Below are 144,179 nucleotides of genomic sequence, written 5' to 3'. Positions count from 1 at the left end.
TAGTATGGGGGAGAACCCCATACCTTGGAATGTACCCATTCCAATATATTTTTTCTTACATGTCTTTCTTATGGAAAGGAACCTTTTGCATGCTTCTCAAGTTGACAAGCCTCACATAATTTTTGCATTTTGCTAAACTCTAAATTGCAGAAAATTTATGACAAGTTCTTTACTTTGCATCAATTTTAGCCTTTGCACATTTGTACGCCAATGCATTTGTGCTAGGTTTCTAAATCTATAAAAAAACCTAAACCTTGTGCAAGCATGGTAGCATTCATTTCATGCATGTTCACATTGAGAGTGAACATCCCTCTTATTTTATTTATGTGTGCAACAACTTTCCCATTTTCCTTATACTACCATTTGTCCAATAGATACAAATTCATTTTTATGTTTGGAGTACATGTGATAGGGATATAAATTTGCCATCTTTTAAAGATAATGGTCCATCACCTATTTTCATTTTTTGCATCATCTCTTTGAAAATTCCTATGGCCTTCTTGAGGACTCCCTCTACCTCTCAAATGTCGTCTACCAGAAGTAAACACCAATGGATGTAAAGGACACATATACTCTTGATCTTCAAAGTATATGTTAAGATGTCAAGCTCAACATGTACTACTCCTTGGGGATGAATATCACCAATAGTCATCATGTCACAGATCGGCCTTGGTGGATATGCATATCTTTGCAAATTGCCAGTGATACTATGGCTTGACTACATTGACTTGGTCTACCTATTGGAGTGATGGCACACTTATTCATCTAGCCAACTCACTAAAAATTCACATTACACCATTGTACTAATTTACCTTATGTTGTACTTTCCATTTTATGCTTGTAGACTTCTCACCTTGAGTAAATGAAGAAGAAGAAGTAGAAGGTTTGCCTCATATATGGTTGTGGATGTGTGTGTGTGTGTGTGTGTGTGTGTGTGTGTGTGTGTGTGTGTGTGTGTGTGTGTGTGTGTGTGTGTGGGTGTGTTTGTGCTAGCAAGAGTGAAAACTATCTCCTTCTCTTTCTCTTTCTCTTTCTCTTAGCATGGTATCAAGGCCGAGCTATGTCTTAAGAGCTTGAAGTAGCAATCAAGAGCACAACGATCTCTGATTCAGGTGCTTTCTTTTGGAGATTTTGTATCTTGGGTTTATTTCAATCCTTTATACTAAGTTTCTGCAACTAGATTTTCATTACAGGCACATTCTGCCCCCCATTTTGGAGTTAGAGTGCATTCACATGAAGAAATCTTAAGGTTCGGGATTTGAAATAGGTGTATATGCGTACACATGTTGTGGTTATAGACGACAAGTGACTATTTTTAGCAATCTATTAAGAGACTGGTGAAGTGTTGAAAACATGTCATCCAACAATGATGGACTTAACCGAATTGTTAGTGAGAACATAGGCAAGAATAACTTCCATGCTTGGAAGTTTAAAAAGACTATTTTCTTTATAAGTAAAGGTTATCGAGAGTACATTGATGAAGAGCATGAAATAGAACCAACGTTACCAAAGGAAGGCTAAATCCTGTGCAGATAATATTTAAAGATTGCAACCAAGGAGCTCAAAAGGTAATGTATTGACTTTTGATGAATGTGCAAGACACTATGATTGGGCACATATAATATGCTCACACCCTTAAGGAGGCTTGCAATACTTGACTATTTTTGGATGTGACCACGACAAAAGCAAGAAAGTTGAAATTGAAGACTTAGCTAAATATAGTACAAAAGAAAAACTTGTATGTCAATGAAAATTCATTGAAGATTAAGAGCATATATGATTCTCTTATATCAATTGGTGTTACAATTAATTATGAGGTGAAATTATGTGTACGAGGTTTGGGTCTAGAATACAAAAAAGTTGAAGATAGCTATCCATCTTTGAGAAAACATTTCCACACTTAATGATTTAGTGTCCTTACTAATTGTGGAAGACAAGGAACTTGAGCAAGACTCCTCTACATAGGATATAAATAATTTTTAATAGGTCCTCTTTAACAATAGATATATAGGAAGAGGACACAACACATGTCATGAAGGTGGTGAAGAAAGAGGCAACCAGCAAGCACAACAACAGATCAATGCTAAAAAATAGAGCAACATAAAAATTGTCCAAGAAATTTTTGAAGTAGGTTGAGTTTAAGAGGTCATGGTAATGTACAGAATAACAATACAGGTCAACATCGAAATGTTAAATGTTGAGGTTGTGGGAAACATGGTCTCTTTGAATATGATTGTCTTGATTGGATGCAACAAAATAATTATGCACCCTAGGAATGTAGATGATCCTAAGAGGCTAATTGTGGTGCAATACATGTTAAATAATATCTCTCTAAATGTGAAAATTTTTTAGTGATAATGTCTAGTATGTGGATTCAAGTGCAGCAAATCATATGATCAGCCATGTTGAGTCGTTCAAGTAAATGCAAAGTCCACACTATGTACAAACTGGGGATGATACTACACATTCCATCATGCATATGGAAGATGTACCATTGTCCATGAAAGATGGTAAAGTAGAGTATATATCTAATGTACTACATGTATCTAATAACACAAATAATCTAGTTTCTGTTAAACAAGTGTTTGAGCAGGATTTAGAGGTCATCTTTAACTTTGATGACCATTTCTTTAAGAAGGATGGAAAGTTGGTTGCAGAAGGAAATAAAGAAGGCAAAACATTTACTTTGAATGTAAATGTGCCCAAGGGGAATGCTACCATGTTTTCACATGGTGTAGAACTTGTTGTTGCAAAACTAAGATGTAGCATAAATGTATTGTTGGTCATATAAACTTGCAAGGGTGAAGATGATGTAATCTAAAGAGATGGTTACAGGTTTTCCAACCCTTAAAGTTGATGAAATGCAAAATAATTGTGAGGCTTTTTAGTTCAAGAAGCACGTAAAAGCATCCTTCCCTCATGAAAAACATGTAAGCAGAAATGCATTAGATTTAATACATATATATATATGGGATTTCGTAAAAGATTGGAACTATGGGTGGATGCAAGTATTATGTGAGCTTCATTGATGACCATACAAGGAAGTATGGATCTATTTCATGAAGCAAAAAAATGAGGTGTTTTTCAACTTTCAAAATTGCATTGGAAACTTTGGTTGAAAAAAAAATTGAGAAACATGTAAAGTGCTTGAGGTCAGAAGGAGGGAGAAAATATTGAGTTCATTGGTTTTCTAGAAGAGCATGGAATTTAGAGATAGTTTTCATGTAGGTATAGTCAATAGAAATATTTTAATGCTGAGTAAAAGAATAGGCACATATTGACACGGTCCAACGCGGGCAACAAGAAAGGCAACCTCTAAACACCCCTCAAGGATCACGTGCTGCTCAATACCACAAGCAAGAGAAAGTATCAACAAACCCACAACCAACAAGTGAAGGGGAACCACCTAGTTATGGGATGCAAACTAGAACACAAGAGAGATTTTGTCACAACCAAGGGGAGGTGCAACAGAACACATAGAAGCAATATCACCCCAAGACACACACCAAATGGAACAGAGAGAGTTAGAGCAAAGGGAAGAGAGAGAGCAATGAAACTTCCATAATATCTTGTTTGTAACTTGCAAATGCAGGTTGTTTGTTACGATGCTATCACATAGCTTGCACAAGATTAAGCCAATGCTTAGTGAAATCTAACCATTGCCATCATACACACATTGTCTTAAAGTTGTGGGACACCTCTCACCACCATACCCTCTTACAAGGAGCAAGAACTTGACAATGAGAACACATTAATCAGATTAATCAAAGTTTTAGATGCTGAATTTTATGTATATAGAGAAGAGGTAAAAGGAATTGTCATTTAGAGGTAATAGAGAGAGGCATAGAGATGGTGTATGTACATGTAGAGTTTATACGAGAGCTATGGAAGTGAGAGGGCAGGTTAATGATGAAGAGGGTGATAGAAACCATGGAAGGTGCAAGTTTGAGTGAGGGATAGAGAGAAATAAGTGTGTGCGTGTGTGTGTGTGTGTGTGTGTGTGTGTGTGTGTGTGTGTGTGTGTGTGTGTGTGTGTGTGTGTGTGTGTGTGTGTGCGTGTGTAAAAGTGTGAAGGAAGGTTAGAGAGGACTTGTTAGAAAAAGTGGACAGACTCGGTCCACCAAAAAAATCATATATCACCGATGGCAGCTCCACAAATTCTGAAAATTTTTGAGGTGATTATTCAGATTGTGAGATAAATTTTTCATTTTGGTCACTTTCTCAAATTTGGAGTGGAGGTGGCCACCAAAATGCTTGTTTTTCCTCCTACAAAAGTCTTCAGTGGCCCCCCTTTTGTCCTTACATTCTTCTTGAAGATCATCCTCACATGAATCCGCTTTACACACTTCCACTGTGTTTTGGAGTAGGGAGTCCATGTCCACGGTCTTTTCCTTACGATCAATGTAGTCCATGATCTCCCCACCTTTAAGGTCTTCATTCTCCATAGAGTCACATTGCATAAAAGCTTTGTTTGTTTTGACTAGAGATTGGTCCTCCACCGAAACGTTGGATATATCCATTATTGAATCATAGTCACATTTGAACCTCTATCACACACTTTAGCACTTGAATCATGAGTTGGCATGTAAACATCATCTTCAACATTTGTTAGAGTAGAAGAAGAGAAATATGGAAAAGGAGATGATTCCTTGATTGAAACACTTTCTTGATGGTCGGTTCTTCCAGCATGATGGAAACCATTTTTGATATAGAAGTACTTGTGAGACTTTCTTTGAGCAATAGAGATTGCATCTTCAAAGGTAGATCATTGACTACAAGTAGCCTTTTTCTTTAGGAAAGCAGACAATCCGGAAATAAATTGATCCATCTTTACATAATTAAAAAAAGTAGAATTAAATCCACATCTTGCCCATTAAGGAGAAAAATACTCCTCATAAGCATAGTAGTCGACTTCACCATGTTGTTGAAGTCTCCTCAATGAAGCCCATGCTTTCTCTTTTGTTGTTACTATAGGGAATCTGGTCTTCAAGGCCTTCAAAATTTGGGTATATCCATCTTCAATCTGAGAAGACATACTCCAATACCATTACTCAGTGTTGCCTAAGGCATAGCAATAGGAAATCCCCTTTCTCAATGTCATCCCTTTTGCCAAGGATATGGCAAATCATTCTAAAATAAGCAAGAAAATAATCAACATCTTCTTCTAAATTCCCAAAGAAGATTGAGATGTCCTCAAAGGTATAGTGTGTCATAGTCTCTAAATGCTAGAACCACACAAAGGTTAGTTCCAAACAATCATTTTTGCAATTAACCACACAGAGTCTTGAAAGGACTTCCATCATAATTCTAGATTCTTGTGTGAAAATGTTCTTTTTTAATGTTATGCCAATCCATACCATATTCTAGATCAATTTTTGTTGTCTTGAAATTACCTATGCACTCACACTAGTCTTCTAAGTTGCACTAGCACAAGATGAAGACATGCATGTCAAAGGATGTCTGATAGTGAACAAGAGGTAAGATTACAGGGTTTGGTGATTCCAGAATCTCTCCTACTCTTTGAGCACCATACATAAACACCATATGTCATTGAAAATGGATCTTTCTACTAAGTGCAATGTTTATTCTAATGTGTGGAGTGAAATGAAAGGAAAAAACCTCTATTCCTGGGCCATTATCCATGGTCTATGCATGACCTAATACTTAAAATAGAACAAATATTTAAACATCCAAACAAAGGTCGTACCTAATGAGAGGCAATATAAACGGGTTCACTGATGCATTTATTTCCACTAACCTACGAGGACCTAGGATTCTATGAATCACATGTCAGAATTGTAGCTTAGTGCTAACAATGATGTGTACCTTTTGCCTTGCACTAGGGATGAACGGGTTATACAAGTTTTTTTGATTCATGCAACATACTTGATTATGCTAAACACCAAGCATTTATGCAATACAAAACAACAATAAACAGAGTCTTCCTCAGTGGGGGCACCAAAATTGAGGCGATCTGGGGCGGGCAACAACAGAGGCAACCTCTAAACACTCCTCAAGGCTCCCGTGCTACTCAATTGGGGTTGGGGTAACCAACCACAAGCAAGAGAAAGCAAAAAAAAACCCACATCATACAAGTGAAGGGACACCACCTAGTTATGGGATGAAAACTAGGACGCAATAGAGATTTTTCCACGACCAAGGGGAGGTAAAACAAAACACACACAAGAAATATCACATCAAGACACACACCAATGGAAGAGAGAGAGTTAGAGCAAAGGGAAGAGAGACTCGGAATGAAACTTGCATAATACCTTGTTTGTGACTTACAAATGGAGGGTGTTTGTTACGGTGCTATCACATAGCTTGCACAAGATTAAGCCAATGCTTAGTGAAATCTAACCAACCATTACCAACACACACACACACACACTGTCTGAGAGATACCCCTCCCCAGGGGTCTATGCACAAAATATACAATTTACACTTTTAATACAATTTTCAATATACATCAGAGTTGTGGAAGCATTTGCATAGGAGAGGATTTCTCAATGCCCGACTAAGCATGGAGTTTAGGCCATGAGCTGAACTGCATCCAGAGGTACCTAGCAACTAGTGCTACCCTTGAATGGGTGTTATGAATGAAAGTGTACTCAAAAAAAATATAACATTGTGGAGGGTGAATATATGTGTACAGCGTGTTGCGGGAAGAGATAGAGAAAGAGAGAGAGAGAGAGAGAGAGAGAGAGAGAGAGAGAGAGAGAATATAGTGGAGGGTGAAATAGAGTGCACGAAGACATGAGAAGATGACAACGGAGAATCTTTAAATGCCCACCTAAATGGAACAGTCAACCATGTGTTAATGCAATGATAAAATAACTAGCAGAGCATTGGACCCTGTGTAGGGATTGAGCGGTCCACCCATCCACTTCCGCTCTACTACAGACAGAGAGAATTTCACTTTGTTGGGAGCGAGCTACAACACCTCCAACCTACCTGAGCCAGACATAGGCTGAGGCCACTTCGCCTCCCTCCATGAACCCAAGCTCTGAAAGGATCCTAAATACCAGTAGGTGGTAGGGTATCAACACTAACCATACCAGTTTAAGTGCCATGCCTCTTCGATGCCCAACAGCTGGTGTTTAGGCAAAGCCAAGGCAAAATCATCGACGCGTTAGCCGTGTAGGTCATTCAACCCCCGATGCACTAACCGTGTAGATGAGCCTAAGAAAAAGAAGAAGACTTAGGCAACACCCCCGATCCAGCAAAGCTCCAGGTCAGCAATCCTTTAGTCTAAGACTAAGCAATGTAGGTGATCCTAGTCTTGTAGAGACACTACCATGAGAAACATAACACATTAGTGCAATCACAATAGCACTTCCCAGATGCATAAAAAATCTTTTTCAAGCAGTTAGATTGTACATGCCTTACCCTTACACGTCTTCCATAAACCATCCAAATCACTTCATGATCCAATCCCAAAACCATAAACTATAATCCAGTCACATCACATGGGCGAGCACTCCACCCAACTTGGGTGAGGCACAACCAATCTTGCATAACCACTTTAGAACATAATATGGCTATGAAAATTTGGTAGCATAACCAAATCCCAAAAAAAAAAAAATGAGCCACATCAGCTTATACCATAGAATATCAACCATAATCCATAAGGGGATCTCATCCCTTGACCATGAATCACAATCACACTGAACCAACTCCCACACTTGGAGTTTGACACATCCCCTGCAATCAATCGGAGTCTACACACATGTGACCCTTAAGATGTGATTCTTTCATGCATAAAAAGAGTCTGACCAGCAATTAATCATGCTATAAAAATCCAATTTTAGACCACATCTCACCATTCAAAGTTGATGCATCACATTTGCACTTCACCTCCCTAGCAAATAGAGCTAGTTTTGACCTAGAAAGGTGGAAAGCAGTCATGACCATGCATATGAGGCATCCACATCAATCCATGAGTTCCCATATATCATATGATAACATTCCATCACCATAAACATGATGCAAAACAGCTCCGGTCTTTAGGTTAACCATAAACCATAACTTCACACATATGCAAAAAACAAATTTTTGACATTTTCAGGAGTATGCAAAACATGCAATTGAAAGTATTTTGCCTCTGCATCAAGCTCAGATCCATAATATATACTCACTCTATCACATCACTTCACCCATATGGTACTCACACAACAAACAGTACTCCCAAAAGAAAGCCACTTTATTCATATCTGCCTATGCGATCCGGGATATTTAACCATATACTCTCACATAAGTTTATGGCCATCTAATAATTGAAATCAACTCAACCAAACAAACCTTAAAACATATAAAAACAGCTCGGTCAACTCCCGACGTCATATGGCATCCCCCCTTGGTAGCACCCCTACGCGTGTAGGTAAAACCGGTTATAGAGTGATTGATAACTCGCATTCCCGAGGTGATAATGGAGACATAATTTCATTTATCATCGAGTTTCATCAAGCTTTTCAATTGGTTAAGTGGGTTTTCCCATTCGATGAATCCATATAGTGGTTCTCCAAGGAGCCTAGAGTCAAAAATCTTGGTTGTCCCCCAGGGGATTCACCATGGAAAACTTACCGCACCACTTAAGTGCAGGGGAGGGGTTTTTTTTACAAGTTACATAAGCGTATAAGTTAAGGGCAGGCCCCCAATAATTTATTTCCCAACCTTAAAAATAAGGGAGGGGGTATCATATTTTTGCGGGGGGGGGGGGGGGGGGGGGGGGGGGGGAAAAGGAGAGGAAGTTTTTGTGTTTTAAAATTATGGCTTTTCAAAAGAATCTTTCCTCAAACTTGTGACTCAAAAGCTACAAAGATACATGCAAGAACTAACAATGCTTTGTATCAATTGCTTGTTTTGTGATTATAATTCATTTGTTGAGGGATGAAAGCTATAAAGAGTTTGTATAGATGTAAATTTACACAAAGAACCTAACACAACATTATCACCATGTTTTTTGAGTAATTTAAATGGGTCAGAATTGGACGAGTAGCTAGAGTGTAGGCTAAACGGGCACATAAAGTCAAACTAAGACACATTGAAGATACATCTAGTTATCAACAGAAGTGGTTCATTAGTACATTGCCAGTCACTATGCTACACTCTCTTTGACTAGTTTTACTCAGCTAGATCATGTGAGACATACATTTTATATGTAAGATAGGGGTATGATAGTTTTTTGCATTGATTATCGTATAAGCGTAGAAAGGGGGGTCATATTCCCCAATATAAGTCGTATATAGGGGTTTTATCAAAGTTGTCCGCTCGCAGGTGGCGTCCCATTTTGTATATAGAGTGAATCCCCCGGGGGTTGTGTAGTGGGAAGCAAGCTGTTTTTTGACCATATCTCTTAGTTCGTGCGTGTTTTTCATATAACACCAAAGAGAGAAAATGTTCTAAATGATGTGTTTTATCTCTAGTATAAAGGGTTCGGGCTGATTCATAGTGGTTTGTGATTAATGACCAAAACAGTGTTCCTACCGTCTCTATGATATGAAACAAAAAGTGCTTTTAATGCATGCACGTGACCATAAACGCATCATGTGCATAAATCAGTGTGTTAAACATAATGAAATAATCATGGGGAAACTTTGTATGTACTCGGTTAATCCATACATGCACTCGTATGCGAAAAAACAATCACCAAGAGGGTGACTACTCAGAAAAATGACATAGAGAGAGAGAGAGATGATGACTATGGAGTTTAGAGCTTCTTACTGTTCTTTAGAATCAATTAGGGCTTTCAAAAGACTTCTTGCTTTGCCGCAAGAGAGAGGTGATGAGAGCTACGTAGAGGTATCCGCCATGAAAGCTTCCGGAGAGTGCGTACATCGTGAAACGAGAGAGAAGATAATAAGCAAGTAGAGAGAGTGTGTCTTGAGAGAGAGAGAGAGAGAGAGATAAGAGATTATGTAGATGGTGATAAGAGCTTGCACCACTCCGTATAATAGATACGTATAGCCTTGCAGTAGTAGACGCAATAGACGGCACTGAAAACTGAGCACTAACCGGCAAGTTATAGGCAAGTGCAGTAGGCTGAAATATGTCCCAAGCAGAAAGATGGTGCTACCTCTCAACCTGGAATAGCCCCTAGCTTTTGAAAAAAAGCTCCAGTCTTTCCTAAAAACAAGTCTTTGCTTTTGGTGGTCAACTCTCCCACTTACCATTCAATTTTTACAACAAAATTGACCATCCGAGCAGTATTTGGGCAACTAATGGAAATCGTAGCTAGGCTATACCACACCGTAATATCCTGACATAATTATGACTTCTGTACTGCCGACTAAAATTAATACTTTTTATGTTTAAGTCATCATAAAAAGCACATTGCTTTTCAAAAACGTCGAAAAGCACGAAAAGCTAAAAGAAGCGTAAAAAGCAAAAAAAAACTAAATTTTCTACAAATTGAAGCACGGGTTTCTCTCGTCCACTGGAATAAGAAGCGGACTCGCTTTTCACTAAAAATCACGAAAAGCTATAAATAGTGTGAAAAGCACTCAAAAAGTAGATTTTTACAAAATTTAACCATAGCTTCCTCGAAACACGTAGCTTAAGGATTTGACTTTGCTTTTTGCAAAAAAGCACCTAAAAGCACAAAAAGCATGAAAAAGCTAAAAATAGCGGATTTTTCCAAAACTGAACCAAACATCCGTCTAACCTACTGGAACATGGAAACGACCTTGCTTTTTACTTTAGAACCTTTCAATACTATCAATTAAGCATCTTAAGTCAAAATTTGGCAAAATAAATATTGAAAGCTATTTTTCTTATTTTTAGAAGAGACCCAAAAATTGGGGATCTTACATCCTCCACACTTAAAAAATTTGAGGTTTCCTCACCTCGACATGAAATCTGGATAATTTAATCTCATTACATCATCACGTTCCCAAGTTGCATCTTCTTGAGGATACGTTGACCATTTAAAAAGGTGTCCAATAATGATCTGGTTACGTAGAGGCTTGGTTCTGCTCTAAAGTATTACCTCGGGATATACTTCAAAAGTTCTGTCAGTAGATATAGATAATAGAGAATCATCAAGAATATGTTGTGGATCAGGTATATACTTCTTAAGTAAACTGACGTGAAAAACATCATGTACCTTTATGTGTGGCGGTAACAAGAATCTATAAGCTTGATCATTAATCTGCTCTGTGATTACAAAAGGTCCACAATATCTGGCACTTAGCTTCTTACACTTATCCATTGATAAAGAACTATGTTTGGGTTTCACTCTCAAAAATACCATATCGCCTTCTTCAAAAAGTCTAGCAGATTGTTTTGGATTAGCATAACTTTCTGTCTATCTTGAGCAGTCTTAATATCAGGTCGTATAAGATCGGTTTGTAGCTACATTTCATCCAACATTTCTTTGGATGCTTGAACTCGTATGAGAGGGTCTGTCCATTTGAGTGGAGTAAGACACTCTTGTCCATACAATGCTTGAAAAGGAGACATTCTAATTGAGCGTTGGAATGATGAATTATACACAAATTCAACCAAATACAAATATCTAGTCCATTTACTCTGCTCATGCATACAATAAGCTCTCAACATGTCTTCAAAGATTTGATTTGTCCTTTCTATCTGCCCACATCAGTTTGAGGATGGTAAGCATTACTAAAAGCTAATTGGGTTCTTGTATAGCTGAGAATAAGGCTTTCCAAAAATTTGAGGTGAACTTTCGCATCACGATCAGAAATTATCCGTCGAGGTAAACTGTGATACATGAAAACACCTTTCGAAGACTTGAGCTATATCCTTAGCCATAGATGTTGTCTTTACTAGAAATAAATGGGTCATTTTTATAAGCATATCAACAACCACAAAAATAGAGTCATATCCCTGAGATGTAGGGAAGTCCTGTAATGAAATCCATGGATATGCATTCCCATTTCATTTGTGGAGCATCAATAGGTTGAAGCTTACCTGGGTATTGAATTCGTTCAGCTTTAATACAATGGCATGTTAAACATCTTGTAATATAGTTCAGCACATCGCGCTTTAGTCTTGGCCAAAAGAAACTCTTTCTTACATTACAGTAAGTCTTAATGTATGCCGGATGTCCAACTATAGGTATATCATGAGCTTCCTATAATATCTAAGTTTGATTCCACCTTGATTTGGAATACAAAGACGAATACCAAAGTAAAGATCAATGTGAAAGCCTTTGATTCGCTTTCTTGCTTCTCTGTATGATTACTTAAGTTCATTAAGTTTTGGATTCTTAAGTAATACGGGTAATTCGTCATACCTTCTCGAATAAGGTCAATTAAAGAAGTAGTAGAGGTTGTGATAGCCGCTACAGTACTCTTCCTGCTAAAAGCATGGGCCACAAGATTTTCCTTCCCAGGTTTGTATTCAATTCCAAACTCATATTGGCATAAGAACTCCATCCATCTTCGTTGTCGCATATTAAGGTCAGGTTAGGTGTAGATCCACTTTAGGCTTTTATGGTCGGTATGTAGTTCAAATCTCCTTCCAAGAAGATATGTTGTCATAATTTAAGAGCATGCACAACGGCCAATAATTCCAAGTCATGTGTATGATAATTTAACTCATGTATACGTAACTTACGAGATTCATAAGCTAGTGGTTTTCCTCCTTGAGACAGAAAGCCACCAATTGCTTATCCACTTGCATCAGTGAGCACAGTGAATGCCTTTCATAAGTCTAGGGGTTGTAGTATGGGAGTGTTCACCAAGGCTACTTTGAGTTTCTCAAAACTAACTTGAGCACGTTCATTCCAAGTAGACACTTTAGCCTTCTTAAGTGTATTATTCAATAGAGATGCAATCTTAGCATAACCCTCAATAAATATACGATACCATCCTCTCAAACCAAGAAATCCACGTACTGATTTCGATGTAGGCCAAGCTATGACAGCTTCGATCTTACTTGGATCAGTTGAAACACCATCCTTGGATGCAATAAATCCAAAATATTCCACCTTGTCAGTGAAGAAGGTGTATTTGCTAATTTTGGCATAAAGTTGATTTTGACGGAGAAGTTCAAGTACATGTTCTTCTTTGTTTCTTGAGTAAATTAGGATATCATCAAAGAAGACAAGAACAAAATCATCAAGATGTTCTCAAAATATGTCGGTCATGAGACGAATTAAAAGTTGTAGGAGCATTAGTAAGTCCAAAAGGCATAACATTTCTCAACAGGAGTACTCCATGGAGAAACGCTCGGTCGAATAAATCCTTGTTCAAGGAGTTGAGTTAATTGCTCCTTGTGCGGATTCAAGTACCCACATTTTGTAAGGTCTACGAGCAACTGGTTGAGCTCTTGGAGTAAGCTCTATTGCATGATCAACATCATGCTTGGGTGGTAGCTGTGAAAGTTCTTTAGGAAATACATCATCAAATTCCGTTACACATTCGGGTTCAGTTGAATCTATCTTCTTCTCCATAACGTTAAGCTTTACTACGTAAATCCTCTCATTCTTCCTATGACTCTTCATAAGTTTGGTAAAGTTCACAAGTCTGAGCTTAGGCTTCCCCCGTTTCCCAGTAGCTGTAACTCTAGGATTTTGATCATTTTGAAAAGGCAATGAAGCTTCTTTACAATGTATGTGAGCATCATTGGCTTTAAGCCAATCCATTCCTAGAATTCCATCATAAATTCCTATGGGTAAGACTCTGAAGTTTGCAGAAGTATTATGACCATCCAAAACAAAATTCAAGTTACCCATTGAAGTAGAAGATCTAACCCTCCTAACCATAGGTAATTCTACTGTAAGGTCTGTATCAAGGTGTTCAGGCAAAAATGAGGTTTCTGATGCACTTAGGAGATATGAAAGAATGTGTACTCCTTGAATCAATCAATAAGGTAAAATGGTTACCTTGATACTCCACTCGGGTTTGAATTATTGAAAATTGTTCATTCACTCCCTGATGGTCAATTACAGTGCACAAATATACCCGTTTGCTTGATTTCCTTCACCTCTAGCCCCTTCAGCTCTGTTAACTTGAGGTCTTTGATTTCTTCCTCCTCCTAGGCAAAGTTGATGATTAATCTTCCCGTTGTTGTTATTGTTGACAGGAGGTCCATTTCAAACAAAAGGTGGATTGCCTGGTCTAAAATTTCCTTCGTTTGGAGGTTGTCTCTAGTTTTGGTTAAAGTTTTGCTGCTTGAAGTTCTTCTGAACTGCCAATGGTCTCGGTCTAAAGTTTCCAAAATTTCTATTCGTATTGAAGTTTCTATGTTTATAATTGTCCACCAATCTTGTGAAGCTTGAATTGTTAAATGGACAATCCTTGGATTGATGACCAGGATCAAGACAAGTGTAGCACAAGTGATCGTGTCTGGCTTTCATACATAATAAGTTCTCTCTTCTTTCTTTGTTGTGGGTTTTCGGATCTTTGTTCCTCCTCGGAACAAGGTCTTTTGATTTCACAAACAAGAATTGGTTCTAGTTTCCTCTTTTCAGTAGTAGATAATTTTATATTAATGGACATCTAAAAAATTGGTTATGCGAAGACTCCGGAGTCTAGTCTTCATAGGATTATGTAACCCTGACACGAATCGAGCTACCTTGACTTCTTGAGTCATCCCTACTAGATCATACTTGACAAGGGTTAAGAAATATTGATAGTATGATTCCAGATCTTTGATTCATTGAGTACAGTCAAGAAACTCATTCATACGATCTGAATGATAGACCTTGTTCTGATAGTCCTTCATAAGCTGGGTCTTAAGATAATCCCAAGCTGCAGCATTAGGATCAACATTGTTTTTTATGCAATGGTCTCTCCACCAATGCTTGACTGTTTTCTCTAGTTTGAACTTAGTGATGATAGCTTTGTTTACTGCTGACAAATGGGCTAAGCCAAAGTAGTCATCCATGCACTCAATCCAATCTTCAAAAACTTTGCCTACATCTTTGCCTTCCACACTAAAATTTCCAGGTTGAGACTTGCAAAGCATAGCATCAATGTCTCTATTGATGATGGTGTATTGAGGAACAATAGGCGCATTTGCATTAGCAGTAGCCACATTTCCTCTAGGAGGCATGGCAACTTACTGCACCATATCAACCAAGGTCACTCTTAGTAGAATTTTCTATTCCGCTCGAAGTTCTTAAATCAAATAGAATAGGCATTTAAAGATAAGATGAGAAGAAAATAGGAGAAAGAATAAAAAATAAATTAATCCGATTTATATATCACAAAACTTTGGTTTTTTTTTTTAAGTATACAAAGTGTCTTGAACGTTTATAATACATCCTAATGGCTCTAACGTAATGCACTCGATAATATCCATTATGACATCCTTCCACCAATGGAGTATAGTTGTCCCATTCCTTGAGTATGTCTGATGGTTGACTCCAATAATCCTTTACAATCTTTGACTGGAATATTTTATCGTTGGCATGTGAGTCATACCATTCCTGATTAAATGATTTGTTGGTTACAATTACTCCCATTTTGGTATGGATAATTGCCTTCCTGTACCCGAAGTAGTCATCAAAGAAAGCAGATTCTTTTTGAAAAATACATCCGGTGTGTCCCATACAACTAAGCTGTGTATATTTGCACAATCTACAAGGTATTGAGGTCCGTTGTAGGCATTGTATAATTTTTTTGCATTGCAAGGATTGTAGATCAGTGACTTCCCAAATAAGTCAAAGAATAACTTCCAAGGTACTGGGCTATAGGAATGTCGGTCATTGTTTTTGCACTATTGTCCCCATACATTAAACATAACGATGTCAAAGCATCCCGTAGCCATTACTAAAGGAAGTAGGTTTCTGGCCATCCACATTTCCTTTGTCGATCTTAGGGTAAGTTCATAAGCATTTATGTACAAAATTTGATTGGTGACTACAATCTCCGTCCCCAACTTAGATTGTATCCACTCAATACTCCCAATAGGCAAGGGTTTATGCTGAGGTGGTCTAAACTCGGAATTCATTGTGGCATAATGATACCAAGCTCGAAAAGTATTAGGTACAATGAAATCCGTAGACATCAATCTTTTCTTCTCTTCCCCGTTATGCATGGTAGTGAAAAGTCTTTGTACTTCCACTCCGGTTTGGAAATGCTCCTCCACCATAAGGCGAGAGAGAATATCCGCCCATATCCCTCGAGACAAGATGTCAGTCATTTACACACACGCCCCATCACTCAAGTAGTTAGAATGATAAAACAAAGATTCAAAATCAATTATTATATCTTCAAAACAATATGTGTTACATCAAAATCAATTTTTTATAACCACAGAAGGCAAAAAGATACATAGTGTTTCTAGGGAGATAATAAATACGAAAGGGCTCAATGAACCAATTTTTGGTTCCTACAATTGAGGTTCTACCCCTATATTTGTTCACATCTCGTATGTCAAATTTTAGCACTTCAACTTGTGCACTAAGAGTCATGTCTTTCTTTTCGTATCATTCTTCCCCCCGTGATACATCCTTGGGTGATAATCTAGTATAGCAGTTTACATGAGCATGTCGTTTGTTCACTTCATTTATGTAGAAGTATCTGCTCAAGTTCACTCCTAATGGTTGTGCTCAGGCAAAGTCACCAATACACCTTGGTTTCTCGTAGTCATCAAAGGTAATGGTAACATTGTGAGGGTTGTATTTGAGGATAGGTCCATAGACTCTATTGAACCAATCCTGGGATACATAATAGAATTGGTTGCCTCCATTTGACTTCTTCCACACTTTGATTATGAAATTATCACAAAAGCTGTATCTTTGGTTTAACTTTAGGGCCTTCTTACTAAGTATGAGTTCACGACTCGGTATATCCAAAAGAGAGCATAAGTTAAGGTAAAGAACATATCCTTTCACTTTAACATTGCCTTCTTGGATCTTTTCCTTCACCCAAAGTTGTGGGTTGGTCATAACCCTATCAAGCACTTGTGTTTGATGTTAGCTTCACCATATAAGTACAATGCTACGTAAGTGTTGGGTACAAGGTAATCTCTAGTCCCCTTTGAAACTCGAATCACTTCAATTCCCCAATGGAGACTGAATACAGCCGCATAGCTGAAAAAGACTCTTTGTGCAAAGTCACTTGGGAGTTCATTTAGGCAATTAACAAGATCCATCTAAAACAAGACAATGAGAGAAATAAAACTTAGTACACATGTGAACCAAAACTGACTCTACGCTTCTTTTATTCATCAAAATTTGATTTTTATGATTTCATTACAATATTATGGGTGTCTTGGAGATAATTTTCTAAATAATCTTTTAACTCTCATAACAGGGTATTCTCTCATACCTCCCACACGACAAAGTAGTCTCTAGTTATCTTCCAACTTTTATTTACCTATCATAGTTGCAAGAGCTTCATACTTCTTAGCAACGTCAATAATTCTTAACATTTGGGAATGCATTGCCAAAAAGTAGAACATGTCTTCTAGGCCTAGCCTTATTCTGAGTTAAAATAGTCTGTGGTTGGCAAACCAATCCCTTGGATTGTCGTCAATATAAATGAAGAATTGATGGAAGGGTTCTTGGTGACGGGTAAGGTAACTACAGTCAGCACTCTTCCAACAAGTTGTGTTTCCTGGTATGCCAAAGAATTTGGTCCCAATTTCTAAGTAAAAGAGTTCCCGTTCATCCCTGGACAATCGTGTCACCATACTGTTGAACACTATGGCAAAAACCTCGTTCCCCTAGCTAAAGCATTCAAACGTCACTCTAGGAGTCATTTTGTTACTACAAAAAACAAACATTCCAAGATATTACAGTAACATTGTTTGAACACTTCAACCATAACTCAAACCAAACACTCCAAGAAGAAAAGTCAAACAAGTACCACCAATTAATGTCACTTACAGATGCATCATGAATACAAATTTTCTACTCAAATAGCATGCATAAATGCGTGCATTATGCATAACTAACCCGACTAGTATCAGGCTTTAGGCTATCCCCATAACCTTAAGCATTGGCTCTAATACCAAGGGAGAGATACCCCTCCCCAGGGGTCTATGCACAAAATATACAATTTACACTTTTATACAGTTTTCAATATACATCAGAGTTGCGGAAGCATTTTCATAGGGGAGGAGTTCTTAGCGCCCAACCAAGCATGGAGTTTAGGCCATTGTATGCTTTGTCGTACGTGTCAAAGGTTGGGAACTTTCTTGCGCACTATGTGCAAGCACAGCTAGAGAGTCCTAGCAAGCTCAAAGAACAATGGTGTGTCACTCACCTCTCAATGCTTTTTTCGTGAAGGATCCTGTGCTACGAAGAAGAAGGATCTGCCGCCAATGCCATGCTCTACCGCCTTGCCACTGTCGATGTCTCTGCAATGCTCTCTCTCTCTCTCTCTCTCTCTCTCTCTCTCTCTCTCTCTCTCTCTCTCTCTCTCTCTCTCGCATACACACACACACACACACAAAGGAGAAGGTTACAGAGATGGAGCAAGAGCACTTCTTAACGTACTCCTTAGAGAATAAGGATTTTTAGGTCAAATGGACCTTTTATAAGAGTTTGGTCCATTCACACATGGACGTCCACAATGGCCGATCGTTGCAAAATTGCTCTAAAAATAAGATAAGTGGTGCACCTCTCGTCGGTGATCACCTACACACCTATTGGACCGACAAGCCCAGTCCATGACTCAATCAAATAGATAATATGCATCCATCAAAGGTGATAGGGTAATCGTGACGGTTAACATGTCCCCCTTCTTTATGTAGATTCCGTCCTCGGAAGCTATTGAGATGAAGTACGTTGAGGTGGAAGAGCATCCAAGATTGAATGTCCTTAGGCTTCTCCAATCACTGCAAAATCAACCAAAATTGGCACAATAACTGCATTCTCATATACAACTAAAAATCATATACAATTGGAAGCAGACAAATTGATTAGTAACATAATATTAAACAATCTGTCAGCAATAAACATTAAACTATAATATAATTAAATGCATAAACAATTGTAAAGGTCAAAAACTAAACAATTCTAGGGTTGCTAATTTAACGGTCAAAAGGCACTAAGGTCAACTATTAATAACATGGGAAAGCTTCTCAATTTTCTCTGGTGAAATAAGTTGTTTGATTGCAAGAGCCAAGTATTTCATGTTCTAGGGTTGACTAGAGGCTATACCTAGAAGACCTTGTAGTTAAGCTACAATAAAAGGAATTTCTCATGAAATCATCACCTAACTTATTTCCTTTTCTTTGACCCCTCAAAGTCTTTTCACATTGATTCAATTTTGATGTGTGTGCTTATTTTGTATGCCTTGGATTTTTTGCTTTTCAAGGAAAGCGCCCACACTGGGAACCTCTAGGGCTCTAGTACCATAGGCAATACATGTGAGTGAAGTACCAAATCAAGCTGGGATTTCTCTTTCAGCTAAAGATTTGCATTGTGGCACTTTTTTTTTTTTTTTTTGTTCTTTTTCAGCATTTTAATTTTGTAACTTTGGGGAGTCGTATAACACTGTTACCCTCCCTAGCCTCATCACACTAGTAAACTCCCTTTATGATACTTCAGTTAAAGGTCAATAGGGACTAAGCCCAATAGAAAGCCCTAGTACATTGTATACAATGCTACCTATATATGATTAAGAACCTAAAGTAATCATTGATTATTAGGAAGGATTCCCCATGGTATTAATAGAAGATCTCTAACTCCTAACTTGGTCAAACTATCTTAGTCAGACTGCTTGATTCTAAAACCTAGACAAGAGATTATGACAAAAAATTATATAGAATCTAATGTTTAACCTAAGCAAATGTGTGGAATACTATACTACCAATCACATTTAAAGCAGACAATCATGGATGCAAAAACAAAGACAAGGGGCAATGCTAATGGTCAAGAAACACCTGTTTGTGTTTATGATCGTGCTTGATTTGAAGAGTGAACGAGAGAGATTCCACTAAGGTCCAAATCCTAACAATAGCAACACATTCCTGTACACTAGGAAACACAAAGAATACCTCTAGGAGGCACATTAGTGGGAAGAGGCACCAACCCTTATTGAACACAATCAAACAACATAAGGAACCCTAACCTAATTATTTGCACTCCCCCGAGAGAGTCAAGGGAATAGGATATTGTAGAGATTGGAGGGGAACCGTAAGGCTAAACCCCTATCCTCGTCATCATCAAGAAAAAAAAAGTCATCATTCGTCGTAAGACCATATGTGCCATTCGTGTGATCATGTAACTCTTCCTTATTATTAGAGGCACAGATGTTCACTAAGAACATCACTAGACGTCTATAGTCATCTTGGTCAAGAGGATAAGTTTATGCAATCGGAGAGACGTCCTCTACTAAATATGGATTAGTCGTGGTCAAGAGACGTATCAGTCATTCTAACTTCTCAAAATTTCTCTCACACGCTAGTGTATCTACCAGATCCCATTCACATGCAAGCATCAGGTAGACTATGTGAAACACTTGTGCAAAGTAAAGATGGTACCTCTCACTCAGGTAGGAGTGGATGACTCTATCATACTAACCATATATGTACACTCAAATAGATGATGGTTAGAGTGCAAATATTATAAGGGTCGTGTCAAAAGGTCGTATCCTTGTGCATAATGTGTTTTTATGATTTTGGGTCATGTACTAGAACTTGTAGGTTTCCAGATTTTTGTTTAGTGGCTCTTGCTCTTTTTTTTCATTTTTTTGTGAGTATAAGGCTTTATATATACATTCCCTAAGATTGGGAGATTGAGAGGTCAAGAAGGAAGGTTGAGAGGGAAGCAACTAAATGATGGATGTCATCAAACACTCCCCCCTTCCTTGGGTAAATCATACCTTTTGGAACAATGTTGTCACCCTTTGAAACCAATTGTTCCAAGTTGTTATGGGTGAAGGCTTTAAACAATAGTTTTCGACCGCTCTATGCATTTCATCTAGTTTCAAGGGTGGTAAGGTACTCTCCCATGATTATATTTGCAACGTTGTTGTAGGTGGTGAACTTACAACGGGAGGTGCAAATTCTTTTTTTGTTTGTATGGATATGTACAATGATAGGTGGAGTTTGTGTCGAAGCTTCTATTTCCATATAGAAACTACATGAAGAGCAAGAAGCTTCATTCATTTTTTCTATGGTTGAGCTAAGCAAAACAAGTGTTGTTTCAAGGAGTATACTAGAACCAAATTCCCTAGTTTGAAAATTTTTGCCAGTAAATGTGAGTCAAAAAACTTTTTTTAGTTTCCATTTTTGTGCATATATATGGGCTATGGCCGCTAGTCGTTGTTCATCTAGCCATTCTAAGTCCTTGAGTCATTCTGACAACTCGTGTCCTTTCCATTCCAACTCGCGTGCAACTTTGAGAGTGGGTAATAAGAATTCCATGGGAAATATTGCATATAATCTATAGACCAAGTTGAAAGGAGTTGTATTCAAGGTTGTTTTGAACAAAACACGATATGCCCACAAGGCTGAATGAAGATACATCTCCCAGCCCATTCTTCCTGAACTAACAGTTTTAGTTAGTACAGAGCTTAGGATCGTGTTTGTATGTTCTGCTTGACCGTTCGCTTGAGGATCATTAGAGTGCATATTTGTTATGGATTTCCATGAACTCGTTTAATAGTGTTCTATCGCCTCATATAGGAAATGTGATATGTGATCACTTACAAGCTCAATAGGAAGTTTGTACCTAGTGAATATGCATTTGTACAGGAAGGTAGTAGTAGTTCTAGCCGCTCATTCTTCCTAGTGGCTTGTACCTCATCTTATTTGGTTAAGTAATATGTGGCCACAATAACAAATTGTTTCTGAGTCTTGTATGCCGGTGGTTGTATTGGATGCACAAAATTGATGCCCCACTTTGCAAATGCACGTGCTCCCATCATAGGCCACAGTGGCATACTATCAAGTTGTGTTGGCATCTTTACTCGTTGACATGAATCACAGCATCAAACAAATTCTTTGGCATCGGCAAACAATGTTGGCCACCATATGACTGCCATCAATATAGCTTTGGCTATGGTTTCATGAGAGAAGTGGCCTCCTACTAGACACGCATGCACTTGCTCCAAGATAGAAAGATACTCCTCTTCATTGGCACACAGTCTAAGTTGTTGGTCCTTTCCTTGTTGACAAAGCCAATTGCCAATCATAGCATAGTTAGCTACTTCATTCTCTATTGTCCTTCATTGTCGTTTACTCGTGTCTTTTGAGAATATTCTTTTAGTCAAATATTCCACCAGATACCTACTCCATTATGATGTCACTAAAATCTACCATAATATGGCATGGGAAATGGTGGCCGTTTCACAAAATCAGAGAAATTTTTCATGTGCTCATGAATGTTGGTACATGCAAATTTGGTCGAAGCTAGAAGTGGTTCCAGATAGTACTATGGGTGCATACAAGTGTTGGTCAAAGGGTCTAAGTAGGTGTGGGGACCTGGGCAAGACAAGGTCAACAAAAATGTATGTCAAATGCGGGTTTTTAGGCCAAGAAGGTTCCAAAAAGATGGACTTCATAAAAGACAAGATAACAAGAAGATATCCAGACACAAAACATTTAGAGCAACAAAAAAAAAATGAAACAAAAGTCGTGCAAGCCTAATAAGACCAAAGGAAAAGAATCTCCAATGACAAAAACCGAACACAAAGCAAAGTACAAAGAGTTGGAATGGACCCTAAAGAAGTCTGGACCACGGAGATGGAGTCGGATAGTGACAAACCCGGGGTAATCATTGTTCCATCTCATTATAGAAAACACATTTTGTAAGATCGAAGAATCATTGTTGAGTAACCCCTTTGACAAGCAAAAGAACCAAGGAAATCCTATGAAGGGCCAGAGAATGCCAAACGAATTGACCTTGTAGAGCCTGAAAAAGAGTCAAGTCCCGCATACATAGCTACGGATTTTTTGCAATAAGAAGAAGAGATTCTCATTCAAATGTTAAAAGAATATAGGGATGTCTTTGCGTGGTCTTACAAAAGCCTCAAGGGGGTGCACACTATCTCTATGAGAGATGATGCTAAGCCAAGCAGACAAAGACCATACACCTATAATGAGACATTTGCCAAAAAGATCAAAGAAGAGATTGAGAAACTCAAGGAGGCTGAGTTCATCTACAAAAAAGAACACACTGATATGGTATCACCTATTGTAGTGGTGCCAAAAAAGAAGCAAACTTAGAGTGTGTATAAATCTCAAGAAGATGAACGTCGCCACTGTACAAGATAACTATCCTCTTCCTATCACAGACCATGTGCTAGAACAAGTAGTTGGCAAGGAGGCTTGTAGTTTCTTGGATCAATTCTCAGGTTACAACCAATTGACCATAGATCCTAAAGGTCAATATAAAATGACTTTTGCCACGGAATGGGGGATTTGCTTATTGGATCATGCCTTTTGGTTTGACCAATGCACCAGTAACATTCCAAAGGCTAATGAACCATGCTTTTAAGGAATATTTGCATAATTTCCTAGAAGTATACATGGATTATCTTTGTGTGTACTCCACAAAAAGAGAGAGTTGTTTCAAACATCTACAGTGTGTTTTTTAAAAATGCTGTCTAGATAGGATTTTCTTACATCCTGAAAATTGCATATTTATGGTTAGACAGGGAAAAATTCTCGAACATATTGCATCAATAAACACGGTATATCCACAGACATGGAGAAGGTGGTAGTGGTCACTGAAATGGCTAGACCAACACACATTAAAGAAGTTCAAGCATTTATGAAACATTGTGGTTATTATTGTAGATTTATCTACATGTAGGTAGTTATTACAAAACCTATTTATAGCCTTATCATCCAATTCAAATGGACAAACAAATGTGAGGAATCATTCCAGAAGCTTAAGCAAGCTTTGACCATAGCACCAATACTGAAAGCTCCATAATGGACCAAAGTGTTCCATGCACATGTGGATGCTTCAAGTTTTGCTATTGGTTGCATCTTAGCTCAGCCAGGCAAGGCAACAATGGATTTTCCTATCTCCTATGCCAGCAGACAACTAACCTAGCAGAATAGAACTACACAACCACTAAAAGAGAAGGTCTTGTATGGTGTATGAAGTCAAGAAATTCTGTCATTACTTGTTAGCTAATAAGTTTTTCTTTTCCGAAGACCATCAAGCCTTACTTTATTTGGTGAACAAGCCGTCCAATACATGAAGGATTGTAAGATAATTTATTATGCTACTCAAATTTGACTGCACAATGGTAGTCAAAAAGGGCACCACGCACCAAAGAGTGGATCATATGTCAAGGATCACCTTAGAGGAAGCACCCAAAGGGATAGACAATGTTTTACTAGATGCATATCTGCTCTGTATGAAAATGGTTCCAAGATGGTCGAAAGATCTTGTATCCCTAGTATATGATTAAGGTGAACACGCCTCTACAAGAGGAAGATGATGTTGAAGTAATTAAACTACCAAAGAAGAGGAAGGAGGGCAAGTCAAGTAAAGAAGCAGGTGCAAATAAGAGGAGGAAGTAGGAGCAACAAAAAAGTGAGAACGAGGAGTAAGAATAGAGAGAGGACCCTAATTAAAAAATTGATAATTTGAAGGATATGGACTATAACGCAATTTCTCAACCAGGACATGAGGAATTTGAAGTGGAAGAGGTAGATATGGAAGAAGTCGATAAGGGGTCAACACAAGAGAAAGGTGATGAGGCAAATGAGGAGGCAATAGAGAAGGTAGTTGATGAGGCCAATGTACATGAGGAGGAGAAAAAATTTGATCAAGAGGAGCCAAGGGCTGATCAAGAGGAGCCAAGGGCTGATCAAGAGGAACCAAAGGCTAATCAAGAGGAGCCAATGGCTGATCAAGAGGAGCCAAAGAAAGAGAAGGCAAGGCAAGATGATTTAAATAATCAGGATACAAAGGAAGAGTTGGCAGGGCAAGATGATTTAGAAAAGCAAGATATAAAGGAAGAGAAGGAAGGGCAAGATACAAAGGACAAGCAGGAGGTGCCAAAGGAAACTAGCCTTAAGTGTCATCCACCCTCTGTAATCCCTTAGAAGATCCTTAGAAACAGTCCTCCCTCTACAAGGAAACCCAAAACACAAGGGAGAAAGCTATTTTGAACACCAAACCATTCAAGAGTACATGTTTATCTAGTCATCTTTTGAAGACAACATTATGTAAAGATAACTTTTTGTAAAAATAGCATTTTATAAAAACAACATTATAAGAACCAAATTTTTTTGAGTCCTTTATTATGTTCGAAAGCGGTTACATGTAAATTCTACAACCCTTATTTGTTTCAACCTTTATGTAGCTCCCAATATAGTCTTTCAATTTTTGATATGATTATGGCAGCCCTTGCATCTATCTTTGCATGTTTTTTTATTCCAATTGTGTTGATAGTAGCATATCATGGTCCAATGCATAATCCATGGAGTCTTCCAATCCTATACCTGAAGGGCCTAAAAAAATTTCGAACCATGGGGGATTTTTTTAAAGTAAGTGGAGATAACAAAAACAAGCTCAGAGTCCGCTCTTCCTTTTCTTCTATTTCCTCTTCTACCTTCTCCTTTTCTCTTTTTTTTTCTTCTCCATCTTGCTCATATGAAGTGAAGAAGAGGATCAAGAATCCTTACCCATATCTCTTGGCCTATTGCTCAATGTAAGGGTGACAACCCTAAATCGGGTTGAGCTATATATAGGGTTATGAAGCAACTGGAAGACAAGATTGCACTTTATTTTTTAAACAAAAAATATACAATATTGAGGGCATGAAACTAATATAAAAATATTAATGGAAACCAACAAGATGAGACATTTTCATCAAACAAGAAAAAGGAAACCAACAAGTATTCATTAGACTACTGTAATTCATACAATTTGCCAACAATACTGGTAAGTTAATAGGGCTCTAAATAGGGAGCACACTTGGAAAAAATTCAAAACACCAATGAATGACACAAAAACCCAAGCCAACATCTCTTGAAAGCTTTTGAGGTTATTGAGTGCATGAAACTAATATCAAATATTAATGGAAACCAATAAGATGAGACATTTTCATCGAACAAGAAAAAGCAAACCAACAAGTATTTGTTAGACTGCTATAATTCATACAATCTTTCAACAATACTAGTAGGTTAATAGGGCTCTAAATAGGGAGCACGTTTTAGCTTGGAAAATTTTCAAAACACCAATGAATGTCACAAAAACCCAAGCCAACATCTCATGAAAGCTTTTGAGGTTACATAATTAAAAATTCATTCCAATTTAAAATATATTTTTGAGGCACAAAACTTCAAGGCACCAAAATCCAAGATTAGCAAAACTTGATATTTTATTCATAGTCAAAAATTTACAATATGTGGAGAAAACCTTAGATTCAGCATGGTATCAATGTCAAAACATCAATTGGCACATCTTTGCATTCATAGTCAAAGATACGAGATTTCCAATATGGCTATGTGGAGAAAACCTCAAATTAAACATTGTGTCAATGTCAAAACACCAGCTTCTTACCAGCTGGCACATCTTTGCAAGTGACTTTCTTCTCGTTCCTTCTTGGGACCTACAAGGAACAAGAAAAAAAATGAGTGTACCTAGCTTTTAGCAATTACGCAAAACAAGTTTATATATATAGCTTGAAGCAAATATGCAAGAAATTTATTTACATTTCTTTTATCATGTTGAAAGATAAATGAGACAGGTAGTTTGATGTCTTTGTTTTGCAGGTCCATCTTTATTTTGCAGGTCTATCCTCACTTTACGATTGCTAGGTGGCCAGTATTGAGCCAAATATCTATATCTTAGATTGGATTGTTACCAAAACTCTCCATGTCTTGATCAAGGGGAGTGAGTTTCCCACCAACATAATTCCATTTGGTGTAAAAGAAGGTCAAGATAAAATTATGGGTGGAGATCATATATTTGCAAGCAATGGAGTCGGGTTGGACATTGCATGTGACTCCATTGATTGTTTTTGTGTTCCATCCCTCATCCAGAAGCTAACTTTTTCAATACCTAAATATTTGACTGAGAGCATTGTTCTAGAAGCTCTGACTTTAAAGTTCGAGAAAAATTCCACAAATACATTTATTGGCATGAACAGTGTTATTTTGCTTTGTTTTCTTGCAATATTTGGCTTCAAGCATCTATGGATTTCATTGAAGAGTTTACACCTATATCTCTCACTTGTCATGGATCTTGGAAGTGGCCAATCTCCACTTTTGAAACCAAAATCTTCTGGCTTCAAGCATCTATCAATTTCATTCAAAAGTTTACACCTATAGCTCTCACTTGTCATGGATCTTGGAAGTGGCCAATCTCCACTTTTGAAACCAGGATTATCTCCTTTTGGTAGAAAACCCCATTCCCCATAATCTCTTCAAGGAATATAAGAATGATCGTTTTAAAAACATCATTTTTAACAAGAGATCCCTGAGGAATCCCAATGTCCAAGCATTCATATCGGAGCAAGTACTAAACCGAGCAAACTAATTCAAAAACAATCAAACCCATTGTTGTTGACCTTCAATACTTTACAAAAAATCATTGTCAAGCATATATGGAATACTTTGTGAGTTAATGTGTCCTTGGATGAAAGCTGCTAATAAATCTAAGTGCTAACAAAAAACGGTGCAATGGTATCTAGTATATTATCCAAACATTAGGCTATAAGTAATCTAGTGGCATACACTTGCTCAAGTCCCTCTAAAAGCCTAAAAAAGTTCTACCTTGGTCAAAGCATCTTGGTGCATGAACTCATGAGGAACTCATGGGCACTTGAGCTTGGTGCATGAACTCATGGGCATGTGAGTCCAACCCAAGAACATGAAGAAACACATAGTACATGTGTTCTCATAGCACATATGTCTGCTTTTTGGATTCTCTCTTTTGGAAGTCCTTGCATGTGCACTGTGGGAGATCTGAGATTGTGATCAAGTACCTCAAGTGAAATCAAGAAAGAAATATACCATTGTAGGGGTTGACTAAATCACCATGTGGGCAAAGGCAGTAGCAACCACCCAGATCACTGCTAAAGAAGTGGCAAAGCTTGTTTTTTAGAGCATCTATTGTAGGTTTGGCATGCCTCTTGAGATTATCTCAGATAGAGGACCATGCTTTAGGGGTGATCTAGTTGGGAAACTCATGGAGACATTGGGAATTTCAAGGCAACATTCTACTCCCTACTATCCATAGTGTAATGGCCTAGTAGAAAGAATCAATGGTATAGCAGGTGAACAACAAACCTAGTGATTGGGATAAGCACTTGAATGCAACTCTTTGGGCATATAGAACTACATTTAGGACCTCTCTAGGGTACACCCATTATCACCTAGTATTTGGGAAAGAAGCCATCCTACCTATTAAAGTTTAACTAGGTAGTCTTACAAAACATAAGTTTTATTCTTGATGAGGTCTGAACTGGATCAATGCAAACAAAATCTCCAATGTTTAGATATTACACAAACCAAAGTTTGTAGTGTTTAGACACAGGTAAACTAGAGTTTTATACCTTTAGATGGTCTAGCATTCATGAGACATATGTTTTCACCACTAAGCAAAAGGAAGATACCAGATAAGCTGAAGATAACATCTAAAGTGAGCAGCAGTCACTAGCAATGCATTAACTAGCATACCTTTTTGGGAATTGTGAGTACGCGAATGTGGTGCATGTAAGGGGAGAGAGAGAGAGAGAGAGAGAGAGAGAGAGAGAGAGAGAGAGAGAGAGAGAGAGAGAGAGAACATAGGATGTGGGTGGAGTAGTTCACCACAATATGTGAGAGAGCCCCTTATTCTTCTATCTAGTAAAGAATAAGGTGTGTACAATCAATGGGCAATCAGATGTCTCTGGTGTGTTTGATCAGGGTAGAAGTCACACCGCCTTTACCCCGATAATGGAGGAATCAGGAAAGCTTGGAGGCTTTATGAGAATGCAATGGGAGCTTGTGAGATCAATTGAGAGTGATGTAAGCTCTTGTGGAAGCTCATAAAAGAGTGTGAAAGATTGTGTATATGTGAAAGTGCTACCCTAAAAACTATGTGTGAAGTAGCAGTGTTCTGAAAATTGTTTTTCTCCATGTAGAATGCAAGTTTGAAGATTTTTCCCAACATACCCCTCCATTTTGATGTGGTCTACAACTTTGCAAAAGATTTTTTTTGCAAATTCCTCACGATTTTGCTCATATTTATCTGAGACTAACTGTATGCAAAAAAATTCAAGTTTTCTGTTTTGCGTAGTGTACGAGTTTGATGCACTTTTAGAAGCACTATAGGTGCTTGAATTTGAGTGCATAAATTCTGAGTTGAAGGTGCAATTTTAGCTTGTGTAAAGCTAGAGGTTTGAGGTTTCTTGGTAGATTTGGGTACAGAATCACGGAGGCGTTTACACACCATCGAAGTGGTTCTTTGAGAGAGACGGTTTTTCAAGCACACATGTGAAGCTTCTTTCACAAGTTTCCACAAGACACTTTGGCAACAATTTTGTGCTTTGGTTTATGGTATTTTCATATGGTTATGGAACATGGTTGATGCCTATTGAACATGCATTTTGGCGAGCACTAGTGCTAGTGAATGGTCACTCCATTGATGTATGTTGAGTGTGAATTGCCATTTTCTGTGACATTGTGGAGCCGTTTTGGCATTTCTACTCATTGGCATTGAGTAGTGTTATGGTTAATAGTTTTGAGTCCTCTTTCTGGAACTATAGTGGTTGAGGTTTACTTCCACTTTTCCATATCCTTTGATGACAGATTTTTGGTCACTTTATAGTGGTCAAGCGCTTCTTCCACTTTGGCATCTTTGATGTGGTTCAAGGTTTGAGAGTTTGCATTGAGATTTTTCTCTGATACCAATTGTGAGTGCTTGAATGTGGTGTATGTGCGAAGAGAGAGAGAGAGAGAGAGAGAGAAAAACAGGATGTGCGTGGAGCAGCTCACACAATATGTGAGAGGGCCCCCCCTTATTCTTCTATCTAGTAAAGAAATTTTGTGTACAAGTAGTGGGCGGTCGGATGCCTCTGACGTGTCTAACCGGGGTAAGAGGCGCATTGCCTTTACCTCAACAGTGATCACATTGATAATCATTATAGGGATATGGACCATGAGACACATGCATGACACTAAGGTCATTTTGTCGTCCTATACACAGAGAGCCATCCTCACATGAGTTTTTACCTACACCCACTATGTAGGACATCAAATCACTTCATGCTCTATTTCCATTGTCAACTACATCTAGTGAGTTCTGTTTATCTACTCAAGCCACATTTTAGATCTCAGATATGGGAAAGACTAAGGCACACAAAGCCATGAAGGCCATTTTAGCAATGCCAATGAGTAGAAATGCCAAAACGGCTCCACAATGTCACAGAAAATGGCATAGGTAAATATGTGTTCAAGGATGAAGAAAAAAAGTTTCTCAAAGGCTGGGGTATGGCACTCCTTCTAGAAGCAACAAGAATACCTATATACATGGAAATTATAGAGCATGTAGTGGACACATTCAGCCCTAACACAACTCTGATCATCATCAATGAAAGACAGATTTAGTTCATTGTTGCAATCATTGCACACACCTTCAAATTGCTCTACCATAAAAAACCTAAAGCATGCACAACTAATGAGATGAGTAGCTTTCAAAACACAACACCTAATCTGATGAAAAAGAGGAAATCAGGAGGGCAAGGCATTCCAATATCAGCTCTAGAACATAAAGCATCTTATAAATGTTCAGCTGAAGCCCTAAGTCTAACAAACAATTTGACATATGTATCTGAGAAAGTGTTTGGAATGTTGCTTACCAGAGCTGTGAATAAGGATTGCCACATTGTTGGGAGGCATTGTAGCACGACCTAGGCAACCCCACACAAAATTATCAAATCCCTGGATCGGCAACCCGGCTAGGGCATGGAAGCACGAGCACCGGATGAATAGAAATAGAGGATTCAAGAGATCACCTCTGCAATGCAAGTAGAGATTAGCCATGGCAATACTAACTCTAAACCTACTCTAGTCACTAATCAATCAACTCCTACACACATCAAGTGCACCGAAGTCCGACTTACCATAGACTAGAACCCCAAGCACACCAATTATAAGCACACACTAATTACCACATGTCAATCATGGCACTTCATCAATAGCTACACACACGAGGTGAATGGTGCTAGAGCTTCATAAAACCTATCTACACACAAGCAAACAATAGGGCACACACACTAATTACAAGATTAAGACTCAACTTAATCAACCTAATTAGTGATACTAAATCTCAAAAATCGAATGCTTATGGAAGAATAGGAGTGGTTAATAGCAAGAAGTACATACCTCTCTCAAATCTAGAATAATGAGAGTGTAATACTACTCCATGACATAATGAAATGTAGAGAAGATAAGGCTAATGAGAAAATAGGGATTAGATTAATCAAGAAGAGCTTACTCTAATTACAATTGTTAGCACTAGCCTCTCAAGCATAGACATTAAGCTCAAGGCTAGGCCATAGAGTGGACACTCAAGAGAGAGGGAGCTCTCAAAAGTGGGATCCTCAAGAGTGGATACTCAAGAATGAAGCCTCCTTGCATAAAGGCTTCGTTTTAAAGGCTTTCACCACAATCCCGTCTACTATGGGTTTAAGCTTAAGCCCTCTACCTAGAATATACAACTTTGGAACTCCAAGTGAGCCCAAGACTTATACAAAGTGTGTTGGAAATATTATGCACAACCATAGCATATCTCCCGCTTGATGCATATTCGGTGTAGCCTGTGTTAGCCACTGCTAACACTTATTAATTTGAGTTCTATTCTATATAAGAGTGTGGTTAGCCAAACAACTAAGGTTAAAAGCCGACATCTGTTCAAAGCATGGTGTATCTAGAACTTTTTCTAATGGACCACTTGTGTGCCAATGCATCCCCAAATTGTAGCACTAGCTTGGAAGCCAAAAGTGGGCCAAAAGTACAACAAGTTGATCATATACTAGCACTGACATGACTAGAAGGCCAGCCATGCCAGTTCAAACCAACATCTAAAAAACGTGATCTGGGTGTTGGGGTATAAAGCCCAATGTGGTTGCCAAGGTAAGTGGGCGAGCCGCCAGGTATGTACACATATTCTTTTGTAAAACCCTAATAAGAACTCACTATGCTCTACACATTACAGTAGAGCGAGTTCACCATATCATCGTGCTCTTCTTCTCGCACTCTCTCTCGCGTCGCACTTCCGCTCGTACTCCTTCAACTGGTATCAAAGCTCAGATCGAGGCTCGGGGCAGCACTGCAGGAGGCTAGAGTCATCAACTCAGATTGGAGTGCTCAGAATTTCATTCTGAGGTCATCTCGGCCACCGTTCGGCTTCGACAAAGGTCTATGCAGGCCATTTTCGACTACGTGGTCTGGGCGGGTGCAGATCCGACTCTGCAAATTTGGGGTTTTCGGACTACGACTGCAGGTGTTGAGGATATCGACACTCCCAGAGTGTTGATTTGTGGCTGTCTACACATCGAAGGACGGCTCACAGTTCTTGGAGGCGTGTCACATACGACACGGGCGCATCTACACACAGACTGTAGGCGACATCCACTAGTTCATCAGGTAGCTTGTGTTTGCTGCTTGATATTCCAAATTTCATCCTGACATTGCAGGTATTTCCACATGGGATGTATTGTCAGAGATGATGTATGTCTGTTGAGGGTTTGCTGGCTGTGAGTCACGCAGCAAACAACCGCCGCAGCAGTTACAGCATACAATGGGAAATTTGTGGATGTATGACTTTGTGGGAAGTCTATGTACTGTCAGATTTACTGCAGCCTTTGTTGAGGGTCGAGTGAGGTTTTATTGAGCTGGGGGATTCTCGAATGTTGAGATCCTTTCGGTGATACAGGTCTTGGAGCGATCCCTCGAGCACCCTTAGATAGGCAGCTAGGATGTATTGACTGTGAGTTAGATAGTTGGGATTGCATCTTTGCTTTACTGCCGTTGAGGCATTGTCGCAGTCTATGCTTATAGGATAGTGACAGGACAGTCAGAGACAGTACAAGTGCAAGACAGGTTTACACGTAGCTTACAGTGTCAGAGAGACAGTGTTTTTTGAGCTGTTTTTTGGTCTGTTTTTAGTACACCAGAGCCATTTTACAAAGGAGACTCTGCCGAAATTTATGCAGAATCTGAAGCTTTCTTGGTTCATTTGAGAGGTTGATATTGGTTCAGAGGTCAGTTTACAGGGGAAACTCTGTCGAATTTTTCCCAGGAAAGTAAACCACTGTGAAGCGTAGCTATGGCTGGATCACAAGACACTGCTCTTTACAATATCAAGAAGCTGGATGGAACCAATTTCCCATTGTGGAAGAAGCAGATTTGGCACGTGTTGGTACAAAAGAAGCAGATAAAACCTATAAAGCTCAAGGGGATAAAACCAGAAGATATGGACGAAGATGAATGGAACGAAATGGATGAATTGGCACTTTCTACCATTATGCTGACTTTGGCAGAAAGCGTTTACTTCAATGTAGCAGACGAGATGTCGGCTTATCAAGCATGGTTAAAGCTGAGTGATCTTTATGAGAAGCAGAGTGCAACTTCACAGGTATAATGGCTTAAGAAGCTTGTTGACTTGAAGATGAAAGAAGGGACACCTATGTCCAATCATCTGAATGAATTCAACACAATCTATAGTCAGTTGTCAGCTCAAGGTGTCAAGTTTGATGAACCTGTTAGAGCTATGTTCCTGTTGATCACATTGCCGGAAAGTTGGGACACTTTTCGCACAGCTTTGAGTAATTCTGCACCTCCAGATGGTTTGAACATAGCAGGTGTAGAAGGAAGTCTGCTTACTGAAGAAACCAATAGAAAGACAATGGACAAAGGCAAAGGAACAGCCTTAGTTGTCAGGGGAAGGACCAAAGAAAAGTACAAAGGTGGAAAGAGGAATCAGTCTCGTAGCAAGTCCCGCAGTGCTAAAGGCAAGAGTGACATAGAATGCTACCATTGTGGCAAGAAGGGTCACATGAAAAGAGACTGCAGAGAATGGAAAGCAGAAAAAGGCAAAGAGAAAGCTGAAGACCATGGTCAGAAGAACAAGTCCTCAGTGAAGATTCAAGAAATAAATGTGACAAACACTATTGTAGAGGATGACAGTCTAGTGTCAGGAGACATCTACTTCTTGAAGAATACAATGGACTCAGCTCTTCTTACAGCATCTGATGGAAATGCACTGAGTGACTGGATTATAGACTCAGGGGCATCACTTCATGTGTCTCCAAACAAGGAGTGGTTTACTTCTTATGTGACCACTAAAGATCATGTTCGGCTAGGCAATGGGCAGACATGTGAGATCTTAGGTGTTGGAGATGTTCAATTGAAGTTTCAGAATGGCTCTTCTTTCACGCTGAAGAATGTGAGACATGTTCCCGCAATTACAAAGAGCTTGATCAGCACAGGTTTACTTGATGATGATGGCTACGTCACCACTTTTGGACAGAACATGTGGAAGATATCCAAGGGTTCTATGACAGTAGCACATCGAGTAAAGTCTGGAGGACTATACATGATTTATGTATCAAATGTCTCTAAAAATATAATCAATGTAACCGAGCAGCCGAACGTTTCTTTGTGGCATAGCCGGTTAGGACATATGTCCAAGAAGGGAATGGAAATCTTGTCTCGTTCTGGTTATTTGCCTGGCTTTTCATGTAATGATTTTGAATTCTGTGAACATTGTCTGTATGGTAAGAAAACACAGCAACCACATAAGAATAGAAGCAATAGAAGAGATACACAGTTGGCACTTGTTCATAGTGATTTGTGTGGACTTATGCATAACCTATCTCTAGGGGGAGCTTATTACTTTATGACATTTATAGATGATTATTCGAGGAAAGTATGGGTTTACTTTCTCAAGCACAAGGATGAAGCGTTTAGTGTTTTCAAAACGTTTGTAACACTTGTGGAGAATCAGAGTGGCAAGAAGCTTAAATGCTTACGCACTGACAATGGTGGAGAGTATGTTTCAAAGGCCTTTCAGGACTTTTGTGAGTCAAAAGGTATAAAACGTGAACTTATTGCTCCTTACAATCCTCCTCAAAATGGTGTTGCTGAGAGGATGAATAAGACCATACAAGAGAAGGTCAGAAGTATGTTGTCTAATGCACAGCTGCCAAATGGGTTTTGGGCTGAAGCTGTATCAACAGCTGTTCATCTTGTAAATAGATCTCCTAGCAAGGTTTTGCAGAAGGATTCAGTGCCAGAGATGGTATGGTCAGGCAAAATGCCCTCATACAAGCATCTCAGAGTCTTTGGCTGTGAGGCATATACTCACATTCCAAAGGAATTTAGGAACAAACTTGAGCCAAAGAGTAGAAAGTGCATCTTTCTAGGCTATGGTAATTCTGGTGAGATGGGGTACAGACTTTGGGATCCCGAATCCAGAAAGGTTGTCCGCAGCAATGATGTTCACTTTAATGAATCCAAATATCATTCTAAACCAGAGAGGGTTGAGGAGATTAGAAGAGTTGTCTTCCAAGAAGATGGACCTGCACGTGCAAGACAAAATGTCAGGGCTCAAGAGGAGCAAGGACAGGATAGAGTGGAACCACAGGTTGTGGCTGAGCCTGAGCCACTTATTGTGCGTAGATATGGACGTGTCACGCGACCTCCTGATAGGTTTGTTCCATCTATGAACTATGTCATGTTGACTGATTGCAATGAGCCTTCATGTTACAAGGAAGCAGTGCAAATGAAGGACTCCGGGAATTGGCAATTGGCCATGCAGTCAGAGATGACAGCTCTGCATAAAAACAAGACATGGAATCTAGTTAAATTACCACAGGGCAAAAAGGCTCTACCTTGTAAATGGGTTTACAGGTATAAGATCACCACTCATGATAGTCAGCCAAAGTACAAAGCAAGGCTTTTTGCCAAGGGCTTTAAGCAAGAACAAGGCATTGACTTTAATGAAGTCTTCTCTCCGGTGGTCAAGATGACTACATTGAGATGCTTTCTTGCATTGGTTGCCATATTAGATTTGGTGTTGCACCAAATGGATGTCAAGACAGCGTTCTTGCATGGTGATTTAGATGTGGAAATTTACATGCAGCAGCCAGAAGGGTTTGTTGAGAAAGGCAAGGAAGATTGGGTATGCCAGTTGTTAAAGAGTCTTTATGGCTTAAAACAATCACCGAGGGCATGGTACCATAAATTCCACAAGTTTATGCTTTCTCAAGGCTACAAACGTAGTGAGTTCGATCACTGTCTATATACAAAGAAGGCTAAGGATGGCAGTTGGCTGATCCTTATTTTGTATGTGGATGACATGTTGATTGATGGCAAGCACTTGGAAGAAATTTCAGCTTTGAAGTCAAAGATGGCAAAATCGTTTGACATGAAAGACATGGGTGAGGCAAGTCATATCCTTGGTATGCGCATTGAGAGAGACGGATCAAAGAAGTTGATTTGGTTATCTCAAATAGAGTATATTGACAAGGTTTTGCAACGTTTCAATATGGAGAAGGGAAAGGCATTGAGTGTTCCATTGCCACCATATGTGAAACTTAGCAAACAAGATTGTCCTGTGTCTGAGGAAGAACAGGCTGAAATGGATAAGATTCCATATGCGTCTGCAGTGGGTAGTTTGATGTATGAAATGATTGCTACTCGCCCAGACATTGCATTTGCAGTGGGAGTAGTAAGTCGATACATGTCAAACCCAGGCAAGAAACATTGGGAGGCAGTGAAAGGAATATTGAGATACCTGAAAGCTACAAAGAGTATGCGTATATGCTATGGGAGTCAGGAGCTAAGTGTAAAGGGTGTTACAGACTCAGATTATGCAAGTGACTTAGACAACCGAAGGTCTACGTCAGGGTATGTCTTTACATTGGCTGGTGGAGCAGTATCATGGCGTTCTAGATTACAAGATTGTGTTACTCAGTCTACTACAGAGGATGAATATGTTGCAGCATCAGAGGCATGCAAAGAATCAATTTGGCTTAATCGACTAGTAACAGATTTGGGAATCAAAGAAGAGATGCCTGTGTTATATTGTGATAGTCAAAGTGCTATACAATTGGCTCGCAATCCAGTTTATCACTCAAAGACAAAGCATGTGGATGTGAAGTATCATTTCATCAGGGAAATGCTCGAGGATAAGCAACTTCATCTTGTCAAAGTTCACACCACAGAAAATCCTGCTGATCTACTTACAAAAGGACTTCCCTCAGAGAGCTTTGCGCATTTTCGCAAGCAGTTAGGTGTAGGGTAGTACATCACTTCTCTACATCTCTTGTATATTAGCTTGTATAGTAGCTTCTCTCACACTTAAAGTACCACATTGGACTTTAAGTGGGAGGTTGTTGGGGTATAAAGCCCAATGTGGTCGCCCAGGTAAGTGGGCGAGCCACCAGGTATGTACACATATTCTTTTGTAAAAACCTAATAAGAACTCACTATGCTCTACACATTACAGTAGAGCGAGTTCACCATATCATCGTGCTCTTCTTCTCGCACTCTCTCTCGCGTCGCACTTCCGCTCGTACTCCTTCACTGGGAACATACCATGCAAGCTCATTTGAGAAACCTACCAAGAAACAAAAACAATCATTGAACCAGCTGAAAACCAAAGCAAAGAAACCATCAAAAACATCTAAAAATAAGCACACTAAAGGGACAATTGAACTAGTAGGTGGGTCATCAAACACCAAGGCCATAGTACCCCTGCTAAGTATAACTCCACAGATGGCCAATTAGTTGTATAAAGAGCCAACTCCACAGATGGCCATAGTACCCCTGCTTAGTACAACTCCACAGATGGCCATGAGTTGTATAAAGAGCCAACTCAGCCAATAAAGGATTAAAATGGCATAGAGTCTTGAACAAGCAACTATCAACACTTGCTAGGCCCAAGCTACTACACTTGCTAGCACTTGCCAAGACCAAGCTATAACAACAACCACAATTGTGATTCAATGCAGACATTGCAGAAAAGACCACTAGTGGGGAGATTACAATTGGACAATTCAGGCTAACTGCCTCCGCCTTGTCCCCAACCAATGATTAAATTTGATACTTAGAGAAAAGACGTGGACTCCATACTAGATGGTTGTATAGAAACCATTCAAAGGGGCTAGAACAGTATAGTAAATGTAGTTGCCCAGATGATAGAAGTTTTAAGCAATTGAGATACCATTGGACTGGTCTAGCTATAGCAATAGCTGGAACAAGAGACTTGGAACATATATCATTAAAAGTATAAAGTTATAAAGCTTTAGAATACTATAATGGAGGAACAAGAGAATAACAAGCAGTACAAGAAAACAATCCAAGAAATGAAACACGATTATGAAAAATTGGAATTCACAAACTCCAATCTAGATGTTGAGAATCAAAATTTGATAAAAGATCTAAAGAGGAAGATTGCTAAATCCAAATGTACAATGGACCAAAAGCAAGCAAGGCTTGATAGTTTGAAAGCGGCAAACAATGTGATCAAGCAGTCAATTATAGATAAACTTATATCTACCAATCCCTAGTAGATATCACAAACTGTAAAGGCAATATAAGTTTGAATGTAGAACACTTACAAAACCTGGTTGAGAATATGAAGAGTGATCTAGAGGAATCAACTTCTAAATATACTAATGCATTGGCCAATTAGGTGCTTCTTGAACACCTCCAGGCAAGTCAAGACATTAACAAAGGTTCAAATGAGGAAGAGGATGAAGACAATAAGGAGGATGATACTACAAAAGCATGATTCATATTCTAATCAAAAGTCAAATGATGATGACGATAATATCAATGCTATAGTTCAGAGGAAAGCTACTGGGTAGATTGAGCAGACACCAAACACATCTTTGCAGGCACCTAACCAGATTCTAGATAACCAACTAGATCAGACTCCAAAACAAATGCTTGATACTTGCAAACTAGAGGAACACAAAATCAGATGGCTCTGCCTCAAAGGGATAAAGGGAAAAAGGTTCAAATTGACGAAGAGTCAGGCACTAACTTTGCAATCTCAAATCATTTTTTCAACTTGAAAAAAGGCCTAAGGCAAGAAAAGAAGCTCCCTATCTAGAGTTTTTAAAATGATGACGATGCTTACTTAGATCTAGAGAGATTTGAATTTTGTTTGTAGCTTGGCTCGAAGAATGGCAGCTTAATGGAAAGCACAAAAATATCATGGTGGAGAGTAATGTCAACTACCTACCCACCCAAATGCTATTTAAGTGCTAGAAAGAATTCCATAGTATGTGATTTCACAAGCAAATTTCAATGGCAACCTCAGTTGATAAAAATGGCCACTATGGATAAGCAAAGTTTTGAAATTCAGTTGGAGATGCTACTAGAGAATAGACCTACTTAAAAGTGCATGAAAGCTGCCAAAAATGAGATCAAGGCAACACTGCAAAACATGCAAACTGGTCAAAAAATACTTGATCACAAGGTAGCTACTTTCTTAGAGAATAATGCATCAAGCATAAAAGGCAAGCTAACCAGAATGTCAATTAAGGAACAGGAACAATCCCTAAAACGTATATTCCATCTAGTGAAGATTTTTTTTTTAAATGATGCATGCTGAAAAAAGATAGTGGTGCACTATATAGGAGCTATTTCTAGACTCACTTGTACTAATGTATGCCCTACCCATGCATGAGTTTGAATTGCCTAAACTCTATCCACCAACAATCTACCCGGTTTACAATGAACCTATAGACAAGATGACATGTGCTCAAATAATCAACCAGTTTGCGAGACTAAAATGAGTATTTCAATGCTCTATGGGTAGCTTGGAAATCATGCTCAATGACATTGAAATAAAGATACACTTTTTGAACTAAAAGATGACATGTTAAACTTCAGAGCAATGATCACTCAGTGGGAGGACCAACTGGGGTAGTTGGTGCACGAAAGACCTCATTCACTTGTTTGTCCAAGCATCAAAGATTCCAAAGAAGGATTTTCCCAACAAGGCAAATCATGAACCACAATTGGGAGAAATGTCTGAGATTCTCTTTGAAGCCAGAATCAAGGTCCATTGGCCTGCTCCAGTTGGGTGGATGACAACTGCCTCGATCTATTACAAGTTGTCTAGAGCAAGGTTGACCAAAGGTAAGAAAACTTTGTATGATCAAGATACCTTTCAATGGCACCAGGTCACACACTATGAAGTAGAGATGCTAGTTGAAAGAAAGGAACAATTGGACTAGGAGGCCATATACAAAATAATCATGAAGGCGAACACAGCTACCCAAATGCCCCAAAATTAGATGGTGACAAGACAAGGAGGGACCAGTCAAAGTTGTGGGCCACCAATGATATTTTCTCAGAAGTCACCTAATCAAGTTTAGAGGCCTTTAATGAAGAAGGCACCTGATAGGAAAGGCAAACAAAAACGATGAAGCCCTCAAATCTGAAAATTTTATTATGACAAAATTCATGAAAGGGGAGGAGCAATGTAATTGTAATTTTCGTACCCCCTCTACCCCACACTCTCCCACTTGTTCTCTCTCCTTTGACCTTTCGGTTAAATAGACTAGAGAAGCATGATGGGTCTCAATCACATACATATTCTCACTCCCCTCTAATCACATGGAGGAGCATGTGGGATGCATGTTTAACCTCACCATCCTATCTTATTGCAGTATTAGCGAGGACCACGATTAATTTGTCAATCCATGGGACGAAGCTGACTCGACTAGTGCATAGAGGCTACAAGAGGTTGTCAATCTCTCAGAAAACAACTAACAACTCGCATCTAACTCAAGCTACACTCAAGTGACTGAAATCACCAAAAGCCAATCGCTCATCGGGAAGCAAATCACATCCGTTACAGCATCCAATGACATATTCAAACATAACGAAACTTCTAGGACAAGTTTATAAGACCTGCACACATGTCTATGGTCTCAAACCCCACTTTAGGTCAAGTTCCAAAATTGCGATTATTAACAGCAGTGGATTTTTTACCTAGTCGTTTTCGACCCAGAATGCATCTAAATGCTTAGCAATGATGCCGAATACCCCGCCTATACTTAGTTTTCGATTTGAAAGTGTAAATTCCTAGTTATGATGAAATTAGTTGGCTGCGGATCAGCGACGCCAAAAGCTACGAAATATTGTAAATGGCTTACGTCAATGCGTAGAGCTCTTACCTGCGATTGCAATGCAACAAACACATTCGCAATGTGACAACCGGAGAGGGAGTAGGAAGCGCAAGAAGGAGAGAATTGAGCGCCGTTAGCTCACGCTGTGTATTTCTTATCCAAAAACTTACAAAAATTGGCTTTTATACCTTAGCCAAGGTTTTGGGCGGTCAAAACTAATAATCTAGAGTTCTACCAAAGCTGGGTGATGACTGGCTGATACAATCTGGAAGCTTGTAGCCCCGGCTCATTAATTACAAAGTTTATCCGAGAAAATAGGAGTTACAATATTTCCAATTTATCAAAACAATAATTGTTTTACAAAGAGAACTCCGAAAATGGTGTCGGTGTTAGCTTACTATTAACATTCCCCCCCTCCTCACATGTGTCGTCCCTTGACACAGCTTTATGGGCTGAAATAGTCTTCGGGTTGACGGCGGGCGAGGCGGTCTTTAAGTGCGTCCAATGCCTTCTAGTATCTGATTCTTCGTTCTTTGTCGAGCACTTGCAAAAATTGCATTGTTACTTGATTCTTCGGCTCCACCGCTGAGTAGCCTACAAACTTGGATGTTACGTTGCTTATCACCGGTGAAAAATCTTCGTTCGCCAGGTGAAGAATCTATTATAGAAAGCTTCTTCAAAGGCTAGCATATTATTCGATGGCAGGAACATGCATCTGGCATAGAATTCGTAAAGGACCTCTTTTGAAGGTTGCCCACTTAGATCATAGCATAATCCTTTGTTTCCTTCCAAGAATCATAGCCATGGGGCTCCTGTTTGCTCAGGCTCATTAAAAACTTGTATACATATTAGCAACATTCGGCAATTTTATACAACATGGCACAGTAGAGATCTGGCAGACTCTTGAAGAAAGACATGGCGCCCGTTAGGGTTTTCACCATGTATTCCTTCGTTGCTTGGCCTCTCTCTAGAGCTGGTAGTCTGGGGAAGTTGAGCCAAGTTGGCCTCTTCTTTTGCAGTGCTTCATGCGCTTGCCATGTCCTTACTCTGGGTATATAATAGAATGTTGGATCTCTTTGTAGGGCTGCATGTGCTCTTGTGAACAGAATCAGGTATCTTGGATTCTTGTTCAACTAGCTTAACCTCCACTTTGGATGGTCTTTATTTGCGCCATCTTCTTGCATATCCTTGTACATCCTTTTTTTTACCTGTAATAGTTCTACTTTGATGAGAGGGTACGGCAGGGATTGTTGGTGCCATTGAGCGTTGATCTGATTGGGAGTGAGTTGAGTGACGTTGACAGAGTGTAAAACTCTCAACTCCCAATCCATAGAGGCCTTCCACTGCTCATCCACCTCTAAGGTGATCTTCTCCTTCAGTGCGTCTTCTTCAGCTTTTGACAGCTGGACCATTGGCACTGTGTCTGCATCTGTGATGTGAACCTAAAAATCTTCATCACCACTCGACTCTACTGTGGACTGCGTCTCAAACTCAACAAATGAGACTGAAGGTATGTCTATTTGTGGTGGCTCTGAAGTGCCTGCCTTTTCCTACGTGTCTAACTTTCCATCTTTGAGGAGTTGATTTATTCGCTTGAGTTTTGCCATATCCTTTAGGAGCTCCTCCTCTCTCTGAACCTGCATCAGTGCCAGGTCCCTACGTTGTGATTGTTCTAACTTTAATTCCAATTCTAGGTCTTTGTTTTTTCAAGTGCCTTATAGACTTCATCAGTTTCTTTGATCGAGGCCACGTTTGGGTTTTCTCTAATTTGCCGTAAGACAATGGCCTGATCATTGATCCTCTGATTAGAATATTGTAGAGAAGCATTGGCAACATCTAACTGCACCTGAATTTTCTGAGCTGACAGAGAGGTTGTAAGAAGTTCATTCGTAACTTCTGTCAGTTGCTCGTCTTTTGCTTTGCAAGCATTAGATAATTTGGTGAGTAGATCACCTAACTCCTCCATTTCTTTTTGTTGTTTATCTCTGGCTATCTGATGCTGTTCCACTTCTGCCTTCAGCTCTTGCACGTGCCTTTGGAGATCAGTGATGACAGTCATCATGTCTTCTAGTTCTCCTTGGAGAGCGTCGATCACCATTTCAAGTTTCTTGGCCTTTGTGCTGCGGTTTAAAGGTACTGAACGGAATCTCTCCGTCATTTCCTGCATCTGACGTGCATATTCATTTACCTGTACTATTACTTCGTCGTTACACTGTCACTCCTCCTGTCGTGCCAGCTGGGATGTGCCTGCAGCCTCGTGTGTTGCTTCTTGTTGTGTCGTAATTGCTGGTGGTTCTTGTGTGGAGGTAGATGGTCGGTCTTCTTCTTGGCCATCCTGAGGCTTTGATGCCTTGACAGTTTCTAGCTGAGTAGAAGTGGAGGGTGTTGTTTCAACCCTTACTGTCTCTTCAGGTGCCGTCCTTTCTTCCTTCTCTGGCTCAGTTTCTTTCTCATGTGTAGTGGTAGGCTCTTTTTCTGCATCTGCTTTCTTATTTGTCTCTTGTTCAAATCTACTTGCATGTTCCTCTTCTGGCTTTTGAGTCTCTTCATCTGTCTTCTCCTGTTCTAGCTCGGCTTCTTTTTCTTTTTGTCCGTCGGGGTGGTCAGCCTCTTGTGCAGATTCTGTTTGTTGGGTGGACTCAGAATCTTTCTCTTTCTCAGGCTCTGCTTCTTTATTGGTGTCTTTGCCTGTAGGTGATGGTGGTGGGCTAGGCTTGGGATGGTCTTGTTGTTCTGTATGCAGTGAGATGGGTCGGGGCGATCCATGACTTTGCTCTTGGCTGGCCATCACCTCGGCTTGCCTTTGGTCTTCCGCTTCCTTGGCTTTCTTTGCAGCTTCTTCTGCTTCCTTTAGCTTTAGCTCTTCAGCCTTTTGGTACATTCTTTCTAAATTCTCTGATGGATCCTCCACCTCTTTTCTGGTATGATGCTTTGTTCAAGGGCCTTTAAGTCCTGCAGGTACCCATTTCTCTGGGTCCTTCCCTTGTGCTTGCCTACTACAATGGTAAGCCTATTTTTCTCTTTCAAAGCATGCTTGTTTTTGAGCTGGCTCCTCTTGGTGTGCGGCCATAGCTTTCCTTTTCATCTCTGAGCTCTGAGCTCTCTTTTCTTCGTTGTCAGAGCTCTCGCTACTGTGCCGTTCCGACGAGTTGTTAGTAGCTGACTCATCATGTGATTTTTGTGATCTTTTACCTGACCTTGTAGCTCGTGGAGAGGGTTGTGCTGCCAAGATCCATGTATTTTGATTAGGGGTAGGCGGTAGGTTGTCAGCCATGCCGATGGCATGATACACTATTCTGGTCAACACCTCTGGCGCACCCAAGTATGTGATTTCAATATTGCTCTTGTGGTGGTCTCACTAGAAAAGTGACCCCCGGCTAACTCAGCATGTGCTTGTTCTATAATCGGAACATACTCGTTTTCATTTGCACAAAGACACAAATGTTGATCTTTATCTCTTTGATACAATTGGTTTCCAATAAGAGCATAGTCTCTTGCTTCAGTTTCAATTGCTCTTTGACGACATTTACTCATATCCTCATGAAATGTTTTGCTCGATAAGTAAGTAACCAGATAATTACTCCACTTAGGAACAGGTGACATTTGAAACAATGTTACGTGAGGAGTGGGTTTTTTTTTTTGACATTGAGGAAAATCCTTTACAAAAGATCGAACATCTCTCCTCATAGTCGTCCAAAATACTCCAAGTCTCAAGATTCATTGCATAGTTTGGTTGTCCACAAAGTGAAGTCCTACTATGGTAACATGTGCTTGACTTAGGTACTGTTCTTTTTCTTTAGGGTTAATGCATAAGAGAAATATTCCGTCTCGATTTCTTTTGTATAGCCTTCCAGATAGTAATTGATACATAGCCGATTGCTCGATTAATCCGATTGTGATAGGAAGTGGTATTTCTGAATCCACTTGAGCTATCGTCATTAATGACATAATGTTTTCCGATCATCTAGGTATCATTTCCACGGAGAACAAAGAGGCATCTGGTAGATCATCGTCTACCCCTTTAGGTGATTCCCCTGAAACAATCCTTGACAAATGATCTGCTTTTTGATGTGTAGTGCCTTTTTTTACAACCACAGTGAAATCAAATTCGAGAAGAATGATGAACCATCTCACTATTCTCTCTGTGTTGCATGGCTTGTTGATCAAATACAACAAAGCTTGGTGGTCCACAAAGAACACAAACTTGTTGGCTAATAGGTAATATCTATACTTTTTAACGGCATAGATCATTCCTAGTCCTTCTCTTTCGATGGTTGTGTAATTATTTTCTGCCATGTTCAATTGTCGGCTAGCATAAGAAATAGGAAAGTCAATTTTCCCATCTCCAGGTTGAGCTAGTATACGACCAATAGCAAATTTAAAAGCATCTACATGTACGTGGAATACCTTATCCCAATCTGGTGCTTTCAATATTGGAACTGAGGTGAGAGCTTGCTTAAGCTTCATGAAGGATTCTTCACATACCTTGGTCCATTCAAAGTGCGTGATCAAGCTATACATGGGTTTTTCAATTATAGCATACATGTAGATGAACCGTCGATAATATCCACAATGTCCCATGAAGGCTTGTACCCCCTTGACTGTTGTTGGTCTAGGCAAATCAACAATGACATGAATCTTCTCAATATCAGTATAGCTATGCCATTTTTAGACACTATATGTCCAAGAATTTTTTATTGTCTTCCCATGAATGTGCACTTTTCAGGATTTAAGCAAATCCTATAAAGTCTACATTTTTTGAATACCTTTTTGAGGTGTTCAAAATGATCAGCCTGGATTGATGAATGTACGCATAGATCATCCATATATACTTCTAAGAATTTCCTACGATATTCTTTGAAAGCATGGCTCATCAACCTTTGAAACGTGGCTAGAGCATTAGTTAACCCAAACGGCATAACCCGATAGGCAAATATATCACATTCTGTTGCAAAAGCAGTTTTATGTTGATCTATTGGGTCAACCAAAAGTTGATTGTATCCCGAAAAGCCGTCTAAGAAGCTGTAAGCTTCTTTTCCTACAACTCGTTCTAATATATGCTCAGTTATCGAAAGAGGAAAGTTGTCTCTAATGGTGGCTGCATTCACCTTTTTGAGATTAACACACACTCGTAATTTCCCATTCTTCTTGGGTACTACCACAATTGGGGACACCCAATCTGTGTGTTCAATTTCGTAAATGAATTTGGCTTCCTTTAGTTTTTCAATCTCTTCTTTGATTTTCCTGGCAAATGTTTTGTTAACGTGTATAGTCTTTGTCTACTTGGTTTCGCATCATCCCTCATGGGTATAGTATGTTGACAGATTTCTGGATCAACACCCTTGAGATCCTTGTAAGACAAAGCAAAGATATCTCGGTATTCCTTTAACAAGCTCAGCAAAAGATTTTCTTCTTCTTCTATTAGGTCATTCGCAGTGTAAGCAGGTCTAGGCTCTTCTGCTGGTTCAGCCAAGTCTACCCTTTTAGTGTTTCCAGGCCCTTCGTAAGATTCACCTTGTTTCCGCAGTTCCCTAACATGTTGTTCAGCTATGATTTTTCGATCTTGGAGGGTATACTTTTTGTAATGGGATGGAACATGCATTACATCCTTACCATCCTCTTCCGTGGTTTCCATTTTAGTTGTGTATATCTCCTTTAGAGCTTTTTTCAACTATTGATATTTCTTTTTCCGCTCCACTTTGGTCATGAGTGGTTTCTTTCCGTGTGATTTCTCTTGAGTACCCTTCCTTGTTTTTCTCAATGTCTGAGATATTTTTGAGTTTTTGTTTGAAGGATATCTGCCAGTTATTTTATCCTTGACACAATCATTAGCATCTATCTGCATCAGGAATTGTGTTTTACTGGAGACTGATGGCATAGGTTATGTTTTCACAATTTCGGTGTCTCTCTTTCGTCTATACCACTTTTGTCTTCTTGATTTCTGGTTTGAAAAGTCAAAAAACTTTTCCTCCCCTCCCTTTAGGAGTAACTTAGCTCTCGTATACTCTTTTTCTAACCCCGAATCTTTTGAGGTAGCTGAGTGTTCATCTAACTCATCAGTTGCATCGTAATAGAGGTCTGAAAAGACTTGTTGAGCTTTCATTAAGTCCTTGGGTTCCTCATCCTCGTTTTCAATGTTGAGGATTAAAATCATTTGGATGGGAAGTATGTCGTAGCCATCCTCATTGCAAAATTGAGTAGGCATAGACGTATTCACACATATATCCAATGTCACTAAAATTTGAGTCCACTCGAATGGCTCAAATAAATGCTCCGGAAAGGGTTCAGGTACGTAGGCTTTGTCAGTGCAGTCCCTTTCTAGGATACATTCTTCTCGTCTTAAGCTTCCGTTTCTGAAGCTCCGCACATTCAAATAAGAGTGTCTTTGTTTAACCAAGATGGGAGTTTAGTTTTAGCCAAAGAGACTGAATCAAACTCTTGGATGGGTGTTTTCAAGACATCTCTATAAGTGTGATCTTTTAGATTGACTCTTGTTATAGATCCCACTTGCTTCAAGTACAGATAGTTGTTTTTCCAATCTTGGATAAACTATACCTGTCGCATGAAAGGTCTTTCCAATATGATTTTATAGTTGAGTTTTTTCCCAAAGTCTACTATGGCAAAAGTGTGTTGATATTCAATTCCAGAGGAATTGACTATCACTTTTTCAAGCAGCCCTAATGGTCTCTCAATGTGTCCGTCAGCCAATTGCAATTTCATTCAAGTTTGTCTAATGGCTAGCCGTCCCGAGGATTCCCATACTGCTTTAGTGGTTATGGCTATGCCGGCTCCACTATCCAGTATCGCCATGGTTTCAATGTCATTATATTTCAGTCGGAGGGTGGTGTTTCCTTCTTTCCCTTCATAATATTCTCCAACTTTGTTCATGGGAACTGATTGAATCTCTTTGCTTTCCATTTCATTTTTCAATTTTCCCAAATTCTTTGAGATTAACCCCGTTATCCCCACCTTCTCTAGGGTTTTTTTTAAATCATTCCATAAGTATGGTCTGAGTTTTAACAGTTCTCCCAAGGTAAGAGTGCATTGGATGGGTGTAGGCATGATTGAATGAATGTTGTCTACTTCTAGGGTCTGTTCAGCTCTTTTTACTTGAGTGGTCTCGCACACAATGGATTCATCTTCGTTATCTCCCAAGTAAGAAGGTAATGTTTTTAATGTCAATGGTTTTGACATTCTTGAAGCTTCCGATCTGCAATCCCCGTACAAGGATTGTAAATCCATGTTCATATCAGAAGGTAGGTTATCCAACCAGACTTCCTCTATAGGAGCTGGCTTTAGAGTTAGGATCCCATCATTGATCTTTCTCACTTTCTTCCATAAGTGTCCTGGTCAATCTTCCTCTACGAATGGAATTCCGTCTAAGGCATCTTCACTGTCAAGCACTATAAGCTCTGGTTTATTTGTTTCAAGGTGGGGTTCTGCCACCACATTGGACTTTGCTTTCGTTTCTTCTGCCGCAAGCTCTTCAGGTTTTGCAATACTTTCAAGTTTGGATTTTTGTTTTTCCAACATTTCTTGCGTGATTCTTATCAAATTTTGATAAGCTTCTAGCTTCGCTGCTTCCATGTCTAGAGATGGATAGTTTTTCCACTTGTTTTCCATCTTTTGGCCCGCTTTAAGTCCTGCTTGGTAGGCTTCCAAGGCAGCATTAATAGGCTCAAAAATTTTATCAACCAGAATGGATCCTCCAGATTTCACGGTTGTTTTCTTGAATTCACTGACAGTTTCTTTCAACTTGTCCTGGGCTAGCATTTTTGCTTCCTCTTCAATTTCAATCCGTTGTTTTTGTTTTCTCATCTCATATCTTTTGCTTCTGATCCTTTTGATTCTTTGAGAAGAAACTTTCGTGTTCTTCGAATCATCAGAGGAGTTGTGTTTCTTTTTCTTCGCCTGGGCTCTAGTGATTACCTTGATTGGAACAATCGTTTCACTCTCTGATGAGCTACTAGGCATCACTTGGATTACGTTTACTACGGTTTTACCCTTGTTCAAAGGATTCTTAGGACAATCTTCCGGAAAATATCCTCCCTTTTTGCAACATTGTATGCAATAGGCTTCAATTGGTTTGAAGTTTTTGTCAAGCTCTGGACATTTGTTTTTTCAATGGTCATCAGCACCACAATTATGATAGTTTCCTATTCTAGGCTTCATCATGGGTCTTCCCATGGGAAGTCTGACACCTTGATTAGCTACATAATACATCGTTGCTAGCTCTGGTGGAGCATAAGTCACGGTTTCTTCCATTGGTGGTGTATGTGGATTATACCAATCTCCTTCTACCATTACTGTAGATGGATTAGGCTCTGCATAGGGTGTAACAAGCACTAATGCTTGTTCATCTATGACTCCTTCAGAGTGCATGTACTTTACAAGCATTGCATTATGTCCTGGATACGGAGGTTGTTGTCCCAACACAGGTTGAGGTCTTTCCATACCCATTGGTGGTCTTTGAGCTTGGACCATATTAGGCTGATATCTGTCCATGGGTTGTCCTTGTGGCCGCATGGGCACGTATTGAACATTCCCATCATACTTTGGTCTCAAGTAGCACTCATGGTTCTCATGGTTGGTCCATTTACCCTCGATTGCACACCATTTTTGTGGCCTAATTGGTTGTCCCTATGGAGGTATTCCTTGTCCTGGTCCTCTCATAGGTGCTTTTTGCATGTCGTTCATCCTTTTTAGCATACCTTCTATGGCTGAGAGTGGTGCCGCAGCAACCCTTCCCACTTGTGTTGGTTTTATAGATATTGTTTTCTCACTTTGGTTATCCTTAGGGACATCTTCTTCATTGAAAATTTTGCAATTGTCTCCTAGGTCAATAGCATCAGACACACACGCTTCTCGGGTTGTATGCTTTTTACTATAGAGTATAGCATGAAGTTCTTTGTTTAGCAGTCCCTCCAAAAACAAAGATACAAGTCATTCTTCTGCAGGTATCTCTATCTCTGGGCATCTGGAAATGTACTGTTTTATTTGAGTTGCACAATCTCTAGCAGACTCACCATGTTTCTATTTAAAGATGTAGATTTGAGCTACCGTATTATGTTTGATCTCCGTTTTTTGAAACAAGCAGCCACAAATCCTTGATCTAATTTGTTCAAGTCCATGATTGACCTTGGTGGAATGTTTTGGAACCATGTCAAAGCTTTTCCTTCTAATGTCATTCCAAACCCCTCGAATTGAGTATGGAAATCGAATATACGCTCTGCTCTTAGCACTTGCTTAAATCTTGCTAAGTGGTCGTATGGATCCCCTGATCCACTGTATTTTCTGACCCATTTCTGAAAATTGGCTGGTCTGACGCGTCTGTTTGGTTCAACTCCAGGTCTTCTGGGAATTGGTCATGTTCCAAGTCCTTCAAACCAGTCTACTGGAAATAGTTGTTGGAATTAGGATTGCAGAGAAACACACACAGCTTGGAGAAGACGAAGGAAGCCCAAGGCACACAATAGAGAGTGTGTTACTTAGTGTGCAATGGAAAGATAGATAGCTCTAGGGTGATGGACGTATATAAAATGCTCGAGGGGGAAAACCTCCTAAAGAGGGAAAAAATGCCCCGACGGTCCTAGTGTGTTCACACACATCACTACCACATGTATATGGTAACAAATCCCTCCTCGAGTGATGCGGTGAACGAGAGCTGGCACATGAGTAAAGGGAAGTGCCATGCCCTGAGGACATGATCAGTCCACAAAGGGGAGTAAGCCCAAAGCTTTGCGGAAAGCTTCAAGCTTCTCACGAGACAATGCCTTCGTGAAAAGATCTGCAAGGTTGTCCTGTGTTGGCACATAAACCAAGCTGATCTCTCCTGTTGAGAGCCTCTCCCTGACATAATGGTAATGCACTTCAATGTGCTTTGTGTGAGCATGAAAAATTGGGTTCCTCGCAACTGCCAATGCGCTCTAACTATCAGTGTAGATAGTGTTGGCAGTGTCCTGTCCAACACCCAAATCAGCCATAAGGCGTCTGAGCCATACACACTCAACCGTAGCTGTGAAGACTGCCATGTACTGAGCCTCACAACTCGAAGTGGCCACATTAGGCTGCTTCTTGCTCAACCATGATGTACATGAACTGCCAAGCATGAAGCAAAAACCACTTGTGGACACTCGCGTGTCAAAACAACCAGCCCAATCTGAGTCCGAAAAAGAATGTAAGTCTGGCGGCAATGATCCCCCCTTGGGATAAAACAAGCCAAGATGTAAAGTGCCACTAAGGTAGCAGAAAATCCTCTTGACAGCCTGCCAATGCTTAGACCCTGGGCTATGCATAAATCTACTGACCTGTGAGACTGCAAACTGAATATCCGGCCTCGTGTTGCATACATAAATGAGGCAACCAACAGCAGTTTGGTAAAGAGTGACATCAGTAGGATCGCCAGCATCATGTATACTCAACTTCAAACCTGTTTCCATGGGAGTGGCAATAGGTTTTCAATCCTCAAGTCCAAACTTACATAGCAATGTCTCTATGTAACTTTTCATACACAAGGCAATACCACCATCACACTGCTTAAACTATATACCCAAGTAATGATGCAACAGCCCCAAATCTTTCATCTTGAAAGTAGCATTCAAATCAGCCTTAAATTCAGCAATATGTCTCTCATTTGGTCCAGTGATCAGCAAATCATCGACATAAAGAACCACAATGAGAAGAACATCACCCTCACGCTTTACATACAATGTGCTTTCTGTTGGACTATTACGAAAGCCTTGTTTGACCAAATGAGTGTCAACTTTCTCATACCAAGCACGAGGAGATTGCTTCAACCCATACAAAGCCTTGTTACATTTGCACACTTTGTCCTCTTGTCCTTTTATGACAAAATCGCGAGGCTGCGTTACATAAACTTCCTCAAATATGTCACCATTCAAGAAAGCAGTAACAATGTTTGATTGATGTACATCCCAACCAAAATGAGCTGCCAATGCACATAGAAAACGCACAGTAGTCATATGACAAGTGGGAGCAAAAGTCTCTTCATAATCTATGCCTTTTTGTTATGCATAACCCTTTGCAACAAGTCGAGCCTTATGGCGATTAATCTCACCATCCGGCTTGCGTTTCAATTTGTAAACCCACTTCGTACCAATGGCCTTTTTGCCAGGAGGCAAATCACATAAAGTCCATGTGTCATTTTCTATGAGTGCATCATATTCTGATTGCATTGCAGCCATCCAATTTTTTGAATTCTGTGCTTCATCAAAAGACAGAGGCTCCTCAACAACATGTAATCTAGACACAGCCAGAGCATAACAATCTGATGCATAAGATGCATGGCGAGAGCCTGAACGAGTACGGCTAGACAAAGGTGCATCCAGTTTACTGTCACGCAAAGTGTGCACCAGCCATTTTGGCATACCTCTAGCCTGCTCATTTTCAGCCCTTTCCTCATCAAGTACATCATGTACATCTGCATCAGTAATAGGCTGATCTAGAATATTGTCAGAAACCCCCATAGGCTGTACATTTGCCTCATTGGAACTTACATTCGTATTTCCACCACTGAAAAGAGGCAACAAAGTGTCAAAAATGTCCTGTGAGCTTACATTACTGTCTCTAGTACATGACAGCAAGGGCTGAACAGAATCTTCCACAAACACTACATCCCGAGAAACCAGGATACGTTTTGTTTGCGGATGATACAACCTGTAACCTTTGCTTTCATCACTATAACGAACAAAAATATATTTGACAGCCTTATCATCCAATTTTCTGTGCTGCACTTGTGGCACCAAAGCATATGCCAAACAGCCAAAAACACGCATGTGCTCAATAGAAGGCTTTCTATCATGCCATGTTTCATATGGAGTAATAGACTGCAAAGCTTTCGTAGGACACCTGTTTAGTACATAAGTGGCACACATGATGGCCTCAAGCCAAAAAGAATGCAGCAAAGCTTGACTTTTGACCATACATCGTGCCATTTCCGTCACTGACCTGTTTTTCCTCTCAGCAACACCATTTTGCTGAGGTGTATAAGGCACTGTACATTGGTGTTTTATCCCACAACTAGCCAGAAATGCATTAAATTCATGAGACATATGCTCCCCCCCTAAATCGGAACGGAGGGTGCCCATCGTACATTTCGAGACATTTCAGCCATAGCTAGAAATTGTTTGAAGCACATAAAAACTTCGGACTTTGCTTTAAGCGGAAATACCCATGTATGCCTGGAGTAATCATCAATGAAAGTCACGAAGTACAGGTAATTGCCCAAGGACGGAGTTTGCATGGGCCCACAAACATCACTATGCACAAGCTGCAACCTGCATGTGGCCCTAACTGAACCATCCTTTGGAAATTTAGAACGCTGCATCTTACCCAAAATACAGCCTTCACAAACATGTTTGACAGGTGCTTCAAGAGGCGGCAAAGAAGCAACCATATCAGATTTCTGCAACAAACGCAGCAAACTGGCAAAATTCAGATGACCAAAACGTGCATGCCAAAGTTTTGCATCTGAAATAGCCTTGAATCTGCAACAGCATTTGCAAAATTTTGTCCACACTTGTCATACAAAGTGAGCTTATACAGCCCACGGCACAAAAGGCCAGATGCAACAATTTCATCACCAAAACTGAGATCATGAACTGTACATCTGTCATCCACAAATTTGACTACAAGTCCAAGTCAAGTGCGGATACAGACAAGAGATTCTTCTTGATCCCAGGTACATAAAGTGCATCAACAAGTGTGAAGGAACTGCCATTAGCAGCAGTGAGCACAATCTTTCCAACTCCTTGAATTGGATAAGAGGTGTTGTTGGCACAAGTGACTGAATTCCCATGAGGGACAGACTCGAGAGAGGTAAACAATTCACGATGTGAGGTAATGTGCTTTGTAGCACCACTGTCAAAATACCACACATGTGAATCTGCAGCAACTGACAAGCATGCATCATGGACAGCAGGATTGTAAGTGCACTCTGCGCTAAAGGCCCATTCTGCATCAACATCAGCATTACAGTCTCCTTTCACAGAAGACTCAACAATGGCTGCATTTGTAGTGGAACCAGCATTTGTAGTGGAACCACCCTCTTTCTTCTTAGCCTCTTTGGCCTTCAACTTAGGACACGACTTGATCAAGTGATCATTAGCTTTACAATAATGGCAACGCATTTTCTTTTTGCCCTTATCACCAGAATTTCCAGACAAATTGCTGCTAGCAGAAGCATTAGGAACAAAATTTTTGCCACTCGCAGCAGAACCATAAGAAGTGGCTGCATTGCTGTTACCACCCTTTCTTTGAGAAGCAATAAAAGCCTATTCAATTGCACGTTGTCTAGTCCTGTTTTTTCTGGAAAGTGACTCTTGCAACAGCAATGTGCATAATGCATCAAACTTGACAACTTCTGGATTTCCTTGGGTCATAAGTCTCCAAGTACTAGTAAAAGTCTGGTAAGAATCTGGTAAGGCATCAAGAACAGTCTGCACAAGGGAACTGTCTGAAATAACTTCACCTGCAGAAAGAAGTTGCTCATTGATATCCTTGACAATAGCAAGGAAAGTGTCCATATCATCTTCCTCATGCATCTTCGACTCCAGCTCTTTACGCAGCAAAGCAATTTTAGCCTCATTGCGGCTTGCATAAAGACCTGCTAGAATATCCCAAGCCTATTTTGCAGATTTTGCTGAACGGATGTGAGGAACAATGGTGCACTTCACAGACAACGCAATCAATGCATGTGCCTGCGCATCCTTAACATCCCAACGAGCTTGTTCTGCCGTAGGCAAAACAACTCTAACAACTCCAATCCTTGCAGCAAGACCTGCAACATCCTCAACATTGCCTACATCCTCAGAACCAGGACGTACATCAATGCCCTGCACAATGTTCCAGACACCCTTTGACACAAGAACATGTTGCATCATATAAGCCCACATAGGGTAGTTGTCCCCATCCAACCTGTCCTCAACAGCAAACATCTTGAACACATCTGTGTTGTTGTTGTCAGCCATGGTAAATGTTGCACCTGATGTGAAAACTACCCAAAAATAGGAGAAACGGAGCGGGAACAACCTGTGCTATATAGCACAAACCGTAGAAGACTATAAGGTACATGTTATGCAGAAAACAGCACTGACAGAAATTTTGCACTAAATGACGAAATAGCCTGTGCAGTATTGCCTGTAGTGGAAACAAAGGCCGAAATGAGCCCAAATCAAAATTCTGAGCTGACCAAGCTCTATGAGCTTACCCAAAATATTTGTCAACCTGCGAATGCTTGCCAAAGCTCACTGAAATCGGAGAAAGTGAGCAGGCATGTACTGGAGCAGCTGGCGACTAAGCTGGGAGGACACAACCTGCTCTGATACCAATTGTTGGAATTAGGGTTGCAGAGAAACACACACAGCTTGGAGAAGACGAAGTAATTTCAAGGCACACAATAGAGAGTGTGTTACTTACTGTGCAATGGAAAGATAGATAGCCCTAGAGTGATGGGCGTATATACAATGCTCGAGGGAAAAAACCTCCCAAAGAGGGAAAAAATGCCCCGGCGGTCCTAGTGTGTTCACACACATCACTACCACATGTATATGGTAAAAAATCTCTCAAAAAACAACTCACAACTCGCATCTAACTCAAGCTACACTCAAGTGACTGAAATCACCAAAAGCCAATCGCTCATCGACAAGCAAATCACATCCGTTACAACATCAAATGACATCCAAACGTAACGAAACTTCTAGGACAAGTTTATAAGACCTAAGCACACATGTCTATGGTCTCAAATCCCACTTTAGGTCAAGTTCCAAAATCGCGATTATTGACAGCAGTTGATTTTTGACCTAGTCGTTTTCGACCCGAATGCATCTAAATGCTTAGCAATGATTCCCCAATACCCCGCCTATGCTTAGTTTTCGATTTGAAAGTGTAAATTCTTAGTTATGATGAAATTAGGATGTGGGTCGATGACGCCAAAAGCTACGAAATACTGTGAATGGCTTACGTCAATGCGTAGAGCTCTTACCTGTGGTTGCAATGCAACAAACGCATTTGCAATGTGACAACCGGAGAGGAAGTAGGAAGCGCGAGAAGGAGAGAAGTGAGCGCCGTTAGCTCACGCTATGTATTTCTTATCCAAAAACTTACAAAAATTGGCTTTTATACCTTAGCGAAGGTTTTTGGGTGGTCAAAACTAATAATCTGGAGTTCTACCAAAGCTGGGTGATGACTGGCTAATACAATCTGGAAGCGATTTATCAAAATAATAATTGTTTTACAAAGAGAACTCTGAAAAATGGTGTCCGCGTTAGCTTGCTGCTAAACAGAGCACCCTACCTAGTTTAATATTTTACAAAATCCCACTCCCTTCCTTATAAAAGGAGGGGCTATTTAAACACTCAGGGGGACCGCCACGCCAAGAGACAGGACTAGAGACTGGGGAATTGATAAAAGGAAGCATAGTGTGATTGAGAGCGACGGGGCATGCACATTGAGATTCACATGCATGGGATTTGGGGGAGAGTTATCCCTCGCACCATGCAAGGAAAATTAAGGGTACGCACATCATGCTCATGTGTGAACTCGTCAATAAAAAACCTAGCTTGTCGATGCTTGACCATGCACCATATGGAAAATAGAAAAAGCAAATGTCTCTCCTGAGTCCTCCTCCTTACTATTATGGCCAATGCGATATCTATCAACTCATGAATATAATCTCTCAATGCGTCTATTTTCTTGGGCTCTCACATGTGTGTTGGTAATCTTTCTACGACACGATGTTTTGCTTGTGGTTTGGTTTTGGTGAATCATTAGCAATGACACTCTCACTAGCATAGGGAACTTTGTGTATCTAGGGTTGTTCATTCTGGCCACCTAGCTACAAGAAATGCTCGGTGGTGTGCCCCTCGCTAAGTGGAGGGTTCCATCCTAGACCCATGAGGTAGAGACAACAAGATAATGGTGTGTAGAGGCCACACTATCCCCTATCATTTAGGCTTTCCCATCCTCAATAGTTGATCTATGGTGTTAAGTTAGAACTACACAGTTTTTGTCCCTGCTACATTTTCTTTGATTTTAGTTAGTATAAGGTCTAGATCAGTTTTTTGTTTGTATTTAATCGTAATTCACCTGTTGTTTAGTCTAGGTATCAACATATTTTCTCAGTGATGCGGGGAATTAATGCTTGCCTTTTCTCTATAAATTCTCTTAGTGTTAATGATGAGCCATTTGAACATCTCCCTTCTAATTTATTGTGTCTATATTGAAGAGTATGGCCATCCAATCCCTTCATAACAATTCAAGCACTTACTATTTTGGAAAATTATCCTAAGTTTGGGCTCTAAGACTATGGCTACCTTGTGGAATGAACATTTGTCTTGTTGTTAACAACCACATTCAATTTCCCAAATGAAGAACCAGAAGTTGTTCCTACACATTTCTCTACATTTATTTTTGCACAATTCTGCGCTTACAAATGGGAACTACAAGTATTCCTATTGATTGCTTGTGGAATAAATTGGAATAAATTTTGTTGTATATGTTGTGCTTAGCCTTAACCCCTTTCAATGTCATCTTCACTTTGTCTTGAATAAGATTATTGTAGGAGCAATATTACTTTCATTCGAGTGTCTTCAAACCTTTCTTTTCTATAGGTGTTGTATACAGTCACAAGCGAGACAAGTCTTCCATGTGCAATCAAATTCAATATTCATTATTGAATCTATTATATAGTTATATTTCTCTATAGGTTAAATGACATTGCTATCCTTTTGAAATCCTTTTGGAAATAGTCACTTACAGCACAAATTGACTCATTAACTATACTTTCATGTGCGTTTTATAGTTGCAACTCTCTCCAGCTTGTACAAAAATTCCTATTGAGAAATATTCAGATCCAAGTTGTGATCATTTCAATTATGCTCTCCTTACACACGCACATTGGTACATTTTAAGATGCAAACTATCCTCTACGAAGTTATATAGCTAATCACATGACCTAAGGTGATTTGGAATAATTGGCAACAATCTTGTAAGTATTTCATTATTCAAACCTACTCAAATTTTTTGTACACAAGTGGTAAGTGTATGACCCTAGTTAGTCCATTGGTTACATGCACACAGATTCACCAGTTTAGGCAGTGTACAAAATGTTTATCATACTATAAATTCACCGCTTTAGGCAACACTGGCTACTAGAGTAGATTTGACAGCTTAGGGAGCACTACTGCAGATTTTCGGATTTAAGCAGCACGACTATAAATACAAATTTAGTAGTCTAAGCTATATAAACACGTATTTGTTGGTTTAGGTAACACAATTGCAGATTTGTCAATCTAAGTAGAACACCCCATTGTTGTTGATTCATCAATTTGAGCAACACCAATTACAAAATCATAGTACAGTGGTTGGCCACCACCGCTACTAGTGTGATTTTGCCAACCTGGGTATGTGATGAAAAGTCATTTGAACTATATGGACTTGAAATAATTGATTGCATGGTGATTGTGACCAATAATATCTTGATATGTTTGGTGCAACCAAAGTGTGTTGACCATAGAAGAGGGCACAAGCAGGTATGGATGGGCTAGCAGGTGCAAGCTAAAGTATTGAGGTAGGTACAAAAGACTTGGGCAGGCAAGTGATGGTTATTATGTATACCTAATGGGGTTTCATAGGTCAAGAGGGCTCCAAAATGGGTCAGATGGGATGGCAAGTAAGGATTTCCAAAGTGTTTTTTTTTTTCTTGGGAATGTAGAGCTTGAAGTTATGAGTGAGCTGGTCCAGATGGCTCATCAAACGGAGCTATGGAGTGCAAGATATGTCAAATTCAAAGCTGGTGTACATTGTAGATCCTAGACAAACAAGGTAGATGATGAAAGGCAGTCAGAGCTAATTTGAGGGGATGGATGTGAAGAGCTAGTGTTGTGGAGCATGCTAGTGTTTTCGGATTGTCAATCAGAGCTCGCATGGGCAAGTTATGGTGAGTTGAAAGTTTGCAAGGGTCGGGTATGTGCCCACTGGGTTGCATTGATAGGCATGCCATCATGTGTTTTTTGGGCATCAATAGGGTTCTAGAAGGTAGTATGCACCATGAGGAGTTGACAAGAAGTGACGAATCATTGATTGGGTTTTCGGGCGACAAGATATGCCAAGTTGAAATTGGATGCAGTGGAGAGCAGACATATGATTTTCATGGTTTTTGCGGCCTTAGTTGGCAGGCTCCGAGAAGTCAAAAGGCGGCAAAGGCCAAGAGGTTTGGAGTCAAGAATGGGAGCTTCCAGTTGGATGCTGCGGTTGGTCGTCAGGTTTGTGAGTTGGGATTGGTGACCAACTGAAGTTGGTGCAAAAAAAAGAGTTTTTGGAAAATTTTGAGGTCATTTTGTGGAGTTTTAAGGGGTGGAATGCCCGAAGGTTGCCACGTGGCATTCTACGGTCCCATATGCACAGTTAGAGCCAATAAAGGAAGGGCATAATATGCGTAGTGAGCCCTTCAAATGGCATCTCAACGTGGTGTGGACCTTGGGGTCGTGAGGCTATGGTGCGAGGGCTGGGCACTACACTAGAGGCGCTGCTCCTCGGTGGTTTTTGGACCGGTTGGTGGTGTGTGGAGCCGGTGAGCACCTGTGGTGGGCGGCACGCGGTGGTCGAACGGCAATCCTCTGGCGATGCTAATGTGGCACTCCTCAGGGTTGTGTTTCCATGGGCCGTGGGCCCCCGAATTTTTTAGCACCCTATCCACCCACCACCACCACTAGCGACCTCGCTAGTGCTCGAGGAGGAGGAGGAGGAGAGAGAGAGAGAGAGAGAGAGAGAGAGAGAGAGAGAGAGAGAGAGAGAGAGAGAGAGAGAGAGAGAGAGAGAGAGAGAGAGAGAGAGAGAGAGAGAGAGAGAGAGAGAGCTCAAAGGATTCAAAGCGGTCAAAGCCGGCTAGGGCAATACAAAGGGGCTCCAAAAATTCAAATCCAAAGGGCCAGCCAAGGGGTGTTTCCCATGCAGAGTTGAGAGAGAGAGAGAGAGAGAGAGAGAGAGAGAGAGAGAGAGAGAGAGAGAGAGAGAGAAGGCAACTCATCGAGGTGTCCTCAACATGCAAGATATGCTAAAATGGATATGCCAAGTGTGTGTAGTGTGTGTAAAATGCTAAAAAGGGCTCAAAAAGAGCTACACGAGTAGAGGGAAACAATTTTATTCTTTTTAGAAGTTGGTCACCCCTATGTTGTGGTTCATCAACACAGAGAAAACTAACCAAAGTACTACCCTTAACCTCACATAACTCAAGATTTCATTCAGATACAACAAAGTAATACACAGAAGAGATATGATAGGGCAAGAATGTAACTCAAGATAGAACTCAGATTCACGTTATTCATCAAGAAGAAAACTACAAACTTAACTCATTACAGTCGTCTCCATACGAGCGCAGAGTGAGCTTATAAGCTTGCTTCACCCGAATGTGGTTATAACAACCTCAATCTTGGAATACAACTAAATGTTAAATATCCGATTCACCGACTGACCATAATCCGACAAAGTATATCCGACTGACCAACGAACTACATCCAATTGACCAAATAACTGACATAGAAGTGTGCCTGTCAACACATGGCACATCCCGGTGGTGGATTTCTGAGAATTCCAACTCGAATCCATATATCCCTTGATAAAAAAGAGATAGACAAAAAGAAATGTAGCTTGGACTACCCTAGACTGTAGAATATGCTTTAACAATATCTCCAAACAGAACTTCAGATATTGATTCCAACACAGCCTTACCATCCAAAACATCAATCATATCCTGTAATGCATCATCCTCAACAGTTTCAAACACCTGTTCAGGTTCAGCCTCCACTAAATGCTCAACAACACTTGACTTATGAACTTTATTATCTGTTTCCAAAGTTTGGACAGATACATCAACCAATTCCTTCCGCTCAAAATCTAATTTCAATAATTGTGCCTCATCCATGTGCAACTCCTGTATTTTGTATTCCTCAAGCTGTTTTAAACAAATGTCCTTCTCCTTCTTCAATTGCTCTACCTCCTCTAACAAATCAGCCTCATAAGTACTTACAAAACCAGTTTTCACAACTTCATAGGGATATTTGACTATAGAAGTCAATCTCTCCCACATAGCTTTCCAGACATCCTGCATCCCTTCCACCAGCTGTTGTCTTACCACATTCAAATCTCCTTCATCCATAAGAACCCCAGTGACACTAATCTCTTCATGAGCTAAAACCTATTTCTCCAATTCCTCCAAAGGCTTTAACCTCTGCTGCAACATCTCATTCTCAATCTTGTAATTCTGTATTTCTCACAGCAATCTGATCTAACTCTGAATTCACCCTCCTTCCAAATCCTTGGTCCAATCCTGAAACATTCCCAAGGACAATTTTACTTTTGCCACCATGCTGATGTAGCTGCAATTGACTTTGCAAATCTTTCTAATGTTTCCCCTTCATCTCCTCCAATTCTAGTTTCAAGGCCTCTGCTAGATTCGTTTTTTGTTGCAACAAGACCTTAGATACCCCTGAATACATTCTGCAGCTTCTCTTCCATTTGATGTTGTTGATGAGTAACAAAGCCCTGCAAAGCTTGTAACATTTTAATAGTTGTAAATGCATTAAAAATACTAGTTTCACGTTTACATGAAGTGTTTAGCCCAACTCCTACAAAATCTAAGCATTTAGCTACATTATGAACAGTAGCATCCAGCTTCCTTTTCTTAGGCATAGTGAAAGTTTTCCTAGTTAGGTTAACAGGGTTCTGAGCATCCACAACTAACTTCTGGTTGAACATTGGTAAATCTTCCAATATTGGCCTATACTCAGGACTGGCCAAAACCTGTTGAGCCTCTTGTTCAGAGTATCTAGCTGCAATCAAGTCCTGAAAAGTCTTTACTTTCTCTGAATCTCCTATAATCACATCTGATTTATGAGATTGTTTCCCTTGATCATGCACTTCTTCTAACTCAGTGATTGGAGTCTTTTTAGGCACAGACACCTCACCTGCATCCACCCTCATAGCAAAAGAAAATAATGTTGACAAAAACGCAGACAATCTACTGCTAGTCTGAGCTTTCCTTTTGTCGGTACTAAAAATCTCAGCATGAATTCTGGCATAGACCCAATGGGCCCAACTCACCTCTCCACCACTTTCAGCAAAACATAAAGGAGCATAATTATCCTTTGACATATAATCATATTTTGCCAAAAAACACACTCTTTCCAAAAACCACTTAAGCTATTCCCGTCTGCAATAATCAACATTCTTAAGCATGTAATATTGTCTTCCTCCCTCTCTAGGAACAAATTCCTTCTTTAAATCATCATCTGAACACTTAGGCACTCTAGTAATAACAGAAGTAAAAGGTAATTGAAATACCTCAAAGATAACCCCCGGACTTAAAGTTAGATTTTTGAAATCGCTCCCCTTGTTTTACTCAATAAGTCCATATGTGTTTTTGCATATATGTTGGCTTTCCATTGAGCCCAAAGGTAAAGTAGCAAAATCATACAACCCAATAGTCTTTAGCCACTGTACATTCTTATCAGCCTGACAACCAATTTCCACCTTAAAATCTCTAAAAGGCTCCATCAAACTCTACAGCATCTTGTTGGAAGACATATGAGCTGCATCCTCCTGAGGCAACAGTTTGGTCTCATCCTTAGGGTCTGAAGTGTCGACCCGTAGTGACTCCCTTTCATCTCGATCGCAGCTTTGAGGACTCCCCTTGATCATCATCAGTGGAGGCTTCATGGCAGGAACTGCCTTGGCTTTCAGCATGGCGGAAGGTGTGGAGGGCAAAGAGATTTTGAATGCTTGCGGAATATACATGCAGGACAGTTTGATGAGAGAACTCACACAAACATACCCGCGTTTCCAAGTACTTGAAGTGAGTAACGCTATCCTCACTTTAATCATAGCCCTTAGTGGAGAATAACCTGCACGTAGATCAAGGCCATATTTCAAATCCACACGTTTAAAATATCCAATGAAAGGATATCCGATGTAGCAAAATCCAATCCGAGACAGCTTAATCCGACCAAGTAAAGTCCGAGCCAGCAAAATTCGACCCATCACCTAAATGGAATCTTAGTACTTTTAAAAGAAGTTCCAACAATGACTTGCTCCCTTGGATTATGCAAGAACCCAAAAACTTCACACAAGGCAGAATCTACAACAGTGGATTTAAGCCAATCTATATGAGGTGGCTTTCCTTGAAATTTCTTCAACCTGAAACCATTTATAGGCTTTTCCACTCTAGTTCCAAAGACATCATCCACAATAAATGTACCTTGACCCAAATCCTAAACAATCTGATAAGGTCCTTTATATCTCAAATTCAACTTACCAGGATGAGGACCCAACCCGGAATTGTAAAGCATAACCCAATCTCCAACCTGAAAAACTTTGAACTTTACATTCATACTTACCCAAGCCTTCTTCTCTGAATTACCTCTGTGACGTAAGAACTGACCAACCTGTCTTCCTTCAATTGCATCAAATACTTACTTCTGTGCTGAACTGATAATTTAGGAGTCATTTTCTCAGTAGTGACTATGAGACTAGGGACCACAAATTCCATAGGTACCACAACTTCAAGACCATAGACCAATCTGAAGGAGTCATACTTGCTGTCACCTTAAAGGCTGTTCTGAAAGACCATAAAGCAGAATCCAACTTTTCATCCCAGTCCTTCTTATTCTCTTGAACAATCTTCTTCAAAATTTTAATAAGTGTTTTGTTGGTACTCTCAACTTGTCCATTTGCTTGAGGATGATAAGTTGTAGACTTCTTGTGCATAATCATGTGAGTTTTGGTAAGCTTAGAAATAACTTGATTCAGAAAATGTGTCCCCCTGTCACTTACCAACTCAACAGGACATCCAAACCTGGTCATAATGTTGTGATACATGAACTTAGCCACACTCTGAACCTTATTGTCTTTTAAAGCAAAAGCTTCCACCCACTTAGTACAATAATCAATGGCAACCAAAATATACTTGCACCCTTTACTAGTAGTAGGTTTTACATGCCCAACAAAATCCATACGCCACTTTTGAAATGGTTCCAATGGTAAAATAGGATGATCTGTCATCCTATCCCTAGAATTAGGCTAACCAAATTGCTGACATACCACACAACTCTTAGCATAGGAATGAGCATCCTTTAATACAGTAGGCCACCATAAACCAACATGTAAAACCTTTCTACCTGTAATTTCACCTGAAAAATGACCTCATGTTGCCCCAAAATGAGCTTCTTGCAACATAGCTGACTGCTCAAAATCAGGTACACATCTCCTAATTACCTGATCAATTCCTTTTCGATATAAGGCTCCAACAATAACCAGAAAAGGTCTGCTAGTAAGAGCAAATTTCCTCCTTTGATCTGTAGAAAACTCGGTGAGCATGATGCCATCATTTAAGAAAATCAGCATCTAATCATACCAAGAATCAGAAATAGAACTTTGTACTTCAAATAATTCTGCATCTAGTAAATCGTCTTGAACTCCTATAGGTTCTTCTCCTGTCTCAATCCGACTTAAATAATCAGCTATGGCATGCTCTTTTCCAGGTGTATGTACAATCACAAAGTCAAACTCCTGTAACAACAAAATCCACCTTGCCAACCTTACTGTAAGTAAAGGCTTCTTGATAAAATATAACAAAGCTTGGTGGTCAACATGAAATATAACCCTATTGTATAGAAGATATTGCCTGGATTTAGTCAGGGCATTCCTAAGGCTTTCTTTCAGTAACTGCATAGTTCCTTTCAGCAGGAGTTAACACCCTGCTTGCATAATAGACACGCCAGAACCATCCTTTGATCTTTTCCTCATCAAAACAACTCCAATAGCCACATCCAAGGCATCAACAAAAACATGGAATGGCAATATCCAATCAGGAGGTTGCAAAACAGGAGCAACTTACAATATCTTCTTCAGCATTTGGAATGATTTTTCTTGAGGTTCAAACCATACAAAAGCTACATGCTTTTTGGTTAAGTGAGTAAGAGGCATGCAAACATTGGCCAGATATCTGATATACCTGCTATGCCATTTGACTGACCCACAAACCTGCTCAATTCTTTAACATTGATAGGTGCCTGAGTTGATTGAATCACCTCAATATTTTTTGCATCAATGGACATCCCCTCCTGAGATACCACATGGCCTAACAAAAAACACCACTTCTGACAACCATTACAGTTTTGTAAGGATTCAAAGAGAGTCTGAACTTCCGACATCTTTCAAAGCACAATTTCAGATGATGAAGATGCAAATCCCTTTTACCAAACACTAAGAAGTCATCCACAAAAACTCTCATAAAATCCTGCAAATAAGGCTCAAATGTTTTATAAGTTGTAAAATTAAATGATGGTGGTCCATTCTTGAGACCAAAATTCATAACTATAGATGCAAAAGCTCCCCAATCTGTTATGAAGGCTGTTTTTTGTTGATCCCCCTCAACCACTTTAATCTGATTATACCCTGAAAAACCATCCAGAAAACTCTACATTTCTTTCCCTGCTACTGCATCCAATATGGCATCACAAAAGGGCATTCGAAATGGATCAGTGATAGTGGTTGCATTCAATTTTTTGTAGTCAACACAAACTTTGATTTTTTCATTTTTCTTGGGTACCACAATGATTGGTGAGAACCATGTAACTTCATGAGTTGGTTTGATAAACCCAACAGCTAGCAATTTGTCAATCTCCTGCTTGACATGTTGTGCAAAATTAGGATTCATCCTATATCTTTGCTGCATCATCTCTCAAATTAATATGATGTTGATGCAACATTGGATCAATCCCTTTAGCATCTAAGTAATCTCCAGCAAATACATCCTTATATTCCAACAACAACTACAACAAATCTTGTAGAAATTCTCCATCCACATAAATACTGACATTGACCATTTTAGGATCATCCTTAGTTCCCAAATTCAATTCCTTTAATTCATCTTGCTAAACTCTTTTAGAGCCACCAAACCGTTTGTTATAGATCTTCTCCACCATGTCTCTGATATCCTTTTCTTCCTGTTGAACAGCCTCTTTTGAACTAGAAGCTACACTCTGATCCTTTAACCTGAGTATGTCGGATCCCGAAATTTTCTGACCCAAAATAGGCTCATCAACAATCTCTTCAGGTTCCTATTCCTTTTGCAAGATACATGCAATATCCACCTCAAAAACTGGAACAACAGTTGGATTAGCCTGTAAAAAGGGTTCCTCCTCATCATCCTCCACTTCTGCAGCCAAATTAATAGATTGGGCAAACAAAGGCCTTTCTTTGCCAGGAATATGCTTTCTCCCCAACATAGGAATACTGATTACCTGTTTACCCTTGGTAAGAATCACCTGATTCTCACCACAATCTTGTTTTACCTTGGCTAACCTGAACCAAGGCCTTCCCAACAACATTTCATAAGAAACATCTCCTTCCTTCATCCTTAGTACTACAAAATTGACTTGAAATTGCATAGCTGCAATCTGAATGAAAGAGTTCCTCAAAATACCGATAGGTTGGACCCTTCTCTAATATGCCATTTTGACTTGAAAAGGTGTCGATTCCAACTTCCCTAAGCCCATTATAAGATACACTCAGGTAGAATATTGACTCTAGATCCTCCATCCAATAGTACCTCATCAAATATCCTGTCTTGTAAGGTAACTTTAATAACAAGAACTACAAAATCCACAATCAGAAGGATGAATTGTGTTCACACCAGGTTCCCCCACTTGCTGAGTCGGAACTTCATAGTGCTTACCCAGCAGTTTATGCAACAACCTTTCTTTAAAGGTTGGAACTCATTAGGAAGAGGATGGGGTGTAGGAGGGCCTCTTTATTTGCCATAAGCTTATGGAGGTGATTAACATTTTGACAAATAGGTGTACGCCATGTGTGTAAGATTGGTGGGTGTGTAAGAGATGTGTAAGAGTGGTCAAAGGATGCACTTTTCCCCCAAAAAGGAGGTGGATAATTTTATGATTTTTGGACTTTCATAACTCCCACATATGATCTCCGATTTGAACGGAGATCAAAGATCTGGAATCCACACGTCGAGCTCTTGCCATAGATATGTTATATGATATGCTCTTACTTGCTAGATTTTAAATTCCATTTTGGAGGGAAATTTTGAATTCAAATAAACTAGCCATTTTGCCTGTTTGAATTCAAATTATATCCTTTGATTACTTCCTTAAGGTTTGACTTCCTTAAACTACCAAATAAAGAGGCCCTCCTAGACCCCATTCTCTTCCTAATGTATAGAAAGCATCTGATCCAAAGAGAAATGTAAAGGAGAATTAATGAGTACCTCAAAGCAATCAGGTTTAGATACTTCAATCCTCTGCTGGTGTTGTCGTGGTTCATCGGAAGAATCAGAATTATCCTCCAAAATCTGATGCTGTTGCTCCTTTTGAACATGCTTATGCATCGGATCTCGTACTCCTTTCTACTGCTCCTAGTCAATAGGACCCTTGGCTTTAGACCTTGTTACAACTAATATGTTCTGAATTATTGCAACCAATTTCCTCCTCTTTATAATCCTCAATCTGGACTATTGAATCTGATCCAATCTCTGGTCCCTGATAAATCGGAATATCAATAATCATGACATTAGCTTGTGCCTGAGGTTGATTCTGGGGAGGTTGTGGAGGACCTGCTTGCTGGTTCTCCCGATTAAAAGGAACAACTGGAATACCTCTTTCTTCTCTATGTTCTACCCATAACGCACAACGGAGACCAACCCAATGATTAGGATCACCACAGTAAACACAAGGCATCACCCCTTGGGGTCTTCTCTGAGTGTTGTCTTGGTTTCTCTCAGGTGCTCTCTGATTTCCCTGACCATGTGGTCTTCCTCTGTATGGAGCCACTTGATTAGCCTCAACTGAAGCACTACCTTGCCCAGTATTAGAAGGTGGTTTATTCCTCTACTTGGATTATACCAACACTGAGCAGTTGTATGACCATCCTTCTCACAAATTTCACAGAACCTTTTCTCTTTAGGAGCAATTACCAAACATCCGATACTTTTTAATTGTTGAATCAAATCAACTTCAACACCTGTCTTATCTTTCTTTTTCTTATCAGGAGTCTTTTTCTTCTTTTTCTGATCCTCATCATCAGATGAATTCTCTGAATCAGATTCGGAAAAAGAAGTACTTGAACCAAAACCAGATTCAGAATCCTTGCTCCTCTTTTGCTAGACTTGGTCATGCCAAGCCTTTTCTCAACTGTGAATGCAGCGTGTACCAAGTTAGTAAAACCACCTGCAATATCAATACTGGCCACAACATTCTTAATACCACTCTTTAAACCTTTCAAAAAATAACTAGCTAACATCTTATCAGTGGGTCTTTCATTACCCTGTAATCTTTCAACAAAAATCTTGAATTTTTGAGCAAAATCCTCTACAAGCATAGTACCTTGTTTGATACGACATAGCTTTCTTAAAATCTCTGTAGGAGTTTTCTCCTTTCTAAATCTTTGTAAAAAGGATTCTTTAAGTGCATTGTAAGTAGCAAAGTGAGCCATACCATATTAGCTAAACCAACTCATGGCCTTACCTTCCAATGTACTTGCAAATTGTTGTAATTTGATAGGATCTGTGTACATCACCTAATATCCACTAGCTTGCCATCTCGTTTTAAATTGCACCACGTGACAATCTGCATCTTCCTTAGACTTTCCTCTGAATTTTGTTGATTTAATCTGCGGATCAGGAGGTGGCTGGGCCATCGGAATAGGATTTCAGATTCTTGTACGTCTTTGCATGTTAGAATCCCTCAATGAGTCAAAGTGGAGTCGTCTTCTACTTCTCGCAGGTCCTCCTGTCAAGAGTAATGCCCCAAAAAATTGCCGCACTACCCTTCCCTCTGCTGCGCAAGAACTCTCCGCACCAGAATTTAACAGTGGTTCTTCAGGTGGTGGATCAATTCCATCATCATCAGGAACATCATCATAATGAAATGGATCTATGTTGCCTGCTCTGGCTTGAGCCCTTGTATAATATCTGCGAGAGATTTGCCTACCCCTCTTGGACATGCATCATCCCAGAAAAACATCCATAAGCGAGATACCAAACAACTGCTTACAACCTCAGAAAGAGGACATAACCTGCAGGATCACTAAGTGTGTTGTGGCTCATCAACACAGAGAAAACTAACCAAAGTACTACCCTTAACCTCACATAACTCAAGATTTCATTCAGATACAACAAAGTAATACACAAAAGAGATATGATAGGGCAAGAATGTAGCTCAAGACAAACCTTAGATTCCCGCTATTCATCAAGAAGAAAACTACAAACTCAACTCATTACAATTGTCTCCATACAAGCACAGAGTGAGCTTATAAGCGTGCTTCACCTGAATGTGGTTATAACAACCTCAATCTTGGAATACAACTAAGTGTTAAATATCCGATTCACCACAGTCCGCTGATTGAACATAATCCGACTTACTACAATCCGACAAAGTATATCCAACTGACCAACAAACTACATCCGATTTACCAAATAACTGACATACTAGTGTGCATGTCACCAACACCCTATAAGAGAAGGGTTTTTCAAAATTGTAAAGGCCTTTTAGCCAATGTTTGTTCGGGGTTGTGCGAGGATCTATGGTGTTCTTGCCGAGGAGAGTCTATTGAGCTGGATGGTGTTTGTGTGGAGCCAAGAGGGTTGCCAAGGTTGTGTTTGAGCTCACCGAGGTGTGCCTGCTTGGAGCAAATTTGTATATGGTGTTGTTTTGCAATGTGAAGCCATCATTGCCGTTCTCTGGTGTCGATTCCCCCTTCCCCCTTTTCTTCTCTACTTGTGTGCATGTGTTGGTCGGTGTGCCCCCCCCGAGGTCGGTTGTGCAAAGAGGGATAGAGAGAGGCGTTGTGTGTGTGGAAGGCAGTGGATTGAACACTGCGAAGTAATTGGGATTGCTTGTGGTGTAGTATCGAGTGTGTGCATCGTGTTGTGTGAAAAATGGTGGTTTGCTTGGAAAATTGTGTTGTGTTTGTAGGTGAAACTAGTGGATTGGGTTGTTGTGTATGCCTTGGGCTATAGAGAGGCAAGTTGTTTGTGTGTTGGGTGTGTTCCCATTTCCTCTTTCCAACGCCTGGATATGACATATACTACTTATTTTAGTGGTATGGAATACTATAATAGTTTGTATACGATGAAAGGCATACGAAAATTCTCCTATGCTAGTTTGTGAAATTTTAATTTTGGTACATGTTGTTTCTATTTTAATCAATATTTTGACAAGTATGACTTGTAGATTAATAGCATAGAAACCGAGGGCAGTTGTTTCTTTAATGGAGAGGTATGTAATGGGACTTGATTATGATGTATTTATTGCAAATGATAGGTGGCAAAGGCATGATTGATTTATGGGCTATGCTATTTGATAGCTAGCTCAAGGAGTTTTTAATTCTCAGAGAGCTCTTTATGAAATGGTCATTTTATGTATGGGACAAACAATTGTAATCATTTTGGATCATTGAAATAAATCTATAAATAAATACGTGCAAGAGGGAAATGCTCTCTCTTCCACGGGAGGAGATTGTACCTAGTGCTTTGCGTTTCTCTTCCCTTCTCTCTTGCAGTACGCATAGCACTCCAATATCGGATGTGCACATAGAACGATTTATCTTGATCCCTCCCTTATTCTTTGCTCGTGAGTCTTGATGAGCAATGCAAATGCAAGCACTCGATTGTAGCTAGTCTTGAATTGAAAGGTAGTTCTCTTGGTGGAAAATAAAGAGAAAAAAAAATGAAAAGAAAAAGTTCAAACACAATTAGAAAAAAAGGGGAAAAAAGACAAGAAAGAGCCCTTAGATGCACAAAAGCCCACCAAAGAGTCCTTGAAATCTCACCTATTTTCAATTCATTGAAGGCCTTCCATGAAAGTGGGCAAAGCAATAGCATGGTTTTGGAGATAAAAATCTAGAAGACAGATAGAGTGGTCGGTAAACCTAAAACTCTCATTCCAAATTATCAAAGAACATAAAAATTTCCAAGACTTGATTAGCATGTGTAGTGAAGCAACTAGTTTTGATAGGTATGTGTTAAAAATGCATCAAGAGCCCATAAGTTATGGGAATAGACAAGAGTAAGTTCAATAATAGCTCATGGACATGCAATATAGTTTGAAGAAGCCTCAAACATTGCATGCATTAAAGAGGGCCTTCAGAAAAGACCATAAGCATGAAGCTCTAAGATTCCCAATCTCCCTTTACTACAAGATTGGCCAAATTGATTCCATGCTAAGAGAGCACAAGGCTTCTTACCATTTGACAAAAAGTTAAACTAATTTAATGGATTGTTTTTTACATAAATTTTGGCATGAATAAGAGCAAATGAGGTACCAAATAGATTGTATGTGCAGCAACTCAGGCGTAGGTGCACCTATATAATAACAAGAAAAGTGCAAATCAAGAGAGGATAGAAAATGCTAGGCATACCTCTACGACCGGAGTGCTATGGATGCATGCGAGAGAGATTGAGGAGAGAGGAGAAGAGTGGCACAAGCACCATATACAATCCACCCATGTAGAAGTAAGTGCAACAGCTCGAATACGCAATGGCCCTGCAAAATCCATACGATAGTATAGCATTCATGGAGTTGACATGCATACCTCGATAATTGTTTTAGTAAGGATAATGCTCTCTACTACCTATCAACGGTTGGCTAAACGACAATATCAATGAAAGTTTTTGCCACATGTAGTCAAAAGAGTGACCAAAGACCTGTTTCAAAATTACCAAGTTGCATGTAACTTGTGGAGATAATTGTAGGCATATCTTTGCTTTGGTTTTGGCTACAAGTTCTCTAGGTTTGCCATTACTTTAGGCTCTTTAACTTGGTCTCATATGACTTCGCTTTATTCTAAAGCTCTTATCAAATGCTGCATGCTATGGTTCATTTGGATTAAGGATCAAGATGTTTTTGATCAATCCATTGTGTATTCTTTAGGCGCCCATAAAGTATTATCAAGCTTTTAAAACATGCTTAGCTTGGTTAGGAGTGACAAGCTTGATTTGAAAGAGTGCTCTCTATCAATCTATCAAGTACTCATTAGGCCTCTTATGGGAGACATCAAGAGTGCACTCGAAAACAACAACACCTGTACTAGAAAGTGTATCCACATAAATTAATAAAAATGTATGACTGTTTTTAACCTTATGTGAGAAAAACCCACAACCCAACCAATGGAGTATTTCATAGTTGGTGGTAAACTGAGGGCCTTTACACACCGTCCATCGCATGTCCGTTCGTTTTGGGTGCGGGCATGCATATCTTACACACAACCTTGCACAAAAAACTTTAATATAATTTTTTGCACAGACAGTATCACAAAATCAACGCAGAGATTGGTTGAGTGCCACTTTTTCGGCGCGTGGACCACAATTCTACTCCCGCCCAACGTTGGGCAGGGGGTCTCGACTGTCCAAAATCTTGGGTGTCCTTGATTTCGCGCATCCAACCTCCTTTTGCCAGTTGGCTGCCCAAGCGTGGGCTCCGTGTGTAAAGGCCTAGGACCTGGTCGCCTTGACCTGCTTTTGGGCCATCCAACAAGATTCCATCTCTCTCTCTCTCTCTCTCTCTCTCTCTCTCTCTCTCTCGATCACGAGAACCGGCGGTTGGGATAATCTTGGCAAGGATTTGGTTAATCATTTCAACCAATTTCCAGCGATTGTGGAGGGCTTATTCACAGTCTTCAAAGCTTTTACTAGCCACGATTTGATGTGTAGTGAGAGAAAGCCGACGACTGTTGACTGGGCAGCAAGCTGGATGGCAGGGCTCACGCGACCAGGTCCCTACACAAGAAGATTTGGAAATTTTCTTATGTAAGAAAACACAGCCTTTATCAGTGTTTTTCATACAATGCATAACATCATGAGCTTCTGCTGGAGAGGCACCGCATACCTAGCTAGGTACGATTGGGGGCATCTTTTATGACCTAAGTGATGATGTCACACCGCCTTGTGGTCCCCTGTCCCCAATCGTACCTAGCTAGGTATGGGGTGCCTCCCTCAGAGAGGTTCATTGATGTTGAGGTAAGTCGGATTGATGTTGAGGTAAGTCAGAATGTGGGAATTATTGTGAGAATTTGTCCAAAACTTCTTTTGAGCTAGAGAGTTCCAGCGTTCAAGAGAGCTATGCAATGACAGGTGCTTAACTCCCTCTCTGCCATGGCCCGCCGTCTCGAAGCTCCTCTGATCTTTGTCGCGGTACTCCTCGCAGCTCCTTTCTCTCTCTGCCTCTCCCCTGATCGCTCACTGCACCCGCGCCTTCTGGTGTTGGTCGATGATGTAGCTGTCAAGTCCTCTCATTCTCTTTTCTTCAATTCTCTAGCAGGTGAAATCTTCTTCTTCCTCGCACACCAAATGCACATGCAATCCTGTGTCACACGATTCATTTCTGGTTTGCAGATCGCGGATATAAGCTGGACTTCAAGCTTGCTTCGGATCCATCGTTAGCTTTGAAAAGCTATGGAGAATATTTGTTTGATGGACTCATTCTCTTCGCCCCTTCCACTGAACGTGAGTGCTTGATGTTATCATCGTGATGTCATGGCACCCAGAAAGTCACACGGAATAGGATTACTACATATATCTTAAGAAATAGCTTGATCTTTTGAGCAACCAATAAGAGTTCAGAGTTAAATGATCTCTAAGATCGGTCATGTCATGCCTTGGTTGTAGCCTGTGGCGTGTGTCTTGGCAGTGTTCTAGTCATGGCATCTTGGGTTAGTATTTATGGCACCCTATTGTGGGCTAATTTTCTGTTTTTTTATATTCAACCGCCCTGCAGAAGATGTCCCCAATTCATTTTAATTGAACATTTCTTTGAAAGTGAATGAGAAAAGTTTAGAAACCTTAGTAGGAAAATACTTTGAGGAATGAAAGATCTTGTATGAAAATGAGTGAACTTGAGGATGTGGAAAGTGAAGTGTGTGGAAGAGATGAAAGGTGAAAAGTTGCTCTAGGATATGGAAAGTCAAATAGTGTAGTGTAGAGGAGATGGACTGAGGAGTCTCATTTGTCTATAAATAGAGGAGATGAAATGAGGAGCCTGGTTCATCTATAAAAGAGAAGCCTTACATGTGATTATTCAGCACCCCCCACCGTCCCTCGCGTGTTTGTGTGTGTGTCTATATATTCATATACATACATAAGATGCATTTCTCCCCTCAAGTCAGCCCCATAAAGCCCTCCATTAGTAGGAAAAGCATCCCTCAATCAATGGAATCCCTACAAACCTCAGTTTACCCACAAAAGTTTCTTGTGTCTAGACGCTTTGTAAGAGAGCATTATAACAAGCTATTGGTTAGTTATTCATATTTATTGTCACCATTTTGGCTCACTCTTATAAGTGTCTTGAATATTAATCAAGTGATGTCATTTGCACTATATGAATGCAACTCTAATCAATGTTAGACTTGCACCACCCTTCAGCTTCACATAGGTCTAGGGCATACTTGTATGGCTGGTGTGACGCCCCAGAATCTGGGTGCGTCGGGTTGAGGTGCGTGGTGGGCGCGTTCGCTTTCAAAAGGGGCCCGGCTCGGGCGGAGGGGTGTTTTTTCTTCAAGGGCCTGGCTCGGACGGGACCGGCTCAGGTGGGGGTGTTTATTCAAGGGGTCCTGGCGCAGACGGCACCGGCTCAGGAGGGCCCGGCTCGGACGGGACCGGCTCGGGTCGAGGTGTTGCTTCAAGGGGTCCTGGCGTGGACGGCCCCGGCTCGGACGGGACCGGCTCGGGTCGAGTTGCCTTCACGGGGGCCCGGCTCGGACGGGGCCGGCTCGGGTGTGGTTGCGTTCCATGGGTCGACGGCCGTGTTGCGTTTCGCGGGTCTTGCGTTCCGGGTCCCTAGCCCCACGTAGCCTCAGGCTCCGCCGCACTCACGGAGGGTCATAGCGTGCCCCGGGGAGCCTTGCGTGGAGTCCCCACGGTGCGCGAGTGCGTGGAGTGAGGCTAGCGTGTCTAGGTGGGGGGTCCCCTCCCGTGGCCGTTCTCGGGAGGCTCATACCCCTTATATACACCCTCGGTTGAAGAGAGTTCGACGCCCTCGTCGAACGTGGGGAGAAGAGAGCTTGGCTATGCATGAGGCCAAGGGACTAAGGGGTGCATATAAGTGCAAAGTGAGCAAAACTGTTCCCAAATGCAAGTAGGTAGGCATGCTTTGTTTTTGTCATTTTTGAAAATGAAGGTGTGTGTGTATTTTTGGATTTTTGGCAGAAGGCTGAAAATGGATGCTTTGAATACCCAAGTAGAATTCCGCATACTTGTGTATTCCCCGAATAGGTAACCCAGTGTGCGCGGAGCCACTTGCTGCGTTGGCCTGCGCGGAGGCTTCTTGAAAGCCGAGTTGGAAGGAGAGTCCGTCGCAATGCAGCACTTGCGAAGTTGGTCCCTGTTTGGACGTCATTTGGAGGGCTAGCTCGGGGCCCTGTGGTCTCTTTGTAGACTTGAGTGGGTCTTCAGCTCAGCATGAGCCACAAAAGTGGCCGGGGCGCGACGAACACAGTTGGATTGGTCCGTCGCGTTTTTGGTTGTTCCTGTTTTTGATATAAAGAGCCCTGTCTGGCTCGCATCTTTCCTTTTTGTGTTGGAGGTGCCCGGCTCGGATCGGGGCCGGCGCGGGTCACGGGTGACGGCCCGGGGTTTGGACGCGTCACGGGGATGGAGGACGTGGGTTGCTTTTCCTGGAGCTCTTTCACCGAATTTTGACGACCCGACCCGGGAGGTTGGGTTGGGGCCGTCGTGAGGAACGTGCGCGTCGGGCACGAGGGTCTGCAGCTCTTTGCCTGGAGCTCTGGACGGAACCTGGAGCTCTGATACCAAGTGTGACGCCCCAGAATCTGGGCGCGTCGGATTGAGGTTGCGGAGAGGTGGGGGGCGTGGTTTTCCTTTGCTCTGATACCAAATGTGACGCCCCAGAATCTGGGCGCATCGGGTTGAGGTGCGTGGTGGGCGCGCTCGCTTTCAAAAGGGGCCCGGCTCGGACGGGACCGGCTCGGGCGGAGGGGTGTTTTTTCTTCAAGGGCCTGGCTCGGACGGGACCGGCTCAGGTTGGGGTGTTTCTTCAAGGGGTCCTGGCGCGGACGGTACCGGCTCAGGAGGGCCCGGCTCGGACGGGATCGGCTCGGGTCGAGGTGTTGCTTCAAGGGGTCCTGGCGCGGACGGCCCCGGCTCGGACGGGACCGGCTCGGGTCGAGTTGCCTTCACGGGGGCCCGGCTCGGACGGGGCCGGCTCGGGCGTGGTTGCGTTCCATGGGTTGACGGCCGTGTTGCGTTTCGCGGGTCTTGCGTTCCGGGTCCCTAGCCCCACGTAGCCTCAGGCTCCGCCGCACTCACGGAGGGTCATAGCGTGCCCCGGGGAACCTTGTGTGGAGTCCCCACGGTGCGCGAGTGCGTGGAGTGAGGCTAGCGTGTCTAGGTGGGGGGTCCCCTCCTGTGGCCGTTCTCGGGAGGCTCATACCCCTTATAGCTGGTATGTCTCCGGGCTGGCCACCCATAGTCTAGGTAGTACCTGGTCCGGCGGCCCGAGTTTGGGGCGAGCCTCCCACTTTGTCTGGGCGCCCTCATATATTTCATTTTTCTGTTGGGTCGTGGGAATTTTTATCAGGCCTTGCCCTACCTCCCCTTTGGCACCTATATATGGGGCCAGGGGGGCACGCACTTCCGCATCTCTCTCTCTCTCCCTCTGTCTCTCGCGCTTCCGCACACGCGCACACTCACATGGTATCAGCAGCGAGCTTTCCATGATCTTTGACACCAGGCGCATTATCATCTGCATTCGGTTCTTCTCCCAGGAGTCAAAACAGCCAGCCTTTTCAGCATGAAGGGGTGGCGCCATCTTTTGGACTGCATCCATCACGAAGGCATGCTCAGCCATCTGTGTTTTTGCTTCTTCCACACCTGGCAATCATTCATTTGCAGCCAGCACTGGCCTTTTCAAGCCTTTTCGTCGCAAAAAACCCCCTCCATCAGCGTTTTTGCTGCCTTCTGCGTTTTTTGGTGGAGCATCTAGCGTTTTTGGGGGGCTGCCCTTGCGTTTTCAGGCTGGGGCAGATCTGCGTTTTCAGGTTAAGAGGGGGAGCGCTGGGCTTCACAACCCCGGATCTTGCATCCACCAACCCGACTTGGCATCTAGTGCCTTGCCGGCCAAAATCCTCTTCGTTTACCTCAGATTTCAGGCATATACACCTGCTGTTTTCTCCGTTTTTAGCCCTTCGACGGCTGTGCACACAGATAAAATCTCCCTACACCCTCTGCACCGCTCTGGACCATGCCGGGAGCGTACGAGCACGTTGAAAATTGTTGGACAGCAGTGTTTTCATCACCTCGCAATTGCGTTTTTGGGTGGATACAAGCCACATGGCTTGTGTTTTTCACCTAGGATGAAGTTACCTCCTGCCAGGACACCATCCGGTGGTGGTCCGTGCGGTCTCTCAATGACTGCTGTAGTACACGGTATCTTCGACATCCGCTTGATCGTACACGGGCGTACGATCCTTGGGAGATCGATTCATTCGAGCCGTCATTCAGCGGTTGCGCACACGTGAGGGAGTGGTGACTTGTGGTTTGCTATGGATACACCTATGCATTCATCAGAGGAGTTCACACGAGATATGGCCATGCTCATGGCATATGGGATTTTGACATTCCCAGAGAAGACACCACCATCTTGGGTGGACAGGCACTTACCACTTGACCTCGACACGTCAGATTACTCACTAACACAGAAGCATCTACATGGACTTAGGGAGAGGATCTTGCATCTCTTCTTGGACAGGTTCATTGCTTGGATCTACAACATGGAGTGGGACTTTGGTGCTTTGGTCTCTCTTGGAGAGTTTACCCGCAAGATGCGGGAGATCAGGCATCCCACGACTACATCCGGAGTCACCCGGAGCTTGGCTTGGATGGTAGTGCAGTTGCTCTACTACACTCTTGATCATTTGGATTGCTACCTTTAGAGTTGCTTACACTCACCCTCGGTAACCTTACAGCAGACTTCTTATCCCCCAACTTGGGGCTGTAGGCCACTCCCAACTCATTCACATTGAGAGCCACACTGAGGTGCGGTTTGATGGCGTTGGCGCGGATTTTGTTTTGGTTGACACTGAAGGATTGGAGGCAAAAGATACAGGCAAGACGGCGTGGATAGATTGGTCTGGCCTTTCCTCTTCTCAGAGGATCTTCACAGCGCAGATTGCTCAGTTTGGCTTCCCTTCTTCATACAGGATGATTACGGTGCAGATAGGTTGGTGTGACCACACCTCTTCTCAGAGGCCCTTCACAGCGTAGACTGTTGAGTCTGGCTTTCCCCTCATCTTGGATTACCCTACCTACTGACAAGACACCATCCGGTGATGGTCCGTGTGGTCTATCGTTGATTGTTGCAGCTTACGATAGTTTCTATAGTGCAGACTGCTTAGTCTGGCTTTCCTTGATTCGGAGGACGTTTACGGCGTAGATTGCTATATCTGGCCTTCCTAGAGTTTTTCACAGCCTTGCCACCTGGCCATAATGGGTTATAGGTTTATGCATTGATAGGCTTCCGGTCTTTCTCATGACGGTTCCTGGGCTTCCCTATTTGCTCCTAACAGTTTGACTACAGACACCGCATATCCTATTGGGCAAGACACTTGCAGGTCTATTTGTGAGGATTAGTGGTGCTAATCTTATAATTAAGACTAAAACTTCATACGTAAGATCAAACTGAGACTCAAGAGACGAGAACACCGATGTTTGATTGATTGAATGAATGTTTGAAAACTGAGTACAATAGGCTCCTTATATAGGAGACGAAGAGACATAAATGAAAAGACACGGTCGTCTCTTCATGGGACCAAAAGAAACATATCATGTAGGTCGCATGGAGCTAATCAACGACTCTCTATGCGCAAGAATTGTGGAAATGGGCACCACAATTGTGTCCACATTGTGGTTGGAAGAGGAATGTGTATAGGGAAAGCTCATGGTTGTATTTGTAGGGGAAGCAAGATCTAATGTAATTAAACTTGCGATGTTGAGACTCGCATTGTTATCACTCCATGCCCACAAGAAGAAAGAGACGTATATCGGAGAAAAGTTTGTCTCATCTTAGCATTGGGCCGCCCATCCAATACCAAAAATTGAATGGACTCAAATATCTTGAATTTGATTTTATGTGATTATCAACGAAGTACTCAATTGTGTAAAACAAGCAGCACGTCTCTAGCCCAATTTTGTAACATAGTTTAGCTTAGACTAAGAGGTGCTCAACACTTAAATAGCTTTATCATTCTCTACCTAGTTGATGCCTATAGCTTACTCAATTTTTTGCATGCAACTTTTCAGTAGTCCCAAACATGGATACTCCCATTCAAATTTGCATGTATGTTACCATTACATCTTTTAGAGGGGTTGTTTTGACCGTCTTCTTTTATCCTTCTGCATTAGACACTACCTTATACTCAGCTAAGACCTTCCCACAATTGCAAGTAAAGACACGACGATTCCTCATGTAAAGGAACTTTAGGAGTGTGATGAGACCAACAATAGGCCTTGCCAATTTTTAGCAAAATCATTGGGAGTGATTCTTGCAGCATTGGATGATAATTTCATCCACCATACAAATGGTGCTACCACATCATTGAAACCTTACAAAGTTTTGAAGAGACTTTTTGGGCTGAAAATCACTTCATTTAGTTTGATATGCAAGAAGACGACATATCTAGCCCAACTAATAAGCTCAAATCTATATCCATTTACTTGATGCACGTTGAGTGTTCTATTTAGAAGCATGATCATGAAGACTACTACCAAATTGCCACTATGCTAAAGGAATATGATAAAGTTAAAAGACACCACCAATTCTCTTCACGAGATAAGGAAGAAGAAGAATGCAACCATCAAGAAAGACCATGAAGACAATGGAGCTTATTTTCCTTCATCTAGCAAATTCGATAAGTGCCGTGAATATGACAAGGCAGGACATTTAGCTAAAGATAGCTTCACCAGAAACCTTTGCACCCATTGAGGCAAGACAAACCACCCATGATCTAAATACTATTTGAAGGATGAGAGAGAACTCCATGTGAAAGAGCCCTTCAAAATACATTTATGGTAGTGATGATGAACTTAGCCATATCTTATGAAGGCTGGCGTGTAGTCTACCTTCCAATGTTCTAAAGTAGCACGTGGTTTTGGATAGCATTGCTGTCATCAATACATTCATCCATATGTTTTGCTCACCTTCTAGTTGAGGGAAGGGCAAATAACAAAAGAATGATAGGGAAAGGTTGTTGGAGTTGAACCCTCTTTTTCTCGAGCCTTTATGGCCATAGTTACATGGGACGGCGGGGGCGGGGTCGGGGTCGGGGTCGAGGTCGAGGTCGGGAACGGGGACGGGGACGGGGACGGGGACGGCAAAGGTCAGGAAACGGGGACGGGGGTCGGGACGGCAAAAAAAAATTTAAAGTTTTTTTGGCATTTTTTGACCTATACACATGCCACACACATAGAGCATCACTTTGACCACAAATTTACACTAAATAGACCAAAGAACATGAGTCATCTAGACGCAAATGTGCTAATAAAACATCGAGAAATGAGGACCCAAAGGGTGGCTTTTATAGCCATTGGGGTGCTTCAAAGTTCAAACATATGTCTATTAGAGAGAAACTAGCCTCTAGAAATGATCAGGTTTTCAAATTTTAAAAAAAGTCCCCTTGTCACCAGCGTGTGACTACTATCTATCCTTTTTGTTGATTTCTTTCTTATTATCTATTTACTTTCACTTTTTGGAAACACCCCTCGGGAAATCTAACTGCCCTGCATTGCATAGCTAGTGTGGAACTGTCCAGAGGGAGTCCAGGCCTGAGGGCAAGAGAGCACTAAGGTTGGACAAGGACTATGGTTAGCCAAGTGGGGTCATTGACTAGCCAAAGTGGAATCCTTTGCTACAGAGGCTACATTTCAGTTTTGGATGTGGCCACAGTGTACAAAGAGGGTCGGATGACCTAGAAAGATATAATGGCAGCATCTCCTAAAATTTAGGGAACTGCTATTTTGGGACCTGAAAATGTCTTCGCGTCATTACGTGCAGTTTGACATGGGGATCATTTTGTTACTCTGTGGCCAAGTCAACAGAGGCTGCAGGTGAGATATTTTTAGACCCGAGGGTCTAAAGCGGGAAAATGCACAAATGAGTGACACTTGGCACTTTGAGGCCAGTTTACTACTTATAGAGAAGGCAAAAACGTGATTTATAGTTGGGAGGCTCATTTTGCAAGTCTCTGTCACAGGTTAAGAGCTATGGAGTGCTTGCTTTCCCTCTTATGCACAGTGCGGTGCCAGGAGTGATGCCCTGCACGCTACGCACTGCCCTCTCTCTCCCCTTTGGCAGTATGTTATGCCCCTCTAGTGGGCTCTTCATTTGACCAATGTACAGTTGTGTGGGTTCATGCGCGATTGCCGAGGCAAGAGCCTCTTGCACAGGTACTGGATTAGCTAGCGGCTAATCCCCCCGCAGGTACAGGTGAATTCGGAGAGGTTTCACGCCAGAAATCTCGTCCGATTCAAAGGGCAAGTAGCCCTACAGGTGCGGGAGCTCGAGGACTTGCTAGGGATGCGACCGGCACGCGAAACGGAGCCCGAAACAGTGAATTACAGCCTGCTGTGTATTTTTGCAGGTTTAGGGTTTTGGCCCTAAACGGACCCTAATACCCCCAGGAGGTTCGGGGACGCAAGGGGACCGCTGTACAGGCGATCTGGCGCATTTTCAGGGCTGAAAACAGAGAATTCAGCGTGCTGCAGATTCTCGCCAGGTTTTGCAAAGTGCCCGTATGCGTCGGGAAAGTCAGTCAATGCGTGGGAATACTGACCGTGAAGGGTTCTAGTACAGTTATGCTGCCGAAATCGGGCTGGAACAGTGGAAATTCAGCCGAGTTTGTGCGGGGCAGCTTGTAGGAACCACAGCGTTTATTCCCTCTTTTGAACAATAAAGAAATACCGAAAGGGGCGCCTAAGTTAGGGGCCAATCTGGTGTCCGTCTACTCATACAGGTGCAATCTAGCAGCCTGTATCCCTCTCCCCTTTGTTGTGTCTTGAAAGTACAGGTAAAATAGACGACTAATAATGGGTGAAAGCTAAATCAAGGTTTAAAGTAAAGTCTACCGCCCTTTTTGGATTGAACAGGCCGGTTTCATGGTTCCATCGACGGGATTAAATCACTTTTTTCCATAGAAGTGAGCCTTGGTCAGTTTTGGGCTTGAAGACACAGGGGATCATAGACGAGACACAGGGAATTGTAATTATGGCTGACAGACCAGATGATGTGACTGAAGAGGTTTCCTCTTCACAGGGTCAACAGACACATGAAGTGGGTGAGTCCTCAAGACCACCACAGACTGATGATGATATATTCAGGACCCAGTTGGCTACTGCTGTGGCTATGTTCACACAAGTAATGCAGAACCCAAGGTTTTTAGCCTTTCTGCAACCTCCTGTTCCGTCTCAGCAAGTTGGGTCACTGGATCATATTCAAAAGCCTGTTAAGGCTCGAGCACAGGTGATTCATACCGCACAGTCAATGGAAACACCTGTACACTTGACGGAGAACATGCAGTCTCCACAACGTATGCCTAAGGTGCAAGAACAGGTGGCTGAGATGCCAGTTTTTCAAGCTGTACCAGTTCAGCCCGCCACCTTTCAGCAGCCTATAGCTGGTTCTAATGGGCAGGGAAGCAACTTACAGGCTATGCAACAGGTCTTCCCACCACCTTCAGTACACCCTGGCTATTTTGGAGGTGGATCCGTATTCCAAAGCATGGCTGGTCATGCACCTGGAAATCAGTTTTATACGCCAGGAACAGTGTTTGCGGGTGCTCAAACGATGATGCCTAACCCCATGTACAGTGTCATGGGTATGCAACCAGGGTTTCAAAGCACTCAGGGACAATTTGGGATGCCACAAGCAAATTTTGGTATGGCTGGAATTACAAATCAGCAGCCAAATATGGCATTTCCAGGTCAAGTTAATAGCGGCCAAGGAACACAGATGAACCTTAATAGTGTTCCCATGTTTCAGTCACTTCCATATGACAATTTAACGCCGCTGGAGAGGCCAACTCCGTACAAAGAAGGTGGCAAAGGAGTGTCATTTACGACCTTTACAGGGTTTGATGACAGGAAGAAGGCTCTTTCATTCCTCCAGCAGTTTGACAAGGCCTATGCAGGGGGAAACTTTACAGAGGCTTCATAGGTCCGCAAGGCAGCCACTTTCTTGACAGGGAATGCGGGACAATGGTGGACAACTTTATTGCTTCAAGGGCAAGCTCCGTCCACATGGATTTACTTCAAGCAGATTTTTGCAGCAGCATGGTTATCTGATGATTTCGAAGCAGATGTCATGACAGAATGGCACCAGCTTAATGCTGCCACTTGCAGAAATCTGGATGATTACAATCGGAAGTTTTGGAAAGCTCTACTTCCAGTAACTTCCTATAGGTTTGTGCCATTGACAGAACAGATTGAAAAATACTGTTGTGGCCTACCTAAAGGATTGAGAAAGTACTGTACGAAGACAAAAGTCACTACTTTGACGCAGCTCATCGAGGTAGCAAACACTGGCAATGGTTTGCTCAAGGGAGAAGATTGTGAATTTAACACTGGCGTCAAGGCAGGATCAGGCAAGAAAAATTCAGCCAAGAAGCACGTTCCCAATGAGGCTCCTAAAGGGACTCAGGAGTCGGCCAACGCAGGGAAAGACAAAGCTACGGCTGAATCAGAAAAAGGACCAACAAAGAAATGGAAAAGACGTTTTCCTCGCAAGTCAGAAGAGCAAAAGAAGGTCCTGAGGACAGAGAACAAATGCTTTATATGTGAGCAGCCTGGCCACATTGCTTACAACTGTCCTACAAAGAAAAGGCCAGCTGATTCTGAAGACAAGGAGGACAGGAAGGGAAAGAAGCCCATGGCTGGTCTAGTGCCAGATATGGTGGGCGACAAGCCAAATTCAGATGCAAGTGAGCTTTGCAGAGCATGGGGAAAGGTTAGGGATCAAACAGTGCTTATCTTCTTTGATCCAGGTGCCAAAGCCAACTTTATTTCCCCAGAATTGGCTTCAAAGTTGGGAATCAGACCTGAAGAGATGGGGTATACAGCAGAGGCAGGTTTGGCATGTCCTGGCCATACAGAGGCTGTGACACCCATCATTGGAAAGTTGCGTCTACATATCCAGTCCTATGTAGATGCTGAAGAATTTTACATCATGCCACTGGACGGATGTGATGTGTTGTTAGGTATTCCTTGGTTGTTTCGTGTACAGGGAATCATGGATGCCTACAACAAAAAGATCACTGTACAGAGCAGGGGAAAGACTCACATTCTGGATGTAAGGCTTAAAGGGGAGTCTATTCCTACTGTATCAGCTTCTGCTATTGCTTCTGTAATGAAAAAGCATCTTTCTGCGTACTTGGTTTTTGCACGTGAAGTGTCAGATTGTGATGAATCAAATTTATCTGTGCTAGATAAAGAAAGGTCAATGTTTTTACAACAGTATAGTGACTGTTTTTCCGATTCATTACCGTCTCAATTACCGCCAGAGAGACCCGAGGACCATGCGATAGATTTGGTGCCAGGCTGTAGCCCACCAAATAAGCCTCCGTACAGGGTTAGTGCGGCTCAGCAGAAAGAGATAATGGGCCAAGTACAGGAGTTGTTAGAAAAGGGGCTGATTCAGCCCAGTTCATCTCCATTCTGTTCTCCAGTATTGTTGGTGCAGAAAAAAGATGGCTCATGGCGTATGTGCATCGACTACCGTGCACTGAACAAGAATACCATCAAGAATAGGTTCCCTATACCTAGAATTGATGATATTATGGACAAATTAGAAGGAGCAGCTATGTTTAGCAGGATAGATCTAAAGAGTGGGTATCATCAGATCCGCATTAGATCAGAGGATGTGCACAAGACTGCTTTTAGAACAACGTTTGGCCTTTACGAATTTTTAGTGATGCCCTTTGGTCTCACAAATGCTCCTGCTACGTTCAATAGGATGATGGACAGAATTTTCCGTCCACACCAGCAGTTTGTTGGTACATTCTTTGATGACATGATAGTCTACTCAAAGAATGAAGAGGAGCATAGGCATCACTTGGCCATTGTGTTCAAAGAGCTACGCAGTCATAGGTTGCTCATCAATGCAAAGAAAAGTGAGTTTTTTCTGGAAGAGATTCACTTTCTGGGACACATTGTCTCAAAGGACGGTGTCAGAATGGATCCTGCAAAAGTCGAAGCGATCAAGTCATGGCCAAATTTGAAGACGGTGCATGATGTCCGAAGCTTTTTGGGACTATGCTCCTATTACAGAAGGTTTATCCGAAATTTCGCTGAGATTGCTTCACCTTTACATGCTCTTCAAAAGAAAGCAGTCACCTTTAGATGGACACAGAAAGAGATTTCAGCTTTTAATCTCTTAAAGGAAAAGATGACTTCCGATCCAGTCATTGTGTTGCCGGATCTTAGGAAGTCATTTGTGGTCCAGTGTGATGCCTGCGGTAGTAGCATTGGTGCAGTGCTAATGCAAGATGGCAGGGTAGTAGCCTATGAGAGCAGAATTTTGCAAGGGCCAGAGATGACCATGCAGGTCTATGAGAAAGAGTTACTGGCTGTGATTCATGCGCTCTTAAGTTGGAAACACTACCTGCTAGGTGCAGATTTCGTTGTCCAAACGGACCATCAGACCTTGCGATACTTCTTGACACAAACAAAGTTATCTGAGAAGCATATGCGATGGGCAAATATCTTGTCCATGTTCCATTTTCAGATTGTGCATGTGGAAGGCAAGAAGAACGTTGTGGCCGATGCCTTGTCAAGGAAGCCACAAATTTCAGCTGTGTCGATTCCTTATCATCATGAACTTGATGATATGAGAGAACAGTATGCAAATGATGAAGATTTTGCAAGGGTCTTCGAGCAACTAATGGATGGACAACGTCATGAACACTATCTTCTTAAAGACGGGTTCATGATGATGCATGGCAGATTGTGTGTCACAAAGCCATTGCGACGCAAAGTTATGGAAGAGAGTCATGTCCCAGCGTATGCAGGGCATCGTGGTATCGATGCTACAGTTAAAGCGGTAGAGACATTCTTCTATTGGCCTACATTGAGAAGGGATGTGGATGCCTTTGTGCGAGAATGCCTAATATGCCAAAAGGTCAAGTTTGACAGGCAAAAGGCACCAGGGTTATTGCAACCACTACCTATTCCAGATAAACCATGGGAAAGTATTGCTATGGATTTTATCTTTGATCTTCCGAGAACGCAGACAGGAAATGATGGTATTTGGACCATTATTTGCAGATTCAGCAAACAGGCTCATTTTATTCCTGTCAGGAAGAAGATAAAGCCAGATCAGATGGCACGCTTGTTTATGAGCAATATTTTCAAGTATCATGGCATGCCACAGTCGATTATTAGCGACCGTGATCCACGCATGACTAGTTTGTTCTGGAAAGGCTTGTTTGAGAATATGGGCACCACGCTCAAATTCTCTTCGTCATTTCATCCTCAAACAGATGGACAGTCAGAAGAGGCAAATTCTACTGTCCTAGATCTGCTGAAGTGCTATGTGTCAGAGCATAAAGGAAAGTGGGAGCAGTATTTGCCATTGGTGGAGTATGCATACAATAATACAGTGCATTCATCAACTGGCAAGGCACCTTTTGAGATAGTTGAAGGTGGCAAGAAAGTTCCTCCCATACTGCATACAAAGGACAAGATATTTGAAGCAGATAAGTATGTTCAAGACATGGATGAAATGTACAAGAAGGTCAAAGTGGCCTTAGAAAGGACTCAGGCAAAGCAAAAGAAAGCAGCTGATCGTCACCGTCGTGAAGTGGTATATTCACTTGGTGATTGGGTGCTTCTACGGTTTGAAAAGGCAAGGTTAAAGAAGATGAAGGGCAAGGAAAGACTGTTTCCAAAGCTCAGCATGCGTTACTATGGGCCTTTTCAAGTATGCGACATAATCAGTGATGTTGCATATAGGCTGAAATTGCCTGACAGTTGGAAGATTCACAATGCGTTTCATGTGAGTCTTCTCAGACCCTATGTGGGTGATGTGCCAGAAGATATACTAGCTGAAGATCAACCGGAAGTCGAGGAACTTGACGAGATCTTGGTCCCTGAACAGATTTTGGCACACAAAGAAAGGAAAGTGAAAGGCAAGGTTGCTAGGCGTTACTTGGTAAAGTTCATAAACTATCCACCAATGGATGCTAAGTGGATGGAAGAAGGTGAACTTGCAGAGTCACCAACTGTGTTATCACTTTACCTGGAAGCCTTCGATTTGCAACCTACCTTGACCCCTTGAGTTTCAAAGCTAAATGGATTGTCAGTGTGACAATGGCTTTTGAAACAAATGATGTACATGGTATTTAAAGTGAGCTCAAATCAAATACCTGTTACATGAATGTTAGAGCTGTACAGATTGTCAGTTTGGCAATTGCTCTTATGGAATGTCCAAAAGTTTGGTTAGTGCTATAGAAGTGAGTATTTCTTGTCAGTCTGTCAAGGATACAGTGATTGCTTCTATTAAAGAGTACATGTGTAACTGCATTCTTAAACTGTCGGTTTGGGTATGCTCGAAAGTGTTACGGGATCCAACGTGTACTAGAAGACAGTGGCAAAATGTGCAGCTACCATTTTGTCATTGGAAAGTTAGTGACTCAAAGCAATGGCAGAGTGCGAAGCTACCACTATGTCATTGGAACAGGGTTCACACGCAGGCAATACATGAGTCGACGAGGTGTTGAATACACCAGGGTTGACAATGAGCATGTATGTGTCGTATATGTGTCGACATGTGTTGAATACATCAGTGTTGACAGTAAGCATGGACGACATAGATGCAAACGAGGACGTTTGAGATTTCAAGAGGGGGGTATGTCACCAGCGTGTGACTACTATCTATCCTTTTTGTTGATTTCTTTCTTATTATCTATTTACTTTCACTTTTTGGAAACACCCCTCGGGAAATCTAACTGCCCTGCATTGCATAGCTAGTGTGGAACTGTCCAGAGGGAGTCCAGGCCTGAGGGCAAGAGAGCACTAAGGTTGGACAAGGACTATGGTTAGCCAAGTGGGGTCATTGACTAGCCAAAGTGGAATCCTTTGCTACAGAGGCTACATTTCAGTTTTGGATGTGGCCACAGTGTACAAAGAGGGTCGGATGACCTAGAAAGATATAATGGCAGCATCTCCTAAAATTTAGGGAACTGCTATTTTGGGACCTGAAAATGTCTTCGCGTCATTACGTGCAGTTTGACATGGGGATCATTTTGTTACTCTGTGGCCAAGTCAACAGAGGCTGCAGGTGAGATATTTTTAGACCCGAGGGTCTAAAGCGGGAAAATGCACAAATGAGTGACACTTGGCACTTTGAGGCCAGTTTACTACTTATAGAGAAGGCAAAAACGTGATTTATAGTTGGGAGGCTCATTTTGCAAGTCTCTGTCACAGGTTAAGAGCTATGGAGTGCTTGCTTTCCCTCTTATGCACAGTGCGGTGCCAGGAGTGATGCCCTGCACGCTACGCACTGCCCTCTCTCTCCCCTTTGGCAGTATGTTATGCCCCTCTAGTGGGCTCTTCATTTGACCAATGTACAGTTGTGTGGGTTCATGCGCGATTGCCGAGGCAAGAGCCTCTTGCACAGGTACTGGATTAGCTAGCGGCTAATCCCCCCGCAGGTACAGGTGAATTCGGAGAGGTTTCACGCCAGAAATCTCGTCCGATTCAAAGGGCAAGTAGCCCTACAGGTGCGGGAGCTCGAGGACTTGCTAGGGATGCGACCGGCACGCGAAACGGAGCCCGAAACAGTGAATTACAGCCTGCTGTGTATTTTTGCAGGTTTAGGGTTTTGGCCCTAAACGGACCCTAATACCCCCAGGAGGTTCGGGGACGCAAGGGGACCGCTGTACAGGCGATCTGGCGCATTTTCAGGGCTGAAAACAGAGAATTCAGCGTGCTGCAGATTCTCGCCAGGTTTTGCAAAGTGCCCGTATGCGTCGGGAAAGTCAGTCAATGCGTGGGAATACTGACCGTGAAGGGTTCTAGTACAGTTATGCTGCCGAAATCGGGCTGGAACAGTGGAAATTCAGCCGAGTTTGTGCGGGGCAGCTTGTAGGAACCACAGCGTTTATTCCCTCTTTTGAACAATAAAGAAATACCGAAAGGGGCGCCTAAGTTAGGGGCCAATCTGGTGTCCGTCTACTCATACAGGTGCAATCTAGCAGCCTGTATCCCTCTCCCCTTTGTTGTGTCTTGAAAGTACAGGTAAAATAGACGACTAATAATGGGTGAAAGCTAAATCAAGGTTTAAAGTAAAGTCTACCGCCCTTTTTGGATTGAACAGGCCGGTTTCACCCCTCCCATCCCCTGCCGTCCCCTCCCGTCCCCGGGACGTTTTGCCTACGTTTCCACTTGGCAGCCATTTTTCCGTCCGTCCCCTGTCGTCCCCATCCGTCCCCGTCCCGGAAATGGGCGTCCCCCGTTCCTAGGGTCTGTCCCCTCCGTCCCCTGTAACTATGTTTATGGCACCCACCATATTGTAAGTGGTGCTCGAGATGGTGACGAAGATATCTCCCAGCTGTCACAAAGAACAAAATTAGCACACTTGAGAAAGCAAAAAAGACCTGCCTTAGGCAGCGAAGAGAGGACCGGGCATGAAAATCCGCATGGGTAGGTTCGAACGCCTTGTGAATAACGCACCGGAATTTATCCCAAGAAGGGGTGAACATTAGCAACCCGTCGTTCCCACCAAAGAAATGCTGTCCTTGAGTAGAGAACTAGCAAGTGCAACTTTTTTGCTCTCTACTAAGTCTGTGTTGGACAAGTAGACCTCCATTTAGAATAGCCATTGGTCTAACACGCGCTTGTCGTGGCGACCATTATAAGGCTCAGGCAGTTTAACATCAAGCTTCTTCTTTTGTGCAACATTAAAAATTTAATGAAGTAATTGAAGTTCACGATTGTCTACCTCATCTTTTGGATTTGGTTCCACTGAGGCTTCATTAGTCATCTGAGAAGTTGTAGGACGACTTCGAGAAGTGTTTTGCGTTTGCATCTGATCCAAGCGAGTGTGAAGTGATGCGAGGCTTGTGGAAAGTGTAGCCATCTGCCCCTTGATGAGAGTAAGGGATTGACCTTCGCCGTCTTTGAGAAGTCCGCATGGTTACGCCTCAACGGGAACTCGATTAGGTGGAGGAGCAGGTTCTGGTTCTGGAGTCGGGGAATCGGGAATACTTATCACTTTGGGTGCAAGGGAGGTTTTCCAAGAGAACAATGTTTGGAATCTCGTCTATATACGAGAGAAATGGAACGGGCACATCTTAAGTCGTTCGTGGCCATGGCTACAAAGTATCCCTTTTGCGGCGAGAGCACACAAGGCCAGCGCTGGAGGGAGAGGCAGGGGAAGAAGCATTTGGAAATTGACATCGCTGGCTGGTCTTCATACTTTTGTTTCTACTTAAATTTAATTGAAGGGCTACTGTCACATGGGGGTTAAAAATTATAAGGGTGTTGTTCACATTGGCTTTAAATTCGGGGCTAATTTGGGGGAAGGCCGGCCAAGTTTTTTTGTGGTCACTTTAATAATTCCAAATCGTAAGTGGGCTGCCAGCATAAAAGTCCAGCATAAAAAATGTCCAGCGTTAAAGAAAAGAAGGATGTGCTGCTGGTTTGGACACGTAAAATAGTCAGTGTGATACTTTGACGATTCAACCTGACGTTGACGCTTCAGCCCAGCAGGTGACGCTTCAGCAGTGCTGCTTCAGTCCAGGTGATGCTTCAGGCCAGCAGAGGTAGAAAAGATGAACCAAGGTCATACCCCCTCGGAAAGGGTGCGACCATTCGCAGGAGAAGTGGCCGATCGCGAGGACCTTTTGTTAGAAAGGGTGCAATCACGGAGAAACGAAAGGGTGCATAATTTTGCCGGGTACATTGCACACACTCATGGCTGTCCCGTTCTGTTTATGTTATTTTTATATTTGTAGAATTAAATCGGTTACCTCATACGCGTAGTCAAAGTGCACCATTGTTTTGTTGCAGTCATAGGTGAGGGTTGCGGGTAGGGTCGGCAATGGCGAGGGTAGGTAGACGCCATGTCCAGAGGCCCGGGAAAAATTTTGCTCTGATTACACTATGAGGATTAGTGGTGCTAATCCTATAATTAAGACTAAAACTTCATACTTAAGATCAAACCGAGACTCAAGAGACGAGAACAATGATGTTTATTGATTGAATGAATGCTTGAAAACTGAGTACAATAGCTTCTTATATAGGAGATGAAGAGACACAAATGAAAAGACGGGTTTCATGGTGAAGAGACATGACTTTAAATGTAAAGACACATCCTTTCGGCGAAGAGTTGCAACCATCGGATGAAGAGTCGCAACCGTAGAGCGAAGAGGTGTGACCAATCGTCGAAGGAGTGTGGCTTTTGGCGAAGAGGTATGTCTCTTGAGTGAAGTGTCGTGACCATCCAAGCGTAGGGGTTGTCCTTGGCATGACACTGTGCGTATCTGCAACTAGGAGTAGATGTAATACCGTAACATAGTCACAATCGTGACATTCCTTGGCATGACACTTTGCGTATCTGCAACTAGGATTAGATGTAATACTGTAACATAGTCACAATCCTGACACTATTGGCACTTCTTTCACAACAAGGAGTTGTTTTCCCACTCAGTTCAGGACCTTCACGCAGTATCTTCACATTGTATCGATGGAGTATAGCAGTTTGCTACACTGCTCGTGGTGACACTTTGCCATGGAGATTTCTTGTCGGTCGGGACACCCCAGACTGCTGCTACACTCTCGGAGTTCGCCGGAGTATTGTCCTTCAGTGGACTGGCAGCAGACATCTTCATCATTTGCCTCACATCTTTGGCTTCACGCGGTTTGTTCAACATTCGGTGCTGAGAGGGGGTGTTACTTACACCACTCTCTTGCTTCACATAGGTCTAGGGCATACTTGTACGGCTAGTATGTCTCCGGGCTGGCCACCCATAGTCTAGGTAGTATCTGGTCCGGCCGCCCACTTTGTCCGGGCGCCCTCATATATTTCATTTTTCTGTTGGGTCGTGGGGATTTTTATCAAACCTTGCCCTACCTCCCCATGGGCACCTATATATGGGGCCGGGGGGGTACCCACTTCCACATTCTCTCTCTCTCACACACACACTCTTCCGCGCACGCGCACGCGCGCGCGCGCACACACACACACACACACACACACTCTCTCACACGTAATTCCTAACATCGCGAGCTTCTGATCTTCCCTTCTGTACATATCTTGATTCATTTGTTTGAGAGTGAGAGAGAGAGAGAGAGAGAGAGAGAGAGAGAGAGAGAGAGAGAGAGAGAGAGAGAGAGAGAGAGAGAGAGAGAGAGAGAGAGAGAGAGAGAGAGAGAGATTATAGTTGGGGGAGTGGAAGATCATTGATTGGGCCATTTGGGATTCTGGACCAGCATGATCTATGCTTTTTTGGGTGTGAGGCAGAGACTCTTACCAGCATATTAGATGGCCGAGCAGTTTGATATCGATAGGGAGTGAACCAAAGGGTAGTTGAGATAGAGGCGGCGCCGGCTATACCTATTATTGTTATGCATGAGCATGTAGGTTGTTGGGCTTTGATAAGAAGGGGATTCCCATCTTAGTTAAGCACCTCCGACTACTTTTTATTGTGGCTCCTTGATAGGACGGTTTTGTTCACATCCGCATTCTTTTTAGTGAGGAGATTCAGGCCCCATTTACCACACTTTGCTTGGTAACCGGTTAGATTAGTTGGTACCAAGAGGAAGAGAAGAGACACCGTGTAGATCCTTATTTTCTTGCAACGTTATTTTTTGGCCATGGAGGCTGCATCTTGCTAGCTATGGATATGGAAGGGAGACCGATCTTTCAGCTTTATTGGGATCCAGGGGAGTGGCAATGGTAGTGGCCTATGATAGAGCAGAGAGAGCAGCCTACTTGGGTTGCAGAGTTGGTTAATGGAGGGTCTTTCATATGCATACTTGAGAGAGTTCTGGTGAGCACTCTGGACCTGCATAGAGCTCGTCGGATCTCTTATTTCCTATGGCTGCTAGTCCAGGGTGGATGGGTTGCTTCCATGGGACATGATTCTACATGCACCAGATGTATACTTCAGAATTTTGAGTCCCCCAGTCATTGCTTATGAATCTGCCCTGCCTCCTATGCCATTTCGAGAGTGTGCACACTTTTGTTGAGCAGATCTGGTGTACAATTTGGCTTTGTTAATTGGGGTGAAGTGTCTTGGCTCATGCACCTCCTTGAGAGCATTTGTTTTATGAGAATTCTGTTACTGAACCGATGCTCATGCTCACAACAAATGGATATTGTCGAGGCACTTTGAGTACAATCTTGGTGTTAGTGAGACAAAAGATCTAGAGTCCAGAGATGATATATTTGCATGATAGTGAGCATCACCTTGTGGAATGCTTGGAAGGCTTGTTGCCTACGCGTTCTCAGTTTGACACTGTTAGGTGCAGCGGAATGAATGTTGTATTTTCTCAAGATTAGTGATCTTTATTGCTCAAGGTTCCTTTTAGTTCTTAGGGAAAGAGAGAGCTTTCCGTCTTGTAGAGTGCTGTGGTCACGAACAAAGTGAGTGGATATTGTGCGTGCAAGTGAATGAGACTGAGAGAAGGAGAGAGAAGAGATACGACACCGAGAGGTTGTAAAACCCTCCTCCGAAGGCCCCACTCTCGTCGGCGAGAGTGGTCTATTCTTTGATTGCACAAAGGTGTACAATGCGTATGCAATGGACTATGCAACTTGGTCTATGCCGCCGCCGACGCCGACGACGACGACGACGACGACGACGACGATGACGATGACGATGACGACGATGGCTGAAATCTGAGATCTTCTAATCACTGAATTTCGGGACTGTTTCGGTGGCTGAAAATGACTGTTTTGGCTGCGTTTTCTTGGCTGAAAAATGAGGTTTCTTAGGGCTGAAAATTGATGGTCTTTACGGGCTGAATCTGCTACACTTTAGGTGAATAATGCCGGTCTTAATTTGCTGCTGAAATCCAAAAACGCCAGGGGCTGAAATTGGTCCTTCTGTCGCCGGGGTTCTGCAAATGCAAAAACGCTAGGCTGATCTGCTGTGTCGTGATGACGTCGGGGCTGATCTGCTGTGCAAAAATCGCCAGGGCTGATCTGATGCAAAAACGCTAGGTCTTCTGTGGAGAAAACGCCAGAGTAGTCGCGGGGGTCCCCGCCGAAAGCGACTCAAAGTCTTCTGAATCTCCTTTCTTGCTTCAACTTCGTCTAGAGTCCTGCTTCTTCTGTCTTCAAGAATCTCCATGGCTGAAAATTCCTGAAAGCATCTCCAACACAAAACCATGAACATACCCATTTCATGTGAAGTGAAGGAAAAAAATATTGTCTTCTCTAAAGACTGTGTATGCAATGTAGATGAACATAGAGACGGAATGACAACCCGTTCATCAAACACATGCAAACAATGCGATCGAATCTTTTTTGTTTGATCGAAATCAATCAACTGTGGCAAATCACAATGGAAATGCCCATGCTTGGTGCTCATACTATCATGTGCTCGTTCGGAAACTATGTCATGCCAAGGAAGCGACATGGAATGTGACTTCCTGACATACAAACTGTTCAACTTTTCCTGAACAATCCGCATACATGCGTGCTCATCCATGAGAGAAACGTGCTCAACATACAATATGTCATGCCTAGGAAAAGGGATCACATAACGATGCTGACTAAAATACAGGAAACCTTCACGAATGAAACACTCGAATAATGCGTTCGTATCAATCATGTGAACACATAATACTTCCTGTGATGGTGCTTTGGACCAAGGCTCGAGAGCCAAGATTGGTTCGTCCTGAATGATCGAATCGTCCTGTGGGGGTTCTTTGGACCTCGACTCGAAAGCCAAGATCGATTCTTGGTGATTGATCGAATCTACAACGAGGTTAGCTTCGCTAGAAAAAGCATCAACTAACACATCATCCTTGTGAACAATCACTTCATCTTCATGCAGCATATCATGCTTGTGAGAAATCACATCTTGATCATGCAAATCATCATGCTCGTGAGAAATCACATCTTGATCATGCAAATCATCATACTTGTCATTGGCATCCAAATCATCATGCTTAGCAATATCATTCAAATCATCATGCTTATCTTTGTCATCCAAATCATCATGCTTGTCATTCAAATCATCATCATGCTTCACACAATCATGCAAATCCTGTGTATCATGCGATGGAGAAGAAGAGACTGAGAGAGTCTCCTTTTCCCGAATCCTTTCAATCTTGTCCTACATATTAGCAATGAGAGATGGAGAAGGAGAAGTATCCACTCCATGAAAGACAGTAGGAGAATCACTTTTGGCATTGAGAGTTAAAGTGCTAGCCTCCCAATCCACGAGAGGGTTGATTTCACGAAACCATTTCATGCCTAAAATCATATCACATCTTGAGAAAGGAGAAACAGCAAATCTTCTAGTGAAGGCAGTCTCTTGAATTGCAAACAACACATCAAGGCACTCCTTCGTGATGAGAGCGTCCATACCAGGACGAAAGCCAGAGATCTCGATAGGAGACCTCGGACTAACTTCAAGGCGGGCTATCTCAACAAGAGGGGCTGATCACATCATGCATACTACTCGGGTCAAACAATATGACAAAACGGTGCCCTGACGTACGACCATAACATTTGATGAGAGAATCATCAATAGGAGGGTCCTGAGAAACTGTGGGCACAATCGTGTTATCATACATTGCATTGACAGATGTAGTGGGTGCTGTGGGTTCTTTAGATTCATTCGATTCAAGCTTATGACATGTTCTTTTTATGTGACTCTTAATGTGACAATGAAAACAACGACCTTCCTTAGAATAAGTGCTTTGTTCTTCCGAAGTGATGTAACCTCCTACAATTCCTTGTGCTACCTTTTCATCTGGAGTAAGCTTAGGTTTAGCAATTGTGTTAGCCTTACCCTTAGATTCATTGGAAGAATTCTTTGATGAGAGACTGTTGGTAGATTGGTTAGAAGAGTTATCATTCTTACCATTCTTACCGTTCTGAGGAGTCTGCGAGGTATTTGTGGAAGTCTTGTTCTCCTTAGGCTTTCCTTTGTTGTGCTTCATCTTCTATGCGAGAGCAATCGCTACCGCCTTGTTGAGATCGATTGGATCAAATACCTCGACATCGTACTTGATATACTCGTCCAATCCAAATAGAAAAGCCTCTTTGCGTTCATCATCCGACATGCGAAGTTGGGTACCTAGCTGCAAAACACGATTAGAAAAAGACATAACCGGCATACCATTTTGCTTGAGAGCTCGCCAATCGTCCTTCAATCGTGCAAGGTATTGAGGTGGCATAAACCGCGCCTTGAGCTTGTCTTGGAAATCAGCCCAACTAAAAGAGAGGGGCGTGAAATCGTCGGCTGCCTCTTGGTGCGCGGCTAGCTGTGCCTCTTGCCATGCATGGTACCAATTGATGGCATCACCGGCAAGGTACATAGCTACCGTCAAAACTTTGCTGTTGCTTGTCTTCTTAGTTGTCGCAAAATAAGCATTAAATTGATGCAACCAAGAATGAATCATTGTAGCATCCATCTTACCGTCATACTTACTGAAAGTCAACTTTTCTGTAACTGGATGATTGGAATCCGCGTCGTGGCTTGCGCCACTTGACGAACTTCCACGATCTTTGGGTGGTTCGGTCTTCGAGGCTAGGATATGGGAAATAAACTCTTGATGACGAATCTCCCTTTGAGCCTCGCGTTCATCGCGCTCGCGTTTGAAAGCAAGTCGATTTTCTTCTTGTTTTGCGGCAAGAGCAATGCGCTCACGCTCCTGAGCAAGGCGCTTATCGTCTTGTCGATCCATCATGGCCATCATTTGCTTCATCATTGCCTCCATAAGGTCTGGCGTATATGGCGAAGGGGGAGGGTTGGAAAAACCTCCCGGTGGGGAGAATCCTTCGTCGCCTCTCTTATGCTCATCACCTGAAGGCAAAGTATCCATGCCGCTTCGGGTGACGACCATGCACTATGATCTTGGGGTCTTAAGCTCGCGAGGAACTTGGTTTCTTGAGGGTCTTGAGGTCATTGATTCGTGAGAATCTTGGGTTCTTGAGGTTCTTGAGGTCCTTGATTCGTGAGAATCTTGGGTTCTTGAGGTTCTTGATTCGTGAGAATCTTGGGTTCTTGAGGTTCTTGAGGGTTTCTTTTGCTTGCAAATCGCATTGGAGAAGGATCTTCTCTTCTCTTCACCCGAGTTCTACCCTTTTCTGCGGGCGCACCCCTTGGCGGCCTTGCGCTCACACCAAGGTTGCTTTTTCCCACCTCACGTCGATTGGCCGGCCGCTAAGTGCATGGTCCGCTCTCAATGAGTGAAAAGAGACACAAGGGGAGGCTGGACAAGCCCTTCTTTCTTGGGATTCCTGTCACTCTTCAACAAACACGATTAGGAATCGCCACGCCCAAGTAAACTTGGGTTCGTGCGATCACAACAAGCAAAAAAAATTCTTGTGGTTCTTTCCTTGAGTAATGCAGAACACTTCCAAAGCTCTGATACCAATGTTAGGTGCAGCGGAATGAATGTTGTAATTTCTCAAGATTAGTGATCTTTATTGCTCAAGGTTCCTTTTAGTTCTTAGGGAAAGAGAGAGCTTTCCGTCTTGTAGAGTGCTGTGGTCACGAACAAAGTGAGTGGATATTGTGCGTGCAAGTGAATGAGACTGAGAGAAGGAGAGAGAAGAGATACGACACCGAGAGGTTGTAAAACCCTCCTCCGAAGGCCCCACTCTCGTCAGCGAGAGTGGTCTATTCTTTGATTGCACAAAGGTGTACAATGCGTATGCAATGGACTATGCAACTTGGTCTATGCCGCCTCCGCCGCCGACGACGACGACGATGGCTGAAATCTGAGATCTTCTAATCGCTGAATTTCGGGACTGTTTCGGTGGCTGAAAATGACTGTTTTGGCTGCGTTTTCTTGGCTGAAAAATGAGGTTTCTTAGGGCTGAAAATTGATGGTCTTTACGGGCTGAATCTGCTACACTTTAGGTGAATAATGCCGGTCTTAATTTGCTGCTGAAATCCAAAAACGCCAGGGGCTGAAATTGGTCCTTCTGTCGTCGGGGTTATTCAAATGCAAAAACGCTAGGCTGATCTGCTGAGTCGTGATGACGCTGGGGCTGATCTGCTGTGCACAAATCGCCAGAGCTGATCTGATGCAAAAACGCTAGGTCTTCTGTGGAGAAAACGCCAGAGTAGTCGCGGGGGTTGGTCTTGCTGAGAAGTTACCTATTGAGCAAGGTGCTCCTTCTGCCTCTTCTGCCATTTAGTGCTAACTTGGGTTTGCTTATATATTAACTTAGCAAAATTGCCCTACCTACTTTTGTAGGAAAGTCACTTAAAAATAGTAAGTGAAAATTCCAATAAATAGGAAAATAGGCTAAATGCACTGGAAAATTCCCCTAACTGATGCTAATGGATTCTGATGGGAATTCCGATGATCATGTTGTGTGCAACCGGAGGATATGCATCTATGCTAAGTGACTGGGCATGCACGGTCTACGAATAGACTCACAAAAGTGCCAGATCACTGCTAATCTAGACTTGACTGAACTGACTGAACCCTGTTGTGGTGTAGCTTGTCCACGGACACATAGGGTTGGGATGTGTCACGTGACAGGCATCACCGGACTGGACATTATCCATTCTCTTCGGAGTCGTTGGTATACATCAATTGGTTCCTCTAGGGCAGCGCGGCGATATGCTTTTCTTCGATGTAGGTCAATTTTGTTTTTTACTTTACTAGAGGTCAGATATAGTAGTAGCACGCTCCACCTCAATGGTTCTCACTCCATTCATCACATGAGCAACCTTAATGTATAGCTTGATTGTAGCCCAAGCCTTCTATTATTCTATGGCCATGTATATAGTTTTGTACACGTCATAAGACAAGCTACTTTTAGCATCTTTGGGCGTTTCTGTACATAGTAATACAAATATGACCATTGGAGAGAGAGAGAGAGAGAGAGAGAGAGAGAGAGAGAGAGAGAGAACCAACCAACTCAACTAACTCAACTATAAATTAGATGATTATTACAATGGGGGCTAGGGGTCTTTATAAACCCCTCAACTAAATTGCTCGACCCAATTCTCATGTCAAATATGATCTAAAATGACAAAATAAATAAACAAGATCACATTGGGCATTCACTTAAGATGTATAACTTTAACATACTTTCTATAGCTCACAGTGGACATATGTAGGAAGACCAAGTCGATGAAGAAGCTACCATGGACTCCCCAACAGTGGGTGACTGTTGGATACACCTCGAATTGGCAACCCTCAACTTGTCACCATAATGAAGTGCCATCTTGAGCATTAGACGACTTGTAGAAATTTGAAATGTAGACCATGCCACATCCAAGAATGCCCGTTTGTGAATCGCGAACACATCACGTTGAAGATTCTTTAAGACAATGACCTTTGGAATACACTAGGTTCATAAGTCTGCCAACAATAATGAGTTGCATATGTAGGAAGACCAAATCGATGAAGAAGCTACCATGGACTCCCCAACAGTGGGTGACTGCTGGATACACCTCAAATTGGCAACCCTTAACTTGTCACGATAATGAAGTGCCATCTTGAGCATTAGACGACTTGTAGAAATTTGAACTGCAGAGCACGCCACATCCTGCCCATTTGTGAATTGTGAACACATCACGTCGAAGATTCTTAGAGACAATGACCTTTGGAATACACTCGGTCCATAAGCCCGCCAACAATAATGAATTGTTTGCAACACATCCATAGTGTTTTGTATGTGTCATGTCGGTTCCTTGGCTTTTGCAATGCTCTTTGGGATGACATGAACTTTGAGACACGGGTCAAAATCAAGTATTAGGAGCGCCACTTCCCTCTCTCTGCCGCTCAAGTGTCTCTCTTTGGCTGAAGCATGTTGTGGCACCCACTAATGGACTAGAAAGTTGGAGCTATTGTTGAGATCATCCAAATTGAGCTTTTTCTTCGTGATCTGCAAGCGTAATGCCTTTGCAATGATCTCATAATTTTCAGGCAACTTCGTAAGTACCGAGGCTACCGATGAGTACCAATCAATGCTATGTCTATAGCTGAGAGTTGGTCATGGATGCCTTTGCCTTCATAAAGAAAGACTGCATGGAAGTTTGAGCTTCAAACTTGATAAAAATTAACTGTTCAAGAAATGTTTGCTCGCATCATCGTAGTTCTCGATCAAATGTCTTTGAGCTTTGACCACATTTTATTGGTAGTTTTCAAAGTCTACCGCGGAAGAGAGATTCTTTGTGAGTGCTTGAACAACAACAGGCATGGCCTTCACTTCACTCGCATCCCAATTAAGGCATGACAACCCTTGTTCCCTTCTCAAGCACTTGTGCAAATCAAAGTTCTCAAAGGTGTCTGACTTGTAGTGATGCCTAAATCGTCTTAAAAGTGTTCAGAATGGAATTTTGCTATGTGGCCGTGAGATTTGAGTGTCAAGGATCAAGCCTACAAAATTTGGAGCTTGTTTGGCATTTTTTCCATAAAAAAATGTCCATCGCGGGTCAAAATTGGCAAAAAATGGCCCTAAAAAGGCCAAACTCTGGGCCCAAATGGTGTGAAACAACTTAATTTTGCCATATCAGTCACGGTTACGAGTGTCCAAGTTGAGGGGAGGGCTGGCTTGACCATATATCAACACTTTCACCTCTATGTGTGAAAGAAGGGGTAGGGTTTCTACAGGTGGTCGTTTGCAATCCCGACGTTTGCTTCTTGTTTCCGATTGTGTGGAGTGAATGAGGGTTTTGTCTCTTCAATTTTGCACTTGGGAGAGTCTATGGAAGTTCTGAGGTTCTCATGGATGTCTGTGCACGAGGAATTGAGGGGAGAAGGTACAGACAATCTGACTTGTATGTCGGTGCAATTAGAGTTGAGGCTACACCAAAGAGTCCAACAGAGTGGATTTTGGTGTTGCTTTTGCAATGGTTTGAGAGAGACCTTCTTGTGGCTGGAGTTTTGGTGTTTTTGATTATCCTTCTTGTGTCTTTTGGTGGCAAGTGAATGTGATTCTAAGCTTTGATCAATTTGACTCCCTTCGTAGTGTTTGCGGGTAGGGAGGGGCTTGTAGTCTTGAGAAGTTTGGAACCTGAATTGATTATTTTTATTGAACTCTTGAGTGATCTTGTTGAGGTAAAGAGAATAAGGGAGTTCATTGTGTTGTGTTAAGGTGTGAGTGTGCGCACGGTGTCTTTTGCTCCATCAACGTCCGACCGCGACCCAAAAAGCTCCTCCGTATGTGAATGGCTTCCTGTAGACCCAAATCCAGATTCAATTCAGCTTGGTGTCCTTTTTGAGTTCTGCCATGTTTGACCACATCAAAAGTAGCACTAGTTGAATCTACGATTCATTGCGGGCCACAAGGCTTCATTTAGAATGCCCTAAACCAAGCCACTCGTGTGCTTTGCTTGTGGAAAGAGCCCGAAGGTAGTGTAGTCAAAGTAGGCTATACAGAGTTGACCCCCCACACTCGCCCGCAGACACACATTCTCTAATGAATTGATTAAGGGTTAATTAACTCCAAAATAGGAGCTTGATGGTTCAAATTGAAGGTTGTGCAAAGGGGTCTGAGCACATGCAACGAGCTTACTATATACACAAAAAAACTATGCCATTTTCCTTCACTAGCTTGCGTCTTAACGTGGATAGTGGCACATAGTGTGTACATATCCTATCAAAAGGGACAATTTAGTGAAATGAAATTGAAATGCAACAAGCCTACTATATACAAAATAAAAACTATGCAATTTTCCTTCACTAGCTTGCACCTTAACGTGGGTAGTGGCACATAGTGTGTACATATCCTATCAAAAGGGACAATTTAGTGAAATGAAATTGAAATGCAACAAGCCTATTACATACAAAATAAAAACTATGCAATTTTTTGTCACAAAGTGATGACGTGTCTGCCTGAGAGCCGAAACCCTAACTGCTGTTGAAACCCTAATTTCTGGAAACCCTAACCCTAAAACCTGCAAACCCTAAAATCTGCCAAAAACCCTAACCCTAACCCTAAAACCTGCGAACCCTAACACCTGCCAAAAATTGTAACCCTAACCCTAATCCTAACCCTAACCCTAACCCTAGGGCAGCAAGGCTGAATCCTGGAAATGGCGAAGAATATGATGACGTGGCATCGTATGGTTGAACCCGCTTTTTGCGGCGCATTCTACGGCAGCCAGCGTTATGCTTTTCTCTCCGCAAATTGCAAGAGAGAGAGAGAGAGAGAACTCATTGCTTTTTTTTTTACTAAAGGTCAAGAGAGCTTGTGAGAGAGAGAAACTTTGCTTTTGATTTGAAGCTTTTGGGGCTCTGGTTTTGGCATCCCTTGTAAATTAAATATGCGAGTTGGGCTCCCACTCTGCAGAGCATCTGGACGCAGAGTCTGAGAGTGAGACCCGATCCACTCTTGTACTCTGAACATTGAATATTACAAAAAGAAATACTGAAAGGGGCGCCAATCTTTGGGGCCAATATCTCTAGGCACGGAACTCCACCGGGCCAGTGCCAATCAATTGTGAACTGTGAACTGTTTTGAAGTGGTTATTTGGTGATGTTGTGATTGATTCTTGACTTGGAGTGTCCAAGTCTGTTACAGTGGTATCAGAGCACGGCCAATTTCTCTTCTACGGGCAATCCGATCCCCAAATTTTTTTTTTTCCACGGCACCTATGGCTTCACGCAAGGATCAGTCGACTCCCTCTACATCCGGAGATGCGGGCAGGAATCACAACGAAGATTCAGGCAGAGTATGGCGCGCCTCGGCCTACTCAGGCGGAGCAACGAGAGATGAAGCGTCGTAAATTGATCGGCGATGCAACAAAGATGATGCTCAATTTGCGAAGGACCCAAAATTGGCAAAATATATGAGCGAGACTTCTTTTCAGGAAGTGCACGGGCAGTGGCAGAAAACCACACCACCACCTCCGAAACCCGCTCTCAAGAAACCTTCTGCTCACAAGACATATTCAGAGAAGGAATTAGAAGAGGTGGTTGATGCACGGATTGCTCAGCTTTTTGATGCACAGAACAAAGCTAAAAAGCACGGCAAAAAGCAAAAGAAAGGCATTGACTTCCCGGGTTATTTGGGTCGTCAGTCGACATTTGACAAAGCAAAGAAACAGAAGAAGTGTGTTCACTTTGAAGGAGTACCCAATTCTTCTTCTTCTTCTTCTTCTTCTGACAATTCTTGTAGCTCTTCAGATTCGAGCGAAGAAGACAGAAAAGGCAAAAAGCGAAGCAAGAAACAACCCTTCGGAAAGGGCAAGAAAAAGACAAAGAAGCCTAAATCTCGCACAGTGACTGACCGTTCTACAGAGGACTCGTCTACAGACAGTTCAGACTCCGATGACGGCAACTTTTATGCGAACAAGAAGAATTTTTATAAAGCCAACCAGTATGACCTTCTGGAAGATAAAAGCAAGAAAGTCCGAGAGTTTAAGAAAGGTTGACACTCGATCAAATTTGACACTTTCTCAGGATACTCAAATGCTTCGAAGGCTTTGTCTTTTATACAACAGTTTGACATCGCTTTCGCGGGAGGACGCTACTCAGAGCACTCCAAGATTTGGAGAGTTGCCTCTTACTTTAAGGGGAATGCTCGAACTTGGTGGTCCACGCTTCTTTTAAACAAGACTGCTCCAGTTAAATGGCTGAAATTTAAGAAGCTTTTTATTTCTTCTTGGTTGATGCAAGAGTATGAACGTGATATACGAGCTGCTTGGAAGCATCTTCGGATGACCAAGAAAGATACAATAAATGCTTACTGTGAGAGATTCTGGAGCTCTTTTCTACCCGTCTCTTCATTCAAGAAGATCTCGTTCAAAGAACAGATGGAGTGGTTTACCTTGGGTCTACCTACAGAGATCCGAGATCACTGCTTGGAACAGAAGTCAGCTTCTATTCAGGAGTTGATGAGTCATGCGAAACGGGGCTTTGCCATTCACTCTGGCAGTCTGACCTACCCCACCGATGAGGTCATGACACAACGAGCCGAACAGACTTCAGCGAATGAAAGTAGAAAGAGAAAGAGCAACCCAGGAAAGAAGAATGCACGACCCAAGCTTACTCCTTAGGAGAGAGCTCGCTTCATCAGGGAGGGGAAGTGCTTTGGATGCGGGGAACATGGACATATCTCCGCGAAGTGCCCTAACAAGGCACCGAATGAACAAGATGAAGAAAGGCCAGAAAGTTCTAAAGTAGCTGAGAGACGTGGTAGAAAAGGCAGATGAAAAGAAGAAATGGTACCACATGGCGTGGGACCTGAACCGAATCAAATGAATGAGAGTACAAACTTTGCCGCTTTTGCGGCAAAGTGAAGGATCAAGAAGCTCTTTTGAAGGAGCCAAGGCCCACTTCTTTTTACTTGGAATTAGCGGCTCGATTTGGAACTACGCTCGATAGGCCGAGGCCACAGGTGGAGGTAGTTCGAGTGGCACCCGGACGGGATGTTGCCATTACACCGAGCATTGGCAAACTTCATTTGCAATGACAGGGGTGTTCAGGGCACCCGAGTGATGTTCTACTCGAAATCCCTTGGTTCCACAAGAACTACATCGTGGTTGACTACCGGGCCGAGAAAGCAACATTGACTACAGAGAAGGGCAGAACCATTGTACTTGATAATAAATTGAAGGGCGAGTCTGTCCCTATTGTATCGGCTTCAGCCATTTCTAAATTAATGAAATCCAGTCTGTTTGTTTACTCGATCTTCATGAAAGAACTGAATGATAAGGATAGGACAAATATGTCCCGGCCAGTGTGAGGTAGGTTTTTCATGTCGGGTTGTGTCTAGAAATGTTTAGCCTTGGGTTTTGGCTCAGTTCCATGGCCATTAGGCTCCTGCAAGGTGGGAGTATTTTTCCCACACCTGTCGGTATTTTCCGTATAGCCCACAGGGCAGCTGCTGCCATTTCCACCTATTTTCCTACATTTCTCATGTCTTGAGGGCTGGTTGATGGCTGGCCGACTTGTCAAGTATATAGGCAGGGCATGAGCGTTTGGGGGAGGCAGTGTGTGTGTAGGCTTTGGGAGCACAGGGCGCCCCTAGGGGGCAACCCTAGGAGGTGACATGCAGCTCTAGTGTTTTTACCCATGCAGCCCAATGTTTTTCTCCCTTTGCCATAGGGAAGCACTCAGCCCTAGCGTTTTTGGTGGGCAGCAGATGCTCGGAGATCTTCTCGACGGTGTAGTAGCTCCTCAAGGCAGCCCTTCACAGGCCTTGTGTCCATGTAGTAGCAGGTTTCCTTGACCGAGATCTAGATCCACATCTAGATCTAGTTAGGAGGAGATGCACCATATCTATGCTCTTAGAGCATGTTGGAGGTGATGTCCATGTGGAGACGGTGTCAGTGGTCTCGTGTGCAGGAGCAGTTGGCAGTGTCGGTAGCAGTCGCAGTTGTGTGCCTCTGGTCTATCCATTGGGCATGTTAGTTCTGTGCCGGACCACCCTTGGTCACTTGTATGAGCAAATTGTTATCAACATGGAGAGCCTTTCCCTCTCTCTCTCTCTCTCTCTCTCTCTCTCTCTCTCTCTTCTACCGAGATGGAAGAGTGGTAATACTGGAGCCGTCAGCGACACAATAGCATGATCCATTGCCTCCCCAACAAGTCTGGACTTAACTATGAGATCCTGGATACTAGGGATGAGGCTTGGCTGTGCCATGACATAATCCAGTGTGCTGGTTCCGTGTATGTGTGGAAAGCATGTGAAGCCTCCTGCAGCAGTAAATCTCTGTAGGCCATTCAAGATGGCCAATCCATGTGCGGTCCCCATGTCTATGAAGTGCCATCCATACTCAGTCTGTTCCCCATCCTGTGATAGTTTGGTTAGGCCCGTCTTTGCCATATCCAGCTCTCTCAGCATCTCCTCTGAAGTATCATAAAATATTGTCTGATGATGGGCAGTCCTAGCATTGAAGTCCCCTAGAATGATAATGTCACCATCTCCAGAGAATTCCCATATGTCATCATCCAAAATAGAGAAGGGGGACTGTCCTCTGGGTGGTGCATATACTGACGTACTTGGGGGAAAGTAGCAAATAGCAATGTAGAGATATCTGCTAGTCTCTGCTCTCAGTCTCACCCACATGTACCTGGCTTGCTCGTCCCTGTGAGCTATATGTATCAATGGCTGTAAACCCTCTTTGAATAACACTGCGACTCCTCGTGAGCCCCGCCCTCTGTGCTCTGATCGTGTCTCCTGTCTACAGGCCATCTCCCATCCATATCCACTAATGTGGGGCATAGATTGCCCAAGGGCCTAATGCAGACGTCTCAGAGTAGAAGATGATGTCTCTCCCGTTAAAACTATCTTCAAAGGCACCCACATCAAGGCGCATAGATCCATTACAGTTCCAGGCGGCAACTTTTAGTGTGGTCCCATAGGTCTCGCACCGTCATATTCCAGTTCAGTGTAGCACACAATCCACGGGTGGCAGCCCCTACTCGCTATACCTTCACACGGGAGACGGATTCTGTATACATAAACGAGATCTACAGACGCCTATGCACTGAGGACCCAGGGCGACCTCTGGAGGAACTTACTACTATATTGGCACAAACATTACATGATGCAGCAGCAGAGGCATACCCACACACCCAGCCCGAGCATAGACGCGGTTCTGGGAGCATGCCTCAGAACAGCTGGTATGATGAGGAATGCCGCCAAACTAGAGCTAGACTTCAAAGGGAGGTGCTTTTGGGAGACATCACTCACAGACAGTCACAGATTGACTTCCGACGCCTAGTGCGGCAGAAAAAGAGGGCTTTTTTGGCTCAACTAGAGCAGGATCTCTACCAGCTATTCTTGAGTTAGGACTCGCGTGAGGCATGGCCGCTCTTTCACGAGTTGTCCCCCCCCCCCCCAAAGCCATTACCTCTACAGAGACTTGGGGTCAGTACGCATCATCTTTGTACAGTCTTTGGACAGCCGCCCCCTCCCGACCCCCCCGACCCATGCCCACACACATGTGCTTTTTTCACCGCTGAGATGGTGAAGAAGGCTATTGACAGGATGAAAACTAGGAGAGCATATGATCATGATGGCTTGGTAGCTGAGCATTTCATGCATGCCAGAGATCTACTAGCAGAGCTTCTAGCAGTCATGTTTAACCGTGCCATGTGGGAGGGCTTGCCTGATACTTGGAGCCTATCTACGATTGTACCTATTTTCAAATCTGGAGACCCTATGGAGCCTAGGAATTATTGCACTATCATGATTGGACACACACTGGCATGGTGGTACGCATCCATTCTTGAGCAGCTGCTGAGTAGATGGGCAGAGAGGGAGGGAATGCGTGCAGCCGGGCAGGCAGAGTTCAGGAGAGGTTTTTCTACTCTTGACCATATCTTGACACTCAGGGCCATCGTCGAGGAGGGCAGATCCCGTGGGAAACGGATCTATTGTAGCTTTGTGGACTTCCGCAAAGCATTTGACACAGTACCCAGAGCTAGACTGATGTGCAGATTATTGGAGATGGGAGTACCCACAGAACTCAGTTGGGGGATCATGGCATTGTACAGACCAGTAATAGGGCACATACGCACCCAAGAGGGTCTATCTACACCGGTTCACTCCACTATTGGGGTGAAGCAGGGCTGCTCGCTCTCTCCTACTCTATTTGGTATGTATGTGGATGAGGTTTTTGACTACATTGGGAGAGATGGGGATAGAGGTGCACCGTTGGCGGGGACATGGATCCCGCTATTTTTATACGCTGATGATATCGTGTTGATCTCCGACTCCCCGGAGAGGATGTAAAGTCACCTGGATGCTTTGCATAGGTTTGCCCATGACGGTGGTTTGTCCGTTAACCTTGGGTCATGGTATTTGATACCACCCCACTGTGGATCAGGAGGTCAGCGCATGCATTTGCATATGGCTAGGAGACGGTGGAGTGTACAGATGCTTACACTTACCTTAGAGTGGTTTTAGTAGACCCGCATTCTCATTAAGGAGAGCGGCAGAAACTAGATTGACCAGAGCCCATTCGACATTGGGTAGATTGGAGAGGATGTGTTCATAGGTTCAGTTTCAGGAGCCTCGGACGAAGCTCTGGCTCTTTGACACATTAGTGGCTTCTGCATTGCTCTATGGAGCTGAGATTTGGGGGCCTTCATTGGACCATCACGGGAGAACATGTTGCACTGATGGATGGGGGAACATGGAGAAGCCCCTGGTCTCTATGATTTCATGGCTCATTAGAGCCAAGGCTTCAGTACCACATGCCATTATCCGAGCAGAGCTAGCTGCCTCCCCACTAGTGGTTGAGGCGCTCACCAGATCTGTCTCCTTCATAAACCGCGTGTGGGAACTTCCCAGAGACAGATACGCCCGCCTTGCACTTGAGTCCTCTCGACAGTTAGCCATGCAGGGAGATACAACATGTTGGTATGGGGAGATGACATCATGGTTCTAGGCGCATGGGTTCAGTATAGACAGATTGCCCCCCTTCCTGGACTCACTAGACGCACCCTCCATAACTCTTACACATTCTGAGATCACCAGGCTCATCCGCTAGGACCTGACTCAACTAGACACCAGAAGGACATGGATATAGCCAGCACAGGAGCTGGGCACGAAGATGGCTTTCTACAGAGAACATCTTCTCCAGCTTATGGCGTACATGGACACCCACTTGTCCCATGGGATACAGTGTGCTATTGGCCAGATACGCACATCTTCACACCAAATGCGGATCGAGACTGGGGGATACAACGGAGTACCAGCGGAGGCCAGGACATGCCCCCTGTGTAACATGGAGCCTCAAACAGAGTTACACTACACATGCCACTGCCTCGTCTACTACGAGATACGAGGCCGCTTCCATTGCTTGTTCAGAGAGGGCTTTGGACCGCTCTCCAACGTCATGGGGTACGAGGATCAGAGATTCCTGGGTTTGTTTCTGCTCGAGCTGCGCAGACACTGAGAGAACCTGCTGAGAGGAGAGGCCAGCCAATCTTAGAGGCACACCACAGACTTCTTTAGAGCAGACACTGGACACCCGAAGGAGTTACTACCACAACAGATCTTGTCGCCTCACACCAGAGGCACACTGATCGACCGAGTGAGTGAATTGGGGAGATCGAGACGCCCATGACTGCGGAGGACTACACAGCATTGACGGAGGCTACATCAGAGGATCCAAATCACTTTGGCCCGACATGCAGGACGCCCAGTTCGACTGCTGACCATGGAGGAGATTGATGAGATCCGCCAACGACCAATGCTGGATCTCTTGTGATTTGTGGTTTAGCTATCCCGACTAGTTGCTTTGTTCACACCTACCGGCTTAGGATTTCACAGTATCACAACACTCCCTAGGTGCAACCTCATGCACGGATGCAATGTAGACATAGTTTTCCATGGGTCTATACCTTGCACTTTCCTTCAAGGGTGAATCTGGGCTTATCCTAGATTCATCTAGGTATATTTTTTATTCGTATAGCGGACATGCAGACTTCACATTGTGAAGTTTTCGTCCAAGTTACGACCAATTGATATTGTGCTAATTCTTTCTATCTTTTGTGGTGCGTATGCCCTATCAACTACCTCATTTTTGTGCTAATTTTTCGATTTCATGCTTCTTTTAGTGCTAGGCTTCATTATGGCTGAGTCTACCCTTGATCTCGTGAGTCATGACAGAAACTCAGTACGCTGAACTTTGTGTTGATGTATGCTCATGTGTGTGTGCGTGTGGTGTGTGTTGTGTTGGGGAGCATATGTTAGTACCTAGTTCTACACCCACTATTGTGCATTGACGACGTTAGTGGGGATGTCGTGGTATTTAGTCAATACTATGCATGATGGAGCATTGTCTTGTGGGTGACTACCATGGGTCTATACCTTGCACTTTCCTTGCCTATCCTGGATTCATCTAGGTATGTATAGTTTTCCTCATAGAAAAGCATTCGCTTTCTTGGAAAGCACTCAAAAAAACATCCTGCTTTTATTAAAGCATCTCATAACCCATCTTTATTCATGTACTTGCATCTTAACTCATAATTCTGACCCAGCTTGAATTTCCTCCTCAGACCAACAAAATATTCCCTATCTGATGCTCCATCACCCATCTTGTGATGCATCAGGAATATATGTTACCCGGTTTCTCCCATCGAACTTACGGAACAACTCCTTCACGATGCTTATATCACCCATCATATGACACATCAGGGATGTCTGTTCGTGATGGCTTTTATCGGTTTTTGTAGATATACAGTTCCCAATTTAACAGTTCGGGCGGCCCAAATTCATCTTCCCTGGTCATTTTGCCAGTTTTAGAGAGTAGATTTTGGTAGAACTCATTCTACTTACACTTGTAGGTCATATTCTGCTTGTTTCATTTTATTTTATTTTTTCTCTTGTGGCCTAAATTCCATCTTTCTTGGTTGGAAAATTATGTGAGTGATTTTTTGGTTTCCTTCATTAATAGCAAGTTGGCCTCATGATAGGAACTTTCATTATGCGAGTGATGCATTTGTTGTGATTGAGGACGTTATCATTGGCATGTAGCATTGATAAGACTTGGATAATTATGCTGTATCCTTTGACTTTTGCAGAATTTGGAGGCTCTGTGGATGCTGCCGGTATACTGGAATTTGTAGATTCAGGTCGGGATTTAATTTTAGCAGCTGATTCAGAAATGTCTGATACCATGCGGATTATTGGTAGCGAATGTGGTGCTGATTTTGATGAGGTTTGCTTGTTTTTGGTTTGGAAAGATGAGCTGATGTATCTTTTTAAATGTACAGATATTGTAAGTTGTTTAATTTATTTTGCAGGACTTTAACGCTGTTGTGATCGATCACTTAAACTTTGCTATTTCCGAAGACAGCAATGAGCACTCTTTGATTGCTGCTGACTCTTTTGTCAAGTCAAATGCAATTCTAGGTGAAAAAGACATTGAGGTAAGAGGAAGGTTTCTTGTGACTGCCCCTGATGTGGAACCATCCTCTCTTTAGTTTTGATGAAAAAACTCTTGACAGTGCAGCAACTATATATAAACATCTGTCTGATATTGTGTGTGTGTGTGGATCTACATATACCCATTTTTGTTGACAAAGGAGACGGCTGATTACTATTACTTGAAAAAGCCCCTGAGAATGTTCAAATGATGCCAATTCTGAGAGCAAGTACATCATTGGTTACAAAGCTGGCCCAAAGGCATCAATCTGAAAATTGTAAAAACTTAACACAACTAGCCACATGGCAATTGTAGAAAGTGAAAGTCAAGGTAAAAGACCTCTCCTGAAGAGAGTAAAAAGTGCCTTGGTAAGCTAAGTGGAGAGAGGATGACATCAGCCTTTGAAAGATTGGCACTTCCACCAAAAACCAACTTTGCTATTGTATATCAAAAACTTGAACCACCAAAAGCGTTCGGCGGTCAGAAGGACAAGGAGCATCTGCAATGGCAAGAGCTCGAACGCCGAGCATTGCCCACCAACTGGTATGATCTAGTAGTAGAAGGCAATGGATAAGCATAAGGGAGAGAGCAATCGATGATGATGATGAGGGAGGAGGCAATGGAAATCACCAAGAAATTGCAAGAGGATGCCAGAAGATGAGCAACAAAGCATTGCAATGGAGGTTGGAGTTAAGTTTTAACAAGGAACTATCAACCAAGATAGAAACCAGTCCACTTGCTAAACATGGCTCTTGAAGACTTAGAGTTGGGGAGAGAACTCCAAGTAGACATTGAAGGAGGCTTGATGTAGAAACTTGGTAGAGCAAGTCGAGAGCAGAGTGGTAGGCCAACAATAGCAAACCCAAACAACCCAAAGCGGGGAACTCAAGAAATCGAGGAAAGCAAGGAACACAATAAAAGAAAACGGAAAAGAAGAAACCGAGAAAATCAAACGAAAAGAAAACCCTATATACCCCCCCCTACCCCCCCCCCCCCCCCCCCCCCCCAAACAACAACACACACACTCACGTCGAAGTCAGTTTATAGAGCATGAAGAAAACAAAGCATGCAAAAACCAAACTCTGCACACACACACACACGTGCTATTTGCTGAGCCTATTCTTTGAATATTTAAAAAAACGTTTCTCATCTCTAAAAAGAAGGCGAAGAATGCCTTGTTTGGTTCCTCTGCTAGTGATTACTCCTTATGTGGAATTTTCCTTCGACCTTACAACTTCCTGAGAGGATCCTTGGGGGTGGTAACTTGTTCGACACTCAGTATTCGGCATTGACAAAGTCTATGGTATGTCGTAAGATTTGGACAATACTATGCATGATGGAGCTGATGGTTATATTGTCTTGTGGGTGACTACCATGAGTCTATACCTTGCACTTTCCTTTAAGGGTGAATCTGGGCTTATCTTGGATGCATCTAAGTATTTCTTCTTGTTGTCCTCCACTTGGGGGTTGGTGGCTTGGGATAGTGTCTTCTCATTAACAAATGGTGAGACACTCCCCTTGTATATGCATGGTGGTACTCTCTTGATCGATCCTACTTATGAGTAGTAGTGACGTGCAGCGCGTCGATTCTCTCTCCTCTTGAGCAAGTCTATACCTTGTAATGCCGTGCTTGTAACCCCCTCTATTGGGTGTTTCTAGATCACCTTATCATTCGTAGAACACTCAGATGTCCTCTGAACCATCTGAAATGAAGGGGCACCCAAAGTGTTTTCATCTTGCCTCCACTAGAACCAAAGCCTTGTCAATCAAAGCCTTTTGCTCATCAAGCATCGTCGTGTGCATTTTCTTGTAATTTAAGCCAATCAATGTATATAAGGGACCAACTTGAGCAGTAGCCTTCACCATCCTTTTCCATCGGTTAGTTCTCAATAGATTGAAGGAGATGTTGAACTCAATAAGAGTGCAAGCAATCTCATTTCTGCCAGCTTTTGTTGCTCCTTGATCCAAGATTGAGGATGCTCACACGAGGGCAAGGTGGTCTACCGAAGCCGTTTTGACATATTCTGTACCATTAACATCCTCAGAAAATCGTGCATGACACGGGCCCTCTTCCCGCTAGTATGAGGTTGCAACTAGTCTGCATAGTTTCTGTAAAACACAGATGTCTGTGTAAATAATACAAAGGCACACAATAACGTTAGAGGCTATTATATGGCCCTTTCCCTAGCGCTTAGACTGATGCCCAAAGACCCAGCATCGCACTAGTGATTTTTTAAACTAAAAAACCAAACAGATTCAATCCGTACAGTACTGATGTGTATTATACAAATGTACCGTATGGATTTAGTCCGTACGATATGGATTGTACCGTATGGATCCGATTTGTACGTACCTACGGTACAACGTTGTTGGATTCTTTCTTCGTTTTGGGCAATCCTTGTTGCCATACAAGTGACCGTCTGATGGCAATCATAGCATTGATTCTTCTTTTGATCCTCGGTACGATAACCTTTGCCTTCGCCATTCTCCTTGAATTTCTTCCGCGGAGGTGCAGTTGACTGATTCGAAGCTGTTGATGTAGCGAAGCGCTTAAAAATTTGACGTAGAAGTGCCATCATTAGAGGCCCCCCCACTCCCGAGCACGGCCAAAGTATTATCATAGTTCTTCACAAATTTGTAGATGTCCTTCAGGAAACCTTCTTTAAGGTGATCGCAAATTGTGAAAGAAAGACATCGAGCTTAATGCTCTATGACTTGGGCATTCCCTATGTGGGAGGACACAAGAGGTTTAATACCCTCTGGACTAACAGCGCAGGATTATGCGCAAGGACAGATACCTAGATTGATTTCTAGGAGGAATATTCTTCTCGAGGTTGAGAAGGCGAAAGTGAGTTAACAGATTCTCGGAAAGACGTGAATGATGAGTTATTATGTGGCTCGTAAGTTAATGATTGGTAAAGGATATCCTTGAGGTACTAGAGGAAGGACATGAACCGGTAAGGTAAGTATCGAATTATTGAATTTTTGTTTAATTTAATTTCTAAGTTCTCTTTTGAGAAAGGACTAGCTCAACTCACCATTGAGCAAGATTTGAAATTTTCCGGTTTCTCCTTGCAGTTCAGTTCGATCTCTACAGTTGAGGAGAACTGTTTATAAGTGAGAGGGATGTTGCTAAAATTGGCTTTATTTGACAGAAAAATAATTCTGAATGAATTATTGGAATTTTAAGTGAGAGGGTTTTTCTCACTGGAGACATCTGAGTACAGAGCATCCCTAGTGCGCCATTCAAAGTAATGACAGGAGCACTGTGAAAGGGAATATCTGTAAGGCCACCAAGAACGGGTACTTCTGATGCGTCACAACGGATGGGTGACAGGGAGCATCAGTAGGAAGTATCCGACCATCCGGGAACAAACATCTCTGATGCGTCATAGGATGGGTGACATAGAGCATCGTGAAGGGGATTGTACCGTAAGTTCGGTAGGAAAGGACTAGGTGATGGGTATTCCTAATGCGTCACAAGGTGGGTGACGGGTGCATCGGAAAGGGGATATCCATAGTCGAGAGGAAATCTGAACTGGAAAAGAGGAATACGCGTAAAGACACAAGCACAAGAATAAAGATGGGTTCTGAGAAGCTTTTCTTAAAAGGCGGAAAATTTTAACGAGTTTTTTGGGAAGAGCAAACGCTTTCCTGCGAGGAATCTATGTTTGCATTGAATTTGTGCATGTGGTTGCATCCAAGGACGCCTGGGTAGTGTCGTGAAAAGCATTGTTTTAAACTTATAAGGTTTTATTGAGTTTTTGGGCAGGTTCAGACCAATTTTAAAATATGCTGGCCGTCCACTTAATAAGTGGGCAGCCACTTAGAAAATAAAGCAACAAAACCAGCTAGCGAATTCTCTCTCCCTATTTCGGGTAGAGCAGCAAAAAAAGAAAAAAAAAGAAAAAAACAAAGGCCGCGTTCTCTAAGCGAGCAGCTATTCGTGCCGTGGCCAAGGAGCTATAAAAGCACCACATGCCCTCACTGAAAGGAGTTACCAACGTCAGCAGAAGACTCTGCCGCCAGATAACGCAAGAGATCGCGAGACTACGAAGCACGGAAGTCGCTTTTCTCGTACAAGAGCAACAGGTATCTATTGTGGATTCGCCATACGAATTGTTGTCGCGTGTTTGTGTGTGTGTTTGCAAGTACTTCATCGTGAAGGAGAAGCGAGAAGGCTTCGGCCTACGCTTGGGAATTTCGGGAACGGAATTCGAAAATTGTCTGCGGAGTCTCGACTCCGAGTGCAAACGGAAAAAGGATTGAGAGCTCGTCTCTTGGATTTCCCTTACGGGAAGGAACGACCATCGATTCAGAGATTTAGAACGGAGGGGTTTTCTCCGGTTCTCGTGCTTGTAAAAAGATTCTCCCTAATAAAGGATTCTCTCTAAGGGGGGGGACCAGCCCATCTTTTGGTCCCCAGTACTGTGTCGATTTTCTCTCTCTCTCTCTCTCTCTCTCTCTCTCTATCTATTTCTCTCTATATCCTTTGGCTTCAATATTAAGTGATAAATTTTATTTATCCGAGTATATTTTATATTGTTATGCGCTCCTGTTTGTGACAACAACAAGTGCTAGGGCAACAACAACCACCTCTTTTGAATGATGGTAGAGTTGTAGTCAACTACACTCAGCCAACACATATGCCACAACCCACGAGAAACCAGTACTCCATGGATGCAAATACGTTCATGTTCATAGCCAATCAAGAGTATGGTTCGAAGAACATTCTTACTAGACAAGAACAACCATTGGTTGTATCATAAGCTATGAAACAAGAAGGTCCATGCTATGAATGTCGAGGTGACCATTGGGCACGAAGTTGTCCAAACAAGGGTCCACAAATAGAAGTATTTGTATTCTGTGAATGTTGTGGAAGAGACCATCTACGCCAACACTGTGCTAAAAATCCAGACTAGGAAGGGAAAGCAACAATGAATGTTGTAGGCGTGATACCTTCTTCAAGCGGATCCGAGGTAGAACCCGCCATTCTTTTAAACGTGATGACTCGAGCTCAAGCTCAAGAAGCTGCTAAAAACTCAATCTTTGAGGAGGAACCCAAATTGCAACCTCAAACAAAAATTGAAAACATCTCGATGAGAAGTGCAAGAAAATCATGGAAATCCAAACGAGACAAAATGAAAGCAAAAAGGCTACAGGAGAAAGCTGCTTTCGAAACTGAACTGAATCAAACAAAAGAACAGCTTAGACGAGAGAAAGAAATCAAGAAAAACGCAAAGGGACCTAAAGAGTCAAAAACTAACTCGGGAGGTTCAGTTTTGGTCGACGAAGTCTTTGAACCCTTAGGTGCAATTTTGAAGGCCTATGAAGCTAGGCTAAAACCCAATCAAACCCAAGAGGATAGATGGCTGACGTATCCTCATCCAGGGTGTGAAAAAGAGAGGTTGCAAATGTGCAAGGAGCTCATCCAGGCGGCCCAAGCTCTTATGAGACCACATGTTCCAGATGCTCCAAAAACGGAGGTTAAAATGGTACCTTCTGAGTGGAAAGCCACGCCAAAAACGAGAGATACCAAGAGCTTGCACGAATTGATGTCTTCTCCTATATAATGCACACTTTATTCTTAGAGATGCTAAAAATTAGACCGCATCTATGGGGCCAAATGGACAAACACTTGGAAAATCCCTTTGCATGACCAACTTGCGGACAAAAACATGGATGACACCTTAACAAACAAAGCCAGTACCAGTAAATAAGGTGGGTGACTATTGTGAAGGAGAAAAAGGAATTACCACCTTACCACTTGAGTACAAAGAAGTAAAGACGATTGCTATATTAGATAGTGGGGCAGGAATTGCCATTGCAACCAAAGAAATATGAAAAAAATGGGGTATGAAAACTCGATTGAAATTGCAATTAGCGGATGGATACGTGGAGAGATCGATAGGAATATTAGAAAAAATCATTGTATCCTCGTGTGGCATAGAGTATGAGCATACCTTTGCCATAATGAATTTTGACAAGAGCAGCAACTTTGACATCATATTGGGCAGACCATTCATGCGTTAGCTCAAAATGGTACAAGACTGGGGCTATGACTATATCTACTTGAGACACAAAGAGGTCACAACGAAAATCAATGTCAGAGATCATAGTTATAGAGATGTAGAGCGAACCTCGGGGGAAGAATTACACTCTATCAGGATGTAGGAGTCTTAGAAAAGAAGATTGCATCCTAGAGCGTTCAGTAGAAGATGAAGCTTACATTAAGGAACCATTCCCAGAGGAGTTGTTTGAACCCTTTAGATGGGATCAAATACTGGCAACTCTTGATGTCTGCGTAAACGAGGTAACCAGTAACAAATTTTGTGACGAAGATGGCTTTGACATAATTCCCTTATTTACAATAAAGGTGTTGAAGGAAGATAACAAAGTTTGTGAGTATAAAAACAGAAAAGTTGAGACAGATAGCTACGTCTTGGAGTATGGTGCCAAAGTGCAAACGAAGGAAGCAGAGCAACCACGAGAATATGTCATCATTGACATACTTGAAGAATCGACAAAAGTTGTTTCAAAGAAGTCCACTCTAGAAAAAATGCAAATGAAAGCAGATAAAGGAAAAAAGTTTCCAAGTTCAACGTCAAACGTTCAACAAACATAAGATCAAAAGAAGAATAGGGATAAGGAAGAAGATCAACTGTCTCCTATGATGATCAAATTCAGCATATGCGGAGAAACAGGACTCAAAATCACATGTTCAGTTGTGATAGATCCAGAAGCCAGCAAACAAAGGAAAAAAGTTTCCAAGTTCAATGTCAAACGTTCAACAAACATAAGATCAAAAGAAGAACAAGGATAAGGAAGAAGATCAATTGTCTCCTATGATGATCAAATTCAGCATATGCGGAGAAAGAGGACTCAAAATCACATGCTCAGCTGTGATAGATCCAGAAGCAACAAAGAATCTAATGTCTTATGATACGTGGATAATGATGGGAAAGCCGCCCATCACCGAGCTAGAGGAGATTGTACACAAGTTTAAAAATGCCAATTCCTAGCTTTGGCATGGTCGAGGCCGTACTCAGGTTGAGTACCGAAGAGTATAAGGATACTTTCCACATAATTGACTCCCATCATATCAAAGAGAGTCTGATCGTGACAGAAAGCTGGACGAACATCTTCTTTCAACCACAAGGAAAATCTTCAACAACAACACCACAAAAAACCCCAAAAGCACCTCAAGTCAATGCAAAAAAGGAGCAACCAACCATCGTGGAAAAAGATAAAGCAAAGGTAAACACTGAAGTATATCAACCTCGCAAGACGACTTTACCCTCAACGAGCCTCTATCAAACTTCCCATGTAGCCTCTACATCAAGAGCCAAACCATCGGTAATGCAATGGAAACTGAAACAAAAATTCTATCAACCAAAGTTTCCATCACAAAAAGGCATCCAAAAGAAGCCGAAGAATTTCAATCAAGTATTGGTATCCAAAGAGCACATTGAAGTCAAAGACCCAGTTTGGATACATGAAGCTCAAGTTCAACATCAACAACCAAAGGTCATTGGGTGGGTAGCATCAAATGAGTCAATCATTGCTCAAGGCTACTTCCAAGGAAACGCTAATGTTTGGGCCAAAAAGCCTAAAGTAATAGCCTGGATCTACCCACCTCAACCAGCGAGTTCTACAAAGAACAAGACGCACTATCAACACAAGGCAAACAACTCAAGCAGGAGAAAGAACAACAGCAAAAGGCATCAAAAGAAAAGATCGAAGAAGCAAACAAAGCGACAAGTTTGGGTACCAAAGTCAATCGCTAGTTAAATTACCCAAGTGGATGATTCTAGTCAAGCTACTCGAAGCACAAGGATTTTATGAAGGTAACACACGAATATAGTTACCAAAACTTGTAGCTCAACTTGGAACAACAAAGATCAATCAAGAAGCACCAAGGCTCTACCCAAAGGTACACAATCAACAGGAAGAGCCAACAGCCAGTCACCATTGATAGTGCTAAGAACTCTAGATGGATAACTCGTCTTCAGCTACAAAAGCAAGGCTTTTACAACGGAAATCATCAGGTCTGGATACTAAAGCCTAGTGTCCATCAAATTATAGAAGAAGGTAAAATGCCACAAAAAACAAGATGGTTTTCAAAATTGCTTGTGGAAACTCAAACACAAAGAACCCACACAAAGATTCAACCACTTCTCAAAGCAAAAACTACATCAGTCCCTATAAGAGCTGCATGACTTGTTTCACAAAGCAATGTGAACATACAAACAAGCAAGTCAAGAGGAGCCAAAATATGCCAGCCTACTCGACAAAATGGTGGCATCCAATGACCAACATAATGGAAGAGGCCTAAATTTTCAGAACTTATAGAATTGGGTTTCTGGCCTTGAATAGGTAAGTCCAGGTCGCCATTAAAAATACATGGCATAAAAGTCAGAGTCGGGTAGCTAAGCCACTAAATGAGCGAGGCGTTAGTCCCAAACTTTATGTAATATTTTTTGTGGTCTAAGCGTCGTAGCTACTCTTAAGTACTGCTTAAGCTAGAAGAGTTGAGCATAATTATGTTGTGTCACTCATGCTGGTATAGGTGAGCATACGAGTCGAAGTCATTGTAGTATAGTGGTAAGTGAAGGAGGAAGTCCAAAAGACACTCACATACTCAGCACAATGAGGTATGAGTGGACAAGCGTCTGCATCGAAAACCCTTCTTGGAAACATGGAAGCTATTGAGACATCCTTTGATGTCACATGTGCTACATTTGTTCCTTGAAGCACCAATCAACTCTATCTTTCGCATTGTATGGTTTTTTTTGAAGATTTTACATAAGCATATAGAGTGTCCCATAATTGGCACCTGCATTAAGCACTCTTTCTTTGTTTCTCCCAAGCACTCACCTTGCATGACAGGTACTTCAAGTCCAAATGCTCAACTCCAATAAGAGCGTATACCAAGGCACTTTTTTCCCACTGGGTTTTTTACCTTTGGTTATCCAGGTTTTCAAGCCCTAATCTAAAGACACCCATCACCACACTCTTGTATATATTCCTTCTACATCAACACTAAGGAAATGGCTACCTAAATTAATCATCAACGACTTGGAGCAAAAACTGCAGGTCTCCATATGCTTATCAAGAGAATCTTTTTATCTCCAAGGTCGACAACAAAGCTCCATAAAAAATGGCAAGGACCTACAACGACAAGCAATGACAATTTCCACAAAAGACTCATCACCAACAATCAAAAGTAGCTCCCACAATGCTTCAATGTGTGACCTATTGTAGACAACTTAAATTGCAGTGGACATGGAAAACAAACCCATCATAAAGTCCACGCCACAAAGAGGTTCAGCTCTACAAACTCAAAACATGAAAATCCCTCTGCACGGTGGCCAAGACTGGCAACAAAGAGAAGACTCTACAACAAGAAGAAAAGTTGCCTAGAAAATCAAAGATCAAATCACGTATCAACAACATGGCAGATACGAATCACTCAAGGAAGAGGGGAGAGTCATCAACGACAACGCACTTCCCAGGATGAAGACCAACCTTGAAGACAAAGCTGAAGACAAACCTATAACAAGATTACACAAGGTCGTGTCAAGGGACGACACGATTTAGGAAGGGGGGAATGTTAAGAGACAGACTGAATGGGCACCCACGTGGCCAGACACGTAGCCGGACACCACATTTATACTCTATTAATTTTCCGAGCTAGTGTAGTATACTCTATGTAAATCCTGATTCCAAAGTAGTAGGTCAATTCCTTGAGTTGTAATGCTGTCATGACATTTGTACATAGTACCCGAAACGAGAAATCGGAACGGGGAACGACAACATGCATGAAATGCCATTCCTTGTTTCGGATACTCACGTTTGAAACACGGAACGGGGATCTGGAATGGAAAATCAGGATGGGAACGGGGAACGGGGACTTGAAAATGGCCATTCCCTGTCACTATGCATTTGTAAAAGTCCATGTGAATTGGCCACTGGCATTTAGAAAGCCCTAGATATAAAGGTCAATAACTTTAATGTGAAAGGAGGCTTATCTTTTAGAGAAGAAAGTGTAACAGACTTGGACACTCCAAGTCAAGAATCAATCACGACAGCACCAAATAACCACTTCAAAACAATTCACAGATCACAATAGATTTGCACTGGCCCGGCGGAGTTCCGTACCTAGAGATATTGGCCCCAAAGATGGCGCCCCTTTCGGTATTTCTTTATGTATTAAATCAATGTCAAAGTACAAAGAGCGGTTAGGGTTTCACTCTCAGACTCTGAGTCCAGATGCTCTGTAGAGTGAGCCCTAAACCACTAATTTAAAGGTTACAGGGGATGTCCGAAAGCAGAGCCCCAAAAGCTTTCAGTTCAAAAGCAAAAATTCTCTCTCTCTCAAGAGAGCCAAAAATAAAGCAAACCAGCTCTCTCTCTCTCTCTCCAATTCACTTGCGTAGCCAAAAAAGCTCAACACAATTTGCGTTGCTTGCTGCTTTTTCCCAGCTCCGCAAATTCCGGCGCAATTTTCGGAAATTTCGTACTGCTGCCACGTTGCATATCAGCTGCCAGATTAGGGTTTCCAACCACTTTAGGATTTCAAACAACAATTAGAGCTAGGGTTTTTGCAAATTAGGGTTTTTGGCAGAAATTAGGGTTTCTACTGTCGGTAGCCACGTCATCACTTTGTGACATACCCCCCTCTTGAAAGCATTGTAATCGACCGCGATTATGCCTGCAAAACCGACAGAAGCCATAAACCGTCTTAGCAGACACTGACTGTTAGTACCTACGTACTAGGAACACACATCTAGCACATGTACCAAATCGACAGTCACATCACATGACATCACAGGAAATTACTAGACATCAGAGGACATCACATGACATTCAACATTCATTCGGATCTTAGAGCATGATTTATCGGCAATGTAGCTAGCAATCGCATCTAGATCCGATCGGGACCTCATCGATGTCAGATTGACTTATCCCTATTGCAACCATGTCTATTCGAGATCAATCAGACCAAAATGCTGCTGTCATTTCGTCTATCAATTCCTGCACTTAAAAGAAGTCAAGAACAAATTAGTATCATAGTCAAGAATTCCATTTCATTAAAGTCATACAGCAGAATACTGTCAGCTTTCAGTATCCCTGAAGCTCAAAGAGACATCAGTGACTCTAGTATCTAAATCAAGGCATCTGTTGACAAAGGAGAGGAGCGGAGTGACTCCCCTCTTGTGCAAACCCACTGCACCAGATCTCCGGCCAAGCTGAATTCTGGGTTCCGTTTGGAATAGACTATGCTAAACCAAAAGCATCGAGGTAAAGTTTCACGATCTGAGGAGTTCTGCTAGGTCCTTCTCCTCCATCCACTTCGCATCCAATGCAGGATAGTTCTTGAACTTAACCAAGAACCGCCTTCGAACTTTACCTTTAGTCTTAGTATCCTTATGTGCCAAAATCTGTTCAGGAACAAGGATCTCCTCGTTTTCTTCCACTTCGGGTTGCTCATCAGGCTTCCCATCATCAGACACATCACCCTTAAAAGGTTTCAAGAGACTCACATGGAATGCATTGTGAATCCTCCAAGTATCTGGCAGTTTCAGTCGGAAGGAGAAATCATTTATCTTTTCAGTGATCTCGAAAGGTCTGTAGTATCGCATACTACGCTTTGGAAAAAGCCTCTCCTTTCCCTTTCTTTCTTAGGTGTGCCTTCTCAAAACGTAAGAGCACCCTATCATCCTCCTTCACTTTCAAGTGCGACGATGGCGATCCGTTGCCTTTTTTTGTTGTTCTTGAGAGTTCTGCAAAGTCTCGCGAACCTTGGCAAAAGCCGTATCCAAATCTCGCGTATATTCATCCGCTTTAAAAATCTTATCTTTCGTGCTTAGGAAGGGTGGAACCTTCGCATCACCTTCAACAATCTCAAATGGCGCCTTCCCCATCGAAGAGTGTATCGTGTTATTGTAGGCAAATTCCACCAAAGGTAAGTACTTTTCCCATCGAGTCTTCTGATCTGAGATACAAGACTTCAATAAATCTAAAACCATTGAATTGGCAATCTCAAATTGCCCGTCAGTCTGCAAGTGGAACGATGACGAGAACTGCAATCGCGTGCCAATGTTCTCCCAAACTGCCTTCCAAAACAAACTCGTAAATTTGGGGTCCCTATCGAAGACAATCGTCTCAGGCATGCCATGTAATCGGAAAATCATCGTGATCATTCTGTGTTCTCGGGAGATCAAAAATGAAATCCATTGCAATACTTTCCCAAGGGTGGGTGGGTATGGGTAAAGGCTGTAACAATCCTTGTGCCTTATGCCCGTCAAACTTGACCTTCTGGCATACTAAGCAATTGCGCACAAACTGTAACAGACTTGGACACTCCAAGTCAAGAATCAACCGCGACAACACCAAATAACCACTTCAAAACAATTCACAGATCACAATAGATTTGCATTGGCCCGGCGGAGTTCCGTGCCTAGAGATATTGGCCCCAAAGACTGGTGCCCCTTTCGGTATTTCTTTTCATATTAATCAATCATCAAAGTACAAGAGAGCGGTTAGGGTTTCACTCTCAGACTCTGCGTTTAGTTCAAGAACTTTCTTGCATTTGATGCGAAGTGGATGGAGGAGGAGGACCTAGCAGAGACTCCTCGGATTGTGAAACTTTACCTCGATGTTTTGGTTTAGCATAGTCTACTCCAAACGGAACCCAGAAACTCAGCTTGGCCGAAGATCTGGTGCAGTGGGATGCACAAGAGGGGAGTTACTCCGCTCCTTTGTCAACAGATGCCTCGATTTTGATACTAAAGTCACTGATGTCTCTTTGAGCTTCAGGGATACTGAGAGCTGACAGTATTCTGCTGGATGACTTTATGAAATGGAATTCCTGATTATGATACTGATTTGTTCTTGACTTCTTGTGAGTGCAGGAACTGATAGACGAAATGACTGCAGCATTTTGGTCTACTTGATCTCGAATAGACATGGGTGCAATAGGGGTTAGTCAATCGGACATCGATGAGGTCCCGATTGGACCTAGATGTGATTGCTAGCTACATTGCCGATAAATCATGGTCTAAGATCCGAATGAATGTTGAATGTCATGTGATGTCCTGTGATGTGACTGTCGATTTTGTACATGTGCTAGATGTGTGTTCCTAGTACGTAGGTACTAACAGTCAGTGTCTGCTAAGACGGTTTATGGCTTTTGTCGGTTTTGCAGGTGTAATCGCGGTCGATTACAATGCTTTCAAGAGGGGGGTATGTCACAAAGTGATGATGTGGCGGACAGCAGAAACCCTAAAATTCCTGCAAACCCTAAAATCTGCCAAAAACCCTAATTCGCAGCAAACCCTAATTTCTGGAAACCCTAACTGCTGGCTGAAACCCTAATTTCTGGCGCCAGTGCCATGTGGCAGGGTTGTACGGATTTTCCGGAAATTGCGCCGCAATTTGCGCTGGCAGCTTTTGGGCGTTGCTTTTTGCATGAAAGGGAGAGAACTTGCTTTTTTTTAATTAAAAAAAGAGACTCTCTCTAAGAGAGAGAACTGATGCTTTTGATTTTGAAGCTTTTGGGGCTCTGCTTTTGGGCATCCCTTGTAACCTTTAAATTAGTGGTGAGGGCCTCACTTCTCAGAGCATCTGGACGCAGAGTCTGAGAGTGAAACCCTAACCGCTCTTTTGTACTTTGATGATTGATTAATATAAAAAGAAATACCGAAAGGGGCGCCAGTCTTTGGGGCCAATATCTCTAGGCACGGAACTCCGCCGGGCCAGTGCAAATCTATTGTGATCTGTGAATTGTTTTGAAGTGGTTATTTGGTGCTGTCGCGGTTGATTCTTGACTTGGAGTGTCCAAGTCTGTTACACAAACTCTTCCACACCCTTTTCGAGTCTCGGCCAAAAGAAGTATCTCTCTACCCCCTTCATGGTGGTAGCAATGCCGCGGTGACCCGTAAAAGGTGGAAAGTGGCATTCAGTCATAACCTTTTCCCTCAACGGCTGTGTAACGCACAACATGGTTTTTCTCATCAATTAGTGTTTCTTGCTACTGTCTCCCCATCTCGTATCCGCGTGAAAATATCTGCAAAATCTGTATCCGTGGCATACTGATCGACCATATCCTCGAAGCTCCTATGATGTATCGCGGAAATAGCGAGAACCAACGGCTTCCGAGACAAAGCATCTGCCACCACAATATCATTCTGTACTCGGCTCACACGGTAAGGTGGCCGATTCGGTGGCGTGCTTCCAGGTATCAGATCAATGGTTTGATCTTCAGGCCCTCTAAAAAGCAATCGGCATGAGTGTGGAGAAAAAATCTTGGCGTTCTTTTGTTCAAGTCAAAACATATTCAACCTGTATCCATCGTTCAGTTCTCTCCCAAAAGAATGAGTAAAGAAACTGAAGTTCATCGTAATTCCAAATCGAGCCGCCAATTCCAAGTGAAAAGAAGTTGGCCTTGGCTCCTTCAAAAGAGCTTCTTGATCCTTCACTTTGCCCCAAAAAGCGGCAAAGTTTGTACTTTCATTCATTCGATTCGGTGCAGGTCCCACGCCATGTGGTACCAGTTCTACTTTTCTATCTGTCTTTTCCGCCACCTTCCTCAGCTGCTCTCGAACTCTTAGGCTTGTTGTCGTTCTTATCATTCTGTTCTTTCGGGGCCTTTTTAGGGCACTTCGCGGAGATATGTCCATGTTCCCCGCATCCAAAGCACTTCCCCTCTCTGATGAAGCGAGCTCTCTCCTCAGGAGTAAGCTTGGGTTGTGCATCCTTTTTCTCTGGGTTGCTCTTTTTCTTTCTACTTTCATTCCTAGAAGTCTGTTTGGCTCGTTGTATCATGGCCTCATCTATGGGGTAGGTCAGACTGCCAGAGTGAATGGCAAAGCCCCACTTCGCATGACTCATCAACTCCTGAATAGAAGTTGACTTCTTTTCCAAGCAGTGATCTCGGACCTCTGTAGGTAGACCCAAGGTAAACCGCTCCATCTGTTCTATGAACGAGATCTTCTTGAATGAAGAGGCGGGTAGAAAAGAGCTCCAGAATCTATCACAGTAAGCATTTATTGTATCTTTCTTGGTCATCCGAAGATGGTGGTCATCCGAAGATGGTTCCAAGCAGCTCGTATATCTCGTTCATACTCTTGCGTCAACCAAGAAGAAATAAAAAGCTTCTTACATTTCAGCCATTTAACTAGCGCAGTCTTGTTTAAAAGAAGCGTAGACGACGAAGTGCGAGCATTCCCCTTAAAGTAAGAGGCAGCTCTCCGAATCTCGGAGTGCTTTGAGTAGCGTCCTCCCACGAAAGCGATGTCAAACTGCTGTATAAAAGACAAAGCCTTCGAAGCATCTGAGTATCTTGAAAAAGTATCAAATTTGATCGAGTGTCCATCTTCCTTAAACTCTCGGACTTTCTTGCTTTTATCTTCTAGAAAGTCATACTGGTTGGCTTTATAAAAATTCTTCTTGTTCGCATAAAAGTTTCCGTGATCGGAATCTGAGTTGTTTGTAGAGGAGTCCTCAGTAGAACTGTCAGTCTTTGGGCGAGATTTAGCCTTCTTTGCCTTTTTCTTGCCCTTTCCGAAGCGTTGTTTCTTGCTTCGCTTTTTGCCTTTTCTGTCTTCTTTGCTCGAATCTGAAGAGCTAGAAGAACTGTCAGAAGAAGAAGAAGAACTGGGTACTCCTTCAAAGTGAACACGCTTCTTCTGTTTCTTTGCTTTGTCAAATGTCGATTGATGACCCAAATATCCCGGGAAGTCAATGCTTTTCTTCTGCTTTTTGCCGTGCTTTTTGGCTTTTCTTTGCGCGTCAAAAAGTTGAGCAATCCGTGCATCAACCACCTCTTCTAATTCCTTCTCTGAATATTTCTTGTGAGCAGAATGTTTTTTGAGAGCGGGTTTCGGGGGTGGCGTAGTGGTTTTCTGCCACTGCTCGTGCACTTCCCGAAAAGAAGTCTCGCTCATGTACTTTGCAAATTTTGGGTCCTTCGCAAAATTGAGCATCATCTTTGTTGCATCGCTGATCAATTGACGACGCTCCATCTCTCGTCGCTCTGCCTGAGTAGGCTGAGGCGGGCTATACTCTCTGTCGGAATCTTCATCGTGATCCTTGCCCGCATCTCCAGATGCAGAGGGAGTCGACTGATCGTTGCGTGAAGCCATAGGTGCCGCGGAAAAAAAAATTGGGGATCAGATTTCTTGTAGAAGAGAAATCGGCCATGCTCTGATACCATAGTAACAGATTTGGACACTCCAAGTCAAGAATCAATCACGACAGCACAAAATAACCACTTTAAAACAATTCACAGATCACAATAGATTTGCATTGGCCCGGCGGAGTTTCGTGCCTAGAGATATTGGCCCCAAAGACTGGCGCCCCTTTCGATATTTCTTTATGTATTAAAGCAATGTTAAAGTACAAAGAGCGGTTAGGGTTTCACTCTCAGACTCTGCGTCCAGATGCTCTGCAGAGTGAGCCCTAAACCACTAATTTAAAGGTTACAAGGGATGCCCAAAAGCAGAGCCCCAAAAGCTTTCAGTTCAAAAGCAAAAATTCTCTCTCTCCCTCTCAAGAGAGCCAAAAATAAAGCAAATCGGCTCTCTCTCTCCAATTCACTTGCGTAGCCAAAAGCTCAACACAATTTGCGTCGCTTGCTGCCTTTTCCTAGCTCCGCAAATTCCGGCGCAATTCCGTACTGTTGCCACGTGGCATATCAGCTGCCAGATTAGGGTTTCCAATCACTTTAGGATTTCAGCCAGAAGTCAGGGTTAGGGTTTCCAAAAATTAGGGTTCTTGGCAAAAATTAGGGTTTCTGCTGTCGATAGCCACGTCATCACTTTGTGACAAAAAGAGCTTTGCTGTACGTACACCCGAGCTACTAAGTTGCTCCAACTTGTAATCAACTTTTTTAATGATTGGGTAATCAATTTTCAATTCCAAAATGTACATTGTGTTCCTCTCTCTTTGCTCTTTCATTCAAGTGTAAGCATCGTCAGTTTTGCTCTGGTTCCCGAGTAGGCGTCTGTGAGTCTTAATTGCAGATTTGAGTGCTTAAATCACTGTTTTTAGTCGTTTTGACCATAGGAGAGTGTTCTTAGACCATAGGGCGACAATTCTGGACTGATCTGTTGCAGTTTTCAGGACCTTTTTCACGATGGATTGTGATTTTGGTACCTTGTTGGATTGAAACCAGGCTTGGTAGGATCGTGTCCTTAGGTGTCTTACATCTCCTCTAAAGTTTTGTTGCATTTCGAATCCGTTCGAGTGCCGAAATGGCGTGATGACCTAGAGCTGTGAGAAAGGACATGGGCAGATTTTCTCGATCATTGAGTGTTGGTTTGCTTGTAGAGTTGTTGTGTGTGCTTGTTAAGGTTCACTTCTTGAGATTGACGATCTCAAAGAGTCTCCGTGTCCCATCCGAGTCACTTCCCTGAGTATTGATATTATGTTAGTACCCGATAGCTATGCTACAGACGAATGTCAATACTTAGGGAAGTCACTCGGATGGGGCATGGCGACTCTTTGAGATCGTCCATCTCAAGAAGTGAACCTTAACAAGCAAACACAACTCTACAAGCAAACTAACACTCAATGATCAGGGAAATCTGTGTATGTCCTTTCTCACATCTCTAGGTCATCACGTCATTTCGGCACTCAAACGGACTCGAAATGCAACGAAACTTTAGGAGGAGGTATAGGACACCTAGGGGCACTATCCTACCAAGTTTGATTGCAATTCAACAAGGTACCAGAATCATGACCCATCATGAAAAAGGTCCTGAAAATTGCAACAGATCAGTCCAGAATTGTCGCCCTATGGTCTAAGAACACTCTCCTATGGTCAAAACGATTAAAAACAGTGATTTAAGCACTCAAATTTGCAATTAAGACTCACAGACGCGTACGCGCGAACCGTAGCCAAATTGACAATGCTTACACTTCAATGAAAGAGCAAAGAGAGAGGAACACAATGCACATTCTGAAAGTGAAAACTGATTACGCAATCATTAGAAAAGTTGATTACAAGTTGGAGCAGTTCAGTAGCTCGAGCGTACGTACAACAGAGCTCTTTCTTCTCTAAAAGATAAGCTTCCTTTCACATTAAAGTTATTGACCTTTATATCTAGGGCTTTCTAAATGGCGAGTGGCCAGCTCACATGGACTTTTACAAATGTCATGACAGCATTACAACTCGGGGAATTGACCTGCTACTCTGGAATCAGGATTTACATAGAGTATCACTACACTAGCTCAAAAAACTAATAGAGTACAAATGTGGTGTTCGGCTATGTGCCTGACCAGGTGGATGCCCGTTTGGTCTGTCTCTTAACATCCACTTATTTTGACATGTGGTTGGACACTTGGCTCCTCTTTTCTCTTTTGTCCTCAAGGATACTTCACTTATAAATACAATCATTTTGCCACACTCAAGCATGATCCCCCTAATTGAAATTTCTACCCATTCACCCAAGAAGCCTCTACACCACCCCTACCATTTCTCACTACATCTCCCTTCTCTATTTCTTGAAGGAACCCATTTCCTCAACCTTGCTGTTTTTACTGCAGCAAATTCAAAAATCTGAATATTCAGCTCTATTCTTTTGGTTACAAGCTTTCCCTTCACCATGGATGCGACCCAGAAGATGCCCTTCTACCTTCTCTTCAAAATGGGTTGAAATTCCCTCGTATATATATATATGTATATATTGGTAGATTTCCTCTTATGATTGGTTTATGTTTATGCATGGGCACACATGACTTATGACATCTTGCATGATCTATGATTTGTGAGCTACTTTAACTCACTATCGGGTTGATTGTAATTGTTCAATCCTAACAGAATTGGATTGAGCAGAAGTACAATTTCCTTCGGAGGGGAGGGTTGCCCATCTTCAACCCTCTCTCTCTCTACTCTCTCTTAAGTGTTTGTTGTAAATTTATTTTCCAAATGTTACGAAGTGAATAGTAAGGGGCGCTTACGGTTCTGCAGAAAAATATCAGCCTAATGTCAAAGGTAGTATATTTGCAGCAACTACAGTAGGTCTCATTGAAATGAAGAGCTTTCGGATAGGTGATATAAGAGCAAGCGACATAATTCTCATAGAGAAGAGGGCTGCTGCTCTCAATGCCAAAGTGGTTGACACCCTCTCCATACAGGAAAAATGTCTTCAAACTGTCTCAGATGAGGTGAAGGTCTTGGTGGGCTTAGCTTTCTACGAGCAGGAGTCTGGAGATGATGTGGCAATCGCAAGAATCGATTCACGTTTTGTCGTTTGTGGTCAACTTGCAAAAATGTTTATACTAGATGCACTCATACATGATTTCAAATAAGTTTACAACAAGTGCCTCACATTTTGACCTTACTTTCTCTTGGTGTGTGCTTATGCATATAGAATTAATTGCTCTTTTTATATCAAAGGCATGCGTATCAGGCCATTATTATAACTTATGCTGCACCCATTGTAGTACAGGCCCCCGTGCTTTTCGAGGGGATTGCTCATTCTGTGGCTCCTGCAAACGATTTGGTACAAGTTCACCACACCTCCCGTTTCGGTTATGTTTTTTTGTTTTGGACTTTGATGAGCTGTGCCTGTGTAGGTGATCAAGGTATTATCGGCTTCGTCGTCGGCATACTCTGCAAATCCTGACGTTTCGCTTGGTGATCCACCTGCATTAAGCGGATCAAAAATTAGTTTGGTATCTGTTGTACAGGTATTGTTGTGGCTGCCTCCTAGAATCTCGTAAATTGGTTTTCTCAAGTTCTCATCTGGTAACAGAGGTCTCTACTTGTACTGTGTGCGCTTGTGAAGGCTACCACACAAATCATACTGATGTTCTAAGAGCTGAGTGCTTGTATGCAGGCAAGGAATAATGCACGCATCTTGATATCCGGCTCACTGTCCTTGTTCAGCAACAAGTATATAAATTATTCCAAGTTTTCTCTTTCAGTGGTTGGATGACCCGTTTTTGTTTTTGTTGGCTTTAATTGTATAGCTTGTAATATCCTGGGCAGGTTCTTTATGTCACCTGTGACAAAGTTTGGAAGCTCAAAGAGGTGATTAACTTATAAGCAGCCATTATAATCATGTGAGCAATCGCTGATAGAAAACGTTCTTTTGTTCTCCATCCAGTTATGATAGTTCTGGCAACCAGCAGTTTGCAGAGGAGATCAGCAAGTGGATCTTCCATGAAAGGGGACATTTGAAGGTAAAGTTCTCACCTTATATTGAAAACCATTATTGAAGCTTAAGCTGATTCAAAGGCTTGGCAGGCAGTCCATGTTGGCCACCATAAAGCTGGAGAGCTACAAGAACCTCAAATGTACCGTATCACTGATCATCTTGTGAGTTTATATTCTACAGAAGAATGTTAAATTGCATGTAGGCACCAGCACTGTGCATGTTACATATATTGTACCACTGTACAACGACATATTGGATGCTGGTTACTGGTGCCATCGCTACAAGCAGTGTGATAGGAGCATGAGGCACCATGCCAGAATGCCAATTTTAATCTTATCTTGCAATTTTTTACTGGCTTAAGGCTAGGTATATCGGTCCATGCATTTTGTCCTTTTTATCTCAAGGTATATCAGTTATCCTCCTATCAAACAGGAAATGCATCAAATGAAGTGTAGATGATGTGACTTTGAAAGAATCCAAGCAATTTTGGCCAGTTTCAGAAGCTTTTCTTGCAGGAATATTCTTTGGAGATTTATGAGTGGACGGGGAAGGACTGGCAACCATATGTAGCAGATGATGTTCAAGTGCAATTTTACATGATGAGCCCATATATTTTGAAGACATTAGAACACAATGGACAGGTGAATTTTCCAACAAGGTCCCTTTTATTCTTGCAAGGATGGCTAGCCTCCTTTGTATACTTAGGCTCCATTGGCATATATCAGGGTCTGTATCACACTTCATTTCAAGTTCCTGATGTCTATGGAGTTTTTCAATTCAAGCTGGAGTATAACAGGCTTGGGTACACAAGTCTCTCTCTCAGCAAACAGGTAAAGCTTACGCCTTTGCTATGTTCATGGAAAGACGTCACTTTTCTTTTTCCCTCTAGAGGGCTTGCACTCGCAGGTTTTTAGTCGATTAATGTTTGAAGTTGGTGAGCCAACAAATCGCTTCAAATCTTACCATTTTGTAAGAAAAGTACAGTTTTTGGCCAAGCCACATACTCCTCAAATAGAGGAGTCCAGCTATTGTACTTGCTGCTTGAAAACCAGTGAGATAAAGTCTTTATTGAGACCAAGAGAAATGATAGAAGCCTTTGGTTATTTGCAGATTCCAGTTCGACCATTCAGGCATGATGAGTATGAGAGATTTATTCGTGCAGCATACCCATACTACAGTTCATGCTTCTCAATGGTAAATCAATTTTCTTTTTGTTGATGTTTTCATAATCCCCTTTGCCCTCAGGTCTTAAAACTCTGTGCTGCCTTCTTTTGTCAGATGTTTGGTTTCTTCATATTTGGAGTAGTATTTTTATATCACAAATGAAAGGAGCCAATATAACTGCACGAGCTTTTGGAAAGTTCGACCCACGAGGCTGGCAACATACATTATGTATCGTCCAGATGAAGCAATGCAGATTTGTTTTTGATGAAGGGTTGACATGAATGTGAAGTTTGAACTCTCTGGTGGCCAAGAATTTAGTTGGTGCAGCTTATGTGAGACACCAAATCGGCACATTTTTACACAATTGCGGTTTAGTTGTGAACATGTGGTCAGGTTACATGGTCGTGGCTCCCCCCTGGCCGGATCTCAGTTTCCTTGTGGTCCTTAATGTCAAACATTATGATCACAAACTTTGCCTGATTCAGATAACTCTTTCTGCATTGATGAGGGATTGGATGGCTAATTGAGTTACGATTCAAATATTCGTTAAGTAAAGGTGACTAGGGAGAGTCTCCCCACAGGTTTGATGTAGCCCTCTCTAGCAGGGGCAGATTGTAGCCCATTGGGCAGTTTTCTTAACTAATGGAAGGATCTCTCTCTTGCCAAAAAAAAATGAAGTAAAGGTGACTCTAAAGCTCTTGTGAGTTTTTTTTTGGGGGGGGGGGGGGGGTAAAAATTGGGACCTTTGCCAAGAACAAATAGAAGCTCAATCAAACGACATAAACGTGGTCTTTGATGTGATTATTTTGAGCTGATTGTTGTTGCTGTTGCTGAGGGCACAGAGTGCATGTTTAAGCTTGGTTATTTTAATGATAAATTTTTTAAAGTGGTGCGTCCTCTTCATTATTTGTACACAGAGTTGCACTTTAACACAGATGGAGCACCAGTATTTGTTTCTCCCATGTGATCCAAAGACTAAACATGTTTCCCAAGATAGAAAAGTTGCCACCAAAGTGCTCTCAAGTCATGTTTACCTTGATTGTGTAATACTGACTTAGGCTCTAGAATTTTTTCTGAATTTACTCGTAACGGTTCTCCATCTCTCTACTTAAAAGATTGTGTTGGGTCATTGTTCTTTTTCAATTTCACTGTTTCCATGCATGCACAAAAAGTGGTATAATGAGGTCACATCATTCATTGCTATGGAAAGCTCCCAAAACCCATCGTCTCCAGTGACGAATCATCTCATGCAAAAGCACAGAGTGCGACCAGCCTTCTATGGGTACTCTCTTTGTGTCTGCCTTAGGAACCGAGCAACCCCCCTCTTAAAATTCTTTGCAAATGGTCCAACTCGGCCTGTTGACCTTCCCTGTGTTGAGCATATCCTGCAATCAATCCAACCCAGCTGACAACATTTTTATTTGGAAGCTCATCCACGACATCTCAGCAATGCCAAATTTGGCATGTGTGTCAACAAAAGCGGTGCCAAGTAGAACAGTCTTTCCAACAACGCATGACTGCTCATCTCATCCTGAATTTTTTTTGCACAATTTGGACTTCTTGCAAAATGCCACAAGCTTTCCCAATGCAAAGTGCTTTCAAGCTGATGGAGAGAACCCCTCTTTCCCTCATGGAAGCAACCTTGAGCTTCCTCACGTTTCCCCTACTAAGGCTATCTTGAAACAAGTGCATTCCAATAGATAGGATTTGGAATAGAAGTTGGCCTTTCATAAATGCGCCACATTTTGTGTACATGTCGATCAACACCTTGACAAGCACGACCTTTCTCCCTATTAGGAACCACGTGCAATAAGCACATTCCAAGAGACATCTGAAGCATGACGCTCTTCATGCAATTGGACTTTTGTGAATCAATGAAATTGGTGTTCATGTGAAACAAAGCATTTCCAAGCACAACGCTTTTTTCTAAAAGCCCTTGACTAACAATCTCATGACGATTCTACTTTCCATGTATTCCTTGCAAAATGTCAACATGCACTGAAGATGCAAGCATAGGTGATGCATCTAGAGACGCTATTGTGTGGCAAAAAGTGCACACATGCCAATTAGGGTTGTGTCAACCCTAGCCAAACAGGTCGAAACTTGTTCAACCATTGTAAATGGAGATAAAGATGATCAAAGTGGAAGATCATGGCCTAACTTGGCTATGAGAAATCTAGAAGAATTACTTTGAGCATTATAGGATCTATTTTGAAAATGTTGTGGGAATGTCGAGGAAGGTGTTGCAGAAGTCAATCATGAAGAGGCCAAACATGGTCATGTAATAGTTTCTTGAAACAAGGTGAAGAGCAAGCATACAAGCTTGTGCCCTTATTGGAGCTACCAATTGCAAGTCCATACATTGTGTGTATTTATCATATTAGTTCTCAAATGTTCAAATGGAGATGCTAAATGTGATGTTTTATTTCTATGATAGCACATACTAATATGAATTTTATGTTGTATCCTAAACTAGTTATTTTAACTATTGTCTGGTCGGAGAATGGGCTCGAAGCTCCAGGTATTGATATCACGTTCCTAATATGTGAAAGGGATTTTGCCTTAATCTCTAGCAAGCTTAAGTTTTTTAGTTTGTACTGTATGCTCATGCAAATGAAGAGCTTCTTTCCTTCTCTACTCTCTTCTATTCTCTAGTCAGTGTCTGTGTTGTGCTTGTGACACTATGTACATGCTTGTGTGTGTAGAGAGAAGTGATCTTTCCTATGATCGTATGTGTCCTCTCTTGAGTGTGCCCATGTACTTCTTTGTGCATTCTATGCTTGATTGAAGAGAACAAATGCTTGCTTTTGTTGAGTGAAGACTATAGATTGAGTAGGATTGAAAAGAGGTGTCTTTACAATAGGTACTCTCTTCATGGGTATTGTAGGTAGGGTTGAGTAGATTGAGCACTTGTTGAACTTTGTGTAGCGAGACTCCAATACACAAGTATGGTTGCAACCAAGCACTAGTCGGGCTCGCTAATTGGATTTTATGATTTAGAGGATATGTCCTTCAATGACCGCACGACCTTTTTTTTGGCAATATTGCACCAACCTAAGCTATGGAGAGTCCATACATGTATATCTCACATTTTAGGGTGGTAGGCATCAGATTAGCTTTGTTAATTGCAAAACTGGTGGATTTAAATTGGGGTTTTTAAGTTCTTTAGCACATTGGAATAGAAAAAGAGAAATTTCTCCAAAAACTTGCAAAACCCTCGTAGTAGTTGAGATTACTCCCACCAATCAAGAGTAAGTTCGGTAGAGAATAAGTGTAAGATTGGCTAGAATCTATCTAGGATTTGCACTATTTTCTTTTTTAGCCCACAAAAAACACAAACAGAACGCAAAATGTCTTGCCCAACTTAATCTTTCTCATGTTTTTGTGATTTATTGCTGGGTTACAAAAAATGATTTGCGAGACAACAAAAGAACCTCATAGTTAAGAAGTCCCATACTTTTGCATAAAGACTTTGATTGCAATTTATTTTTTTCCAAATCAAAACTAAGCCTGCAATGAGCTTTACAACTTTCATGTTGAAGAGTTTTTGCAATTTGGAAGTTTAAAGGGTCAAAGTTTGAGAGGAAGTTAGGTGTAAAAGATCTCTGTGACTGGGATTTTTTGGAGAACAGAGGGGTAAAAAATGGACAAGAGGGAATTTAGTGACCAAATGTGAAAAATGATCCGAGCTCATAGGGAGAGATTGGAGTAGAATTTGAGATTTTACCCTAGGGAGCATGCGAAACTTTATTTCATGAACATTCTTTTCAAAACAATCGGAGTTATTAGGGAGAGATAGGACTAAAATTTGGAAAAATTTAGATCATTAGTGGCTCAAAAGAGTGGCTTTTGTGGGGGAGGGGGGGAAGGTGGGTCCATAGTGCAAGGATGACGCATGTGCACAAAACAATATGATGGCATAAAAATGATATGAGAGACATAAAAACCAGCTCTTAGAAAAACAACCGTAACTTTTATATACGAACTTAGAATGCAAACATTTTTTTAAAATCAAAATGAAGCTCGTGAAGAGCTCTACAACTTGTGATTAAAAAAAAAACCAATTATGGAGTTTAAAGTGTCATATAATGCTCAAATTTGATACTTGTCTGTCTAGCCTAGGGGCATGCCATTTTACTATCCATATTTGACAAATGCATTTGAGAAATAAACTTGTGCTTTAGGAAATCCTAAACCGCTCTCAAAATGTAGATACATCCTTGGCATTATCTTTTCTACATTGTAGCTAGTCTATTTGATTATTCGCTATGTGTCTTTATGTATTAACCTAGTGTGCATTTATTGGTTTTTTATGAACCATCCTATGGTTGTGTTTTTTTGGCTAATATATATCTATCTTGTGTTTAGCTTGTTTTCAATCTTGAATCTATCTTTCTCTCCATCTAGATATCTATATAGATTCCATTCATTTGTTTGATGTGCATATTTGTTTTATCCATACAAAGCCAACCTGTATCTTTCTGCTACTACTAAGTATCTTTCTGCTACTACTAAGCTCTAGTGCAAAGTATACCCCACAAATACCCTTATGAAAAATAGTAAGAATCTCTGTGATATCAGTAGAGAGAGTCCTTTTCTCAACACCCGATCTTTTCCTTTGCAATACAAGTCATGGTTTATCAATATGTCTCTATTGGCCTTACAAAATAGCCATTGCTTCTGGCCCTTGGCCAAATCACCTGGACATTCACTTGTATTCAAAAAGTGCATAATGTCTTGCACACAATCAACACTTGATCTTTTCTTTTGCAGTACAAGTCATGGTTTACCAATCTATATCTACTGGCCTTACAAGCTAGCCATTTCTTCTCACCCTTGGTGAAATCATTTGGACATTCATCTGTATCCAAAAAGTGCATAATGTCTTTCATGCAATCACCACCTTGAAACATCACTAGCCAAGGCAGCCAAATCTTGGTTCTTTTTCCCAGGCACAGTGTGTAGTTGGACTGCCTGAAAGGGCCTGAAAGTGCTCTAAAATTTACTTAACTTGATGAAGGTGGCCCTGTAAGTTCCATTTACTTATATGACAAGTAGGATAACATTATCATATGCCTTAAAATGACGAATGCCATGGTTTATGCACACTCAAGCCCTACGGTGAGTGCTTCATGCTTCACTTCATTGTTGGAGTGTGTAGTCTCAAGTTGTTGACCCATGGAGAATAACTTTTAACCATATTCATCTAGGACTAAAATACCTGTAGAAACCTTATCACTAGCCCTTTTGTGAGCCCCGTCAAACTAGAGAGAGTGAGCCATTTTCAATTTTATAGGTTGTGAAGCTAGCACTTCGTCCTTTCTAGGTTTAAGTGTTACCTTCTTCTCAAAGTGATGATGAGTTATGATGTTGGCTAAACTAGCTTTAGTTGAGCTCTCTACTTGCAATGCAAACTTCTATGATATCACAAGCCATTTATGAAGAAGATATATCCATGTGCTGTAAGACATAAAGGAAGACTTCCTCCATTGTTAAGATAATTTTTTTGGAGGTAGCAAATAAAATCTAAAATCTGTGACATCAAACATAAGTGCAAGAATCATGTGTTTTGCATTAGTGGAACCTCTCGCCCAATCATCATCCTTCTAGAAAAATAGATTGGCTGCATGAAATATGTTTTCAGATCCTTTTGCATCAAAACAGGCCCAAGTGTATCATTGCCTACATTTGGGTTGACATACAAGGATTTGTCCCACTTTGGTGGCAAAATGGTGGGGAGAGAGGCTAACAATTCTTTACTCTCATTGAGTTGAGATCATCTTCTTCATTCCAAGTGAAGAAATCCTTGAGAATGAGCTGTTGGAATTACCTGAGACAACAAGTGTTTAAGCCTGCTCAAGTATCCTACCTTTTGAAGGAAAGAAACTAGTTGCTTTGTTCTAGTGGAAGCGGGCAGAGACACAAGGGCTTGAATTTTCCTAGGATTGGCTTCAATGCCACGTGATGAAACCACATGTCTAAATAGAGTTACCTAGATCTTTGCAATGTGACACTTATCTACATTCAATTTTCCACCTAATGATTGCAACCTTGTTAACCCTTCACACATCTTTTCCAGATGCAAATGACAAGAGCTGTTACTACAAAAATTATCTACAAAGACCCTTATGAACTTGCCAAAGAAGGGCTGAAAAATATACATTACAAAACATGGTGAAAAGTAGAAGGTGCATCAGTGAGGACAAAAGGCATCACTCTATAAGCAAGGCATCCCCAAGGTGTTATAAAGGTATTTAACTACTAATCCTCTTCATCAATCCTTATTTGAAAATAACCTGAGTAGCCATTGCATACTGTGTAGCACTCATATTCTACCACATTAGGAAAAATATGGACTCTCCATGGGCCTTGTAAGAATCCCTAATTTTAAGGAAGTATGTTGTGATTAAGGGAGACAAAGGAAATGATGGGGGCTATTTTGGTAGGTCATTTTCTATCCTTCAAGCCTAGAAAAGATGGGGTAAGTAGTGACTAGGAGGCTACCTTCTCTCTCTAGCTTTTCAGCATCTCCTAGAGAAAAGGGGGTGTCATAAAGAGGGAGAGGGATCATTGTACAAAAAGAGAACCCCACCTTTCATGTTTTTTTTAAAAAACGCGGCCAAAAATAAACCCTAAAAATTTGAAATTTATTGAAATTTTCAAAAGTAGTCATTTCCCCCCAAAAAGTGACCCCAAACCTATTCTAATATCAAAACATCATTTTTTGCCTCCAAAATCCCTTTCTCTCTCTCCATGTCTCCTCTTTGTCTCTCTCACTCCCCTTCCTCAAAGTAGCCATGCCTACCATAGCCAGGACCTGCTGCATCTCCCTCTTCATCTAAATGCTAAATCCTCCTTCTCACTCTTACAGAATTTTGCATCTCCCTCTCCATCTACCTGCTAAACCCTCCCTCTCATTCTCACACACTCCTGGATCAGCCTCTTCATCTACCTGCTAAACCCTTCATCTCAGTGTCACATTCCTCTCTCCTCTCTTCTTTCTATCCATGTACCCTCTTCCATTGTTCACTGTCCTCCCTCAAAAATACTAAGTCTACCGTAAGCCAATATCTATAGCAACTACCTCTTCATCTACCTCCTCAATCTTCCATTTCAATGTCAACATCCGCTCCCCTGACCCTACCTCTTCCCTCATACTCAACTTCCCCTATCAACCAAGCCCACCATGATTACAAGCTAATGTATTTGTCTTCACATCCACCTTTGACTCATGCATCCCACAACACTAATACACAACCGTCACACAAGCTATGGAAAAGACTCTAGCATACCCAACTTCTTGCAAGCTATGGAACATAATATTTCTTTTTCATGTAAGGTGGAGTCACATCATAAACTTTCTAGTTGGAAGGACACAGAAGGGTGCCCGTGCACCACAGGTGGAAACTCCATAGCCATGAGACAGAGATGGATCCCAAGCATAGGAAGGTCAAGTATGTCAAGCAATGGCGATGTTACTTTACACAAGGGCACTGGTTTCAAACCTGAGTGTATTTGAGGCAACATTTGAAGAATTTAGATCTGTACTCTATACATGGTGAACATGTATCCATAATGCCCAAAGCTATCAACATAGCTTTTACTTTGTAATCTCAATCATGTTTTAGGTGGTCTACAATGGACATGGTTTTGTAACAACAAGCGCTATGGCTTTAATATATGAAATCTTTGATCTTGCAAATTATTTTCCATGTAGCAATTTCCTTAAATATTTGATTCTTACTGAGGGGTTTGATGCTTATACAAGTGTGTCACATGAATACGGTAAATTATTGGTGAATTCTAGGGGTTCATAACTAATATAGAAAGTGGTGAACCAATGTTGAGAATTATGCTAGTGGGGAGGATTACCCATCACTCATAAGCCTGCATCAAGATGGGCCATGTAATTGCATCATGGTAGCATTTTTGAGGATGCAAAACTATATCAACCAATGCTTCAAAGGTAGGGGCTAGTTGGTTAGTTTAGGAGAGGAGACAAGGGTGCCTATTCATGCATTGGATGGAAAAGAGGCATGGGATGGGTTTAGAAAACCTTTATTATCTCTCTCTCTCTCTCTCTCTCTCTCTCTCCCCCCCCCCCAATATCTCTTTGCTTACAGCTAGCTAGCCATGTATGATCAATTATTTTTTGCATAAACTTATTTGTACTAATAGAATATTGGCTCCTTTATGGGTAGCTTCTTTAAGAATCAATTATCTCTCTCTGTATCTCTCCTTTTTTTGGATGTTATGGCCATTTGCTTCAGCTCTGTTTCACTAGTAGGCCTTTGTGAGACTAAAAAGTGTCTTGTACAACCAAGCAAAGCACCCCCTTTTTCTTTCGAGACCAAAACACAGCATACACACTATGGGGCACTATCCTGAAAATCAAAGGGGGGCTTGCAACGCGCCATGGTATGAGATAGCTATTATTGCATGGTTGAGTGAAGTTTGAACATCCTGTAGGACCATGTCAACTATGCCAAATCAAGCTGGCACAAATAGAAGGCAAGGCAGGGGGTGCATAGGCCTTGGGAGGCCCAAAAAAAGCCTGCCACAAGGGAGCGCATTTGGGCCTTCCATAGGTCTATGGAAGGCCCAAATGCGCTCCCTTGTGGCAGGCTTTTTTTGGGCCTCCCAAGGCCTATGCACCCCCTGCCTTGCCTCCTACTCTTTGTGCTTGCTTAGTTTTGGGCATGGTGGCCTTGGGACTACAAGATAACCAACAACATCCATCCAAAGAAGCATTTTGGAAGGCAGGGGGTGCATAGGCCTTGGGAGGCCCAAAGAAAGCCTGCCACAAGGGAGCGCATTTGGGCCTTCCATAGGTCTATGGAAGGCCCAAATGCGCTCCCTTGTGGCAGGCTTTCTTTGGGCCTCCCAAGGCCTATGCACCCCCTTCCTTGCCTCCTAATATTTGTGCTTGCTTAGTTTTGGGCATGGGAGGCCCAAAGAAAGCCTGCCACAAGGGAGCGCATTTGGGCCTTCCATAGACCTATGGAAGGCCCAAATGCGCTCCCTTGTGGCAGGCTTTCTTTGGGCCTCCCAAGGCCTATGCACCCCCTGCCTTGCCTCCTACTCTTTGTGCTTGCTTAGTTTTGGGCATGGTGGCCTTGGGCCTATAAGATAACCATGAACATCCATACAAAGAAGCATTTTACAAAACTATAGCTCATATGATATATCTAGAAAAAGCAAACTCATCCTCTACTACAAATGGCTATAGATGGCTCACCATGTGCATGATGCATTCTCTACTCATTCTCTGCTACTACAGATGGCTCAAAGTATGCATGATGCATACTCAATTAGCAATCAATACAAGGAATAACTTGTCTTGGGTTTGATCCATGTATCATGTCATTTGTCCATCATAAAAGTGTATCCTCAATAAAGGGGCAATGCCCTTGAGTTCCAAAAGGGTCTCTCTCTCTCTCTCTCTCTCTCTCTCTCTCTAGTTATCTATCTATGTATCTATCTTTGTGTTTTTTATTTGCATGTGTATCTATCTATGTATTTATGTATCTATCTATCGAATTATCTATCCATCTATCTATCTATCTATTTATCTATTAATGTATTTATCTATATCTATCCGTCTTTCTGTCTGTTTATCCTCCATCTATCTATGTAATATATATATATATACCCTATCTCTATCTTGTTTGTTCGTTCTCTTTTCTTTATTTTGATTTCATACTCTGTTTTCCTTGGGGATTTCAAAGAACACAAGCTTATGGTTGAACTTACACAAACTCATATCAAATACAACATAATAGCATGCCATTGCATTATTGATGGCAAAGGTAGAATGAAGTGTTTGCACAATGCCAAGAGGGGATTCACGTGTGTGCTTGCAAACATGAGGGAATATGATTGCTCTATCTTTCTTGGATTAGGTTTGAGTGTATTCTTTCAAAAATTTGAAGCCTGCCAAATATATTGAGATAAACTCTGAGTGCTCATGAACTAAATGTTTGTTCAATGCCAAAGGAGGTTCATGTCTATGCCTGCAACACAAGGAAATATGATTGCTCTATCTTGCTTAGATTAGTCTTGAGTATGGGATTCTTCTAAGAATTTAAAGCTTGCCACCATTTTGAGATAAACTCTAAGTGCTCATACAACAGAAAATGAATCAAACCTGACCTTTGAGGTCAGATGGCTTACTAGATCTACATGCAGGCACATTGCAAAGGTGTACTTGCTACCAAAAAATCAATTTACTTGATCAATCACTTATGAGCACCAAAAATTTGGCAGGAAGCACAATACACATACAAGATTAGATGAAACAAAAATTGATCACAAGCACAACATCATATAGTTGAAGATTAACTAGAGTGGACAAAAATGTAATGAAACAAGAGTGCTTTCTATTCAAGTAGTTTCATTACAAAGTTTGTAGCTTGTCTACAATAATAGCTTGGGATTTTATGTACTGGATCAAATACATTGAATGGAATATAGACTGAGGCAATTGCTATGCTCTTAGCAAGGCTTGTCTCATCATTGATAACTCCATGGACCTCCATATCCACAAGTATACAAACCAAACAAAGACTGTTTAGAATGAGGTTCTGATTGGAGAAGTCGCACTTTCCACTTGACACCAAACCAAGTTGAGCCCAAGCATTGTTGAGTTATATAGATTAGTTCTTATCTATAGCATGCACAACCATAAAGGTACTCGAGAGGCATTCAAGCGGTTGCTTTGCAAGTAAGCTGGATAAAAAAATACATTCACAAATACCGTTGTCAAAAAATATGAACACATGCAAATTAAAGAGGACATATCCATAAGATGACTTAGCATTAGACTTACAATGAGGTGCAAATTGGTTTGAAGCTCTCTGCAAATGGATCTCAGGTACACTATACGCATGTTGAGTGATGGACACCATTCCAGATTTTGTTTTGAAAGCCATCAGTCTTCACTTCCAGTGGAGTTCCAATATGCCTCGACATTGTACTCCATGAGGACCAACACTGAACGGTTGCATGTAGACCCGTGAGCCTTGCTAAATACCTGTGGGATCCATTCCACCTTCGAGCTCTTTGTGTTGTGCAATATGACCTTTTGTATCTCCAACTTGGGCCGTCTATGCGTGGTATGGGTGGACATTAGTAGAATCCACCTCAAGAAAACTAGACTCTCCTCTACGCACAGTAGCGTTGCGACCCTCCATGATTATCTTGAACCATTGCACGTCGAACAAGTCGACAAAAAATCCTCTGTAATCGATCCTCAAAATCTCTTGTAGCGTGCCGAAGTAAGTGAGTTCCGCCACCACAGGATCTGCATCAGAGGAACGTCGTCGACTAGACTGTTCAAATTTTGCCATGATTCCACAATCTTGAGTAAAACGCTTTTTGTCGATTCGTTCCACCCTAAAATGTCAACCTTTACACCATGCTGCTGTGTATGACTTATACTACAACGAACAAAGATTATGAGTGGCCGTTCAAACGTTTAGAAATAAAGTCACTAGCTAGTCGTACATTGCAAACTTACCTTGGTCGCGCAACCCCGAGAGTACTCCCACTCTTCCTCAGTCACTTCGTCACCGCATTGTTGTGCGCTTTTCAATTGGTTGTGCAACCATCTTAAGCTCATTAAGGTTGGTAGGCTCTCCAGAACCGTCGGATAGTGCATCGGTGGTCGTCTTCCCCGTCTCCACTCGATTCGTGCCCTTTGTCTCCCTTGCTTTGCATCCTCATATTGTGAAATCCACTTTTGCATCACTAGATTGTGAAGCATGCAAAATCGGTTGATTTTAGCCCCTAGATCTTCCGTCATCTTCTTCTC

General features: G+C 42.0%; 1 protein-coding gene across 1 annotated transcript; it reads left to right on the top strand.

Moving 5' to 3' along the window:
- Positions 1 to 73,082: 73,082 nt before the first annotated feature.
- DGL1 (dolichyl-diphosphooligosaccharide-protein glycosyltransferase 48kDa subunit family protein) lies at positions 73,083 to 133,058 on the top strand. Its single transcript, XM_086519943.1, has 14 exons — positions 73,083 to 73,318; positions 73,393 to 73,503; positions 110,692 to 110,828; positions 110,914 to 111,039; positions 130,493 to 130,546; positions 130,620 to 130,733; positions 130,883 to 130,938; positions 131,035 to 131,076; positions 131,153 to 131,228; positions 131,293 to 131,364; positions 131,719 to 131,844; positions 131,929 to 132,033; positions 132,314 to 132,397; positions 132,482 to 133,058. Exons 1-14 carry the CDS (start codon positions 73,153 to 73,155, stop codon positions 132,527 to 132,529), a joined length of 1,317 nt encoding a protein of 438 aa, XP_086376069.1. The 5' UTR covers positions 73,083 to 73,152; the 3' UTR covers positions 132,530 to 133,058.
- The last annotated feature ends 11,121 nt before the right edge of the window (positions 133,059 to 144,179 follow it).

The sequence above is a fragment of the Adiantum capillus-veneris genome, chromosome 9, assembly GCF_014529385.1.
Source record: "Adiantum capillus-veneris isolate H3 chromosome 9, ASM1452938v2, whole genome shotgun sequence".
Classification (NCBI taxonomy): domain Eukaryota; kingdom Viridiplantae; phylum Streptophyta; class Polypodiopsida; order Polypodiales; family Pteridaceae; genus Adiantum; species Adiantum capillus-veneris.
The sequence above is the reverse complement of the archived record's forward strand: the minus strand, read 5'-3'. Positions and strand labels throughout refer to the sequence as shown.

Excerpts from the sequence above, each read along its gene's own strand:
- DGL1 (XM_086519943.1), top strand. The coding sequence starts at position 73,153 with ATGGCCCGCCGTCTCGAAGCTCCTCTGATCTTTGTCGCGGTACTCCTC. Across the intron at positions 130,939-131,034 it reads CTGTCCTTGTTCAGCAACAA|GTTCTTTATGTCACCTGTGA; the intron begins GTATATAAATTA and ends TATCCTGGGCAG. Across the intron at positions 131,365-131,718 it reads ACCGTATCACTGATCATCTT|GAATATTCTTTGGAGATTTA; the intron begins GTGAGTTTATAT and ends CTTTTCTTGCAG.